At 36.7% G+C, this 143,478-nt stretch overlaps 9 protein-coding genes across 12 annotated transcripts in view; 4 read left to right on the top strand and 5 right to left on the bottom strand.

Moving 5' to 3' along the window:
• The window catches only part of LOC141300397 (uncharacterized), a 33,156-nt gene extending 22,032 nt beyond the window's left edge, over positions 1–11,124 (top strand). The window contains exons 21-31 of the mRNA XM_073830667.1: positions 314–424; positions 637–741; positions 851–955; positions 1,073–1,177; positions 1,980–2,072; positions 2,153–2,242; positions 2,701–2,805; positions 3,049–3,220; positions 6,115–6,232; positions 6,846–7,059; positions 9,414–11,124. Of these exons, the coding sequence (XP_073686768.1) occupies positions 314–424; positions 637–741; positions 851–955; positions 1,073–1,177; positions 1,980–2,072; positions 2,153–2,242; positions 2,701–2,805; positions 3,049–3,220; positions 6,115–6,232; positions 6,846–7,059; positions 9,414–9,590 (1,395 nt within the window). The 3' untranslated portion in view covers positions 9,591–11,124. The remainder of the gene's footprint in view (positions 1–313; positions 425–636; positions 742–850; positions 956–1,072; positions 1,178–1,979; positions 2,073–2,152; positions 2,243–2,700; positions 2,806–3,048; positions 3,221–6,114; positions 6,233–6,845; positions 7,060–9,413) is intronic.
• Positions 11,125–11,596: 472 nt separating this feature from the next.
• Positions 11,597–18,370, top strand: ssr1 (signal sequence receptor, alpha). Of its 2 annotated transcripts, XM_073830678.1 has the most exons (9): positions 11,597–11,791; positions 12,917–13,044; positions 13,132–13,228; positions 14,349–14,611; positions 14,692–14,768; positions 14,851–14,929; positions 15,022–15,115; positions 17,261–17,275; positions 17,379–18,370. In XM_073830678.1, the coding sequence occupies exons 1-9, from the start codon at positions 11,725–11,727 to the stop codon at positions 17,444–17,446; spliced, it is 888 nt and encodes a 295-aa protein (XP_073686779.1). In that variant the 5' UTR covers positions 11,597–11,724; the 3' UTR covers positions 17,447–18,370. The 2 variants fall into 2 exon arrangements, with proteins under 2 accessions (XP_073686779.1, XP_073686780.1); XM_073830679.1 differs by lacking the exon at positions 17,261–17,275 and having other exon boundaries at positions 11,599–11,791.
• A 10,700-nt stretch (positions 18,371–29,070) lies between these two features.
• Positions 29,071–37,393, top strand: twsg1b (twisted gastrulation BMP signaling modulator 1b). Its single transcript, XM_073831201.1, has 5 exons — positions 29,071–29,183; positions 29,422–29,546; positions 33,270–33,369; positions 33,445–33,705; positions 36,620–37,393. The coding sequence occupies exons 2-5, from the start codon at positions 29,439–29,441 to the stop codon at positions 36,799–36,801; spliced, it is 651 nt and encodes a 216-aa protein (XP_073687302.1). The 5' UTR covers positions 29,071–29,183; positions 29,422–29,438; the 3' UTR covers positions 36,802–37,393.
• Positions 37,394–39,914: 2,521 nt separating this feature from the next.
• ppp4r1 (protein phosphatase 4, regulatory subunit 1) lies at positions 39,915–57,350 on the bottom strand. 2 transcript variants are annotated; one of them, XM_073830803.1, is made up of 20 exons: positions 57,204–57,350; positions 57,031–57,072; positions 56,299–56,434; positions 56,059–56,165; positions 54,403–54,545; positions 54,179–54,325; positions 52,924–53,031; positions 52,764–52,829; positions 52,242–52,400; positions 50,821–50,939; positions 50,270–50,721; positions 46,184–46,326; positions 45,888–45,986; positions 45,621–45,806; positions 44,300–44,461; positions 43,233–43,333; positions 43,026–43,146; positions 42,004–42,132; positions 41,784–41,925; positions 39,915–40,477 (listed from the first exon to the last, which is right to left on the bottom strand). In XM_073830803.1, the coding sequence occupies exons 1-20, from the start codon at positions 57,208–57,210 to the stop codon at positions 40,314–40,316; spliced, it is 2,733 nt and encodes a 910-aa protein (XP_073686904.1). In that variant the 5' UTR covers positions 57,211–57,350; the 3' UTR covers positions 39,915–40,313. The 2 variants fall into 2 exon arrangements, with proteins under 2 accessions (XP_073686904.1, XP_073686905.1); XM_073830804.1 differs by having other exon boundaries at positions 56,299–56,383.
• Positions 57,351–58,837: 1,487 nt separating this feature from the next.
• Positions 58,838–65,979, top strand: vapa (VAMP (vesicle-associated membrane protein)-associated protein A). The gene is made up of 6 exons (XM_073830742.1): positions 58,838–59,171; positions 60,861–61,013; positions 61,087–61,190; positions 62,273–62,353; positions 62,432–62,611; positions 65,088–65,979. Exons 1-6 carry the CDS (start codon positions 59,114–59,116, stop codon positions 65,250–65,252), a joined length of 741 nt encoding a protein of 246 aa, XP_073686843.1. The 5' UTR covers positions 58,838–59,113; the 3' UTR covers positions 65,253–65,979.
• A 154-nt stretch (positions 65,980–66,133) lies between these two features.
• Positions 66,134–84,170, bottom strand: LOC141300463 (protein APCDD1-like). Its single transcript, XM_073830743.1, has 6 exons — positions 83,932–84,170; positions 83,502–83,646; positions 79,225–79,753; positions 79,060–79,065; positions 70,659–70,974; positions 66,134–68,540 (listed from the first exon to the last, which is right to left on the bottom strand). Exons 1-6 carry the CDS (start codon positions 83,969–83,971, stop codon positions 68,110–68,112), a joined length of 1,467 nt encoding a protein of 488 aa, XP_073686844.1. The 5' UTR covers positions 83,972–84,170; the 3' UTR covers positions 66,134–68,109.
• Positions 84,171–96,044: 11,874 nt separating this feature from the next.
• Positions 96,045–116,009, bottom strand: top1mt (DNA topoisomerase I mitochondrial). The gene is made up of 14 exons (XM_073830708.1): positions 115,835–116,009; positions 114,497–114,612; positions 114,015–114,136; positions 112,764–112,886; positions 112,506–112,693; positions 110,846–110,990; positions 110,602–110,745; positions 108,908–109,090; positions 108,638–108,706; positions 106,917–107,031; positions 106,656–106,783; positions 103,641–103,735; positions 102,012–102,161; positions 96,045–96,250 (listed from the first exon to the last, which is right to left on the bottom strand). Exons 1-14 carry the CDS (start codon positions 115,957–115,959, stop codon positions 96,148–96,150), a joined length of 1,806 nt encoding a protein of 601 aa, XP_073686809.1. The 5' UTR covers positions 115,960–116,009; the 3' UTR covers positions 96,045–96,147.
• A 6,715-nt stretch (positions 116,010–122,724) lies between these two features.
• On the bottom strand, positions 122,725–127,057 carry zbtb14 (zinc finger and BTB domain containing 14). 2 transcript variants are annotated; one of them, XM_073831007.1, is made up of 2 exons: positions 126,920–127,057; positions 122,725–124,426 (listed from the first exon to the last, which is right to left on the bottom strand). In XM_073831007.1, exon 2 carries the CDS (start codon positions 124,410–124,412, stop codon positions 123,084–123,086), a length of 1,329 nt encoding a protein of 442 aa, XP_073687108.1. In that variant the 5' UTR covers positions 124,413–124,426; positions 126,920–127,057; the 3' UTR covers positions 122,725–123,083. The 2 variants fall into 2 exon arrangements, with proteins under 2 accessions (XP_073687108.1, XP_073687107.1); XM_073831006.1 differs by lacking the exon at positions 126,920–127,057 and adding an exon at positions 126,387–126,807.
• A 1,198-nt stretch (positions 127,058–128,255) lies between these two features.
• epb41l3a (erythrocyte membrane protein band 4.1-like 3a) overlaps positions 128,256–143,478 on the bottom strand; it is a 64,684-nt gene continuing 49,461 nt past the window's right edge. Inside the window, exons 18-24 of the mRNA XM_073830811.1 lie at positions 142,155–142,283; positions 140,605–140,688; positions 138,370–138,483; positions 135,806–135,910; positions 135,640–135,720; positions 132,134–132,240; positions 128,256–129,197 (exon numbers count right to left, since the gene is read on the bottom strand). Of these exons, the coding sequence (XP_073686912.1) occupies positions 132,139–132,240; positions 135,640–135,720; positions 135,806–135,910; positions 138,370–138,483; positions 140,605–140,688; positions 142,155–142,283 (615 nt within the window). The 3' untranslated portion in view covers positions 128,256–129,197; positions 132,134–132,138. The remainder of the gene's footprint in view (positions 129,198–132,133; positions 132,241–135,639; positions 135,721–135,805; positions 135,911–138,369; positions 138,484–140,604; positions 140,689–142,154; positions 142,284–143,478) is intronic.

The following is a 143,478-nucleotide window of genomic DNA, read 5'->3' as shown; positions in this document are numbered from 1 at the left end:
GGACATACATTGACATAATGCAGTCTCTAGCTCCTTAACCTAACCCTACCCATCAGAACTAAGTGTCTCACCCAAACCCTAACCCTAAACCTAACCTTTACCCAATTACAACCTGATCCCTAAAATCAAGTCTTGACCCTCAAACAGGCCTTTAAAGGGGTCTCAGAAAGCGAAGACTGGCCAAAATGTCCTCACTTTACAAAACTGTCCTCACTCCAATGGTCTAAAACTCACAAAGATAGCTGTACAAGTGCACACACACACACACACATCATCTTCATCATCTTCATCATGAGTGTTTCTGCTCCTACAGAAGGAGTATCGTAAGGATCTGGAGTGTGAGATCAGAGGGAAGGGAACTGACATCACAGCAGACAGTCTGGACATCCAGAGAGCCAAGAAAGCGTCTGAGATCAGCAGCGACGTGAGTGACGGATCAAACACACACACACACACACACACACACACACACACACACACACACACACACACACACACACATTATAAAACAGACACAGAGCGACTGATGGTGTGTGTGTGTGTGTGTGTGTGTGTGTGTGTGTGTGTGTGTGTGTGTGTGTGTGTGTGTGTGTGTGTGTGTGTGTGTGTGTGTGTGTGTGTGTGTGTGTGTTTCAGGTGTCGTACAGACAGGCGTCTCAGCACAGAGAATCATCATACGCTACAGTGACAGACACACCTGCGCTGCTGCACGCCGCCTACCTGAGAGACATCTACAGTCAGGTCACATGACTCACCTGTCCATCTGTCTGCAGCACCTGTGACAGCACTAGAGCTGGTGTTCACGTGTGTGTGTGTGTGTGTGTGTGTGTGTGTGTGTGTGTGTGTGCAGAAGAAGTACCGCGGTGATGTGGAGCGTCTGAAGGGCTCGTGTTCTGCTGCATCAGACACACCTGAGATCCAGAGAGTCAAGAACAACCAGCGCAACATCAGCGGAGTGAGACACATACACACGCACACTTATCATGCTGTTCATAACATGAATCTGTACTAGACACTCTTGTGTGTGTGTGTGTGTGTGTGTGTGTGTGTGTGTGTGTGTGTGTGTGTGCAGCTCTTCTACACGTGGGACTCACGGCTGATGAAGGGTCTGACTACAGCGATGGCTGACACTCCAGAGATCAGACTGGCTCGAGAAAACGCCAAGAACATCAGTGACGTGAGTAACATGCGGTGTGAGTTTGATCATGTGACACGGTCTCATGTATAATGTGTGTGCAGCTGTCTCCTCCCCACTATAACCATATATGGAGCGCACAACGCCTCAGTCTACTTTGACCTCATCTGCATATCATTTGCATATGTACACTGCTACTCAAAAGATTGTTTTTAGAGATGTTTCTTTTGCTCATCAAGGCTGCATTTATTTGATCAAAAATACAGAAAAAAATTTAATATTGTGAAATATTATTTCAATATATAATAGTTTTCTATGTGAATATGTTTAAAAAATATATATTTATTTCTGTGATACAAAACTGAATTTTCAGCATCATTACTCCAGTCCATCTAAAAGTTTGGGGTCAGTCTTTTTTTTTTCCTTTTTTTTTTTTAATAAAGAAATGAATACTTTTATTTAGCAAGGATGTATTAAATTAATAAAAAGTGATAGCAAAGACTTATTTATATTTTGGATAAATGCTGTTCTTTTTTTGAAGAAAACTTTATTCATCAAAGAATCACAGGTTCCAAAAAAATATATAAAGCAGAACAACTGTTTCCAACATTAATAATATCAGTAATTAATCAGCATATTAATATGATTTTTGAAGAATCATGTGACACTGTGAAAACTGAACTAATGGCTGAAAATTGTACTGATCCCAAACTTTTCCCAAACTTTTGACTAGATGTTTTTCATTGTGTTAAACAAACCAAATTAATGCTGTTTTGCCCAAAAATGTCAACATATTGTAGTCTGTTTAGATGTTTAGAGAGCTGGTGTGTGTGATCTCCCGCAGGTTCAGTACAGAGAGTCGGTCGGATCCGGAACGGCCGTGACTGACACTCCTGAGATGGAGCGTGTGCGCAGGAACCAGAACAACATCAGCGACGTGAGTCTGTGTGTGTGATTGACACCTGTCAGTCATCTGAGCTTCACATCTTCATCATCCTCCTCATCCTCCTTCTACAGGTCAAATATAAGAAAGCGGTTGATCCGGTCAGTGTGGGAGTGACACCAGAACTGGAGCGGATCAGACAGAACCAGCAGAACATCAGCACGGCAAGAACACACACACACACACACACACACACACACACACACACACACATGTTGGGTTTACATGTTTTATGGGGACATTCCATAGGCGTAATGGTTTTTATACTGTACAAACCGTACTTTCTATCGCCCTACACCTACCCTACACCTAAACCTAGCCCTCACAGGAGATTGTGCACACTTTTACTTCATCAAAAAAACTCATTGTGCATGATTTATAAGCCTGTTTCCTCATGGGGACCTGAGAAATGTCCCCACAAGGTCAAAATCTACTGGTATTCCTATCCTTGTGGGGACATTTGGTCCCCATAACGTGATGAATACCAGGTACACACACACACACACACACACACACACACACACACACACACACACACACACACACACACCAGGGTCCATTAGAGGGCTTAAAATTCACAATGACATAAATGATATAAAATAAGCATGTGCATGTGTTTCAGGTGCAGTACCAGCGTGGTTTGCAGGAGGTCAAAGGTCACTCACACTCAGAGTTGGATACGCCTGAAATGAGGCGTGTGCGGAAATCTCAGGACTCTGTTTCCATGGTAGCAGGACTGTGGCGACGCCTGCGTGTGACATCACTGCATTAACACGTGACTGACACGCCACACGCGTGTGCTAGTAAAGACTCACGAGTTTATCAGAGACCAAACCGCACCGTAACACACCCCTGGAGTGTGTTTGCATGAGAGTGTGTTGTGATTGTGTGTGTGTGTGTGTGTGTGTGTGTGTGTGTGTGTGTGTTTGTTGTTATAGTGTGTGTGTGACGTTCTCTCTTTCTCTGTCAGGCTAAGTATCATGAGGACTTTGAGCGTTCGCGGGGTCGAGGCGCCACACACACCCTCGATGAGCAGCACATGGCCCGTCTCCACGGTGACCAGCTGATGGGCGCCGGCGACGGTTACCATGGCATCCAGCCTCACGTGGTTGAGATGGACCGCAGATCAGCCGGAGCCGCTGGTCAGTCCATCACAGATACTCATGTTCATGATGTTTTTAACATTAAAATCATTCTTTCTGACTTTAATGAACTTGTGAAGTTTTAGGCTGTAGTTACGCAACCACGATGTAGTCAAAAACTGAAACGTTTTTAAAAAGTTTCACTTATACACAAAGTTTTCAAAATGATTTGTGTTTACACATATCTGCAAAAACTGCCAAAAATGCTGTATTATGTATGTCAGGCCAGTAGTTGGCGTGCTGTTTGTTCACGCTTGCCTTTAAAATCGACACGTACTGCACATGTCTACTGCCAGTTTTGGGTGTTTACGCGAAGACAATAATGGTGGCGTTTTCCAGAAACTTGTTTTAAAAATGACGCGTTTCCGGTCCCAAAACACCAGTGTCATGTAAACAAACAGGCAAAACGCATAAAAAGTTTGCCATTTTTGGCTGAAAACGTTGTTGTGTAAACAGCCCCTTAGACATTGTGTGCAGCAGGAGGATGTTTGATGTTCCTCCAGTGATGGCACACAAACACATTTCATTATCCGTTATGATCTGTTGAATCAACTGGTAGTTGCAGGCCGATGTGGAGGTTGTGTGATGTGTAAATAATCATCTTTTGATGATTGGCTTCATCTCTGAACATGTTTTCTAGCTGACGTTTTGCTCTTCATTGGTTGTTGTGACACTTTCATACTCTATCAGTCAGACGTTTGAGGTTTTTGAAAGAAGTCTCTTTTGCTCATCAAGATTGCATTTATTTGATTAAAAATACAGTAAAAAAATGTAATATTGTGAAATATTATTCTGATTTAAAACAGCTGTTTTCTATGTGAATATCTGTTAAACTGTAATTGATTGCTGTGATGCGCAGCTGAGTTTTCATGATCCTACAGAAATCATTCTAATATACTGATTTGCTGCTCAACAAACATTTTTGATTATTATCAATGCTGAAAACAGTTGTGCGGCACGTTTTTGTGGAAACAGTCATATGTTATATTTTTTATAGAGGATTCACAGATGAATAGAAAGTTTAAAAAGCAGCATTTATTTGAAATAGAAATCTTACGTCACATTATAAATGTCCTTACTATCACATCCTTGAATAAAAGTCATGCCCCTGGTTTCACAGACAAGGCTTAAGCCTAGTCCTAGACTAAAATGTAAGTCTGAGCTCTTTCAACTGACAGAAACTTGCACTGACTGATCCTAAAATATATCAGTGTGTTTGGTTTGTCTCAAGATGCACACCAGTAATTTTCTTTGCTAAGCACGTTTATAAAAATGACTGAAATGTCCTAATTGAACTAGAGATGCACCGATCTGGATTTTGGGGGCCGATCACCGATCACCGATCACCAAAAGCAGTATCTGCCGATCCCGATATTACCGATCACAGCGTCAAATCCATAAATTCTTCAATATTGTTGTCTCATGTACAAACATTGACATTGTATTATTAGTATAAAAAGTAGGAAATGAGAAAGTATCATGAATTGACCAGTTTTATTGCAGGCTGAGGCAAATTTCAATATTGAACACTCTCAAGACTCTCATAGACAACTTGGACTCAGCTTACATAGAGTAAGTGTTGCTTACTATCTTAAACTGTCTTTTGGCAGTAATTATGTACAACACAACATTTCACTCTTTTAGAGCTGACACAATTTGTAAACTATGAACCTTAGTTTTTCTGTGGAAAAAGTTAAATCTAATAAAAGAGTTAAATCTTAAAATAAAAAAATGATTATGTGCAAAACACACATGTGCACCATAATAAACATTTAACTCTCAGGAGGCTCTTTCTTAAAATCACAATTTAGAGTTTAGCAACAAGCTTTTTGTGGAAAAATAAAATAAATATGCCATACATATGCATATACACATACATATACATATACAGGGTGCAATTTGTGAAAAAAAACAGAGGGGGGGATGCTTTTAGAAACTTTTTTTTCTCTCTCCATAGGGAGAGGTTGACCAAACTGTTACTGTAATCTGTTAACAACGCGCATTATACCCGTCTTTTTAGGCAAGAACCAGATAATGAGTGTCAGGTCATGAATTTTTTTTAATATGACAGAAGCTGTATTATGTGATCACAATTTAATAAAAACATTGTATTAATAGTAATGGTTTAATTTCAAACAACGAATACATTTTATAGAGAAGGTGAGCAAAGTATCAACGGAGCTTTTTGGAAACTCAGAATCAGTAAACCACTGCGTCGCAAAAAGATTCACTGTTTTGAAGCGCTCCAATCGGATCGCGAATCATTTGATTCAGTACGTTCAACTTCAAAGCGCGTATGGCGAATCATTTGATTTATACGACTTTAAAGCGCGTATTGCAAATAATTTGATTTAGATCGGGACGTAGGAGCGGCTTCGCGGGACGTTTTATCCCCACCGTGGATAAAAATAATTCAGCAGAGGCAGGGATGCATAGACCAGAGGGGAGGAAATCCCCTCACCGGCGACGTCATCTTCAGTGTTAATGCGTTGTAGAGACAAAGAGTACTTCTATACTCTTTGGTAGAGACAGCCACGCCCATTGGGAGACCCTAGTCTGAGAAGTGGGAATGCGTGCTCTGGCGGCTGTTTGTTGTTGTAAACGTCATCTGATCGGCCTGCTCTGATCTATTTTGAGAACTCCGATCAAAACCGATAGCGCCCCTATCGGTCGATTGCGATCGGATGCCGATCGATCGGTGCATCTCTAAATTGAACTATGGCCTAATCCTGGCTTAGTCTAAGCCCTGTTTGTGAAACCGGACCTTAATTTGTTTAAAAAAAAAAAATCGTACTGTCCTCAAACTTCTGAATGCTGTTCACATGACACATATAATCCTGAAGCTGTTGACTGATGAAACCATCTTGACCTTTGACCTGTGTGTTGTGCTGAAGAACTGAAGGTCTGGAGGACTGATCCGGGATCCATCTTTGATTTTGATCCGGTGGAGGACAATATTCAGTCTAAAAGCCTGCGCAGGATGACGGGTATCAGAGACGCACCACAGCCACTGTACACTGACCATCAGCTGCTGATTATGTGTGTGTAACGTGTGTGTGTGTGTGTGTGTGTGTGTGTGTGTAACGTGTGTGTGTGTGTGTGTGTGTGTGTGTGTGTGTGTGTGTGTGTGTGTGTGTGTGTGTGTAACGTGTGTGTGTGTGTGTGTGTGTGTGTGTGTAACGTGTGTGTGTGTGTGTGTGTGTGTGTGTGTGTGTGTGTGTGTGTGTGTGTGTGTAACGTGTGTGTGTGTGTGTGTGTGTGTGTGTGTGTGTGTAACGTGTGTGTGTGTGTGTGTGTGTGTGTGTGTGTGTGTGTGTGTGTGTGTTAGAGCGTGTCAGCCGTGTCCCCCAGCAGCCGTCTGCGCAGTCTGTAGCGTCTGCGGCGCAGTCGGTGTGTAGTTCTCTGGGCTCGGAGGTCTGGGCCGATCGCAGCACGTCCGTCTGCAGCAGCGCGTCTGCACTGCAGGACCGATCCAGTTCAGGCAAGATCACGGACGCATGTCTCCGAAATAACCTCACGCGTGTGCGTTTGACTCCTACGTCACCCATCAACCTGCCGGAGATCAGATTGTTCACTCTCACAAACGTTAATGTCTGTTTTATCACTAACCTGTTTTCATTTTCAGTAAATCAGGGTTTCCTTCAGCAGGGGTGTGTGAGCAGATGAAGCACGTGAAGATTGACTCGCAGGTGTCTGCAGTGTTTGATTGTGTTTGTGCTGTTGTTCATCATACAGGTGTGTACCAGCATCACTCCCATCATCCTCAGCAGTACCAGCAGGGTTACGCACACATGCAGGCCGTCCGCAGCGTTCAGTCTCCTCCACACTCAGCCTCCATGGTGAGAGAAAACAGCAGAAATACACTTTATCACTGCACTTTATACAGCACAGACTGATTCAAAGCAGCTTCACAGAGATAAACTGAAATGTTGATGTTGAAACATTCAGCTAAAAAATAAAGCAGAAGACAATAGAATCAATATTCAGATGTTGATTTTGAATACATGAGGTGGAAATCTTCTATTTTATGTCATATTTGCACAAGTTTAATTATTATAATGCATCTATGAAATAAGTGTTTAATTTTGTATAAGCACATACCTGTTCACACAATTCAAAAAGCATCATACCTTTTTCACTCATTTCAGCTAATGTCAGAAACAATCAAGCTAAGTAGTAGTAGACGTGTAAACAAGGTGTAAACATGCCTGAAGAAGCGAAAAGAGGAACAGATGAACCCAATCATTTGAGTCATTTACACTGGAACCACTCCGATTGATTCAAACTCCTGACTTCAGTTATTCATTTTAAGTGATTTACTAGCAAAACCAGATCAAATAAAAAAAACATTAGGAGTGCGAATCGCGACTCGTTTGATTCAGATCGAAAATTCGGAGTGCGAATCGCAACTCGTTTAATTCAGATCGAAAATTAGGAGTGCGACTCATTTAATTTGGATTGAAAATTTGGAGCACGAATCGCAACTCATTTAATTTGGATCGAAAATTAGGAGTGCAAATTGCAACTCGTTTAATTCGCATCGAAAATTAGGAGTGACTCATTTAATTCGGATCGAAAATTAGGAGTGCGACTCATTTAATTCGGATCGAAAATTAGGAGTGCGACTCATTTAATTCGGATCGAAAATTAAGAGTGCGAATCGACTCATTTGATTCGGATTGAAAATTAGGAGTGCAAATTGCAACTTGTTTAATTCGGATCGAAAATTAGGAGTGCAAATCATTTAATTCGGATCGAAAATTAGGAGTGCGAATCGAGACTCGCTTGATTCAGATCGAAAATTAGGAGTGCAAATTGCAACTCGTTTAATTTGGATCAAAAATTAGGAGTGCGAATCGAGACTCGTTTAATTTGGATCAAAAATTAGGAGTGCGACTCGTTTAATTTGGATCAAAAATTAGGAGTGTGAATCGAGACTCGTTTGATTCTGATCGAAAATTAGGAGTGCGACTCATTTAATTCGGATCGAAAATTAAGAGTGCGAATCGAGACTTGTTTAATTCGGATCGAATATTAGGATTGCGACTTGTTTAATTTGGATCAAAAATTAGGAGTGCGAATTGAGACTCGTTTAATTCGGATCGAAAATTAGGAGTGCGACTCATTTAATTTGGATCGAAAATTAGGAGTGCGAATCACGATTCGCTTGATTCAGATCGAAAATTATGAGTGCGAATCGCGACTCGCTTGATTCAGATCGAAAATTAGGAGTGTGACTCATTTAATTTGGATCGAAAATTAGGAGTGCGAATCACGATTCGCTTGATTCAGATCGAAAATTAGGAGTGCGACTCATTTAATTTGGATCGAAAATTAGGAGTGCGAATCACGATTCGCTTGATTCAGATCGAAAATTAGGAGTGCGAATCGCGACTCGCTTGATTCAGATCGAAAATTAGGAGTGCAAATCGCGACTCGCTTGATTCAGATCGAAAATTAGGAGTGCGACTCATTTAATTTGGATCGAAAATTAGGAGTGCGAATCACGATTCGCTTGATTCAGATCGAAAATTAGGAGTGCAAATCGCGACTCGCTTGATTCAGATCGAAAATTAGGAGTGCGAATCGCAACTCGCTTGATTCAGATCGAAAATTAGGAGTGCGACTCATTTAATTTGGATCGAAAATTAGGAGTGCGAATCACGATTCGCTTGATTCAGATCGAAAATTAGGAGTGCGAATCACGATTCGCTTGATTCAGATCGAAAATTAGGAGTGCGAATCGCGACTCGCTTGATTCAGATCGAAAATTAGGAGTGCAAATCGCGACTCGCTTGATTCAGATCGAAAATTAGGAGTGCGAATCGCAACTCGCTTGATTCAGATCGAAAATTAGGAGTGCGAATCACGATTCGCTTGATTCAGATCGAAAATTAGGAGTGCAAATCACGATTCGCTTGATTCAGATCGAAAATTAGGAGTGCAAATCGCAACTCGCTTGATTCAGATCGAAAATTAGGAGTGCAAATCGCAACTCGCTTGATTCAGATAGAAAATTAGGAGTGTGACTCATTTAATTTGGATCGAAAATTCGGAGTGCGAATCGCAACTCGTTTAACTCGGGATTAGTAATTAGGAGTGCGAAAATTGAAGTTGTTGAAAATCAAAAAAGTAGTGCTTGAACATCTTGGAATTTCATTTTATGTGTGCGTGTTGTTGTGGTGTCCTGCAGAGGGTGTATCGGGCGCTGTACGATTACGCCGCTCAGGATCACGACGAGGTTTCCTTCCGTGACGGAGACGTGATCGTTAACGCGCAGCCCATCGATGAGGGATGGATGTTCGGCACCGTCCAGCGCACCGGGAAGTCCGGCATGCTTCCTGCCAACTACGTGGAGTGTTTGAACTGAGATCAGCCACACATCATTCCTCATCCACACATTAACACACAATATTCACCTCCAGCGTCTGTCTGCTTACATTGAGTTTGGACAGCGAGTGACATGTTCACAGGTTTTGGCAGGAGGAAGTGATGTCATCTGCCATCAGACGTCAAAATCTGATAAAAGCTGAAGAGTTCACTTGCAAAAACAGATCAATTTTCAAAAATCAAGTTTTTCATTGTGCATTCCAATTAATCTCAATCAAACTGCTTAACTAACACAATAAAAATATAGCATAATAAAAAACATGACTTCTGAACATTTAAAAAAAACTGATTTATCTGTTTTTGCAAATAAACTATTCATACGGAAGCTTATTTCTGCAAAAGAATGAATAAGGTTAATTGTGACTTTTTATCTTGCAATTCAGACTACTGACTACTTATCTTACAGTTCTGACGTTTTCTCAGAATTGCGAGATTCTGAGAAACTTGTGATTCTCAGACATCAAAACACCTTCAATTTTTGTGAGTTTAAAATGTTTTATTCTGTGGCAGAAACAAGCTTCCATATATTTTGGCCATGAGCATGAAACTCCGATAATGAATGGAGGTTGATAATAATCAATTATTTCATTGATGATAGTTCTTTCTTTAACTTTCATTTGTAATTGTTGCCAGTCGTTCACACTAATGGTGTTTTATTTTGAGGCATTTCTGTTCATCAGTGTTTATTATGCCATCACACCTCACTAGGAGACTCCAGTCCCACTCACTAGTTCTGAAATAAACTAGGAGGGATGTTAACTGAGGGGGTTTGTTTACTAACCAGTAATAGTTTAGTTTGAAGAACATACGACAGTTCAGATCTGCACAAAAGCCATGTTTGATGTAGAAAACAATCACCCACTGTGTGTAGAAACCACTCTTTTTCTAATGTTTGTCGATTTGTAATATGCGTTGAAGATTAATAATGGCACTAGTGGTTCACTACGATGGTTCTGTTGATCACATGTGCTGTTAGCTTCATCTACTCACACTAGTTTGGTTTGTTTACTTCAGTAACAGATGTTTGATCAGCATGAACACAGTCTGATCTCATTAAGAGAGTCCCAGTGACAATAGATTCATTCATTCAGTTGTTCATCTGATTCAGTCTCACTGTAAACAAACTGCATGTGCTGACAGTCACAGCTGTACATAAGTGTCAGGTTTTCATTTCTTCTGATTGCACTGATTCCTATAATAGACTCTTTCTGCACTATATGAGTTTGTCTTGCCTTCATCAGTTCAGAGTTCTGCCAGATGTTGAGATGAGTAAAGTACGTGATAAATGCATGACCCTTGATGAATGATAAGCTCAATATCAGCAGGTTGTGTGACAGTAAGTGTTCGGATGATGATGGGATTGAAGGTTTGAGATGTTTATTTACTTTATTATAAATCCTCATTTATCGTCACTTTGATCTATTTACCCACGTCACTGTCTTCTGTTAACATTGTTTAACTTGTAGTGTTTCACAGTTATTGAAATGATAATTAATAAAACGATTTGTTCAGCATCTTGCTGTCTGTGAGCGTGATTTTTCTCCACAGAAAGCGACACGTGTCTCTGTACGTGTGACGTCAGCGTTCAAATCACAGTACGTTATTTATTTTTTGCTAGTTGTACATCAAATCGTATAATCGTTTACATGAATTAATTCTAATGATTAATGCGTGAATTACAAATCCAGCCATCTGTTAAAATATTTTAAAAAGTAACTGAGTAAACGCTAATCAAAGCGATGAGAAAAGTAACAGGCATCACGTGACACCGCAGTCAGTTTGTTGCCTCCGTGGTGCTCCAATAAAATATTTCACATCTGACTAATGATATAAAGAGAATCTTTCAAACGTATTAACCTGAAAATATAATAAGATATTGAATAATTTAAGACGTTCAAAAGCCCCTCCCACCGCCAGCGCCATCTTCACGCTCATTTGATTTTAATGGCGACACGTGTCTCTGTGCGTGTGACGTCAGCGGGGTCCCGGATGAGGCGCAGGCGTAGTGCTGAGGTTCGTCAGTGTGGGTTTGCTCAGCGCTTCAGACGTGTTTCTCTCTCGTTTATTTTCATTTAATCCCGGTATTTTGTCGTTTGCTCCTCATCGCTGGAATCATGAAACTGTTGCAGAAGCTGTTGCTGCTGCTCCTCCTGGCGTTTCCCGCCACTCTGCTGCTGAAGGGTGAGTTTGACTGTGTTCGATCAGGCCGCGGGCTCACAAACTCTCTTTATACGCAGTAATAATCGATAATAAGGCGATCAGATCGCTGTAACTCGTCGATAATCCTCTCTAGAGGCTGATAGTGTGTGGTTTGTGGTGGTTTGTTGTCGTGTGGAGTGAGTGTGAGGGATTGTGAGTGTGTGACGTGTCCTTCAGCGCCGCTCACTTTCATTCAAACTCGAGCTGAATCTGATCTCACACAGAAATAAACATCAGCAAACACAATGACTGGGGTTACACTGCGCTGAGAAACACATTAAACAGCAGAAAGTGCCTTTCTAGGACTGTAGTATTGATTACGTGTCATGCAGTACAGTCTGAGTACTACTACAGTAGACATAAAGTCACTTCACACTTCATTAATGCAGACACTGCAGGCTAAAACACTGTTTTTTCATGCACCTATCAAATTTGGGATTTTTGCGGTTTCCTAAAGTGTTTTTTCAGACTAGTGGAAAGAAAACATCTAAAAGACACTGTTAAGTCTTTCTTTTATAGCACTTTATCTATTTGTGTCAATAGATTTCAATTACAATACAAAGTAAAGGCCAAGAGTTTTTTCTCCTACACTGAGCCATAAATCTCCACTTCAGCAGCTCTTACACACACCACGCTTTACTTTTGTGTTCCTGTCTATATCCTGAAGGTTTATGCAGAGGGATTTGTTCATATAGAATTAGCTTGATTTTATACATTTTATTCCCCAAAATATGTAAAAATCTATTGTTTTTTTTCTGTTCTAAATATTTTCTGAATTATAGAGTGATGAAATGAGAAAATCCCCTCTGTAAAAACATTTGACTCTAATATGTCAAAAATTAAACAAGAATTTTGAAACTGACTTCATCCAGTGTTTAGATTTTTGTTCTAGAAGTGCATGCTAATTAGTGGATATTTCATTAAATAATGCTCATTTGCATATTTAAATCCAACATTTTAGAAAACTTGTAATACAAAAACTGTTTGCAATGATCAATGTAATCAATCAGCTGAGTAAGTAAGGTGTTAACGCACATGGAGTTCTGTCAAACTCAGACGTGATCAGATGTGTTAGAGCTCATAATGATCTCCAGATGTGTGTTTCAGGTCCAGTGGTTTCTGCTCAGGACGCTACTGAGGAAGAGGAGGCTGTGGATGAAGATGCCGCTGATGATGTGATGGCTGAGGATGAGGATGATGAAGCTGAGGTGGAGGACGACGACAACACTGAACTAGTATGAGCACTAACTATTCTAACTAACTAGTCGTCTGCTGCTCGGAGTGGTTTGTGAAGATGCTCATGTTGTTGTTTCTTCTGTCAGACGGAAGAAAAGGAAGAAGAGGAAGAAGAAGCTCTGGTGGGGGAGATGAAGGCTTCACCTAATGCTGACACCACCATCCTCTTCGTCAAAGGAGAAGGTAAATGGCTCACGTCGGTCTCGCACTCAGTCTTGATATTAGACATAGATTTAGTTCTTTTTTTGGTCTCACTATTTCACTAGTTTTGTTTTCAAATGCAATAATTTAATATTACCCTGGACCACAAAACCTCTCAATCTCAAATAGCAATAGCCAAACATACATTGTATGGGTCAAATTTACAGATTTTTCTTATATGCCAAAAAAACATTAGGATATAAAGTTCCATGAAGATATTTTGTACATTTTTCTACCATAAATATATCAAAACTTAATTTTTGATTAGTAATATGCATTGATAAGAACTTCATTTGGACTTTAACTTTAAAGGCAATTTTAAACCCTCAGATTCCAGATTTTCATATAGTTGTATCTCGGCCAAATATTGTCCTATCCTAACAAACCAGACATCAATGGAAAGCATATTTATTGAGCCTAATGTAAAATAATTGACCCTAATGACTGTTTTTTGGTCCAGGGTCACATTTATGCCTCTAAAGATACTGTACGATATTTGACCACGAGTTCCTAAAACCTTTAAATGATCAAATGTGTTTTACACTCAGTCTACTCCATGTCTTCTGTTGTCTGATTGATAGTTTGGAGTTTCTAAACGTCAGAATAACTGTAGTCAGATTTCCAGATGAAGCATGGATTTTCCATGGATCGTTTTTTTTAGAGTCTTAAATCTGATCATCTGGATCTTTTAAGGAATGTTTGTTTCCAGAAGCTTTACTTTCACTGTTCCACAAGCCTCCAAAACATCTCACATCTTTAGGAACCCTTATTTGTTCATCTCTTAATCATCAATGGATTGCATTGCATTATATGTTTGGATCATTTCAATCTCATCTAAGACATATTATTGGAGATCTAGAGTGACCACTGATATTTGCATCATTGTATGTCAGTATCTGCTCTACTGTTGTAAAGGCGTGAGTGTGTGTGTGTGTGTGTGAGAGTGTGTGAGAGATATGTCAGGTTTACAAAGTCAGGCACACTTATGAGTGTTTTAGTTTGATATATTGAGATGAGCAATGATTCCGTTTCTCAGATTGACACACAGACTGATGGTTGTTTCTCATCTGTCATCTCATTCATTTCTTCTCCTGAATTGCAGATTTTCCCGCCAACAACATTGTGAAGTTCCTGTTGGGATTCACCAATAAGGGCTCAGAGAACTTCGTGGTGGAGTCTCTGGACGCTTCGTTCCGATACCCGCAGGACTTCCAGTTCTACATCCAGAACTTCACGGCGCTCCAGCTGGGGACGGTGGTTCCTCCTCAGCGTCAGGCCACCTTCGAGTACTCCTTCATCCCGGCCGAACCCATGGGCGGACGACCCTTCGGCCTCGTCATCAACCTCAACTACAAGGACCTCAGCGTGAGTCTCCGTCTGTGTTCCTGCAGGTGATCTCCGGACTCCTTCCTCTTTTGCTCACGTCTTCCTCTCTGCTGTTTCAGGGTAACGTGTTCCAGGACGCCGTCTTCAACCAGACCGTCACCATCACGGAGAGAGAGGATGGTCTGGATGGAGAAACGTAAGGCACTGGAGCGATGGAGTGTTTGAGCAGTAGATGGCGCTCTGATCATGTGACTGACTGACTGTGTGTGTGTTTGCAGGATCTTCTTGTACGTCTTCCTGTCGGGTCTCGGTCTCCTGCTGGTGGTCGGCCTTCATCAGCTCCTTGAGTCACGCAAGGTGAGACGCTCAGATCTTCATCATCATCATCAGCTGACAGTGATTTGATGATCAGAGTCTGATGCTGATGTTTGTGTTTGTTTGTGGAACAGAGGAGACGGCCAGCAGCTAAAGTGGAGATGGGAACCTCCAATCACAATGATGTGGACATGAGCTGGATCCCACAGGAAACACTCAACCAGATCAGTGAGTTTCAGCCAATCACACACAAACAATTACACCATTACATCAAAATAATCACAGGTCATTCAAATAAACAAACAAACAATGTCTGCACAGTTAATTACATCAAACTATAGCCTTTCCATATCAAAGTAATTCAGTTTCAACTTTTGAACTCTCTTGCGCTACATCTGAGATACTCACAGAATTGTCAACATTTAGAGTTTAGTTTACTGTATTTCATGAATATTCCACCAGCTTGAGAGTGAAAAATTAGCATTGTGTAAAATATCATCATATAGACTGCAGCTCAAGAGTTTGGGATCAGTAATGTATTTTAAATAAGTTTCTAACGCTCATCAAGACTGTGATTGTTTGATCAAAAATACAGAAAAATGTTACTTTGATATATACTATAGAACGACATCCTTCTATATTAATATACATTAAAAATCAAATTTATTTCTGTGATCAAAGCTGAATGTTCAGCATCATTACTGCCGTCTTCAGAGTCACATGATCCTTCAGAAATCATTCTAATATACTGACTTATTATTAATGTTGGAAACAGTGCTGCTTAATATTCTTTGGGATACTTGATACTTTGTTTCAGGATTGTTTGATGAATAAAAAGTTAAAAAGAAAAGCATTTATTTAAAATAGAAGTCTTTTCTAACATTATTACACTGCTGTTCAAAAGTTTGTGATCAGTACATTTTTATTCTTTCTTTTTTTGAAAGAAGTTAATACTTTTATTAAGAATGTGTTAAATCAATACAAAGTGATAGCTTTTGAAAGATTTCTATTTTCAATAAATGCTGCTCTTTTTAAACTTTTTATTCATTAAAGAATCCTAAAAAAAAAAAAAAGAATTGCACGGCTGTTTCCAACATTGATGATTCTAATAATAAATCAGCAAATTAGAATGATTTCTGAAGGATCATGTGACACTGAAGACTGGAGTTACAGCTGATGAAAATTTATCACAGAAAAAAATGGTATATTAAAATAGAAACCATTATTTTATGTTGTAATAACATTTTGCATTATTGTTTTTTTTTTTGTTTTTTGTTTTTCAATTTTTGATGCAGTCTTGATGAACATAAGAGACTTCGGTAACACTTTACAATAAGGTTCATTAGTTAAACATTAATGTACTAACTGACATGAACTAACCATGAGCAAGACATTAGTTACTGTATTTACTAATCTTCATTAACGTTAGTCAAGGGAAATACAGTTGTTCATTGATTGTTCATGTTAGTTCACACTGCATTAATGTTAACAAGATTTTAATAATGTATTAGTAAATGTTGAAATTAACATTAACAAAGATTAATAAATGCTGTATAAGTGCAGTTCATGTTAACTAATGTGGTTAACTAATGTTAACTAATGAACCTTATTGTAAAGTGTTACTGAGACTTCTTCAAAATCATTACAAGTCTTACTGATCCCAAAGTGGCAGTGTATTTATTAGTTTTGCAGTACAAAGTAGTTTATAGAAACAATAATATAGTTGTTTTTATATTTTATATTCAGAGTGCAAACTAACAGTAATAATAATAAAAAGATAATAATATAAATTAAACATACAATTATATTAGGCAAAAAAGGACAAAAACTGCTATATATAAACAATTTCTGAATTTATTTTAGAAATGATCAATGTTATCACTTACTCTCCCTCATGTCATTCCAAACCTCTTTCTTTTGTTGGATATAAAAGAAGATATCTTGAAGAATGTTGGTTAGCAAACAGTTGACGGTAGCCATTGACTTCTGTAGTCTGGAACAAAAATATTGTGGAAGTCAATGGAGACCAGAAACTGTTCTTCAACATTCTTCAAGCTGTCTTCAGTTGTTGAACAGACATGAGGGTGAGGAAATCAGTTTCTTTTTGGGTGAATTATCTCTTTAACAATCAAAATAAAACTGAGAAAGCTGATATAGTTGATGACATTAGCTGCGTGTCACATGACTGTTAACACACATCAGATGACGATTACATTCTTGAACATATCTGAGCTCAAGTGTGAAGATCATCTGTGTTTGTTCTTCTCTCTGGTCTGATCTGAACGAGTCTGATCTTCCTGTCTGATGGTGTTTGTTCTCTTCCCTCACTCACGCTGCTCTTTCTCTTTCCTCCTCTTCCTCTCGTGTGCTCAGTGGCGAGTCGACGAGGTGAGCGTTCATTTCAGTCTGGATTCTTCATCTTTCTGTCCTCTGATCTTCATGGTGTGACTGTGGTCTGATCATGTGACTGATGTTGTTGTGTTTCTCTCAGATAAAGCGTCTCCCAGACGATCTCCGCGCAAGAGGACTCAGAAACGCTCAGCCGGATCAGACGAGTGAGAGACGTCTTCATCTTCATCATCATCATCATCATCTGTGTTTACAGTGAGACGGCGAGTCTGTCCATCACTGGACGCTGACAGAGACTGATACACACTCACTCACATATACACACCTGTACACACACACACACACACATACACACCTGTACACACACACACACACACCTGTACACACACACACACACACACACACACACACACACACACCTGTACACACACACACACACACACACACACACACACACACCTGTACACACACACACACACACACACACACACCTGTACACACACACACACACACACACACACACACACACTAAACACACACTAAACACACACTAAACACACACAGGGGCCGTTTAATAAAGTGAAAGTGCGTGAGGAGTTCGGCCGCTCAAGCTTCTGTAGGTTTGCTTCATTTTTTATTAATTCCGAGCGTCTGGATTCTTCTCATCGTAACTTTGATCATCTTCACGTCTCTCTTCCGCGAGGACCGATGGGATGTTTCTTCGCTCTTCATCACGTGTTTCTGCCGCTCCACATCGAGAGCCGCTGCCGTTTTCCTGTTCGGTCCATGAATTGATAATGACTGATTTTAATCGCCTGGTTTGCTTGCGGAAGGCGCCTGATTTGATTTCTCTGGTTTTCTTCACGAGCTGACGTCTCTGGTCACGTGACTCCAGGACGCGCCGCTTCCTTCTGACGGTTTGTTCCTCCTCGAGACGGAGGAAGACTGTTGCTGTCTGTCTTTTTTTCTTGTTCTTTTGTTTTTTGTTTTTTTTTTTGTTTTGTTTTTTGGATGAATCTAATAAAGTGACGGTATTGTACAGAAACCAGCCTTGAGCGAGTGCTAATGTACAGGTCCAAATGTTCTTGGAAAAATAAAAATAAACTGAAATGGACAAATCATCTGTTCTTATAAGATTTTGTCATGTTGTATCTTTAGTTCCTAAATGTTCCCTATCATAAGTTAAGGCATTAAAAATCCGAGCAGAAATTCTTAACTTCATAAAGTTGTGGTAATGTTGTTTGCGCTGCTAAAAATTCATATCTTTCATATAATTCCCCAGTATTTGTCTTGTTTTTCAGTAGAAATATCTAAACATACATGAATCCAGATACATTTACTCAGGGTTCCTACAAGCTACTCTATTTAAAGATAAATTTTCGGGGGGTGTTTTTGCCTTTATTATGAGAGGACAGATCAGAATTGACAGGAAACATAGACGGAGAGAGAGACAGACAGACAGACAGACAGTCGGCTCTGACTCCTACAAGGTACTTAAAGGAGTAGTTCACTTTCAGAACAGACATTTACAGATAATGTACTCACCCCCTTGTCATCCGAGATGTTCATGTCTTTCTTTCTTCAGTCGTAAGGAAATTATGTTTTTTGAGGAAACTATTTCAGGATTTCTCTCCATATAGTGGACTTCTATGGTGCCTACCAAAATGCAGCTTCAAACGACTAAAGGATCCCAGCCGAGGAAGAAGGGTCTTATCTAACAAAACGATTGGTTATTTTCTAAAAACATTTACAGTTTATATACTTTTTAACCTCCAATGCTCATCTTGTCTAGCTCTGTGTGAACTCTGTGTAGAGATTAAGAAGTATATAAATTGTAAATGTTGACCAGAAGAATTGTTTTTCCACCAATAAAATAGTTAATTATATGTTAATGTTGTTATATTTTTGATATGTTGTTGTTATACTAAGGTTCTTTAACACTTTTTTTTTTCTAAATGACATTCACAAAAATAGTGACTCATAATTTGAAGACTGTAGCAAGGAGAGTCTAAAGCAGTGTTTCTCAACGGGGGCGGTACCGCCCCCCAGGGGGCGTTGGGAGAGCATCGGGGGGCGCTGAAGGCAATAATTTTGAAAGGGGGGCGCTGAGGTGGTTTTGGGGGGCGTTTGGTTAAGATGAGTTTAAACCGAATATGTTTGAGCTGAAACTTGCAGAAGAAAACGGTCTGCCACATCCTAATGCCATTTCTACACTGGATGCATCAAAGCGCACTTTCTATATCTATTTGTCAATTTGTCTGCAGCATAAGCGCGCGGAATGCGTTTACTGTAGCGCACGAGCTCAGTTACTGAATGACAGATTATAACGGGATCTATGAGCTTTAACGCAATTTGTTGCGCCGTTCGCGGCCAGTGTAGCAGTGTTAAAGGCATTGCACACTGAGTCTGAAAATTGTGCGTTTTTTCGTATTCATAATCCTAAAAATTCGTCACACACAGAAAGTCCGATGGGTATTAATTCATTCGTTGTGAAAAAACGCAAAACAACACGAAATAGAACGATGTTGTTGTCCACTCTCTTCTTAAAAAGAGAAACAGATACAGAGGAGTGAGGGAATACTTTTAAGGTGCACCTCCTTATTAATAAACTGCGGGATTATCCCGGGTGATTCAAAGTTTATTTCAGGATGTCAGTAATCTTTAATGCTTTGCTAGCATTACTGGAGCCACATATTAAAGAAGACCACTAATTTATTTGGAAACTCAGCGTACAATGACCTTTACAGTGCTTTGTGCTGCGGGACAAGGTGAATGAATTTAACAGACGCAATTCTGGATTTTGGCGTTCGCTTGTATGGTGGCTCTGAACTGTCAAAACACCTCTCAAAATGCTTGCTACAGATGCGAAAAAAAAAAAAAAAAATCAAACCCGATCCGAATTTTTTTTTTTTTATGATGGACGAAAATTAAGGAGGCAGTGTGCAAGTGTGATTAACATTACGTGAGGTATTTATTTTTGAACGTGCGAAAAATTCGGACGAAATATTCGGACTCAGTGTGACTCATATTTGAAATAAAATTATGTATGGGTTAATGTGGGCTGTGTTATGGGTTATAGATAGGTTACATGCTTTTAAAATAAGCCTATATATTATAAATAAAATATACATTACTGTTAAAAAAAGGCAAATACGATTTTTTTAATGGATGAATAAAAAAGGTTGCATTTCTTTGTTTAAAAAAAATACCATTAAAAAAAGCTTTTTAATTGAATATATTTTAAAATGTGTTTTCCTCTTATGCTAAGCTTCATTACTCCAGCTTTCAGTGTCACATGATCTTTCAGAAATCATGCTGAATGCCATAAAATCAAGAATAGGTAATTTGTTCTCTTTAACATTTATTTAATTGACTGAAGTACAAAGAAACAAATTCCAATGTTTACACTGGCCAACATATTTTTGTTAATATAAACAAATTTTGAGCCACGATCTAGCTTTGCTTGCAAAGACTGAGAAGCTCCATTTATACCCAAAGATGATCCCCTCACCTATTACCAATTCACCTGCCTCCTGTCAACTGTTTCAAAACAGTTTAGCTTATTCTATAACCTTTTCACTTTTATTTTTCTTCTGTCCCAATTGTTTTGGAGTGTTGCACTTTTGTTTCTTAAAAAAAAAATGTATATTTAATAAAATACATGTTAGTTGGTCAGTGAAAACTTTGGAAATCTTTTCTTTGTAATGTTGTCAATTAAATAAAAGTTAAATAGAATTAACAAATCATAGATTTTATCATTTTACAAAACATCCCAACTTTTAGTGTTGTACTTAGTTTTCTTTAAGGTATTTGTAAGCAAACTTTGAAATATTCTAAAAATTGTGAAATATAGTAAAGTAGAGTTTACATTTCTTCCATTTGCATTTGTAAATGTGGTATTACCCACAAAATTAACCATGTCTACTTAGAGATGCACCGATCTGGATTTTGGGGGCCGATCACCGATCACCGATCACCAAAAGCAGTATCTGCCGATCCCGATATTACCGATCACAGCGTCAAATCCATAAATTCTTCAATATTGTTGTCTCATGTACAAACATTGACATTGTATTATTAGTATAAAAAGTAGGAAATGAGAAAGTATCATGAATTGACCAGTTTTATTGCAGGCTGAGGCAAATTTCAATATTGAACACTCTCAAGACTCTCATAGACAACTTGGACTCAGCTTACATAGAGTAAGTGTTGCTTACTATCTTAAACTGTCTTTTGGCAGTAATTATGTACAACACAACATTTCACTCTTTTAGAGCTGACACAATTTGTAAACTATGAACCTTAGTTTTTCTGTGGAAAAAGTTAAATCTAATAAAAGAGTTAAATCTTAAAATAAAAAAATGATTATGTGCAAAACACACATGTGCACCATAATAAACATTTAACTCTCAGGAGGCTCTTTCTTAAAATCACAATTTAGAGTTTAGCAACAAGCTTTTTGTGGAAAAATAAAATAAATATGCCATACATATGCATATACACATACATATACATATACAGGGTGCAATTTGTGAAAAAAACAGAGGGGGGGATGCTTTTAGAAACTTTTTTTTCTCTCTCCATAGGGAGAGGTTGACCAAACTGTTACTGTAATCTGTTAACAACGCGCATTATACCCGTCTTTTTAGGCAAGAACCAGATAATGAGTGTCAGGTCATGAATTTTTTTTAATATGACAGAAGCTGTATTATGTGATCACAATTTAATAAAAACATTGTATTAATAGTAATGGTTTAATTTCAAACAACGAATACATTTTATAGAGAAGGTGAGCAAAGTATCAACGGAGCTTTTTGGAAACTCAGAATCAGTAAACCACTGCGTCGCAAAAAGATTCACTGTTTTGAAGCGCTCCAATCGGATCGCGAATCATTTGATTCAGTACGTTCAACTTCAAAGCGCGTATGGCGAATCATTTGATTTATACGACTTTAAAGCGCGTATTGCAAATAATTTGATTTAGATCGGGACGTAGGAGCGGCTTCGCGGGACGTTTTATCCCCACCGTGGATAAAAATAATTCAGCAGAGGCAGGGATGCATAGACCAGAGGGGAGGAAATCCCCTCACCGGCGACGTCATCTTCAGTGTTAATGCGTTGTAGAGACAAAGAGTACTTCTATACTCTTTGGTAGAGACAGCCACGCCCATTGGGAGACCCTAGTCTGAGAAGTGGGAATGCGTGCTCTGGCGGCTGTTTGTTGTTGTAAACGTCATCTGATCGGCCTGCTCTGATCTATTTTGAGAACTCCGATCAAAACCGATAGCGCCCCTATCGGTCGATTGCGATCGGATGCCGATCGATCGGTGCATCTCTATGTCTACTATCTAATTTCAATAATTCAATAAATTCTCAAAAAGGAGGGTATTTTCCAAGGGATAATTTTTTTGTTTTTTTTTTACTGAAAGCTAATTGAAAATATCCTAACATATCACAACAGTAAAAAGGGAGTTCAAGAGTTCCAGAAATGGAAGAACAAACTAAAATCACTTATGTAAAAATGTCCTTTTGGATGTTCTAAACAGGAATTTTTATTTAGTCTTTTAAATTTGGGGCAATAAAGTATATCAGCATCACAACAACACTGAAGCTGTAGCAATGAAAATCAATAATTTGCTTAAAAACTCTGTAAATGAATGTTATTACTGTTATATATATATATATATATATATATATATATATATATATATATATATATATATATATATATATATATTTACTGTAAAAAAGTACATCACTGCCTTTTTTTTTATCAATTCAATGCATCCTTGAATTAAGTAAAAATTGTAATGACCCCATACATTTGAATTACTATAAATACAATAACAGTCCTTATTATAAACACAAAATACTAATAATAATCAACTTTAATATTTAGTGAGGACAATTAGACTATGATTTATTTGATGGGGGGCGGTGAGGGACCTGAATAATGGGTAGGGGGCGGTGGCCCAAAAAAGGTTGAGAACCACTGGTCTAAAGGTTGAAATAGTTTACTTTCAGATGAATATTTAATTTGGACATTCTCCTGCTGAGAAACAGCTGATAAAATGTTAGAAAGATTTGAGTGCTCAAGATAATCTTATTTGACATTTGGATGATGTTCCCCAGCATGTTTCAAATGTTTTGGTGATAGCATAATGCATCTAAAAGTTAAAGTATTTTGTAACAAAATTGGCGTTTTTGTTTAGCTCTTGACTCCCTGCAGGAATTTCAAAAAAGGGTTAAATAATATCAATAAAATGTAATATTCTCATGGTGTTTAATTGTCCATTTAATCTGTCCAGCAGTTTGGTAATGTTTTTTTTTTTTTTCTCAATGGAAATAAATCAATATCAGAAGTGATCTGGCATCCAATGATGATAAATATATAAAATGTATAAATTTTGAAACTTTTATGAAACATCCCCTGCTCATGTCTCATGTGTTTATAATCTGAGCTGATAAACTGTGCTCTGAGTTTCCAAAGAGAAAAACCAAACACACTGTTTCCATTCTGGATCTTCATCTGATGATGATGATGATGATCCTCTGATATCAGCTGCACTTTTACCTCATCAAGATTCATTTACACGTAATACTTGGTTCCCCTGTTAAATAATTTTATACAGAAAAATTATAAACTTGTAAATTGTTTTCCCAAAGCATGCAGAACAGTATGAATCTGATATACATCTCTATAGATCTATTATTTATTTATTCAAGAAATCATGTGCTGTGAAATCTTGAAAAACAAAAGTATCATTGATGATGATGAAATGTTTGTTTTTCCTCATGAGAGTCATAAATCTGATATTGATTTCAGGCCTCACTTGTTTATGGAGGAAGGCTGGGAGTCTGGGAAATATAAGAGCAGCAGCTGCAGGTTGACACTCATCTTCATCAGGAGCTTCATTCTCATCTTCATCAGGAGCTTCATTCTCATCTTCATCAGGAGCTTCATTCTCATCTTCATCAGTGGATTGAGCTGCAGCATCAACTCACTAAACTCTACTGGTTTGTTCTGTAGAGGCTCCAGCTGTGTATGTGGGCAGCATGTCTATGGTGAGTCTCAGCTGTGGCTGATCGATTGATTATTGATTGATTGATTGATTGTTATATGAATGTGTTTGTCAGACGGCGGTGGATGGAATCCTCTCGTCTGCGGCCACATACTCTTACGACGCTCACTCTCAGCAGATCCGCTTCAGAAACTACATCAACATCTTCAACGAGTCCATCGCTATGGATTTGTTTCAATCTAGCAAAGACTGAACTCCTCATCTTTCCTGCCACTGCATCTCTACAGCATGACTTCTCCATCCAGTTAGGTTCATCAACAATTACCCCATCGACCTCAGCCAGAAATCTGGGTCTAATCTTTGACGACCAACTGACTTTTAAAGACCAAATAGCTAAAACTGCTTGATCCTGCAGGTTTGCATTGCACAACATCAGAAAGATCAGCTCCTTCCTAACAGAGCATGCTGCACAACTCCTCGTCCAGGCCCTGGTCATCTCCAGGCTGGACTACTGCAATGCTCTTTTAGCTGGTCTTCCAGCATGTACAATCAAGCCTCTACAAATGATTCAGAATGCAGCAGCACGACTGGTCTTCAATGAGCCCAAGAAGGCCCATGTCACACCTCTCTTCATATCCCTGCACTGGCTACCGGTTACAGCTCGAATAAAATTCAAGACACTGATGCTGGCCTATAGGACTATTTTTGAGCACTTCCTGTGTTGATCTGCCTCCTTAGGATGAAACACTTGTTGTATTCCCACTTGTTAGTCGCTTTGGATAAAAGCGTCGGCTAAATGAATAAATGTAAATGTAAAAATAAGTCTTTCTGAAGGGGGTTCTCACAGTGATGCCACAGAAGAACCATTTTTGGTTCCTAAAATCCTTTCAGTGATCAGTTATTAAAAGAACCATCATTTGTGAAGAACGTCTTGTCCAAAGCAAAGATTGCATTGATGGTAAAGCTTCCTCCCAGCTAAAAAAATATGAAAATGTTATTTCTGATTGTTCATGTCTTCCTTGGTTATGTGAATTTTATCACTTTTTCATCACTTTCCAAACATTCTGGAACGTTACTTTTGAATGTTCTCTGAACTATTAATGTTACTAGAAGAACATTTGTGACCCTGGAGCACAAAACCAGTCTTGAGTATCACAGCTATATTTGTAGAAATAGACGACAATACATCGTAGGGGTCACAACTATTGTTTTTTGTTTTATGCCAAAATCATTAGGATATTGAGATCATGTTCCATGAAGACATTTTGTATATTTTCTATCATAAATATATCAAAACTTGATTTTTGATTAGTAATATGCATTACTAAGAACTTCATTTGAACAACTTTAAAGGTGATTTTCTCAATATTTAGATTTTTTTGCACCCTCAGATTCTAGTTTTTCAAATAGTTGTATCTCAGACAAATATTGTCCTATCCTAACAAACCACACATCAATGGAAAGCTTCTTTATTCAGTTTTCAGATTTTGTAAAATCTCTTTTTTTTTTTTTTTGGTTTTGTAGTCTAGGGTCACATTTGTTCCAGTGTTGAGTGAACCTCGTGGGAACATTAGCCAAAGTTCTGGGAAGGTTCCCTGTTGAGCTTTCATTATTTTTCCGAGTGCAGCAGCAGCAGCTCTAAATGTTGACTCATCCCTCATTCTGATTGTCCTCATGTTAGAATGATTTCACTTCTTCACGTGTCCTGACAGGGTGTGACGTATGAGATCGATTCCTCGCACCTGTCCTGTCAGAAGAAGGTTCTGGAGTCGTAGTTCCACCCGACGCCGTCTTCGTGGGTCAGGTGATTCTAGGAACCACATCCGTTCCCGGTCTGGGTCTGCTCACCAACTCTTGGGTCGGAGAGATTCCTGAGAGTAATACCGCGGTATTCATTCATTCAGTTCAGGCTTTGTTTCCCTAACTTTGATGAAAACAAACAAAAAAAAAATTCTGAAAAATTTCAAAAAATAATTTCAGAATTTTGAGAAAAAGAAAATCTGAATTTTGACTTTTCTTGCAATTCCTAGTTAATGTTTGTTAAATCAAAAAAAATTGTTTTATTACAAAAAAAGTCATAATTGTGAGACAAAAAGTCACAATTACCTTATTTATTTTATTCTGTGGAAAAACAAGCTTATATAATTGTGTGATTTAATAAAACACTAAATACAATTGATGAGCGATCAGTGCTGTATAAAGTACCTGAAAGCCATACTTGCGTAAAAGTACAGATATCTTACCAGAAAACCACTTTGGTAGAAGTTGAAGTCACTGTTTAGAATATTTCTTGAGTAAAAGTCTTAAAGTATGTGATATTTATTTGACTTAAGTACAAAAAGTATTTTTTAATCTTAAATGTACTTAAGTATTGAAAGTAAAGGTACAAGTAAATTGCAGGTTTTTATCATCCATTTCTGAGAAAAAAAGTCAGGATTATGAGTTTATATTGCAATTCTGACTGTATTTCTCACAATTGCGAGTTTATTTCATCAATTTCTGAGAAAAAAAGTCAAAATTGAGTTTGTATCTCACAATTCTGGAAAAAAAAAATGCCAGAATTTCCTGAAAAAAGTCAGAATTGCGAGATACAAACTTGCATTTGCGAGAAAAAGAAAGTCAGAATTGTGAGTTTATAAACTTGTGTGATGGAAATAAAAAGGTGAAGGAAAAAAAACTAAATTTCAAAGCAAATGCAAAAATCTTTTGAGGGAAAGGCAATATTTTTGTCAGCAAACCCTTTCTAGATAAAATGCAATACTTTTAAAATTAAGAGAAAAAACTTTTTTCTCACAGTTACCAGTTTACATCTCACAAATCTGACTGAGATCCAGACTTCTGACTATGTTAAGTAACGAATATGCTTCGAGGAAAAGTATACATTTGAATTAGGAAATGTAGTGGAGTAAAAGTAAAAGCATGCTGAAAAATAAAAACTCAAGTAAAGTACAGATACTCCCAAAAAATACTTAAGTACTGTAACAAAGTATTATTTTTATTATAAGCAATGAACAATCACTCCTAATAAATGAATCCTATGAACTGTTGTTAGTAACTGAATTGATCTGAGGAATGATCTGTGTATTTGATTCATGCTGACGTCGGCTGAGTTCTCGTGTCTGCCGGTCAGCGCGTCCGTCTTCACACCTAAGACAGGATGGATCTCCATCAGGTCCAGCATCTCCTCACAGACTGCACTATTACAGATCAAATAATCATCATCATTCATTAACATCTGTCTGGTGTCTGTCTTTGATCTCACAGCTTCTACAATCATCTGCTGGGCGTCCAGAATCCTCAAGACGTCATTCCTCCGTTCTTCTGTCCCACAGCGGATCCAGAGGAACATCTGTCCTAAACCAACTTTCTGAAGGCCATTCGTCCGTATCAGTGATTCTCTCAGTTCATCTGATTCATTCCTGGTGAGATGTTGAAGGTCTGATGGACTTTACATTGAAATCATGAGAAGCAGATCTCTGACCAGCTGGATCAAATCTTAAAAAAAAAAAAAAATGTCTTTAACAGAAAGTTTCATGTCTTTATTTAGTCTCATCTTCAACTGCTTCGTGTGATTAGTATAAGGACAAAAACAATATACAAATATGGGTCAAAGATGTTAAGATGTCCACGTCAAAAGAAATGTACAAAAGCTCTTTTATGTCCATAGAAAGCACATTTTTAATGTAAGTAAATTGTCTACTTTTTAAGGTTTCAAGTAAGTTTTTGGAGAATAAAATAATTGAAATAATGTAACGTTACATTGACTCATTTAAATGAGTAAAAATTTTCAAAATGTAGAATTACAACTAATTAGTATTTGAGGTGAAAGTAATGTCTTTTAATATGTCATAAACACATTTTTGTTGTTTATGCTTGAATGACATTTTAGTGGGTGTCTTCTGTAAATTAGGGAAAAATGTATGATATTTATTTTTTGCTCAGAAAAACAAAAACAAAAAATGCAATCAAATTAAACAGTAAACTTTTTAATATATTTTTTGAAAAATGACAATTTAAAGCAGTGTTACACTTACTGTTTTTAAGTTTAAACCCTCTTTCATCTTGATCCCTATATATCAAAACCTTTAAATAAATATCCTTTTTTTCCTTTTTTAAAAAAAGAAGTATCTTTTGCTCACCAAGGCTACATTTATATGATCAAAAATACTGTTACGTTGTTAAAAGACGTTTACAAAAGATCGAATGATACAGAGTGACAAAAGATTCTTTTGAACTTTCTATTCATCTGTGAATCCTGAAAAATAAAATGCAGCATTTTGCACAAAAATATTGTGCAGCTCAGCTGTTTTCAACATTGATAATTATCAGAAATGTTTCAGCAAATCAACATTTTAGAATGATTTCTGAAGAAGACTGCAGTAATGATGCTGAAAATTCAACTTTGATCACAGGAAACAATTACATTTTATCGGATATTTACAAAGAAAACAGCGGATTTAAATTGTAATAATATTTCACATTTTTACAGTACTTTTGATCAAATAAATGCAGCATTGCTGAGCAGAAGAGAAATATTAAAACATTTTAAATTACTTCAAACTTTTGACCTGCAATGTATCTTATATATGCGTTTTTTATGCTGCTCTGAGGGAAAGTTTCTCATTCAGGTCTTTACAGTGATTGTTTGGGATCATATAACACACACACACACACACACACACACACACACACACACACACACACACACACACACACACACACACACACACACACACAAGGCAGCAAAAGGGGGAGTGTGTCTTTAAGGCGCCCGTGTGCCTTTGTGTGTGTGTGTTTGAAAGTAACTCTCAGCAGCAGCAGCAGCAGTAGTTGAGTCTAGTTTAGTCCAGTCTCAGATGTGATCTGATCATGTCTTAAATCATCTGCAGAGGATCGTGTGATCACAGCTCTTTCACAGTGTCGCGGTGAGTTTGTGTTTGAGAGAAACATGTGTGTAGTTTCTCATGGAGTGTTGAGATTGTTTGGCTCTAGAGATGTGTGTTGGTGATTTGAATGTAACACGTGTTCGCTACTTTCACACTCGCAGTGTTTGATGTCGCCGCTCAATCAGTCAGGCAGCGGTTGTCTTTGATGTTGGAGCGGTGTGTTTTATTGCGTGTCTCTCTCTGTCTCCGTGTTTCTCTCATTCGTGTTCTCCTGTAGGTTCGGTTCGGGTCGTAATGCAGCCTTCATCAGTGTTGTTTCTTTTTCTTCTGTCAAGTTTTTCTCTCGCTTTGGCCTGTAATAAAGCTCTGTGCGCCAGTGACGTCAGCAAGTGTCTCATTCAGGTAAGAGTGTCTCGTTCCCTTCAGCTCTTCAGTGTTTCGATGGAGCACAAACAAACACAGCAGCTTCAGTTCAGTCAATCATTTGCAGAATCAGAGCCCTGACTCTCAGCAGCAGCTCTATGATGATCTCCTCAGTTTAGTCATATTTACCAAACTGTTCATGCAGTTAATGTATATCTTTTTGCACATATCTGGAGATCATATCTGTGCATGTTAATAGTTGTCTTTGTGTGTTTCCTACTGATTGATTGTTAGGGTTATGTTGATTGTATATGAGTCTTTGTTAGTTTTTTAGGCACTGAAGCTTACTTTGTTAATGAAAGTTTAGGATCATTTTTAAGTATTAAAGGATAACTATTGCCAAAATGCAACCTGGGCTGTTTTTTTTTTTACTGTAAACAAGACAAACTTATATCTAAAAGCATAATTACGACAAACGAGCCGTTTTTGAGATTGACCGTGATTTAGTTTTGTGGTCAATGGCCGGTGAATGGGAGAACTAGGGGCATAACTTTGAGCGCATCAAAATCGATATTTTTCCAACACTAAGAAGACTCGACACACCATGAAACTTTGCTGGAAGTATGGCCTGGGTCTCTACACATGAACTCCAGCATTGAGAACATTGTTTGTGTACACAGAGTTTACTAAAAAGAAAGCTTTTGAACAACTCACTTTCACTGTTTGAGTTTCCGCTCGCGGTCGTCTTGCCAGTCAAGAAGTGTCCATCTCCGAATGCGAATGAATGGACTCCATAGGATGAAATATTAGACTTATATGAGGCTCTTTTTACAACTAGAAGGTTAATATTGTTCCAATATTGTTGACAAAACAACGAATTAGCCGTGCATTTATATGGAAATATGCTTTAGGAGCGATCCATCCTCGCATTCGGAGATGGACACTTCTTGACTGGCAAGACGAGCGGAAACTCAAACAGTGAAAGTGAGTTGTTCAAAAGCTTTCTTTTTAGTAAACTCTGTGTACACAAACAATGTTCTCAATGCTGGAGTTCATGTGTAGAGACCCAGGCCATACTTCCAGCAAAGTTTCATGGTGTGTCGAGTCTTCTTAGTGTTGGAAAAATATCGATTTTGATGCGCTCAAAGTTATGCCCCTAGTTCTCCCATTCACCGGCCATTGACCACAAAACGAAATCACGGTCAATCTCAAAAACGGCTCGTTTGTCGTAATTATGCTTTTAGATATAAGTTTGTCTCGTTTACAGTAAAAAAAACAGCCCAGGTTGCATTTTGGCAATAGTTATCCTTTAAGCCTGTTATTTTTCTCACTTTTATGTAAGTGCAGTGAATTCAGAATTAATGTATTTTGTACTTCGTGAATCTTGTTTGAAAAGTAGAGCCTTTTCTGTAGGAGCCAATTATATGTGACCCTGAACCAGTCATAAGGCTTTTGAAATGAAGATTTATCCATTATCTCAAACTGAGTAAATAAGCTTGTCATTGGTGTATGGTTTGTTAGGATTTGGTCGAGATACAACTGTTTGAAAATCTAGAATCTGAGGGTACAAAAAAAAAATCTAAATATTGAAAAAATCACCTTTTAAAGTTGTCCAAATGAAGTTCTTAGCGATGCATATTACTAATCAAAAATTAGGTTTTGATATATTTACAGTGGTTAGAATTGCTCCATTTATTTTCTTCTCCAAAATAAATTGCATTTTTGAGGGCCTAAACATGCTCAAAAACTCATGAAACTTTGCACACACATCAGACCTGGTAAAAATGTACATCTCATATGGGTTTCAGAAGTGAGTGTGGCAAAATGCCTCCATAGCGCCACCTTTACACGTTCAGCGGAGTGTGCTTTGAGCTATGATTCACTTACATGCACGAAAATCGGTACACACATGTAACACACCAATACCTACAAAAAAGTTTCTTAGAGCAAAATCCTAAACCCAACAGGAAGTCGGTTATTTTTAATTTTCTCAGTAAATTGTCATTTTTGCCATTTTCAGGCGTCGTACTTGAACAAACTCCTCCTACAGATTTATTCAGATCAACACCAAATTTGGTGAGTCCAATCTAAAGGCCTTAGCGATGTTAAATTGTGAAGATCTTGAGTTTTCGTTGAAGGGCGTGTCTGTAGCATTGTGACAAATTTGATGTTTCGCCATGGAAATAGATGTTGTTATAACTCAGGCATAAAATGTCCAATCTGTCTCGAACTTCACACGTTTGATCAGAGTCCTGGCCTGAACACATAATCAGTTATAGGCATAGCGCTACTAGCTGGCAGCAGGAAGTTTGGCACATATAAATGACTTTCTCCTATAACTACTAGATAAAAAGTAGGGATGCACGATATGAAATTTTTTACCGATAGCCGATAATTAAGTCCTTCTTGTGGCCGATGCCGATACCCAATACGTTCATATGTTTATGTGATAATTTTGTGCACCCAGAAGAATACAAAATCTAAGATAAACTAATGAAATGTATAATATATATCCAGGTCAAACAATCATAGCAAACTTCAGTCCTGACTCTTCAAAAATGTTTTTATTTTTTGTGTAAGGCACCACAATTCTAAATAAATAAAATGCTTTGACATTTTGTCAACCTGGAAAAAATGAAAAGTGCATCATGGACTAACGTCAGATGTCCAAATTTCCGTGGTAAAGCTTACATGTAGTCCATTCTTATTGATCATATTATGAATGTGTGCAGCAACTAAATCGTACAAGGCGGGGAATAAAACATCAGAATTGAGATAAAAACATCTCAACTTTTCAGAATGCCGCAAGCAAGTCATGTGAAATGAACCAAACAATCAGCTTCACCCTTTCCCTTAATAACATTGAAAGCACTGGCAAGGTGAAGAAACAGCTTATCATAGCTGTACAGGACTAAACATTTTTTAATAAATTTAATAACAGAGCTACTGTAAGCGATTTCTAATGCTGAAAATCCATTTATCCTTTGCTGAAACTTCTGCGTCTTTATGGAGAGCGCAGGTCATGGTTGCTTAGCAACAGCAGACGCCACAGCAGAGCAGAGCAGGCTACAGAGCGGTTTGGAAAGAAAGAGAACGCGGCGCGCCCCTAAAACAGATTCACCGCGATGACGACCTCTGAAGTGAGATATATAAGATTTGTTGTGTTAAAACTTGACAGCTTTTTACCTCCTCTCGGAATCCTTGCTAAACATGTGTTGCAAATAGCAATAGCATCGTCCTCATCTGCCGCCGTGAAAAACTTCCAGACCGGCGAAGGCGATGATGACGACACAGATGATGACGTATTAAACGCGACAAAATCCAGAGACACTGCAGTTTACAGCTGCAGTCACTTGCACTCGGAAAGCAGATGAATCTCAGATAAACCAGACCGATTGATTGATTTACCAGCAAGAGTACTTTATCGGATCGAATATCATTTATTTATCGGAGCAATAAAAATGAAGTAATTTTTACCCATATTGGTTGATAATTTATCTGTCCAATAAATATCGTGCATCCCTAATTAAAAGCATACTGCCCACCGTTTGCTGTTTTCCTAAAGCCAGCGGTCGGAGGTGAGCCCGATTGCGAGGGCCCTTCATCGCTGCTTGCAGCTTTAATTTGTATTCTTCTCATAGTGTGTAAAGATGTGAGTGTTTTGGTGTTTCTAAAGCTGAATCTGGATCAGTTTAATGTGTCTATGAATGTGATTCTGTGTGTTGATGATAATGTAGAAGTGTTGTTGTTGTTGTTGTTCAGGAGCTGTGTCAGTGTCGGCCGTCGGATGGGAACTGCTCGTGTTGTAAGGAGTGTCTGATGTGTTTGGGTTCTCTGTGGGAGGAGTGCTGTGATTGTGTGGGTAAGAAGCTCTTATTTTGATGTTCTGTGAGAGCGATGATGGCCGTGTTTCTGTAACGCTGTTGTTGTTTTTCAGGCATGTGTAACCCCAAGAACTTCAGCGACACGCCGGCGACGGCCAAGAGCACCGTAGAGGAGCTGCAGCGGCCCATTCCGTCCCTCTTCAGAGCGCTGACCGAAGGAGACGCACCCATCAACATGATGGTGGTGTCGTTCCCCGTCGCCGAAGAGCTGTCCTACCACCAGAACCTGGTGTCCTTCCTGGAGACCATGGAGGACGCTCATCAAAACGTCTCTCTGCCCGGAAACAGCATCCACGCCAGCTACGACACGCAAGGTGAGGAACCGCTTCAGCGAACGCTGCCTCGTTAGTTTGAGCTTCATGCGTTAGGACGTGACCTCCTGACCCCGAGCCGAATCTCTAATGAGACGTCCAGCGGAGAACAGGTGTCCGGAAACACAGCCGTCGCCTCCTGACACTTACAGTAGAACTCGAACATCTGGAGCGATTACCATCATTAGTGTTTCTGAAAGACTTTTTTTTTTTTTTTGATCACCAAGGCTAAACTTATTTGATTAAAAAAAAAAAACCTGAAATATTATTAGAATTTATAACAGCTGTTTTCTATGTGAATATCTGTTCAAATATAATTTATTTCTGTGATCAAAGCTGAATTTTCAGCATCGTTACTGCAGTCTTCAGTGTCACATGATGCTTCAGAAATCATTCTAATATTCTATTGCACTGCAAAAAATGCTTTACTAGATTTTTTTGTCTTGTTCCAGCCAAAATATCTAAAAATTCTCAAATCAAGAAGGATTTTCTAGACATGTAAAAATGATTGTCTTGTTTTCAGAAAAAATAAGTTAAAATGAAGTGAGTTTATGGGGTAAGCAAAATCATCTTATTAATGTGATAAAGTGAGTTTTTACTTGAAACATGCAAAATAATCTGCCAATGGGGTGAGAAAAATAATCTAGTTTAGTAGCTAGTCCGCTTGAAATAAGATGATTTTGCTTACCCCATAAACTCACTTCATTTTAACTTATTTTTTTCTGAAAACAAGACAATCATTTTTACTTGTCTAGAAAATCCTTCTTGATTTGAGAATTTTTAGATATTTTGGCTGGAAACAAGACTAAATCTAAGTAAGAAAAGCATTTTTTTCAGTGTGAATATTAAGGATGAATATTAACTGCAAATGAATACTAAGTGACAGTAAAGACATTTATTATCATCCAAAAGTTTTCTATTTCAAGTAAATGATAAATGATATTTGAACAGATATTCACATAGAAAACTACGGAAGCCTGTTTCAGCCACTGAATAAAAAAAACAAAAAAGGTACTTTTTATCTCACAATTTTGACTTTTTTTTTTTTTTTTCTCTCTCAGAACTGTGAGATATAAATGCACAATTGCAAGTTATAAAGTCAGAATTGCAGGATGTAAACTGACTTTCTTGCAGTTTGGAGTTTATATCACGGAATTGCAACTTCATTTCTCAGAATTGCAGGTTTATATCTTATAATTCTGAGAAAGAAAGTCGGAATTGTGAGAAGTCGCAATAACTTATTATTTATTTTTTATTTTTTAATTCAGTGGCAGAAACAGGCTTCCATAGAAAACAGCTGTTTATATAATGATATTTCACATTTTACTGTGTTTTTGATCAAATAAATGCAGCCTTGGTGAGCAGAAGATACTTCATTACAAAAATCTTAATTATTCCAAGCTTTTATATAGTGGTGTAATATTTTATTAACAGTAGAAATGAGTCGTTTTAAAAGTACAAATGTGTTTATAGTTATTTGTGGACTTTACGTGTAAATTTCAAACAGCTGATAAACGTTGATTTATTATTATTTTTTAATTAGTTTTCCCAGAATCTTCAGAAAACTGATCGCTGACATCCACTGTTAGGCTAGATTTTATTGGTTATTACACAACCAGGAATTTTTATTCGGTTGATTTTATGTATGTATGTTTATTTTTTTATAATTTTTCAGTTAAGTAAGGTTTTAGATTTGCTTTCTTTTTATCTGAGAGAAAATGTCACAACCTATTGTGATTTTTATATTTTATTTTTTTTATTTTAATTAGTTTTTTCCTCTCCATTTCTTAACATGAAAACTGATCGCTGACATCCACCGTTAAAGGAGATTTTATTGGGTAATACACGGTTATATATATTTATAAAAACAAAACAAAAAAATTATCAAGTAAGGCTTTAGATTAACTTTTTTTTTATCTGAAAATGTAAAAACCTTTTGTGTATTTTTTTGTTTTTATTTTATTTTTTATTTATTTATTTATTTATTACTCTTTTTCAATTTTTCTCCATTTCTTAACATGAAAACGCTGACATCCACTGTCAGGGTAGATTTTACTGGTTATTACACGGTTATATATTTATTAATTATTATTTTTTTTTAATTAAGAAAGGCTTTACATTTTCTCTCAGACAAAAATGTACATCTAAAAACCTTTTGTGAATTATCTTTTTTTTTCCCTCTCCATTTCTTCACATGAAAACTGGTCACTGACATCCACCGTTAGGGTAGATTTTACTGGTTTTTACACAGTTTTATATATATATATATATATATATATATATATATATATATATATATTTATTAATTTAAAAAAAAAAATTAAGGCTTTAGATTTACTTTTTTTTTTTTTTATCTGAGAGAAAATGTAAAAACCTATAAAATGCTTTTTTTTCCAATTGTTTTCCATTTCTTAACATAAACACTGATCGCTGACACCATGACATTTTATTGGTGATTAGTGTCCAGGAATTTTTATTCAATTGATAATTGTAATAATTATTTATTTATTTTATTTTATTAAGTAAGGCTTTAGGTTTACTTTTTTATCTGAGAGAAAATGTAAAAACCTTTTGTGATTTTATTTTTATTTTATTTTAAATATTTATTTTTTTCAGTTTTTTTCCCCATTTCTTAACATGAAAACTGATCACTGATATGATGCTAAATTACAAACTTAGAAACATCCAAACTATTTTTTTTGGCCATTTTCCTGTTACAGCTTTGAATTTTTTTTATGATGTTTTCTGTCTGGTTTAGTTTGGGTTTAGAGAGATGTTTTAGCTCAAACACACTTTCACACTGAAGTATTTGAGTCTGACTGCTCCTCTGGTGAGATGTGTGTTTGCTGTATCTCTACTAGTGTTGTGTTTCAGTGTTAGATGTGTGTGTTAGTGATGTTGTGGTGTGTGTGTGCAGATAAGCAGTGTACGGTGGTGTATTTCGACGACTGCGTGTCCATCCGTCAGTGTAAGCAGTACTGCGAGTCGATGGGAGGATCCAAGTACCGCTGGTTCCATAACGCCTGCTGCGAGTGCATCGGACCCGAGTGTGTGGACTACGGCAGCAAAGCCGTCAAATGCATGAACTGTCTGTACTGACTGTCTTCATCCCGACTCCTGTGCAGAACTCATGCTGCTCTATATATGTTGCTTTTATTCTTGCAGATCTTAATAGACAATAGATGCCAATCTTGCTTGATACTATTCATATACAGCTTTTATTATGAGTCCAGGTCTTTATTAAGACCCATTGATTTCATGTCAAGTTAAATCATTAGTAAAATCTCTGGCAGTAAAGAATAAAATCTGATGTTTCCAGTGAGAACTGAGCAGTGTTTGTGTTTGTGTTGATCAGCTGCAGGTGAAGCAGAGAAGCGTGGTTTGATGTGAATCTCAGTCTCTAATGAGTGTGTTTTGTGTGATGAACGCATGGCTTCTTCAGCTCACGGCTTTCTTCACGCAGTCGCCCCACTTTCACCGACAGACAAAGACACAAACACAAAGAGCCCATTGAGTCTGACCCACAAACGCTTGACTGAGATTCACAAACACAAATGATATGAATACAGAAATGAAAATATGAAATGTTTACTGTGAGCTTAGTTTCCTGCTGTCAATGCAAACAAGTGCGAATGGTTTTTCAAAATAAAAAAGTTTCATAATCTTTCATAAAATTCTACTTCAAATCTGATGTCGTTTTTGTGGTTTTATTTTAATGAGGAACCCAACCTTTAAAGGAAACACTTGACAGTAATAGTTGAACTGGTTCATAAGAGATCAGAAACTCATTAACTAGTAGCTTTTCTGTGTTAGTCTAGATTAGAGTTTTCTAAACTAAGTTGATATAAAGCTACTTATTAGATCTCAAAAATTGTAATCATTGTTAAACCATGGAAACATTGAAAAAGAGGTGAAATATTTTATTTATCTGCATTTTAGATTAATTTCTAAAGTACAGACTGGCTTTACTAAAACAAAAGAATGAATGATGGAAACTCAGATATAGAGTTAGTTCAGATTCAGAGATCAGTTGTGATCAATAACAGTCTGAAGTTCATCGATCTGAAATGACAGGATTATTAAACATCTCACCAAAGTCTCAGAAGAACTTCGAGAAAATTTCATAAATCTTTGATCTACAGTCATTTTGATTTATTCATATAGGATTGCTCATTAATAATTCACGGTTGCTCATAATGCATTAATGCTCATTTACACAACTTTACATACATATATATATATATAAAGCAGAAATGAACATGACCACTAGAACTTCTTTATGAAAGATGGTTATTAAAAAAAACTATGGAAATAAGGGACAAAAATATAAAATCTCCTGTTTAAATTGTGATCTTGAGAATTTTAAAAGTTTTTTAATTTATATTTTTGACCCTTATTTCCACCAATAAAAAGACTGTAAATATATAAACATTTAAAATATTATATGTGACCCTGGACCACAAAACCAGTCATAAGGTTAAATTTTACAAAACTGAGATGTATACATCATTTGAAAGCTCAATAAATAAGCTTTCTATTGATGTATGGTTTGTTAGGATAGGACAATATTTGGCGAGATACATTTATTTGAAAATCTGGAATCTGAGGATGCAAATAAATCAAAATACTGAGAAAATCACCTTTAAAGTTCTCCAAATTAAGTTCTTAACAATGCATATTATTAATCAAAAATTACATTTTGATATGTTTACAGTAGGAATTTTACAAAAAATCTTCATAGACATGATCTTTACTTAATTTCCTAATGATTTTTGGCATAAAAGAAAAATCAATAATTTTGACCCATACAATGTATTTTTGGCTATTGCTACAAATATACCCCAGCGACTTAAGACTGGTTTTGTGCTCCAGGGTCACATATTCTGTAGAATTATCATTCATGGTACATTTTTGACGCAAAAAAAATGCTTTTCTTAGATTTTTGTTCTTGTAAGAAGGATTTTCTAGATGAGTAAAAATGGTTTTCAGAAAAAAAAACTAGTGAAAAAGAAGCGCATTTTTGTTTGAAACGAGCAAAATAATCTGCCAATGGGGTGAGAAAAACCATCTCGTTTTCTGTTTGAAATACGATTATTTTACTCCATTGGCAGATTATTTGCTTGTTCTAAGAAAAAACTCTTGATTTTGACTCGTTTTTTTCTGAAAACAAGACCATTTTTACTCATCTAGAAAATTCTTGATTTAAGCATTTTTAGATATTTTAGGTACACAAGAAAAATCAAAGAAAAGCATTTTCTGCAGTGTATTAGTTAAGCGCTACTTGAAATTTATGATAATCTCAGTGTTTTTAAAATCAAAAGAAGTGTTTTCATTAATGAACACACTGTGTCTTTATTAACGTTCATTTATACAACTTTCAGTTTTAAAGTGTATTACTATATAAAGCAGAAATAAACAACCTCTTGAAACTTAAACAAATACATGTGTTTGTCCAGTTTTCATCTGCATCAGCTCAAGCCTTATGAGCAATTAAAAAAACTATAAAACATTAGAGATTCAATATTTCTGTCCCTTATTTCTAGCATTAAAAAGACAGTGTAAATATATAAACATTACAAATATTAACATATGGTATAGAATTATCAGTCATATCAATGGAAGGCTGTTTCTGCCACTAAATAAAATATTTAAAAAGGTTAGTGCTACTTCTTGCAATTGTCATAAAGTCATTTTATTTCAGAGAAAAAATGAATAAAACCACTTACAGATACAAAAAATAAATTGAGGAAATGAAAACAAGTTTTATTTTTGTTTTTATGTTCATTTAAGTAAAAAGAAGAGAGTAAAGAATAGGAGAAAAACTGAACAAAAATAGAATAAAAAAAAAAAAAAACAAGTTATAGAATCAGAAAGAAAAAAAGATGTTTCTGCCACTAAATAAAAAATGGTTATTGAGACTTCTCACAAATTTGAGAAAAAGTCAGATTTTTTTCTTCTCAGAACTCATTGCAAAAAAGTCAATTGAGAGTAAAAAAAGTCAGAATTGTGAGAAACACCTTTTTTATTTTGTATTCAGTGGCAGAAATGGGCTTCCTACATGTCTGATGCATTAATACTTTATAAAAAATACTCAATATTAATAAGCTCAATATTTACTCATACATTACTAAAAGTGTTTCGATGAGTTAATGCACTGTTATTACATAATAATACATAGATGATGTTAATGGAGGACTCAGAGAACAGCAGCAGAGATTTTGTGTGAAAGTTTATTGGGTCAGGTTAAGAGAATAACATCAGCGCTATTCATGATCAAAAACACAGGAGTATGTACAGAAGATCATTAAAACACCAGAGAGAGAGAGATCTGAGATTGAATGTTCAGTGAAATCCGTTAAAAACACCGGTGTAAGCATCCATCCCCGCAACAATGTGCTGCGGCCACGTTAAAAGAGCCACGCTCAGCCCTTGAGATCAGACAGACGCTAGAGCCGGTCCAGAGCCGGTCCAGAGCCGGTCCAGAGCCGTTCAAGTATTCTCTGGAGGAGGAAGACGCGTTTAAGGCTTCTGTGGCAAAATAAAACAGAGAACACCACCCACGATACCCCCGGCCCGTAGAGAGGTGCGTTCTGGGAAAGCCGGCCGGCGCTTCAGTACGTGGAGGAAGTGGTGCTCATGGCGTCCTCGTTCAGACGCGTGCTGCCGGGGTGAATGCTGGCGAAGTACTTGACGTCTTTATCCACGTCCGTCTGCAGAGACACCAGCGTGTGCTCCAGCGCCTCCTGCTGACAGTTCGACGACTTCAGGAAATACTCTGCAAACACACAACACATCAAATACACACTCATGCAAACACTGGATCATACTATAACAGGAAAAAAAAATAGGGCAAAAAAGTAAAAGGAATAAAGAAAATGGGAAATGGACAAAAAAAAAAAAAAAAAAATTAAAGAAAAAATAAAACTAAAACAAAAGAAACAGGCAAAACAATACAAAGTCATACAATTAAACAGAAAAAAAGAAAGGTAAACAAAAATAAAAGGAAAAATAAAGAATAAAACCCATTTAAAATACAAAAAAACTAAGAACATAAAAATAAAAAGTAAAAGGAAAGGAAAGAGAAAGAAATAGGGGAAAAGAGAAAAAAGTAGAAGTTAAAAAGAAAAAAGGGGCAAAAAAGAAAGTAAAAGGGAAAGGAAAAGAAGAGAAAAGAGAACAAAAATACAATTAAAAAAGAAAAAAACAGACAAAACAAGTAATAGAATTATAAAGAAAAAAGGAAAAAAGGTAAACAGACAAAAATAAATAAAAACAAAAAGAAATGAATTTTTTTTTAAATACAAGAAAAAAACAAATCAAGAAAATTAAAAAGTAAAAGTAAAATTAAAATTAAGAGGAGGACTAAAACTATATAAAATAAAATAAAAATAAAATATATTTTTAAAGAACTTAAATTTTAAAAAGTAGAAGGAATAAAGAAGAAAGGAAAAAGAGGTAGAAAAAGAACAAAAATAGATTTAAAATAAAACAAAAAAGAAAAATATTAAAATAAGAAAAAAAGAAAGACAAAACGTAATAGAAAAAAAAAAGAAAAAAAAAAAAATAATACAATAAAAATACAAAAAAAACATTAAAAAAAATAAAATCAAGAAAAAGTAAAAATGAATAGAGGAACGTAACATTAAAAATATATATATATTTTGTTCATTTATTTTAAAGAATTAAATATACAAATAAAGTAAAAAGGAAAAAGGAGCGGTGGAAAAGAGAAAAAAAAGATGAATTTAAAAAGAAACAAGGGGCAAAAAAAGTAAAAGTGATAAAGGGAAAAATAAAACAACAGAAATAGAAAAAAAAAAAGAACAAAAAAAATATTTAAAAAAGAAAAAGACAAATAATAGAAATAAATAGTAATAGAATTAAATAGAAAAAAGGTAAACAGAAAAAAAGAAATGGGAAAAAAAAAAAAAATCAAGAAAAAGAAAATCACTAAAGTAACAAAATTAAATAATAAAAAAAATTAAGATGAAAGGAAAGGATAAATAAAATAAAATAAATATAAAATAAGTACATGAATAAGAGAGTGGAGTGTTTTGCAGCATTGACGCAGACATACAGACCTCGTTCTAGCAGCGTCTGCCGCAGGGTTTTGGCCAGCAGCACACGGACATTAGGAACCGGATCAGACGCCAGCTGAAGAAGAGGAGGAAGAAGATGCTCCGAGAACTGATCCAGAGACAGACACTCCTCCTCTATGGACAACTGTGGAGCAGAGACCAACCGTCAGGACTCAACACCTCATGATGATGATGATGATGAAGATGAAGAGTGACGTCTCACCTGACAGACGAAGGCGAACGCCTGACGACTCGACCACTTCTGAGAGTGACAGAACTTATCCACCAGCTCACCCAGAAAACTCACCAGCAGAGACGAACACGACGACAACTTCCTGATGATCTCGCTCACCTGGAGAACACACGAGAGAGCGATTCACTGACAATGACTCAACTGAACGAATCACTCAGGAGAATGACTCAACTGAACGAATCACTCACAGTTGATTCAACAATTCACTCACAAATGACAACAAAATGATTCACTCATGAACAACTCAGAACTAATTAAACAAGGAATGAAAGACAGAAAAAGGAGCAACATTAAAAACAAAAGAAATATGGGGGGGGATAAAAAGTTAATAAAATCAGTTTTTTTTAAGAAAAAAACCCAAATGAACAAAAAAACAAAGAAAAAAACCCCAGAAAAACAAAAAAAAAAATATACACATGTATATAATATAGTGAAAAAAAAAAAAGTAAATTAAATGTGAAAAAAACTATTTAATGTGTACAAAAAAAATGCAAATTATATAAGGAGCAACATTAAAAATAAAAGAAATATGGAGGGAAAAGGATAAAAAGTGATGATAAAAAAAATGAACAAAAAATAAAGAAAAAAAACAGAAAAACAAAAAAGAAAATATATATTAAAAAAGTAGCAAAAAACTAAAAAAAGAAAAAACATCAAGAACAAAGGAAAGAAAGACCTTTTCTATTATATATATCTATATCTATCTATCTATCTATCTATCTATATCTATATCTATATATATATATATATATATATATATATATATATATATAGAGTGAAAAAAATAAAATTAAATGTGAAAAAAATAATTAAGTGTACAAAAAAAGACAAATTATAAAAACAAAAAGATGAACGAATAAAATTAAAAAACAAGAAAGAACAAAAGAAGGAAAAATACTGAAAAAAAATAAATAATAATACTGAAAAAAAGCAAGAAACAAAAAAAAGTGAGTGAGCCGTCAGTCGGAGTGGGGAGTGTTTGGTGTGAGTACCAGTCTGTAGGACGTCCAGCGAACAGATGAGACGCGGTCAGTACAGAGACAGAGGGCCAGCGGTCTGAGATAATCATGAACGTCCTGAGCGCTGTACAACTCCAGCAACAGCACCAGCTGCCTGTTACACACACAAACACACACTCATCAGAACACACACTCTCACACAGACTCAGAGCGATCTGACATCAGTGTGAATGATCATACTCCGACAGCTCTGAGCGAAACCTCCAGTTACGACTGTTATCAGTCACCAGAAACTCCTGCAGCTGGTACAGATACTTCCTCCGAGTGTCCTGATGAAGCAGCTGCCAAACAACAACACATCACCATCATCATCATCATCAATACTCTAAATTCTCTCTATAAATAACCCATAAAGAAAAAGGAAATAAATAAATAAATAAATAAATAGAAACAAAAGAAGGAAAAAGGAACAAAGTTAAATGTTTTTTTTTTTTATAAATTAAAAAGAAACAAAAAATAAATAAAACTGGGAAAAAAACAAAGAGAGAAAAAAAAGGAAAAGAGTGAAATAAATGTTTTTTTTAATAAAAATGAAAAAGAAACTAAATAAAATTAAATAAAATAGGAAAAAAGTGAAATGGTTTTTAATAAAAATGAAAAGGAAAATAAATAAATAAATAAAATAGGAAAAAAGACAAAGAGGGGAAAAAGTTAATTTCTTTTTTAAAAAGGGAAAAACAAAATTAAGAAAAAAATAAGTGAATAAATAAAATTGGGAAAAAACAAAGAGGGGAAAAAAGGAAAAACGTGATTTTTTTATAAAAATGAAAAAGAAATAAAATAAATAAAAATCAGGAAAAAGACAAAGAGGTGGAAAAAAAAAGAAGAAAAAAAGTGATTTAAAAAAATAAAATAAAATTACAAAGAAACCACAAAAAATAAAATTTGGAAAAAGGAAAAAATTGAAATGTTTTTTTTAAATGGAAAAAGAAACAAAATAAATAATTTGGAAAAAGACAAAGAGGGGAAAAAAAAGGAAAAAAGAGAAATGAAAGTAAAGAAAACGGAATTGGGAAAAAGACAAAAATAAATGAGGAAAAAAAAACCAACAACAACAGCACATGACCATCATCCTCCAGGAACAAGCCACTGAACAAACTAACTGTCTGTAAATTACCAACACAGACAAAGAAAAGAACTAGGAAAAAAAAAAAAAGAAAAAAAAAAAAAAAGGAAAGGACAAAAAGGAAAAAAAAAACCTGTAAAGATTGCTGTGTGTAAAGTGCAGAAAGGGAGCGTGTGGTGACCTTGAGGAAGTCGTAGAGGTGCTTGAGGACGCCGATGCGAACCTCGTCCAGGTCCTTGAGGAAGCTGTTGAAGATGGGCACCAGATGAGCCGCAGTCAGCTGATCACCCAGAATCAGAGCCAGCTCATGGATGGAGAACGCTAGCGTCCGCCGCACCTTCCACTGACACACACACACACACACACACACACACACACACACACACACACACACACACACACACACACACACACACACACACACACACACACACACACACACACACACACACACACACACACACACACACACACACACACACACACACACACACACACACACACACACACACACACACACACACACACACACAGACACACACACACACACACACACACACACAATCAGCTCATGCTCTGGTGTGTGTCATTAGCATGTACAGTGACTTGAGAAATTCATACCCCTTCATTTTTTTTTCTTTTCACATTTTATGTTGCTGCCTTATGTTAAACTAATGTAAATTACTTTTTTTCCCACATCAATCTACACTCCATTCTCCATAATGGAAAAGCAAAAAATAGGTTTTTAACATTTGTGCAAATTAGAAATAAAAAACTGAAAAGATCCTGTTGCATAAGTATTCATACCCTTTTCTGGGACACTGGAAATGTATCTGAGGAGCATTTATATTGCTTCTAGATGTTCCTACACTTGGAGTGGAGTTAAACTGTGGCAAATTCATTTGAATGAGTCTGATTTAGAAAGACACACACCTCTCAGAAAAGGTCTAACAGCTGAAAATGCAGATCAGAGCAAAAACCAAGATAACTGCCTGTAGAGCTCAGTGACAGACTTGCGTTAAGGCGATGATCTAGAGAAGAGTTCAGAAACAAATCTGCTGCATTGAAGGTTGACAGAAGCATTCTCCATAATGGAAGACGATTGGAACAACTAGGACTCTAGAAAATGTCCAAGCTGACAGAGATGGAGAGGTGAAAAGGTGAGGCAAAGAATGGCAGATAATTGCCAAATGCAGATGTGCAAAGATGCTCACATCAGACCCCAAAAACACTTGAGGCTGTAAAGCTGCTTCAACTATGGACTGAGTTAAGGGGATGAATACTTATGCAATCTACTTATTTCAGTGTTTGATTTTTAATACATTTGTCAAATTTGCAAATCTGGTTTGTGCTTTGTCATTATTATGGTGTATGGAGTGTAAACTGATGTGGAGAAAAACTCATTTAAAGCAGTTTAACATAATGCTGCAACAAAACGTGACAAAAACGAAGGGGTCTGAATACTTCTGCAAGGCACTGTAGTTATGGTGTCTAACACTCACCTGCATGTCGGAGGCCAGGGTCTCGTAGGTGTCGCGCAGGCAGTGCCAGTTCTGGCGTCCCAGTGTCAGCGCTACACCGGGCAGACTGTACGCACAGTGTTTGGCGATCTCCATATCCACCGTCTGAGCGCGAGACGGGTCCGTCATCGACAGATACTGGTCCAGCAGCGCCTGGGGAACCACATCCTGCAGCGGAGCATCATGGGATTGAGACGCAGCGGAGCAGAGCATGATGGGATAGAGTCGGTCAGAGGATGAGTCACTGACCTGATGTTTGGATCTCCTCTCGTCTTCAGCGTTCAGGCTGCTGTCGCTCACATCAGAGTCGTCATCGTCACGCGTCATGTGTAGAGAGGAATCACGCCTCTGAAACACACACCAGACCATTCAGATTCAACGTGAGTCATGTGACAGGAAAAAAAAACATGTTAATTAACAGTCATAAACAGCATTATGCATCTACAGATTCGTGAAAAAAGGCACAGAGAGATTGAAGAGCATCAAGTGACAAACAAATCTTCAGTTTAGTTTAAAGTGACTGACATAATTAATGAAGTGTTTACCTGTATGTCAGGTGACAGGTGTTCTGAGGGCCGCTGGGAGCTGAAGGGGTTCGATTGAGCGGCTCGAGGCTCCAGGAAAGCGTCTTCTAGTCCAGAGTCCAGTACTGTGGCTCTCAGAGCGGCTGTCAGGACGTCCACTTGTGCTGAACACACAACACACTCACATTACACACTATGACCCGGTTTCACAGACAGGGCTTAGACTAAACCAGGATTAGCCCATAGTTCAATCAGGACATTCAAGTCATTTTTATAAACCTGCTTAGAAAACACATTACTGGTGTGCATCTTGAGACAAAACAAAGGCGCTGGTATATTTGTAGATCAGTCAGAGCAAGTTTCTTTTAGTTGAAACAGCTCAGATTTACAATTTAGTCTAGGACTAGGCTTAAGCCTTGTTTGTGAAACCGGGCGTATGTGTGTTTAGATTAGTACAGCTGATGTAAAGGGTTACTCCACTTTCAAAATAAAAACTTCCTGATCATTTACTCACCCTCTTGTCATCCAAGATGTTCACGTCTGCAGTGGCAAAGAAATTACGTTTTTTTGAGGAAAACATTCCAGGGTTGTTCTCCATATAGTGGACTTCAATGGTGCTCAATAGACTGAAGGTTAAAAATGCAGCTTCAAAGGACTCTAAACAATCCCAGCTGAGGAATGTTTTCTTCAAAAAAAAACTTAATTTCTTTCTGACTGAAGAAAAACATCTTGGATGACAAGGGGGTGAGTAAATTATCAGGATTAATTATATTTTTATTTTGCAAGTGGAGTAATCCTTTAACACGTTAATTTGGTGTGATTCATTATAAAATAATAGCATCAGTAATATTTAACGCAGAACATTAGACTAATGCAATGTCTGATGATCATGATGCAGGACGACTGACTGTTCAGTCTATTAGAACAGTTATATGAGCTGAAAATTCAAGATATGAGAATGAAAAAATAAAAATGTCCTCCCTATATCCACCATAGTTTAGCCCAATATCTGCACCACTGCTAATGTCAAACTGATTTATACAAGACATTCATATTGTGTTAGATCTGAGATGCATTATTGTCTGTTTTTACTCAATTTCACAAATAAAAATAGCTCAATCGAAACCACAGCAGAACCGTTGAGTGTCTCTGATCAACACAACAGTGATTCATTACTGAACGAACCCCTGGGGTTGAATGAATGAAGGGAGTCAATGATTCAGAGACGTATTCATATGGTTTCTGAATGAATCAGCTAGATGAATGATTCAATGACTCACTCATTAACACTTGTCTTACCACCAACGGACACTTCTAGTTTCATATCTGTGACCCAGGACCACAAAACCAGTCGTAAGAGTCCTTTTAAACTTCAGATTTATACATCTATACATCTATGGGTGCAAAAAATAAAATAAAATATTGAGAAAATTGTCTTTAAAGTTGTCCAAATGAAGATCTTAGCAATGCATATTACTAATCTAAAATTAAGTTGACATATTTACTGTAGGAAAGTCACAAAATATCTTCATGGAAAATAAGAAAAATCTATATTTTTGACCTATACAATGTATTTTTGGCTATTGCTACAACTATACCCGTGCTACTTAAGACTGGTTTTGTGCTCCAGGGTCACATTTAAAGTATCAATTTATTTTTAAAAAATAACTTCATTTCAATGTCCATTTAAAAAATACATTTGCTACACATTTGTGACCCTGGACCACAAAACCAGTCTTAAGTCGCTGGGGTATATTTGTAGCAATAGCCAAAAATACATTGTATGGGTCAAAATTTTTGATTTTTCTTTTATGCCAAAAATCATTAATAAATTAAGTAAAGATCATGTTCCATGAAGATTTTTTGTAAAATTCCTACTGTAAACATATCAAAATGTAATTTTTGATTTGTAATATGCATTGTTAAGAACCTAATTTGGACAACTTTAAAGGTGATTTTCTCAGCATTTAGATTTTTTTGCATCCTCAGATTTCTGATTTCAAATAGATGTATCTCAGCCAAATATTGTCCTATCCTAACAAACCATACATCAATAGAAAGCTTATTTATTGAGCTTTCATATGATGCATAAATCTCAGTTTTGTCAAATTTAACCTTATGACTGGTTTTGTGGTCCAGGGTCACATTTGCTATCATTTTTGAATAAAAACATTTCTAAAACTACATTTTTTTTAATGTCTCTTCGATGCTTTTCTCATGCAACACAGTAATGACTTTAAATGATCTTTCTGGGGGACCAAAACGAATGTTTGATTAATTTTCCATTATCAATCTGCACATTATGTAATAACTAGAATCAATTGTAACGGCTCAACATCTGTAGTTTAGACCCACAGCTGCTGACACGCGTGATCCACAGCAGTTAGTTCAGGATAAAGGAGCTCAGTGTCTCAGGGTTCAGAAGAATCATCAGATTTGAGACAAACACACTGAAGGCCTGTTTGTGTGCGTCACTCCTTCTGTTTTTCTGCTTAGTGTTTCAGCAACTTCCTGAGCTCATTTCCTTCCACTGACACAAAGCTCTCGCTCCGGCGTTCAGTTCCTGAAGATCACAATGAGCTGGAGAGACTCTTACTCACTCATTCACATTAAAACCGTGTCAGATGGAGTGACTAGCTGTTCCTCACAGAGCAGATCTGATCCAGCGCACATGAATGTCATATATTCAGATAAAGATCCTGCTTTGTGTAACACTCATCACAGTCAGTCAAGGGTGTGTGTGTCTGTCCCACAGCTAGTGATGCACTCAACAACTACACATTTGATTGAAAAAAAAAAGAAAAGTAGGGCTAAATTTACTGACCGATATCACACTGAAAGAAATGATTCATTGGAGTGAATCCAAGTGGTTGCAATCTATTTTAGCTACATTTAAATAAACAAATTGGTGACTAACTTTCAACATTTGTTTTACTTAAATGCTGCTAAAATAAATTGATTGCAACCACTTACCTTACATTTTTGTAAATTCAATTACTCATTTTTTTTCAGTGTTTCTTTAATGTTTTGAACTGTATCAGTGTCTGTTTCATGCACAAAACAGGAATAAACGACAACAGATCATCATGTCAGCTGTGTGAACCTACTGAAAATCAATCAACTAATCGATCAATCAGTGTTTCAAACACACATAGACACTAATAAAAGTCATAAATGACCACGAATTTGACCACAGGAAAAAAAAAAAAAAAAAGTATTTTTACTACAGCCAAGCAAAGCTGTGTATAAACCATAGTAAAGTAAAACTGCTTTAAGTGAAATTGACTGAGCATTTATTAAATTTAATTGATTATTAAATAAACCTGTGTGGGTCAAAGACGTTGAGAAACATGTCAAAAGAAATTTACAAAAGTGATTTTATGTCCATAGAAAGTGCATTAAATGTAACTAAAGCGTCTACTTTTAAGGGGACAAATAAGTTTTTGGAAAATAAAATGTGAAAATTTGGTTGAATTTAAACAACAGGCTTATTCTGACTCGTGCATATTAAAATATATAAAAGAATAAGGGAGCATATTACATTTTATTGTGTTTTAAATGAGTAAAACATTCTTACTGACAAATGGGCAAAACCTAGGATAGTGGCACATTTAAAAATGTAGAATTACAACTAATTAGTATTTGGGGTGAAAGTAATTCATCTTTTAATGCGTCACAAATTGATTTTTGTTGTAAATATGCATAAGATTGCACTGAATGACATTTTAGTGGGTGTCTTCTGTAAATTAAAGAAAAATGTATATTTATTTTTTTTCTCAGAAAATCAAAAAGAAGAACGCAATTAAATTAAACAGAAAACTTAAAAAAAAAATTAGGAAAAACAACAATTTAAAGCAGTATCAAGTGTTTTTTTTTATGCTTAAACCCTTTTTTCATCCTTGACCCATGTATGTCACATATACATATATATATATATATATATAGTAAAAAAATATATATATATTTTAACATAACTTCAAGTTGGGTTCATATTTTATTTTTATTCATTAAAAAATTATTTAAAAAACTATTATTAAAAAAAAAATTGCCGTGTTTTGGTTAAAAAAAAAAAATGAATTTGAAGTGTAACCAACGGTCGGCGCTCACCTTTGACGTCCGGGTCGTCGATGTGCGGCTCCAGGTTCTCGATGAGCTCCTCCAGCTGTTTCCTGCCCAGAGCCGGAGCCGACGGCCGCTTGTTGTCCTCCTGCAGCTCCAGGTCCAGGTCGATCTGTGGGATGGGTGTCCTCCAGTAGTGGAAGGAGTTGAAGAGCTCCTGCTCAGGGATGTCCTGTGCTGCGGCCGGAGGCTCCTGCTCCTCGCTGGGTTCGGGTGAAGGCTGCGTCTCCTCCTCCTCCTCCTCCTCATGAAGGCACTTCTGTGAGTCTGCATCAGCGCAGCAGGACTCGTCTGCACTCAGGACCTCGGCCGTCTGCTCTCCTCCGCCCTCCTCGGCCACATCAGCGGCGTCCTGCTCCTCACAGCCGGAGGGGTCGTGGGGGTCGTGGTCCTGCTGCGGACAGACGGCGGGCGTCTCTGGTGTGGCGTCTGTGTTTGTGCTGGACGAGTCAAACAGACATGAGTGAGTGAGTGAGTGAGTGAGTGAGTGAGTGAGTGAGTGAGTGTTACTCAGAGCTCATCGTCAGTCTCTCTCTCACCTGTGTGTTTGTGACCCGCTCCACTCGCCCTCGTCTCTGAAGTACTGACCCACGTTACTGGTGGGGCTCGCGAATGTTGAGATGAACTGACCGAGTGACTGGAACGCAGCCTGACGCACCTGTGAGCACAGAACACCTTATTAACATCATTAACATCTGTACATGTTGGAGTGTCAACATCCCTGGGATTTCAGTCATGAGCAAAACATTGGATGGAATCCAGACACAAAAATGGCATTTACTGTATATAATGTTGAATGTGACAGAATTGGATTTTTGGATTTGGATTAAAAACAAAACAAAAAAGCATAAATATGAGAAACTGTTCATTTTGATTTTTGATTGCATTTAAAAAGATTTATTAAATTAGTAAAATTGAATGCATTCCGTTGATTACCACTGTTTTTGATAAATGTGACCCTCACCACAAAATCAGTCATGAGGGTCAGTTTTTTTAAATTGAGATTTATACATCACCTGAAAGCTGAATAAGTTGAATAAACAAGCTTTCCATTGATGTATGGTTTGTTAGGATAGGACAATATTTGGCTGAGATGCAACTATTTAAAAATCTGGAATCTGAGGGTGCAAAGAAAAAATAAAATAAAAAATAATTTAAATATTGAGAAAAATCACCTTTAAAGTTATCCAAATTAAGTTCTTAGCAATGCATATTACTAATCAAAATTATGTTCTGATATATTAATAAAAATTTACAAAATATTTTCGTGGAACATGATATTTACTTAATATCCTAATGATTTTTGTTATAAATGAAAAATCTGTATTTTTGACGCATACAATGTATTTTTGGCTTTTGCTACAAATATACCTGTGCTACTTAAGACTGGTTTTGTGCTCCAGGGTCACAAATTAGTAAAAGATTGTAAAACAAATCCAGAAAAATCTAAACAATTTCCAGGAAAAAAAAATAAAAAATAAAAAAATAATATATATATACAAAAATCCTAATATTGCAATAAATTGTTAAAGTGTTATTATAATATTAAAAAAAATGAGTAAAACAACAACAACTAACTAAACCATTACAATTGAACCCAGAAAAAAATAAAACTAGAAAAAAAAAATAATAATAAAATTGGGAAAAAATAAAACCGATTTCACAGAACCCTAGAAATGACATTTTTGTTAAAATTCTAATGCATTGTTTTAAAATTGTGTAAATTTCAAGGTTTCAATTAATCACACAAGCTCTCTTACCCCCAATATTTCATGTAACAATTAAAATATAATTCAGAAAATTTTAAATGGAAAACAGTTGGGAGAAAAAAAAACAAACATTAAAATTTTAGTTTTTAAAAACCAATTTAGGTTTGAAATTTAAATTTCAGGTTTAAAAACAAAACAGTGTGTAAATAACAAAATAAGTAAAGGAAGTGTGTTTGTTCTTGGTGACGTACCCAGCGTGACGGGTCGCTGATCAGACTGATGAACAGAGACGAGAGTTTGGTCCGCCGCACTTCTGGAGACGTGGCCGAGGAGACCGTCATGAAACACTCGGCGCAGGCCTTCCGGACGCCCCACACGTTATCCGAACACAGCTGGAAAAACCGCGGCAGCTGGACAGGAAATGACAGGAAGACACCAACAATCACACGACACAGTTATATCACCTGATACTGAGCCGTTTTTAAACTGACTCAGTTCAGAACTGAGCTGGGGGCAAGTTGTCACACTGTTTAAAAACCTTCTATGATGTGAAGCAAAGCAAAACAACTATGGAATAAAAAAACACATAAAAACCACACACACACACACACACACACACACACAGAGACAAAAACAACATACATAAACATTCCAAAAATACTGCTAATGAAAATATTTTTCTTAGAGCGCTGCAAGAAAAAACATGCATTTGTTTGTCTTTAAACCTCAGTTATGGACAACCTGCCCCGCCGTCTCCCCTGTTCTGAACATACCAGCAGCTCCTCTGTGGCCTCTCCTCCAACCACACTGCAGATGTCACCGAAGTTCGCTGCACAAACCTGTCAGACACAAAAACACATTTAATCAGTGACGAACAACCTGCTCTGAGCCAAAAGATTCAGTCATCATCCTGAGCCGATCAGATTTATTTACCTTGCGTACGTGAAACATCCTGCAGTCGCAGCACATCTCACAGAAGCGCGGCAAGAAGAGGCGTTCGGTGATGTCCTTCCCCACCATCGGCGCCATTTTACAAATAATCTGAGATAAAAATGACCAGAAACAAACACTTTATGAATGAGTGGAATCATCTCAACACCTGTGAGAATCACATTCAGATCATGAGCTCATTCAAAAATCTGTTTCACATGATTCTGCATCCATTTGAACCTGAAGAAAAGTTATTTTATAAAACCATCAGAGCTACTAAAGCCATACTGCATCTGAACAGTCAGCAACATCTCATTGATGAGTCAACGTGAAAAAATAAAAACATATTAAAGAAAAAAAAAAAAAAGTGCAAATTTGAACTTCCAAACTGCACATTAACCACACCCAGAAAACTGATGCAATTATATGAAGAGACAATTTAGGCCACTAGAATTAATGAAATTTAATTCCGGTAACTTTATAACTCATGATTGCTCAAAAACAGTCAAATAAAAATAATCAATTATTAAAAAGTAGGACTGAGGTCTTCTTGCGGGTCTACCACAAAATAAAAGTCAACATTCATAAGTTAGTATTGTCATTTTACTGTTGTTCTGTAAAATAAAATAAAAAGAAAGTAAAAAAGGACAAAACTAATGCTAACAATCATTCCAACAGCTCTATTAATACATTTATTCTAACATTGTCCTTTGCTCAGCAAGGCTGCATTTATTTGTAGATTAAAAACACATGCCTGATTCAAGAAGGGGCTCTTAAAAATGGCCAAAGAAAATTATTTTACTAACTTATTCATTTTAAGTTCAGTTGTGGTTTGTTGGTAGGCTATAATGTCTACTAGAATGTTACAAATGTTCTGGTCTTAAGTAAATATTTTTTAAATTGTTGCTTTGTAATTGATTTTTTTTTCTTTGAAAAGCAAGAAAAAAACTGTAAAAAGCACATTTTGGCTATTTAATTTATGCAATGGTGAAAAAAAAGGTAAAACACAAAACAATTATGTTTGGTAATCTGCCTTCTGCCCAGTGTTTAATTATGTTCAGCTTCAGCCAAGAATTTCCATTTCGGTGCATCCCTATTTTAATAGTAATATTTCCTTAAAAATAACTGTACAATAATCTGAAAAGCTTATGCAATGTGTCGTTGTGTCACTAAAAACCATGCATTTCTTAATAAATGCATCTTTTCTGGGTCAAAGCGGACCGTATGTGTTGTGAGGACTAAAGCGGCAGTCTCTCACCGCCATGGCTTCGGTTTTGACGTCGTCGTTGCTGTCGGGAGCGGTGAGGTCCACCAGTACGGGACACACCAGACTCTCCACGTCTCCTCTCTCGATCAGCTCCTGCTCCAGCAGAACCAGCAGCGCCGCCTGACTCGTCTTCCGCACCTGATGGACAAACAGCAGCAGCTCTGTTTAGCGGCTCTCCTGAGGAACACGGAGGAGCACACAGGTCTCACACGTACCAGGTTGTTCTGGTCGGCCAGGTATCGGACCACGATGGGTAGGAGGTACTTGGAGAAAGCGAATGGAATGGAAGGTCTGTTCTCCTGACAGAAGATGGCGATGTGTGGGATTTGTTCCATGAGCTCCGCTCGAACCGTCGGCTCTGGGCAACAAACGGCATGTTGTTAAAACCACAAACGGAGATTCATAACGCACAGCTGGAGGAACAAAATACAATACTGAAATATGAATGTGTGCTTCAGCTAATAATGCATCAAACACAGCAGCTTCAAAAACAAAAGATCAAAAAATAAGAGTCATCTGACAATCAACAGCTCAAACACCACAGCTGACGCTTTATGAACCACCAAATTATAGATGGATCTGTATTACAAGTTCTTGCAAATAACACATTCTTCTTTTAAATATGCATGCATTTGCATTTTTCAAGAACAGAATTTAAACATTTACTATATTCTATTCTATTTCACATAGCGCTTTGGTACACTCTGTACTTTATAAATAAATTTGATTTGAGAATGAATTAAAGCCATGTTCAAAATTCTTCATTTTGTTGCCACATTAAAGTTTCCTTTTTATCATATCCGTCAAAAGACCGATGGAAGATTTGATTTATTTATTTTAGAGTTTATGCTATATCAGCTATGTTTACAGCAAACTTGAGTAAGATTTAAAATAATCTTATATATTAAAATAATTAATAACAAATATATTAAAATAGAAATAAATTATAAAATACAATAAATTAACAACATTGTTGTTACAAATAAAATATATAATACAAATGTGACCCTGGACCACAAAACCAGTCGGGTATATTTGTAGCAATATCCAAAAGTACACTGTAGGGGTCAAAATTATCAATTTTTCTTTTATGCCAAAAATCATTGGGATATTAAGATAAAAATATTTTGCACATTTCCTATCGTAAATATAATAAAACTTAATTTTTGATTAGTGATATGCATCGCTAAGAACTTCATTTGAACAACTTTAAAGTAGATTTTCTCAATATTTAGTTTTTTTGGTAACACTTTAGAATAGGTAACACTTATTCACTATTAACTACGACTTTTCCCTCAATAAATTCCTAATTTGCTGCTTATTAATAGTTAGTAAGGTAGTTGTTAGGTTTAGGTATTGGGTAGGATTAGGGATGTAGAATAAGGCATTAATATGTGCTTTTTTCCACCCTCAGATTTTAGATTTTCAAATAGTTGTATTTCAGCCTAATATTGTCCTATCCTAACAAACCATACATCAAAAGAAAAGTGCCTTTGTTCAGCTTTCAAATCTCAGTTTTAAAAATTTGACCCTTTTGACTACTTTTGTGGTCCAGGGTCACATATACTTTTTTCTAAAAGTAAAAAAAAAAAAAAAAAATTAATAATATAAGTTTTTCAAATAGATATTTAATAAAAATTCTAATAAATTTCCCTATAGAAATTTATTTATCTTAATGTGCATTAAGCACACTTTCAATTAAAATCGTTTCTATAATAATTTAGTAAAATGTTTTACACTTCAAAGACAAAAATCATTCTGAAGCTCACAGGAGTCAGATCTCAAAAATTGATTCCACATGAGCTGACTCTCTAACAGGACAGTGAATCAGTGACTCAGTGAATCAGTGACTCAGTGAATCAGTTGAGTACCTGAGTCGTCTGCGAGTCTGTCGATCCGCTCCAGCACAGACACACACTCGTGCTCATCCTCGCTGACGGCTCGGAGCGTGTCCAGAAGACTGCGGGCCACCATTTGCCTGAAAACACACCAAACAGAAGGTCAGGAGCACTGCATTGTGGGACACAGTATCCTAAACATCCCGCTCTGATAGATATAGGTCATCTGCCCACTCTAGAACAGGGTCAGGTGATGGACAGAGCGGCGTTTACCTGTTGAAGACGTTCTCGCTGCTGATGTACTTGTCGAGTCGGCCCAGAGGAGTCAACATCTCATCCTGAGACACGAAATCCAGCACTGAAGGCACAATAATGGCATCAGACTCTGAGCTGAATCCATCCACACCGACTACAGACATTCAGAAACACACACACAATCACAAACAACACATCCCACAATCCTCTGGGGCTCCTCCTCAACTCAGCACTAAGTTCACTCTGAAACCTCATCACCTTTTTATAACACACAGCATTTCAAAGCAGCTTTACATAAACAATAAATAATAATAATAATAATAATAGTCTCAGATTAGGTGTTGTGTGTTTTTGTAAAGCTCCTGAAAGCATCATTATGATCTATAAGCATCACCACAGATGAACCAGCAGAAATCTACATAATCTGAGCTAGTAAACAGAGCTAGTAAATGAGTTTAGACGACTAACGTTAAATCAAACCCAAACACATCTGTCTGACGCTTCACTGATGTTTTCCAGCACAATACCATGGTATATTACCTTGATTCCGTACATAGTGTTCAGTGCAGCTCTGTGTACGTGAATGCTGTCATCACTCAGTGTATTTACACACACATTTACCTCAGATTACCACAGTATTCATCTGATAGCAGCGGCACACAGAGGTTTAGCGCGGGTCACGTGACCTGTCCTATAGGATCCACATTAAACATAAAACACACACACACACACACAGATAAACACACTCACATCCGTCTGTGTCCTCCTGTGAGTCCTGCAGCAGAGAGAGATCTGGAAAACACAACACAATCAGAGAGAGAGAGAGAGAGAGAGGGAGTGAGTGTGTGTGTGTGTGTGTGAGGGAGAGAGACAGTGTGTTTAGTCAGAAGTGTGTGTGTGTGTGTGTGTGTAGCTCTACACACCCGCCATCTTGCGCTGCTCCTACATTTAAGCCGCTTCTGTGCTGATGACCAACACGCGCCGCAACACAAAACTACACAAAACTATACAAAAACACACAAACACGCGCCTCTGAACTCCAGTCGAGCACTGCCGCCGGGCCCGCGCACACTGATCCTTTATCACGCACGCGCCGAGGGCAGCCTCTAGTACGCGCACGCACGGAGTGTCTCAGCGCATGCGCAGTGAACAACAGAACTATTCGTATTCATTTAGATTTATGTACACTATTTTAAGTCAAAACTAAACTTATTAGATGTGCATGTACATAACTACAAGAAAAAGAAAAACTCACAGCAAGTATTCATAGCTCTAATATGAGAAAATAATCCCAAATAATTGAGATAAAATAGATCTTTACGAAAATTAACCATGGTTTTACTACAACAAAAAAAAAAACATAGTTTAACTATTGTAACGACAAATTAACCATGGTCTTGCTACACTAACCATAGTTTAACCATAGTATTTGTAGTAAAACTATTATACAAATGGGCATCAGTTTGCCAAAAAAAAATAAAATAAAAAATAATAATATTAGCCTACATTATTAATTTTCGTAAGGGATCTTCATGATACTCCGAAAAATACTATAGTAGACCGATTATCGTAGTACATGCAAACGCAATACTGATATTCAAATTTTGGTTGGTGTTATTTGTTATAAAGCTACCAATATTGTAAAATGCCTTTATGAAAACCAAACCTGATTTAATTTTTATAAAAGTGTGAAGCAGCTATTCCTTATTTATTGTTTGATTTGTTTATGTACTTATTTATTTTTAGGATTTTTTAAACGTATTATTTACATTTTTAATGCATTTAATTTTACTGAATTTGAAGTACAACAGGCAGAATGTAGTGAAAGTAGAAAGTAATGTTAAAAAACTTTAGCCTAATATAAACGAAGTCTTGGAATGACATACTTGTTTTTTTTTGTTTTGTTTTTTTGTATTTTAAATATTTTATTTTCTCTCGTTGTTGTTGTTGTTTGGTGTTATCACCGAGAATAAATATACTAATAAATAAGTAAAATGTATTTATTGTGTTTTTAGGATTTCTTAAAATTATTTTATTATTATTATAATTTTATTGAATTTCATTAAAATAACAGGCAAAGTTTATTCAAAACTACAGTAAGTAATATGTAAAATACCTTATTATTATCAGTATTAGCCTTGGAATGACATACGTTTTGCTCAGTTAATATTTTAAATGAATTTGAGATATTACTTTTCTCTTTGTTTGTTATATATGTCAGATTATAGTTAGTAAATATTCGGCGTGGCAGAAACTAATCCTACAGACTAAAAAGCGTCCTGTTTTCTCACATTTCCAGTTCAGCCAGTTTTTTGGCCTTTTTTTTATTGAATCACTCAACATTTTACAGTATCCAAGTGATGAAAACAGAAGAAAAAGATACAAAACTACAATTAAATAATAAAAAAAACAACATCTTGATGTTTACACACGTTAATACTCTTCACAGCTTGTTTTCTCACTCATCAAATCAGTTTCTGTGCTTTTATGTGCATTTGTTGTTTGGAATGACGTGTAACCTCGTGGTTCATCAGTCACTGCGCATGCGCACTGCGACCTTCCCGCTCACCACCGCTGAGGAGATTCTGACGAGGCTGATTATTCCCGCGCCTCCAGCTTTGAATGAAACAAACACACACAGAAATAAGACACGAGCTCAGGAAATAAAACCGACAGCCGTTTCCTCCGTTCATCTCAGTGACGTGTACCGCCGTGCACGCAGCCGCCCTGCTGCTGGTGCTCGCGCTGCGCGGGTGTGTGATCGTGAGTGCGCGCGCGCGTCGTGGCCGGGGCTCTTGAGCAGCACGCGAGTGTGTCCCGTTTAACGGCTGTCATGTCCAAACTGGAGCAGATTCTGATCCTCGACCCGTCGAGCGACCTCCGCTTCAGAGGTAAGCCGCGTCTCACTCACGAACATCCGGCCGCTCTAGCGGGACCGGCTCGCGGAGGCCCCCAGGGCCCAGGCTGCGCGGCCGCCCGCATGCCTGCGTCTCTCCCCCGGCTGGCGTTTAACGTGATGTCCGGGGACGCGCAGGCCTGTGGAGGGAACGCGCACATAAGTGTTGTTTTCTGCCAGCTAGTTCTGTTCAACGCGTTTTAGCGTTCAGTGAGGGTGATCGTTGACTCGTTCGTGTGTTCGCTGTCGGTCAGCGGTCACTGTTAGCATCTGAGCTAAACCAGTGACTTCAAAACAGATTAAAGATTGAGATGTTGAATGAATCAGGTCTGTCATAGTCACTGATGGGATCGATACTGTGTGCACTGCTGCACTGTTTTAAGGCTAAGCGTGTTGTGGACAAACTAACATTTATTCAGCAGTCATCACTGGACTATTGCATGATGAACAGCTCTTTCTGTATATGAAGTGTTTTGTTTAGTACAGCTGCACATTTATTAACCCTCATAATGCATTCACATTATGGGTCTGTTTGGATTTTAACAATCGTTATTTTATAAAACAGCTATAAATGAATAATGAAAACCATAAGATTAGAAAGTTTTCATTAATGAGTAATTAAATGTTGTGAATATTACCATGTTATTACAGCATGCACTCCTAATTTTATTAATTAAAATATTTATATGGGTCAAAGATAAAAAAAAAAAGGGTTTAAGCATAAAAACAGTAAGTGTAATATTGCTTTAGATTGTTTTTCTGTTCTTCTGTTTAATTTGATTGCATGTTTGTTTTTGTTTTTCTGAGCAAAAAATAAATATCATACATTTTCCCTTAATTTACAGAAGACACCCGCTAAAATGTCATTCAGTGTCAATCTTGTCAGGCGTATTTACAACAAAAATCAATTTATGACAGATTAAAGGAAATTACTTTCACCCCAAAATACGAATTAGTTGTAATTCTACATTTTTAAAATTAGTCACTTTCCTAGGTTTTGCCCATTTGTCAGTAAGAATTTCTTTCTCATTTAAAACACAATAAAAGCTCCCTTATTCTTTTATATTTTATTATATTTTAGTCAGAATTAGCATGTTGTTTGAATTTGTACAGAAATATTGTATTGCACTGAATGACAATGTTACATTATTTCAACCAAACTTTGACATTTTATTCTCCAAAAACTTATTTGAAACCTTAAAAGTAGACACTTTACTGATATTTAATGTGCTTTCTATGGACATAAAATCACTTTTTGTGTATTTCTTTCTTAAAATGAACATTGATTAGAGATTTTATTTGACATTTATGACCACATATAATGTGAGAATGATCAGTATTAACCCCATTGGAACGAATGCAACTTAATAAATTAATTTGAAGTTATAAACATGCAACATTTGTTTGTTATATCCCTTGTATTTTGAGCATTTGCTGAGATGTTTGTGCATCAAAACAGACTGGTTCTATGAGTGTTAGTTATTCATCATGTGTCTTTCATGACGGAAGCGTGTTTGATCCGTCAGAACGAGCTGCTTGTGTTTGTGGCGTGAGGACAGGAAAGAGGTGTTTCTGCATTATTTATGAATGACACGTCTGCTTTTACACCCGTCTGACGACACGCGAGCCGCTCGGATGAAGCTTGGTTACACGGATTGACCTGTGTCTGACGTGATGTGTGCAGGACCCTTCACAGATGTGGTGACCACGAACCTGAAGCTGAGGAACCCGTCCGACAGAAGAGTATGTTTCAAAGTGAAGACCACAGCTCCTCGCCGCTACTGCGTGCGGCCCAACAGCGGCATCATCGACCCCGGATCCACCGTCACCATCTCAGGTGAGAGCCGCTCCTGTCTGTGAGTGGATCTGCATTAGTGTGTGACCTCTGACCTCTCTCTGCTGTCCTCCAGTCATGCTGCAGCCCTTTGATTACGACCCCAACGAGAAGAGCAAGCACAAGTTCATGGTGCAGACCATCTTCGCTCCGTCCGGCATGAACGACCTGGAAGCCATGGTGAGCCGCGTCTTCTGCTCATCTCCAGCTCTCAAACACATTCAGGCTGACGTTTAAGATTCATGCATGGAATGGCATATAAATCCATTTAAAAATTCATCTATTTGCATTAGTTAGTTTAGAAAAACACCTAATGTGAGCACATCTGTAGGGTATTCATTAAAGACAACAGGTCAGATTTCTGTAATATATGTCACCCTAGACCACAGAACCAGCCATGAGGGTCCATTTTTTGAAATTTGAGAATCTGATAGGACAATATTTGGCTGAGATACTACTAATTGAAAATCTGGAATCTGAGAGTGCAAAAAAAAATCGAAATATTGAGAAAATCACCTTTAAAGTTGTCCAAATGAAGTTTTTAGCAATGCATATCACTAATCAAAAAATTAAGTTTTGATGTTTACTGTAGCAAATTTACAAAAATATTTAAATGGAACTATAATGGATACTTAATATCCTTTTTTTTTTTTTTTTGCATAAAAGGAAAATCAATAATTTTGACCTATACAATGTATTTTTGGCTATGTGCTACTTAAGACTGGTTTTGTGCTCCAGGGTCACATATTTATAATTTATAATTTTATAAATGTATTACAAATGCAGAGTGCAGAAATCTGACCTGATTTATTTATCAAATATGCATCACATTCAGTTCATTATTCATGTGAAAACGGTGTAATCCAAACACAAATTTTATATGCAATTCAGTAGTGCTTTATTTTTAATACACAGTAATAAACAGGAAAATATAGAAATGTTGCAGAATTAATTAATTATAAACTAACCAAGAAGACAATAGAGATATTATTCAGCTCAATCCAGTTCAATGACAGCATCAAACATTTGCCTCCTCATCTCAGATCACAGTTCATATTAAAATAGCTGTTAGTAAAACGGCAGCGTTTCATTTTAATTGTGGACCCAGAAATCAATTATCCTCTAAATCCAGGAAACACTATTTTTATCCGTCCGTATTTGAGCGCAGGAGCCCGAGAGAGACGTGTGTGAGCGCCTGACCTCATTGCTGGATGACTGAAGCCCATTAATGTTGTTTTAATGTTGTGTTTTATCATTTTTAGTGGAAAGATGCCAAACCGGACGACCTGATGGACTCGAAGCTGCGCTGTGTGTTTGAAATGCCTTCAGACAACGATAAGATGGTGAGTTTGCGTTTTACCAGGATTGCCGTATTAACCCTCACGGCGGCGTCGGTTCTGTAACCAGTCTGTTCCGATCAGAACGAGCTGGAATCCACCAAAGCTGCGTCTGTTCTCAACGCCTCGAAGGCCGACGGCACGTCAGGAGCCAAAGCCGGCAGTCTGTGCATGGACGACACGGAGATGAGGAAACTCATGGAGGAGTGCAAGAGACTGCAGACGGAAGTGGGGAAACTGCTAGACGAAAACCGCCAACTCAAGGTACTAGAGAACGTTAACCTGATTCATTCGTACAGACATAATACATCAGATTACTGTCATCATATACATCCGGGATTCACAAACACATCATCAGACAAGCCTCTCACACACTAAATCATGACTTCAAATCTTTCTCAGAATTTAGATTAATAAACGAGTCATTTAACAACACATTCAGGGTTTCTGTTGTTTATTAATTGTCATCATATGCAGGTAAACAAATATAATATTTCAGATTTTTTTAGCAAGTGTTTTTAATAAGTGTTTTATTTTGACTTTGTGTTTTAGAAACCAAATCAAGCTGATTAATAATAGTTTAACGCCAAACAACTTGTTTAAAATTGTATCAACAGGAATGAAAAAAAAAATACCGAAAAAAACCTTAAAAGTAAAATAAAAAACAGTTACATAAAATGAAACATTTGCGAGTAATTTTTGACTTTTGAAAGATTTTTTTATTTTATTTATAAGCTAGAAAAACTGAGTAATGGATTCTGACTAAAAATATGCATTTGGGTCAAAGACAAAAAAGGGTTTAAGCATAAAAACAATAAGTGTAATGCATTGTTGTTGTTTTTCCCAAAAATAATAAAATGTTTTTGCCTTAATTTAATTGCATTTTTGTTTTTGTTATTCTGAGCAAAAAATAAAAGTAATACATTTTTTCCCTAATTTACCGAAGATACTTATTAAAATGTCATTCAGTGTCAATCTTGTCAGGCATATTTACAACAAAAATCAAGTTATGACATGACTAATTACTCTCACCCCAAATACTAATTGGTTGTAATTCTACGTTTTTCAATATTTGCCGTTATCCTAGGTTTTGCCCATTTGTTAGTAAGAATTTTATTACTCATTTAAAACACAATAAATTTGAATATGCTCCCCTGTTCTTTTATACATTTTAATACATACAAGTCAAAATAAACTTGTTTAAATTGTTACATAAGAGTTGCGTTGCACTGAATGACAATGTAACATTATTTCAACCAAATCTTGACATTTTATTCTCCAAAAAATTATTTGAAACCTTAAAAGTATACACTTACATTTTAATGTGCTTCCTATGGACATAAAATCACTTTTGTACATTTCTTTTGACGTGGACATCTTAATGTCTTTGACTCTTAAGTAAAAAGAAAAAATATATAGTATTTTTTTTTTTCACATATATATTTTTCATAGCTTTTTTACCTCTAACTTTAAAAATGAAGACAGAAATATAAGCTATTTTTGATGTAAATTACAATTGTAATATTATGGAACTGAATATTCCATAATAATTTTACACCACAAGTAACATTATTATATTTGTCTTAAATTCTTCACTTTCAAATGTCCAAACCCTTACGCTTTAAAACATTGTTATTGTAAATTATAATCAGCATAAGTGTCATTTAGCAAAATTTGGGTTTGATTAAGCTCAAAACCTTTGGCATCAGAATATATGTGACCCTGGAGCACAAAACCAGTCTTAAAGGTTGTACCAGCGATTTCAAGCCTGAAACATAAAGTGTCAAATTCAGCTGACCTTTCATCACGATCCGCTCGCTGCCTGCCCCATAAATTGTCTGTGAAAAAACCGCGTCTCTCTGGTCAGCCTAGGGTCCGAGATACGCCAAAAAAACAATCGGCGCTACCAACCTTTCCACAGATAAACAAACAGTGTTCCAACCAATCAGCGTCAGGGGGTTGGTGTTGTGGACTTTCCTACTGGTGCAGGGATGTGAGGGAGGCGGAGCGAAAGTCCACAACACCAAACCCCTGACGCTGATTGGTTGGAACACTGTTTGTTTTTCTGTGGAAAGGTTGGTAGCGCCGATTGTTTTTTTGGCATATCTCGGACCCTAGGCTGACCAGAGAGACGCGGTTTTTTCACAGACAATTTATGGGGCAGGCAGCGAGCGGATCGTGATGAAAGGTCAGCTGAATTTGACACTTTATGTTTCAGGCTAGAAATCGCTGATACAACCTTTAAGTAGCACAGCTATATTTGTAGCAATAGACAAAAATACATTGTATGGGTCAAAATGATCCATTTTTCTTTTATGCAAAAAAATCATTAGGATATTAAGATCATGTTCCATGAAGATATTTAGTAAATTTCCAACCATAAATATATCCAAATAAAATTTTTTATTAGTGATGTGCATTGCTAAGAAGTTCATTTGGACAACTTTAAAGGCGATTTTCTCAATATTTAGATTTTTTTTTTTTTTTTTTGCACCATCAGTTTCCTGATTTTGGATTCCAGAGATTGAAATTATGCATAAATCTTAATTTAAAAAAAAAAACCCTTCTGACTGGTTTAGTGGACAAGGGTCACATATGTGAAGTATTTTCAGTGTTAAGCTGTGCTTTGAGCACTAGGTGGCGTATCGAGCTCAACCATTATTAAAGTCAGTGAGAGCAGGTGTGCTGATGTCTCCAGTGTTTACCTGTGTGTGTGTGTGTGTGTGTTGCTCTCCATCAGGATGAAGGTCTGAGGATGAGGAAGGCCAATCAGTTCGACAGCTCGGTCTCCAAGTCTTCGGCGGCGATGATGAGCAAAGATCCGGCCTCCAAATCTCTGCCGTCGCTGCTGGTCGTCATCGCCGCCATCTTCATCGGGTTCTTCCTAGGGAAGTTTGTCTTGTAGAGGCGGAGACGGGCCCGATGGGCGAAGCGTGCGTTCTAGTCGATAAGCGCGGCATCGGCGCAGACGTGCCCTACGGCAGCGGAAATAAACGTGTCTGTGTACAGGATCATTCAAACAGGCCTTGCCTTTCACACACGGTTAGTACACACTTACACACACACACACACTTATACACACACACTTATACACACAGTCAGATTACAGGCCGGCGGCTCGTCTCGTCTCTCCCTCTTTTCCGCCGTCTGTGGTTCCGGGTGGGTTTCTCTGGGGTCGGGGAAGAAGAAGAAGAAGAAATTGTCCATTTGTCCGAGCATCACTAGCAGCCCAGCGGAGGCACTGTGTGTGTAGAGACCTGAAAAAACAACCTATGAATAAATAAAAGGACGTGTTTCTCTTTCTCTCTGTGGTTTTATTAAGAGTTTAATGGAATGTTTTAAGTGTCACGTACATGTTCTTTGGATTCTTTTGAGAAAAACGGGACGTCATTAATCACGCAAGCCGCTCGTCTTTGCCGCTCGTCGCCGGACGCGTTCCGATTCCTCGTTGGTTCGTTCGCTCGAGCGTGACGATGTCAGCCGGGAACGGCCGCGTTTCCCCTCATTTCATGGAGTTTTCTTTATGCAAATTATTATATATTCAATTGTGAGGCAACTTGACTGAATAAATCAGCGTTTGCAGTCCTGTCCCGTGGTATTTAACAAGCTGAAATAAAGAATCTTTAACACTCTTCCTGCTGTCTGCGGTTTGTCTCTGTGCGCAGGAGAATCTGTTCTGGTTGGGCATGAGAACCCATCCGCTGTTCAACGCACAATAAATGTCTTTCTCACCATCACATGTGTCTGCGTCAATCATCTGCACAATCCAGCGACACAAATCTGGGCAATAAACCAGACTGACAAAAACTGTACATTGTTCTTCATTTAACATTAACATTGTGAATTAGGTCTTTATATATAGAAGTTTGGGTTCAGTAAGGTTTTTAATGCTTTTTAGAGGAGGCTTTTCTGCTCATCAAGGCTGCATTTATTTGACTAAAAATACTGAATAAATGAATATTGTGAAATGTTAATGCAATTTAAAATGGTGGTTTTCTATTGTAATATACTTCAAAATATAATTTATTCCTGTGATGCAAAGCTGAATTTTCATCAGCCGTTACTCCAGTCTTCAGCGTCACATGATCCTTCAGCAATCATTCTAATATACTGATTTATTATTAAAATGATCAGTGTTGGAAACAGTTGTGCTGCTTAGTATTTCTTTTTTTTTGGAACCTGTGATAGTTTTTTCAGGATTCTTTGATGAATAAAAAAAGTTTAAAAGAACACCATTTATTTAAAATAGAAATCTTTTTTAACAATTTAACATATCCTTGCTGAATAAAAGTATTAATTTAATTCAAAGAGAGATTGAAAAAAAAAAAATTACTAAACCCCAAACTTTGTAGAAAACAAAAGTTTTCTATTTTAAATGAATACTGTTCTTTATAACGTTTTATTGATTAAAGAATCACAGGTTCCAAAAAAATTACTGATAATAAAAGTAATAAATCAGTATATTAGAATGATTTCTGAAGGATCATGTGACATGAAAATTCAGCTTTGCATCACAGAAATAAATTATATTTTACAGTATATTAAAATAGAAATCCACTATTTAAAAAAATTGCATTAACATTTCACAATATTACTGTTTTTCCTGTAATTTTAATCAGATAAACGGCCTTGATGAGCAGAGAAGCCTAATATTATTTTTTTTAAATTTTTTTTTGTAACATCCTTATTTTTTTAAAATCAAGTTAAAGTATGAAAATGATACCTTGGCAACTTGAAAAAAAAATCTTCAATTTATTTCAGGTTACTTGTTCAAGTAAAAAATGTTTTTCTTTACAGTTTTGGTTTTAGTTCACAATATTAACCCTGGTCTGTAAATCACATGTGCCAAATTCAATGCCAGAAAATGTGTGCAATAAATGTGTTTTGTCTTAGACTGGCAATGTCAACAATTGTCTACTGTTCTTTAATAATGACTTGGCATCCAAACCAAAAACTCTTAACTGTTATTTTAATATAATTGAAATATTAACATAGTTTTCATTAACAGTGTGCATTAGGTTTATATATATATATATATATATATATATATATATATTCTGTTCTCATTTTAATCTTACATTTAAAATATAAGTTGTGATTTTCATATTTTTTGTAATGCCTATAATTTTTATACATATTTACTTTTAGTTAATATGTATCTATTTTTAGTTATATTAGTACATCAAGTTAAACTATGAAAATGACAAAAACAAAAATTATGAAAAAAATGTTTTTATATATTATTTCAATTAATCTATTTCAAGTAACAAATTTTTTCTTTTATAATTTTGGTTTTAGTTCACAATAACCCTGATCTGTGAGAGTGTTCATTCATTTGGGCAGCATGAGACAGGGTTTCAATCAGGTCCTCTGCTCTAAAATGCAATACCATATTTCCTTGCAGACGGCTGGGATATATACAGCAGCTTGAGCGTCTGGATCCAGAGAACATGGCATTATTTGAACTGTAATTGCTGTTAATAATGTATGATGACGTCCAGTGAATGTGACGCTGTACAGGATGAACAGGAACTACATTAGAGCGCATGCATGTGTCACGACCTTCACAAGCTGCCTGAACCGACACGCGTCAAACACGCTTCGTTTAACGACACCGTGAATGATTCCAATCCCTTTTGAGTTCGTTAGATGCTCACTTTTGGTTTTCTGGCCACATTTTGTTCCTAAAACATCGAGCAGCTTCATGATCTATAGTGCAAACGGTGATAAACTGGCCCATCGATGAACCGTTGTCCATGCGGCTACATGAACGCGAGCAGCAGGATGAGCACCACGAGTGTGTCCGGCGCGTTTGAGCCGCAGCCGGCGCTCAGTCTGAAGTGCTGGTCTCCCTCTCGCCCCACGCGCCGCTCGCCCTTCTGTCCGCCGCTGCAGCGGATCAGCGGAGGCTGGAAAGACGTGGCCCGTCGGTCGGGGCGGTCCGGACTGGAGCCGTTGGTGGGTCTCTGGCCGTTGTAGAGGAGGCCGTGTCCAGACGGGTCCTGGCCCACGCTGAAGAGCTCGTACTCGGTGTGAGGCAGACGGATGCCCAGCGCGGCGCAGCCCGAGGTAGACGTCACATCCTGCTGGACGCCCATCTTCCACGAACCCTCCGCGCCGCACTCTCGCCCTCTGAAGACGTTCAGCAGAGACGTGGTGGCCACATCCATGGGTGTCACTGCCATGTGGGTCACTGGAGGACATTCACAACATTATAGAGATCAACATGTCTGTCAAACAGAGGAAACTCTTCAAGGTGAGACACTTCAGTGAGTTTTCATGCACTGCTCAGGTGTTCAGGTCTATTTAAAATAACATTTCCTTGGACGGTTGGTTAAAAAATTAAACAAATGTCATCTGAATGACACTGACATCACATTTTACCTTCTTATTACCCTAACAGTTTTAATCATCAATCAATGCAGAAGTAAAATTTATTTAATAATAATAATAATTTGATCATTTTATTTGACCCTGGAACACAAAGCCAGTCACAAGGGTCAAATTTTGGAAATTGGGATTTATACATCATCTAAAAGGACAATATTTAGCTGAGATACAACTATTTGGAAATCTAAAAAGTATTTGTGACCCTGGACCACAAAAACCGAAACTGAGATTCATACATCATCTGAAAGCTGAATATATATGCTTTTCTTTTGATGTGTGGTTTGTTAGGATTGGACAATATTACGCTGAAATACAATTATTTAAAAATCTGGAATCTGAGGGTGGAAAAAAATCTAAATATTGAGAAAATCACCTTTAAAGTTGTCAAAATTAAGTTCTTAGCAATGCATAATACTAATCAAAAATTAAGTTTTGATATATTCACGGTAGGAAATTTACAAAATATTTTCATGGAACAAGATTTTAATATCCTAATGATTTTTGGCATAAAAGAAAAATCTATCATTTGAAATGCAGGATATAAACTCCCATTTTGCCACCATAACATTTATCTTTCTGTGGAAGCATGTTACTGTAGAAAGAAAAAAGTAAGATGTAATTGTGACTTTTTATGACATTTTTTACTTTTTTCCTCATAATTCTGAGAAAAGGTTAGGAGGAGGTCAGAATTTTGACATAAAAAGTCAAAGATAACAGGAAAAAGTCAATTATGAGATGAAAAAAAAAATTACAATTACCTTTTCTATTCCATAGTGGAGAAAAAAAACAATAATTAAAACATAGTTGAGTTTATATCTCACAATTCTGTCTATTTTTCTCAGAATGACATGTTTATCTTGCAGTACTGAGTTTAAAAGTTGCATTTAGCTTTTTTCTTCCCTTTGAAACAAGATTCCATAGAAAACATCCACTTTATCTCTTTGCGTCTGTAGATTTCAATTCCAATCCACATCTTTAAAGAGATGCATCTTTTTTCTCTTTCCAGTTGTATTCCTCTTTATATTCTGAAGGTTTGTTCATGTTTCATTCACACTGATTTATATAACAGTTCACCTCTAAAAACATGGTCAAAATGTGTTTTCTGTGTGTTGACAGTATTTCCTGAATTATGGAGTGATAAAGAGAGAAATCCAAAATCCCCTCTGGAAAAGCCTTTAAATCAAACAAGAAACAAGAACCTGACTTTATCCGATGTTCAGATTAATGTTGTGTAAATGTGCATCTTTAATTAGAGAGTGCAGCAATGTGGATGTTATGAACAGTGTTCGGGCAAACGCATTACAACGCATGTAATAATATTACTTTGTCCAAGTAACTAGTAAAGTAAAGCATTCCTTTTGAATTGACAAGAAAATATCTGAGTTACTTTCCCCTCATTTATTGATTAAAAGCTCTCCTGTCTCCATGTTGAGAGAAATCAAGAGTAAGATGTTACTTTAGTTCTAGAATAAATGTGAACATGCATTAATTCATCTCACTCACTAAAAACAGATAGTGTTCTTCAAAATGAATAAAAACCTGCCATAATTAAATATGTTAAATAATACAAATATCCTTTATGTATTTAATCCTATTTTATGAACCGATGTCTTTGCTGCCGACCTTCAATGATCCAATTCATCCATACTAATAAACAAAAATGACTCAAGATAATCTAACATTTGTTTTCCTTTTTTATTTCTGAAGAGTTAACATTTGTTCTTCTGTGGTCTACTGTACAGACGGAGATTTACTTTTCTCTAAACCTGAGGCTTTTGGTGTGAAAAAAAAGTAACGTGATGCATTACTTTCCATAAAAGGTAACTAACCGATGTAATTAGTTACTTTTTTAGGCAGTAACTCAATATTGTAATGCAGTACTTTGAAAAGCAGTAGAGTAGAGTAATATGGAGTGACTGACCGGTGAAGGTGAACTGGACGGCGCCCCTGACGGAGTCGGATGGATCTCCGCGGCTGTAGCGTCCGCTGGCTGAGATGCTGAAGGTGGGGTGACGGCAGACGGGGTCGGAGAAGTGCTCGTACCGTCCCGCCCAGGTCTGGCTGTCCTCGTGGAAGGTCAGATGTCGGGTGAGGAAGAGGACGCCCGGACGCACCTCGCAGCGCGTGCTCACCCAGTTTCCATGGAGACGCACCGGACGATCGGGCTGCGCCGGCAGCAGCGGAGGATGATGAAGATCGGCCGAAGACACCGTCTGACAGATTCCACAGCGCTCCGTCTGAAACCAAGATCCCACACGCATCAGCAGATCGTCTTCCAGAGACCGGTACATCAGATCCCAACCTACACTGAGTCCCATTCACTCAGGAACACATCTCGCACTAGTAAAATACTTGTGACTGTTTATTTGTATGTTTGTTGTCATTTCCTCGTATATTCTGAAGGTCTGTTTCCATCACAGGTAATGTCATTGCAACTTTGCTCAATTCCAGCATCTCACAATTTGGCCTTTTCTTCCGAATTTTACCAAAAACTGAGATAAAAAAAAATACAAGTAAAGCTGAATTAGGAGAAAAAAGTCAGAATTCTGAGTTCTCGCAATTTGCACTTTACATTGCAATTTTGACCTTATGTCTCGCAATTTAATAGAACTCATTTTTGACTTTTTATTATAATTATCACTTAATATTGCTATTCTGACTTTATATTGCAGTTCTGACTTTAGAAATCACAATTTTGACTTCATATCTCACAATTACGATTTTATATAACTCAATTTGGATATATATCTCGCAGTTTTGACTTATCTCACAATTTCAAGTTACATTTCGCAACTCTGACTGTATATCACAATTTTAACCTTTTAATTGCAATTACGACTTTTATATCGCAATTCTAACTTTATATATCTTTTTTTTATTTTGACTACACAGGAATTTTAGCTTTATATTTCAATTTCAACTTTATTTCAAAAATTTTGACTTTATATCGCAATTTTGACATATCTCGCCAATTCGACTTATATCTCACATTTTCAACTTGTATATCGCAATTCTGACTTTATATCACAATTTTGACTTATTCCAACTTTATACCTCACAATTAATACTTTATATAACTCAATTTTGACTTCATATCGCAATTTCGACTTATATCTCACAATTGACTTTATAATTTCGAAATTGCAATATGAAGTCAAAATTGAGTTATATAAAGTAGGAACTGTGAAGTATAAAGTTGGAATAAGTCAAATTTGGGATATAAAGTCAATAGTGAGATATGTCAAAATTATGATATAGCAATTTTGACTTATATCTCGTAATTTCAATGTATATCTTGCAATTTCGACTGTAATTTTCAAAATTTTGACTTCTTATAGCAATTTTTTCAATTTTGACTTTATATCCCAATTTTGACAATTGTGAGAAAAACGGTATGAATTGTGAGATATCAGAATTGCAACAAAAAAATCTCAATTACTTTATTTATTTTTTCCATAGCCCGACTATATATTTTTGGTTTACTAGAGAAAATAAAGACCAAAAATCAAAGGGGGTCAGTATGAAACAGACCAATCCAAAAGTCCATGAGGAATAATGGCACTGACTAACCATGCAGCATATCATATGTGAAAATACTGAATCCTGACTGAAAACAGTTTTTCTCTTTACTGCGGCTGTAAAGCAAGCTGTGTTGTAAGAAGTGCTATATAAATAAACTTGACCTGACATATTAAACTGGTTAATGACTGAGTGGGTATCGCTGAGCATCAGCACAGAGAAACTGATTCAGCTTCACAGCAGACATTAATGGGATGCAGACGCAGATGCAGACGCAGTCGGCCGCAGCCTCCGGAGAGATCCTGACTGCTGCGATTATTCAGCCCATTACAATCTGATTTAGCATGCAAGACCTCGACCGAATAAAACCCTTCCCACACAAGCAAGAAGTGAACCAGCAGAGCAGCAGGTGAAGCTGCAGATATACGGAGGGACCGATCGGGTCAGCAGTAACTGTGGGTTCATAAACTCATCTGAGAATCTCAAACATCACAGCAAATCTACAATAAAGACTGCTCTATGCTATTTTTACAGCTTTCGCTCGCCCCACGACAAAACAATCATCCGTTTTTATTTTGCGATGCATTTTTTGTGCATTTGCTGTAAATAATTATATTTCTAGATTTACATTTATGCATTTGGTAGACGCTTTTATCCAGAGTGACTTACACTGCATTTAAGCTTTGCATGTGATCAGGTCACTCATTCACTGGGAATCAAACCCATGACCTTGGTGTTGCTACTGCCAGATCTAGTGCTTCACCATTATTATTATTTTTACAAACAAAATTTGCAATAATGTGAAATCATACATTCAAATAATTTTTTATAATGCAATTTTTTTATGTTAACTTAAAAAAAGCATTCATGCTGCCTGAACATTTTAGTTTAGCCAACTTGAAATCTGAAATTATAATAAATATGTAATTGTAATTGTAATAAGTGACAATTTAGATATTTGAGTTCACTTAAATTAAATCCAGAAAGTTACTCTAAAAATAGTTAATGTGACAAACCAGTAGAATTTGTAGAAAAATAATAGAAAGCTAAACCAGGATTATTAGTTAAATATACAAAAAATAATAAAATACAGTCAAACCAAAATTTAATCAGACACTTTCAAAATATTGTTACAGTTTATTCGCTATAGTTTAGAAAATAGTAATAAAATATGACAAGAACTCAATCAAGGGTTAAACTGTGTCAGAACAAATTCATCTTGATAATGTCAAATAACTTTGACAGAAAGTATGTAATGGATTATAAATCAACTCAAAATTCAGCCAACTGTTAGCATCACAACATTTACACAACTATCAATACTTTGTTGACTAATTACCAAGCAATGCTAAAATATAAAAAATTATATCTGGTGTCTGAATAATTTTTGGTTTGACTGTAAATGTTGTTAATTGAAATAAAATAAATGTTAACTGAAATAGAATAGAAAAAAACGCAATTCCGACTTTATATCGCAATTTTGACCTTATGTCGTAATTATGACTTTATAATTGAAATTCTTACTTTAGAATCACAATTTTGACTATATCGCAATTTTGACCTTATATATCGCAATTATCACTTTATATTGCATTTCTTACTTTATAATTGCAATTTTGCCTTATTTCTCACAATTTTGACTTCATATCGTAATGTTGACTTTATATCTCTCAATTTTGATTTTTTAATCTCAATACTGTTTTTTATTGCAATTCTGACTTTGTCGCAATTCTGACCTTATATCTCACAATTTTTACTTTATATTACAATTTTAACTTCACATCGCAATTCTGACTTTTTAATCACAATTCTGACTTTATATTGCAATTTTGACCCTATATCTTAAAATTTTGACTTTTTAAAATCGCAATTTTTACTTTATATTGCAATTTTCAATTTTTATATATAATTTTGACTTTATATTACAATTTTGTCTTCACATCGCTATTCTGACTTTTTAATTGCAATTCTTACTTTATATTGCAATTCTGACTTTATACAAATATTTGGACTTTATATAAATATTTTGGCTTTATATAAATATCTTGACTTTATATCGCATTTCTGACTTTATATTGGAATTTCGACTTTATAATCGCAATTTTGACTCCATATTCCAATTCGGTGTTTATACTACAATTTTGACAATTCTGAGAACAAATTATAAAAAAAAAACAAAAAAAAAACTGAACTGTGACAAAAAAGGTCTGAATTGTGAGAAATAAAATCAGAAATGCAACAAAAAAGTTGGAATTGTGAGAGAAAAAAACTCAATTACCTATTTTATTTGTTCCACAGGCCTACTATATATTTTTGGTTAAAGGGGGTCAGTATAAAGGTAAATCCATCACAAAAATCCATGATGAATAATGGCACTGTCAAACCATGCAGCATGTCATACCTGAAAATATTTTTTAAATAGAATTTTTTATATATTTATTATTTCATATTCTCAAAAACTAATAAAAATGACAAAAACAACCAACAAAAAAATTAAAAATCAAACTGAAAATATGAACAAAAACTGTAATTGTTCCTGAAGGATACTAAAGTAACACTACGCTGTACGTTTAAGTGTGCAAGGCATAAGAACGCACGTAGAGATCAATGATTGTGAAAACCGTCTCTCAGTAATCAAGCAGTGACAGCACAGAGAGCCTTCAGAGAAGTTAAAGAGTCAAGAGAAGCTGACAGACGCAAGGACATTTTTGAATCATAATTCTGTCATCGTGATTCCTTCAGAGGCAGGCGTCACTCGATTACAGAGCGGCTTTGATTTAATCTCAATCGATCAGAGAGCCGGCGGACAGCGGGACGCTCCTCCTCACACTCCGCTCTGGATCGCTCGCTCGCTCGCCGGAGTCGGCCCGGACATCAATTATTCAGGCCGAACCAGAATGCATTAACATTGCATTACATGTTTCCCGGCCCCTTTTAGCTGCGGCGAGCGCCGGTGGGGGGGCCGCGCACATGAAAGAAATGAATCCATCAGAAAAAGCTCATCTCTCAGCTTCGGCGCTCGGATAGAGCCGTAGGCACGCGCCGGCGAGCCGCAATCCGGAGCGCAGGCCTTCGCAAACACTATTTCCACATTCCCTTTGAAGCAGACGGGAGATCGGCGGCGCCGACGTGTGCCGACACGCCTCAAATCACACTATTTAAACCACGATGGGAAACGCGTCCGTCTGGGTTCAGATGGAGCTGACGAACGGATCCGTAATAGCGGGATTGCGGACGAGGCTCCGGCTGAATGCGTCATGGCCGTGACGGCTCGCATCAATTAATCACAGACGATGTCGCATCCCCAATTAAGTACAATGTTATGTATTATACAGACTTTTACTTCAGCGAACATGGCGCTTCATGAATTAATCATTCTTCTGTCAAAAGCTTCATGTATTTTTCAGATCTGCCCGCTTTCATTTTAACGCTCAAGTGGAACGCGTTTGTGAATCCGGACAGTCTGCCGCTCGTGCCTTTCTGTGTTCGACTCCTTTGTTTTTCAGACAGGCGTATTAACTCCGTTTGCAGGAATCGCTGCTGAAATCAACACGACGCTGTGATCAAGTGAACACTTTCATGATGATGAACCTCCTGATCTGCTCCCTTCACTAGAATTACATATTCATTCAAATCATATAAAAGCTTTAGATCAGCAGTTCTCAGACGTTCTAACAACATTCAAAGGCCCCTGGCTTGGGATTCAAAACTAGGATATAAGTAGCTCTGAAATTAAAATGATTAGGAGCTAAATGCTCTTAAGGGGTTTCACTCTTTTTAATTAATGAATTTACTAATCATTTAAAGTCATCTTGAGGCCCTCCGTATGGAAGCCCCTTTCGGACACTGATAAAAAAATTAAAAAAGTAATTACAACTCACAATTCTGACTTTTTTTCTTGCAATTGCGTGTTTACATCTTGCAATTCTCATCATATAAACTCACAATTCTGACTTTTTTCTCAGAACTGTGAGATATAAACGCACAATTGCAAGTTATAAAGTCAGAACTGCTAATATAAAGTCAGATTTGCAGGATATATACTCACAATTGTGAGAAATAAAGTCAGAAACTCGTAATTCTGTCTTTTTTCTCGGAATTGCAAGTTTGTATCTCGCAATTCTGACTTTTATTTCAGAACTGTGAAATATAAACTCACGATTGCGAGAAATAAAGTCAGAATTTCTCACAATTGTGTTTATATCCCACAAATCTGACTTTATACTAGCAGTTCTGACTTTATAATATGACTTTTTTCTCACAATTGTGAAATATAAACTCAATGGCGAACAGAATTGCGAGTTTATAATCACACAATTCTGACTTAATTTCTCAGAATTTCCTAATTGCAAGTTTATATCTTTTTTTATCAAAATTATGAGATGTTTTGTTGTTGTAATTTTTATATTCAGTGGTGTAAACGGGCTTCCATAGCTCTGAACCCCTGCTTTATTAGTTGTTGAGGATCATGAGAAACAAATTCATTCCATTCCAACCAGTGTGTCCAGCACTTATTTTGACTAAATAAATAAAAATGGTTATTTTCAATCATCTCACAGCTTCTAGAATCAGAAACATTTAATGCCCATCTGACTTCACTAATGAAACTTATTTCTGAGTGAAACAATGAGCATTTCTATCCAATAAAATAAGTTACTATAACAAGAAAAATGTCTATTTGTTAAAAATGCTGATGGGGTTTCTCTCATTTATCCAGGTTTTTCAAGACTGTGTGAATCTTTGTTCTTCAAAGACCCCCCAAATAAGGAATTAAAATAAGACGTGTCTTGAATTTTTAGTTGTTTTGTGGTACACTAATGCTAGTTTTTCTCTTATTTTAAATGAATTCTCTAAAAAAAAAAATAATTAAAATAAGACTTATCTTGATTTTTTAGATGTTTCATGGTATACTTATTCTCGTTTTCTCTTAATTTAAATAATTTCTTAAAATAAGATTTTCAATGTTTTAGTGCTTTTACCATATTTCAATGCTTGCTTTATTTCGAATAATTTCTTTAACAAAATAATACAAAATTTGAATACTTTTGTCTTATTTTAAATCATTTCTTGAATTAAAACATCTTGATTTTTAGTTAAATAATAATTTATCAAAAAAAAAATTAATTAAACAAGCAATTTTTAGTTGTTTTTTTTACTCTGATTTTTAGTTGTTTTTTAGTGTATTTTAATGATTTTATCTTATTTTAAATCATTTGTTAAAAGAAAAATGATTTAAAATAGGTCAGATTTTGATTTTTCTGTTGTTCTAGCATATTTTAATGTTCATTCTGTCTTTCGTAAAATAAAAAAAAGTAACAAATAAGACACTTTAAATTGTTTATCTTGATTTTTAGTCATTTTAGCATCAATTAATGCAAGATTTTTACTATTTTCAAGTCATTTTGTGACATTTCTTTTTAAAATGCAATGAAGGTCGACTGAAAACGGCAACTATTGAAACTAAGCTAATTATTTAGATGCATCAAAATGTAAAAGATTTCACATCTTGATTTTTAGTTGTTTTACAACATATTAATGACTGTCTTATTTTAAATCACTTCTAAAAGGAATTTTTTTTAGATTTTTAGTGTAGTTTGATGGTTGTTTTGTCTTATTTTAAATAAATTATAAATTTTTTTTAGCTGCTTTAGCATATTTTAATACTTGCTTTGTTTTATTTTAAATCATTTAAAATCATTTTGTGACCAATTTCTTTGAAATGTGATAAAGGTCGACTGAAAACGAATCAAACTAATCAGTTATAATAATAATAATAATAAGTTATTAAATGCATTAGAGATGTGAAAGATTTTGAAATTAAATCTATCTGTAAATGTGCTGATATGCTATGGATTTTTTTCTTCTTGATTTTTTTTTTGTTATTTTAATGCTGTTTTGTCTTATTTTAACGCATTTCTTGAAAAAATATGCATCAAAACATCTTGATTTTTTGTTGTTTTACCATATATTAATGCTTTTGTTTTATTTTAAATTATTTCTTCAAACATAAATTAAATCAGCAATTTATAATAGTTTTTATCTTGAATTTTAGTTGTTTTTAGTGTGTTCTAAAACAAGTCATATCTTGATTTTTTGTTGTTCTAGCATATATTAATATTTGTTCTGTCTTTCCTGAAAGAAAATGAATTAAAATAAGACGGTTTTAGTTGTTTTAGCATCAATTAATGCTTGATTTTTCCCATCTTCAAGTCATTTTGTGACATTTCTTTTTGAAATGCAATTAAGGTCAACTGAAAATGGCGACTAATCAAACTAAGCAAGTTATGAAGATGCATTAGAGTGTAGAAGATTTCATGCTGACTTTAAATCCAACTGCAGATGTGCAGATATGTTATGGATTTTTTTCTTATTTTAATTATGTTTTACTTAATTTAATAATTTCTTCAAAAAATCAATTAAATCAGCAATTTATAATTGTTTTTTATCTTGATTTTTAGTCATTTTTGGCATATTTTAATACAATAAAGCACTCTTTGAAAGAAAAATGAATTAAAATAAGTCAGATCTTGATTTTTAGTTGTTCTAGCATATATTAATATTTGCTCTGTGTTTCGTGAAAGAAAATGAATTAAAATAAGACAGTTTTAGTTGTTTATCTTGATTTTTAGTTGTTTTAGCATCAATTAACGCTAGATTTTTCAAGTCATTTTGTCGAATGAAAACGGCAACTAACCAAACTAAGCAAAGCAAACTAAGTTATTTAGATGCATCAGAGCGTAAAAAGATTTCACACTGACTTTAAGTCCATCTGCAGATGTGTTATGGATTCTACTCTAGTGCACTATATTCTATTCTGTTTTAAGCAGATCCGGCAGACTCTATTCGTGCTGCAGGTGACAGCGTGCGACGGTCTTCACACTCGCTCAATATTAATGTTCAGCGCGGGGCCCGAGCACATTCAAATCAAGCGCATGCATATGGAGCGGCACAGACGTCAGCCTCCTGACCTTGGCTCTCCATAGGGGGGTCTGGTAGCCCGCGGGCTGGTGGAGTCTCCTCTGAGCGCGCTCCGTGTGAACGTCTCCCAGGAACAGCTCCTCCGCCTGTCTGCCGGGGTCGCCATGGTGACGGTGCCGCTCCAGCCGCATCAGCCGCAGCTCCTGCATGCTGAAGTCTAAGCCGCGGGTGCAGTCACGACCCGCCGCCGCCCACCGCTCGTCCCACAGCTCGTACGTCAGGCCGGGTAGCGGCAGACGCCTCGGGTCGCAGGACGATCGCAGACGAGTCCGGACCAGCTCCGCCGCCGAGGGGCCGTGGCACAGCAGCTGGACGCGGCTCAGGTGGTACTCGCACACGGTTCCTCCGCGGACCACCCAGGAGGACTGCAGCGGCCGGACGCTGCCCCGGATCAGCAGGCTGTAGCTGGGCTCGCTGCAGTGCTGGTCCTCGTAGTAGAACTGCAGCGCCTCGAAGGTGTGGTCCGGGTTGAAGCGGTAGGAGCGAGCGATGAACTCTGGGCCGGGCCGCACCTCGCAGCTGCAATCAGAAGAATATATGCTTTAAAACACATTCTGGCTCTCACATACCCTGGTATCATCAGAAACCTTGAAATCAAGAAAGAGCTCTGCAGGATTTGAGAAAGCACATTTTTAAGAAGATCAAGTAGAGAGATTTTAAGGAAATGTGTGACCCTGGACCACAGAACCTGTCATAAGGGTCATTTTTTTTAATTGACAGCTGAATAAATAAGGGTTCCATTGATGTGTGGTTTGTTAGGATACGACATTTTGGTCGAGATACAATTATTTGAAAATCTGCAATCTGAGGGTGCAAATAACCCAAATATTGAGGAGATCACCTTTAAAGTTGTTTAAACGAAATTCTTAGCAATGCATATTACTAATCAAAAATGAAGTTTTGATATATTTAGGGTAGGAAACTTGAACATGATCTTATTATCCTAATGATTTTTTGGAATAAAAGGAAAATGGATAATTTTGACCCATACAGTGTATTTTTGGCTATTGCTACAAATATAGCCGTGCTACTTAAGACTTAAGATTTGTGCTCCAGGGTCACATATATCAAAATTAAGTGAGGTATTTCTGAAAATAAGAACAAATACCTGCCAATAGGGTCATTTTATTTTTCTGACCCCACTGACAGATATTTGTTCTTGTTTTAAGACACAAGTTCATTTTGATACATTTCTTAGATTTCTTTGATACGCTTCATTTGGATACATTTCTTAGAATAATTTTCATACATTTAATTTTGATACATTTCTTTGATACGCTTCATTTTGATACATTTGAATTTTTTTCTTTTATTTTGCATCTCCAGTAAATGTGTCTTGATTTACGGATGTTTCGATATTTGTACTGGAAAATAAGACTGGAATTTTTTTAACATTTAATGCCATGACTTTATTAATTTAAGACTTCCTGCTCTTATTTAAGCCCATTCTAAGGCCTTGATTTGTTTAAGTAAGACTTTAATAAGACCTGCAGAAACCCTACAGGCGAAACCAGTGTGTTTTTGGTCTGTTTAGCTTCCACATCATGTCTTCTTTCAGACTAGTGGAAATAAAATATCTGCAACACATTTAAGTGTTTATTTTATTGCCCTTTATCTATTTCAAAGTCAATCCATTCCTTTTAAGAGTTTGTTCCTTTTACAGTTTTATTACTCTTTATATTCTGAAGGTTTGTTCATATTTCACTCACTTTATTAAAAACATGGACAAAATGTGTTTGTTTTCTCTTTGTTAACTGTATTTTCCAATTTATGAATAATTATGAAAGAAAAATAAATTAAATAAGCCATTTTTAGTTACTTTTTCATCTTGATTTTAAGGTGTATTTTAATGCTTGTTTTGTCTTATTTTTAAACCATTTCCTAAAAGAAACATGAATAAGGACATCTCGGTTTTTAGTTGTTATTAGTGGATTTTAACACTTGATTTTAAATAATTTCTTGAAAGAAAATGAATTAAAATAAGACATTTTTAGTTGTTGTAGTGCATTTTAATGCTTGATTTATCTTATTCTAAATCATTTTTGTTTATCTTGTTTTTCTTTCTTAATTTGTGCAATTAAGACTTTTATAAGACCTGCAGAAACCCTACTACAGGCGAAACCTGTGTGTTTCCTGCACTGCTCAGTTTTTGGTCTGTTTTGCTTTCACATCATGTCTTCTTTCAGACTAGTGGAAATAAAACATTCACAATACACATTTAAGTGTTTATTGTATTGCTCTTTATCTATTTGAGTCTGTAGATTTCAATTCCAATCTATATCTTTGAAGAGTTTTATTCCTCTCTATTCTGAAGGTTTGTTCATATTTCACTCACACTGATTTATACAACATTTTACTCTTAAAAACAAACACAATGTGTTAGTTTTCTGTCTGCTGACAAAATGTTTTGATTTATGGAGTGATAAAAAGAGAAATCCAAAGTGGAAAAACCAACAAAATCAATTATGAACCTGACTTTATCCAATGTTCACATTTATAGTCTGGAAATGTATGCAAATGAGTGCATATTGAATCAGAGAATATCTCATTTGCATGTTCAAACATAATATGTCATAAAATTGTAATAGAAAACAATTGTCTTAATGTACTGTGTGGGAAAGTATGCTGATATCTATTAGTTAAACTCTTCCCCTATTGCCCCTGTGGTGTTTCACATTAATACGTGACCCTGGACTAGAGCCCTGCGCAGGACTGTTTTCTTCATCGCGCTCCCGCAACGTGTGTTACCCTCCCGCCCGCACCCGCAAAACTCTGAGAATTTATTCCCGCACGATGATAGAGATGCATTGATTTTGTGTCTTCTCCCGTCCCGCAGGAAAAAAGACGTAGGCCATTGGTATTACTATTAATAAAGAGATTCATGTTTGTTTCTTTCCCTGTCCTGCATGTATTCTGACGCACTGGTAGGAGAGATGAATAGTAGCCTGGGCTATCGGGGACATCTAAAACGCTTAGGCTACCGCGCGTTTCTTTAGACTTCATGTACTTTGATTTGGGCTACTGAAGTATTTCGTAGGCTTGATTGGTCCTGGTGTAAATGTGCAGAAAGCATGTCTGAAAGCAGCTAGCCTATGAGAACACAGAAAGACAAAACACACAATACATTCGAATATAATTTTGTTTTTATCAAAAACGTTGCACCATCACACGGCACATAAAAATAGACTGCTTTGCAAAAAAAAAAACTATGATAAACTACATGAAAACAGCAGTTTTGCATTTATTAACCAAAGCCAGATGTCACAGGTATTCTGTATTGATGTCACTAGGCTATACCTCCCAATCCCGCAGTGGGTTTTTTTAGCCGCCCATTCAAACCGCCCGCAGCAAAGTTCAAACCGCCCGCTCCCGCGAGATTTGCGTTGGGTCCCAATCCCAATGCAGCCCTCTACCCTGGACCACACAACTAGTCAAAGGGTCAATTTTTGAAATGCTGAAATCTGAATAAATACGCTTTGCATTGATGTGTGGTTTGTTAGGATTGGACAATATTTGGCTGAGATACAGAATTTGAAAACCGAAATCTGAAGGTGCAAAAAAATCAAAATATTGAGAAAATCAGCTTTAAAGTTGCCCTGATTATGTTCTAAGCAATGCATATTGTTAACCAAAAATGAAGTTTTAAAATTTTTACATAGCAAATTTACAAAATATCTTTACTTAATATCCTAATGATTTCTGGCATAAAAGAAAATATTTTACTGGTTTGTGCTGCTCCAAATCCAACAATCAGAATCGGAAACGGAAAGCAGAATCGGAATGGAATCCATAAGCAGAATTGGAATCGATAAGCAGAAACGGAACCTGAATCGATAAAATTCAAACCCTAATGATAAGACAATATTTGGCTGAAATACAACTATTTGAAAATCTAGAATTTGAGGGTGCAAAAAAAAAAAAATTCTAAATATTGAGAAAAATCGGCTTTAAAGTTGTCCAACTGAAGTTCTTAGCAATGCATATTACTATTTATGTAGGAAATTTACAAAATATCTTCACAGAACATGAACTTTACTAAATATCCTAATGATTTTTGGCATAAAAGAAAAATTTTCACAGTTTTATGTTGCTCCAATGCAATAGATATAAATGCATGACCATAATACAAGTCCAACAATCCAAAGTATCTGCATAGTACTGTGTCCACAATAGAAATGCGTTCAATGCATTGATTAGGATGAGTTTAATGAGCATTATTTGAATTACAGTCATTAAGTGCGAGTGTGCAGGTGTTGGAGCTCCTCACCTGTTGGACACCCAGTGTCCGGTGATGTTGGGCGGCATGTGGACAGTCACCTGCTGTCCGTGAAGCTGTTTGAGTCTGGAGTGACAACCGGAACTCTGGTCCAGAAGAACCGGATCAGCCCTGACCATCAGCACACACACACTCACTGTGAACACACACACACACACACACACACACACACACACACACACACACACACACACACACGGATTACACTCCATTATCATCAGAGATGGTCATTGTATGACTGAGAATCTAATCAACATCTTTATTCAAACCGAATGTGTTTTAAATATCCAAATCTGACATATTTGATTCATTTAGCGGCATCTGATTCTTTTACATCCCTCACAGACTCGCAAACACACCTTTCTACTGGAATATTACAGCTTCAAGATATTCAAGGCATAAAAACCACAAAGTTACTCACCAGAAGAAAGCAGAACGACAAGAGGATATAAAGACAACATCTTAACAACAAATCCTCTGAGGAAAAACACAGAAAGTTTCGAGTCTCGTGTCGAAGATAAGAATGTTAAACGCGGTAAAGTTTCACATCGGCGGCTCTGTGAGGAATAAATGTGTTTTTCTCGTCGTTACATCCTCAGAATCAGCTTTTAGAGTCCAGAAGGAGCGTAAATGCAGAGGAAGGAGTGCGAGCATCATTGTAAGAGCGACACCTTTCATTTCTCACTTCCATCTGAGGAGAATCTGTCGCTCCCGCTCTACTGAAGCCTGACTCGCGAACGAGTCGTTCTGATGAACCGATTCTTTAAATGACTCGGCAGTACGGAATCACTTCGTTAGAAGCATTGGGTGAGGTGAGAACAATATTGGTAAAAATAAATTATTATTAATATTAATAATAGCAGTAACTAGGAAACAAAACTGATAAGTAAATTATGGAATATTAGATACTCTAAGAAAACCTAGTTACGAGAAGAAACATGACTACAGAGGTTTAAAAAAAATACAAATTTCAGTGATAAATCGCATGATTTGATGAACACGTTCATCTAAAGTGAATCGTCCAAATGAACCGACTTGCTCAAATGAATCGTTCTCCCCGACGTTCGCGCGCTCTCTCTCTCCCCCGCTGAGCGCAGTCGTGGGCGCGCATTAGTGGGCGCGCTCTCTGATGGATCGGACCGCAGCAGGACTCGGATTCAATCACCATGATCTTATGAGTCACTGCGAGTCTGTGTGTGTGTGTGTGTGTGTGTGAGTCTGTGTGTGTGTGTGTGTGTGTGTGTGTGTGTGTGTGTGTGTGTGTGTGTGTGTGTCGTGATCAGCGCAGGTAAATATGAGCAGATGTGGGTTTGTCTGTGATTATAAGTTTCACATGATGACATTTACAGCAGGAGTTTGACTCTAGCAGCACATTCATAAATGAAGACTTGATTCTGTTCTGACTGTGAGCTGTTTCTGACCTTGTGAATTTTTTACTCTTCTCTTGTACTTCATTTTAATGACATGCAACTTGTGAAACTATTAGTCAGAAACTCAGATTCAAAGCTGTTTAACACACAGAGGGTCATTAGAGTCTGGATTTATTTTTGAATATCGTGCAGTTTATATCTAATGATGTTGTGTGACAGTACTATGGTAATACCATGTTTTGCACACAGCATCATTGTAATCCAATGGTTTCTCTCTGAACTACTGATTATGATGGACCCAGATAACAAAAACACAGCATTCTATAAATGTTTTGCTAATGATGATCCAGAACAAAAATTTACAGATAATGTACTCACCTACTTGTCATCCAAGATGTTTACGTCTTTGTTTCTTCAGTCGTAAAGAAATAGTTTTTTGAGGACAACATTTCAGGATTTCTCTCCATATAGTGGACTTCTATGGTGCCCTGAGTTTGAACTTCCAAAATGCAGTTTAAATGCAGCTTCAAAGGACTCTAAATGAGGAAGAAGGGTCTTATCTAACGAAACAATTGTTTTTTTTCTTAAAAAAATTACAATTTATATACTTTTTAACCTCAAATGCTCATCTTGTCTAGCTCTGTGATGCACATGTGTGCTACAGTTCAAGACAGTTAGGATATGTCTAAAAACTCCAATCTTGTTTTCTTCCCCAACTTCAAAATCATCCTCCATCGCTGCAGAAGTACCGACCCAGTGTTTACAAAGTGAACATGTGAAGATGATCAAACACTCTTTACAAATAAAGTTAAAACAGCAATATAAAACAATTTTGAAGTTTGATGAAAAATTGAGATGGGAGTTTAGACATACCCTAACTGTCTTGAACAGGAGCACACATGTGCATCACAGAGCTAGGCAAGATGAGCATTTGAGGTTAAAAAGTGTATAAATTGTAATAATTTTAGAAAATAACCAATCGTTTCACTAGATAAGACCCTTCTTCCTCGGCTGGGATCGTTTAGAGTCCTTTGAAGCTGCATTTAAACTGCATTTTGGAAGTTCAAACTCAGGGCACCATAGAAGTCCACTATATGGAGAGAAATCCTGAAATGTTTTTCTCAAAAAACAATTTCTTTACAACTGAAGAAAGAAAGACATGAACATCTTGGGGGTGAATGTATTATCTGTACATTTTGGTTCTGAAACTGAACTAATCCTTAAGTTATGAAATAGTTTTTTCAGAACAAAGATTCAAAACACCCAGTTTATAAAAATGTTTTGAAACCATTTTTGAACATTATCCACCTTATTCTTCAATGCAGAGTTAAGCCTATGAGCGAGACTTACGGTTCAGTAGCTGCTATAGGAAAATGACGAGAAAAAAAAAAAACATGCAGTAAACAGTAAAACTATTTGTAATACAAACCAGTGTGTTCATAATTAAGATTACATTGAAATAATATGGACAACAATTTTCAATATCAAGCAATAAAACAAGTGGTTTTGTACAGATAAAAATAGCTGGATGGAAATGAGACTGGAAGCCAGACCCATAAAATGTCCAAAAGGCCATGCCCGCTCTTACAGATAAAATAAGATGTATAGCAGTGGTTCCCAAACACATTCCTGGAGGACGGCCAACACTAAACATTCTGCATCTCTACTTTGTCTGACACCCATTTCAGGTGTGGAGTCTCTATAATGATCTGATGATCTGAATCAGGCGTGTTCGATTAAGGAGACATGGAAAGCATGCAGTGTTGGGTGGCCTCCAGGAACGTGGTTGGGAACCACTGATGGATAAAAATATTCCATTTGATCATTTTGCAAACATATTGGGAATGTTAGTTTACAAACGTTCTCTGAAACAAGACCAAAAAATGTGTCAGACAAAAACATTCCATAAACGAATAATGTTTTGAAAACATCGCTAAAAACCAGATAATGTTGAATGAATATTCTAATAACGTTACTGGAACGTTTGCTTATAACTTGTCGGAATTTCCTGTTAGCTGGGTAAATATTAAAATGCACCAAAGTGACCCTGGAGCACAAAACCAGTAAGTAGCACAGGTATATCTGTAGCAATAGCCAACAATACATTGAATGGGTCAAAATTAAAAATGTTTCTTTTATGCCAAAAATCAGTAGGATATTAAGCAAAGATAATGTTCCATGAAGATATTTTGCAAATTTACTACCATAAATACATCAAAACATAATTTTTGATTAGTAAAATGCATTGCTAACTTCATTTGGACAACTTTAAAGGTGATTGTCTCGATATTTTTTTTCCAAATTTTCAAATAGTTGTATCTCGACCAATATTGTCCTAACCTAACAAACCATAAATCATTGGAAAGTTTAATTTATGATGTATAAATTTCAATTTTAAATAAATTACCCTTAAGATTTTGAGATCCAGGGTCACAAATGTCAATCTTTCTGCTTGAAAACATGTTAAATTTGATATTTCTGTGTAATTAACCAATTAAGTTTTACATCATCTTTCTTTCTTCCAGTGTACGATAAAAGGTCACTTGCAAAAAAGCACTCAATTTTACAAGAAAATACTACTATTTTTACAATTATATTTACTTCAGTGTTTTACTTTGCAATTTTTTTTAAATAATTATTTGTAAAATGTAACGCAAAGAAAACTCTAAACTGGTGTTTCTACACCATTTTCACTTACAAAAAATACTACATTATACCATAGTATTTGGAGATGGCATACCATATAAATACCAAAACACAACATTTAGTATCATGGTACAGTATGAATACAAAAATGACTTTTTAAAGTTGTAAACACAAGTGTTATTGTATTGGTGGCATGTTTAACAAGAAAATATTACTTTTCTCCTATTATATTTAATTTATTTGCATTTGTTCGTACAATTTGTATCATTTTATATAATCATTTGTACATTTTACTACCAATTTCTGAGTGAAATTTCTGAAAGTGCACTTTTTCTAAGGTCAAAACCAAAGGAAGCGAGAGATCACGAGGATGAAGAGATGAATCCTCATCAACAGCGTTTCCTATAGTATCCCAGACTGAGAGCTGTTTACTGTAATTGTGCTTTAAGAGCTCATTCATGACATCATTGATATTAAGGAGAGCTGTAATGGCCTGCCACAGAGTGTTCAATTACTGCTGGCGAGCCTCATCTTTAATTCATGCGCGCGTGTTTTTTATAGGTCGCTATGATGAGGGTGATTTGTTTTGCTGGAGCGGATCTGCGACGCGTGGCTCAGGTGTGGCTTATTTGGTTATTTGTCATTTAGCCGATAATTCCTCAAACAGAGAGCAGAGCTTTGGGTTAGGCCTCAGATCAGACTGTGATCAGACGCTCCTCTCTCTCCAGTTCTCACCTGCAGCAGAGTGTGTGTGTGTGTGTGTGTGTGTGTGTGTGTGTGTGTGTGTGTGTGTGTGTGTGTGTGTGTGTGTGTGTGTCTGTGTGTGTGTGTGCGCGCAGACGGACACCCGCGTCTCTCCTGCGCGCGAGTGGGCGTCTGCAGAAAGCGGCGAACCATCAGGGAACCTGAGCGCGTTTGACAAGACCAAAATATACGTGTTGAGATGAGTGAGGAAAACAGCAAACACTTCACACGTCCACAGGAGCTCCGAGACAAAAACACTGCAGAATCAACATGAAATCATGAGAATAAACACATGGGTCACAAACCAGCGCCAGAGGAACACGCTTTCATCAACAGTCAGGAAAATAGAACTGAACCTTAAGACCAAATATGACTCGGCATGCGCTTTTACTGAGAATCAGATTTGATCCATCAGGATTTCATGCCTCATATAGTCTGATATAGTCGAGGACACAAACTGAGCAGAAATATGCAATCCACTGCAGATCCTGAGATTTATATGATGAAACTCTGCTGCTTGTAACAGTGAAGCAGATACTGATATAAAATGATGTACATATCAGTGTTCGCTCTAGATCTCCAATAACCATCTTAGATGAGATTGAAATGATCCAAACATAAAATGCAATGCAATCCATTGATGATCCTGACGTTCCTCAAAAGATGTGAGATGTTTTGGAGGCTTGGGAAGATCATTCCTCCACTGAGGAACAGTCAAAGTAAAGATTCTGGAAACAAAGGTTCCTCAAAAGATGCTGATGATCAGATTTGAGACTCCAAAAGATGATTGATGGAGAATCAAGGAAAGCCAAGCTGCTTCAGTCCAGCAAGTGTTCATCTGGAGATATGACTACAGTTATTCTGACATTTACTCCAGAAAACCAATCACGATTTGACTGCAAAAAGACACGTGAAGCACCAGCTGAAGGTGGACGTTTGTACAATTACACTAAAATGTGACCCTGGACCACAAAACCAGCCATAAGGGTCTATTTTTCGAAATTTTTATAAATCAGGTTTCTTAGGATAGGACAATATTTGTTTGAGATACAACTATTTGAAAATCTGGAATCTGAGGGTGCACAAAATCTAAATACTGAGAAAATCGCCTTTAAAATTGTTCAAATGAAGTTCTTAGCAATGCATATTACTGATCAAAATATAAGTTTTAAAATATTCAGGGTAGGAAATTTACAAAATATCTTCATGAAATATGATCTTTACTTAATATCCTAATGATTTTTGGCATAAAAGAAAAATCAATCATTTTGACCCATACAATGTATTTTTGGCTATTGCTACAAATATACCCGTGCTACTTGCAATGCAAATTTAACATGTTTTGAAGCAGAAAGACTGAAATTTATGACCCTGGATCACAAAATCAGTCATAATGGTCAATTTTTTTAAATTGAGATTTATAAATAAGCTTTCCATTGATGTATGGTTTGTTAGGATAGGATAATATTTGGTTGAGATACAACTATTAGAAAAACTGGAATCTGAGAGTGCAAAAAAATCTAAATATTGAGAAAATCACCTTTAAAGTTGTGCAAATGAAGTTTTTAGCAATGCATATCACTAATCAAAAATTAAGTTCTGATACATTTACAAAATATCTTCAGGCAACATGATCTTAATATCCTAATGATTTGTGGAATAAAAGAACAACAAAGAATACAATTGCTGCAAATATACCTGTGCTACTTAAGACTGGTCACAAATAGTGAGAAAGGTCTAACAGCAAGTTGATGATTTATAAGCCCTTATGATATCACACAGCAGGAAGGATAGGGTTAAACATGTTTTCTGCTTGTAGTTTTATAGGCTGAATTTCACAAATCCATGTCCAGCTCATATTTCATCCAACAAATCAATAAAAATGAATAAATTCTTGGGCTTTGAGGGTGAAACACGAGCTGGACGTGATCGTGTGCGTATATGAAGAGACAGGGTCTAGAACAGGTCTTTCTCAGTGAGGGTCAGTCGGCGTCAGAGGTCAACAAGGTCACGGAGGTCAACGACCCGAACGGCAGCATTTACAGAAGCGCCTGTGATGCGGCAAACTAACAGGACTTCCTCTAAAGCAGCGCTTCTTTAATCAGAGGAAGACAGTGGCTTTATGAGATGCGATGAATAAATGCATGAGCAAAAACTCGACTCCATGTCTGCTATTAGGCCGGAATGGATAATTAGCCAGTCCTCCTAAAAGGACGGCGCAAACACGGCGTCATGAAAAATACATCCCCAACGCGACTCGGCTTCAAAGACGGCGGTTCCTCGCTCATTTACGGAGCGTCGTACGAAGGTTCTGGCGTCTGTCAGTCGAGACGCTGATGAAGCGACTGTAACAGCTGTAAATGTTTCAGCATCTGCTGCGCTGACAGGACACCGCATGTAAACAAACGCTGATTTGAGAGACCAACGTCCCAGCAGCTGTTGGATTTACAGGCCCGGAGTTTCTCTTCTAACGTTCAGAACGCCATTTCATCCCTCCGCGAGGAGGAAAAACAGCTTGGTGCCGTTAAATATTCAATGGCAGACTGCCACGACAGACACTGGAAACCAAACTCTCACGCTCGCCTTGGAACACGCGGCGCAGATGAAATCCGAGGCTCCTTCTCTAACACTCATTTTCACCAGACAGAATCAAACGAACGCTTCCCAAACAAGATCCTTAATTCAGTTTTGGTGCGCTCGCCTCATTTGCAGGCCGCTTTGAACAGATTCCCCATAAATATAACGTCTGGAGGCGGTACAAAAGGTTTTAGTTTGATAAATGATCTTACTATGAAAATTTGTCTGCACGCCTCCGGCCCAAGCCTCATTTGCACAGTAAGATCATTGAAGACGACAGCGGCGGACCTAAATGAGTTCTGTTCGGATGGGTCTCGTGTACCAGAGAGCCCGGGACTCTAATCCGCAGGATAAACAGCGGGAAAAATCCTCGTCGGGACGCTCTGTGCCGCAGCTGAGAAGACTGATTAGTGGAGGAGAGAATCGAGCGCCCTAGAAATACAAAAGCAAGATGAAGAGGTGCGGGCAGATGGAGAATTAGAAGCTGCGCACGTTTCGAGCGAGGGCCAAACGCAACGGCGCATTCGGAAGGTCAATCTGTTTTTCATTTCTGAGTGCATCCAAAGAAACAAATTTGACGAGACTTGTTTGTCCTTGATGTGAGAAAGCGGCGTTTCCGGCGCAGGAACATTTGATTTGATTTTAGATGAAAGTTTGGAGAAAAGAAACACCTACAGAGTCATTTTCGGCAGCTGAATTTGGCACCTTCGGGATCCTGGAATAAAAACCCTCAATTATCAGCCTGGAAATGTGTTTTCTGTCTAAAACTCTTTTACACTTCCAATAAGGAGTTTTCTTTCATTTTTCACTTCCAAAATAACGGTTTTCTTACTGTGCAGAACATTAAATGAATAGTTCAGCAAAACTAAAATATGCCAAAAATGTAGCCATCCAAAATTAGGATGAGTTCTTCATTAGATTTGGAGAAATGTGTCATCCCATCATTTACAAGTGAATGGGTGCCGTCAGAATGAGAGTCCAAACAGCTGATAAAAACATTGCAATAATCCACACCACTCCAGTTCAGTTAACATCTAGAGAAGACAAAAGCTGAAACAAACCCATCAAGATGATTTTAATCTCAAATACCAAAGTCCATAATAACGCTTCTTCTACTGAAAAAGTCAAACAAACAAACAAAGTTTGTTTAGAGCTGTTTTGTCTTGTAAACGGTGCTTGATCTGTGCAGATTTCTCTCCTGATTCAGACCAGACCACTTTTTACCTGGAGGAAGCGTTATTATAGATTATAGATTTCCGTTAAAAACATCTTAATGCTGGATTTGTTTCAGCTTTTGTCTTCTCCAGATGTTAACTGATGGACTGGAGTGATGTGGATTACTGAGATGTTTTTATCAGATGTTTGGACTCTTATTCTGACGGCACCCATTCAGGATCCATTGGTGAGCAAGTAAACAAACTTGCACCTACAAAATGCACAAGGCTCCAGGACTAAAAGTGCTTTGCATTATCAGACTGGAATGCGTTATTGAAGCACACAGTAAGATGAGTTGGTTTCTTTATCAGATTTGTAGAAATGCGTCATTCTACTACTTGCTCACCAATGGATGTGAATGGGTGCCGTCAGAATGAGAGTCCAAACAGTCAATTAAAATGTCACAATAATCCACACCACTCCAGTCCATCAGTTAACATCTGGAGAAGACAAAAGCTGAAACAAATCCATCATGAAGACATTTTTAACTAAAATATGACAGACACCGGAAACCAAACTCTCACCCTCAGCAAGAACACAGCGCAGATGAAATCCGAGGCTCCTTCTAACACTAATTTTCACAAGGCAGAATCAAACGAACACTTTCGTCCGTCTCAAAACAAGATGCTTAATTCAGCTGCGCTCTGCTCGCCTCATTTGCAGGCAGTTTTGAACAGATTCCCTATAAATATAACGTCTGGAGGCGGCACAAAAGGTTTTCTCTTGTTAAACTATTTTACTTTTGAGTTTCTTCATCAGATTTGAGAAATGAGTGAATGGGTGCCGTCAGAATGAGAGTCTAAACAGCTGATCAAAACATCACAGTAATCCACTCCAGTCCATCAGTTAACATCTGGAGAAGACAAAAGCTGAAACAAATCCATCATTAAGACATTTTGTAACTAAAATACCAGTCCATAATCCATAACACTTCCTCCAGGTAAAAAGTGGTCTGGTCTGAATCAGGAGAGAAATCTGCGCGGATCAAGCAGCGTTTACAAGCCAAAACAGCTCTAAACAAACATGTGGCTGGATTTTGTTATGAATTATGGAAAATGAACGATGGGTTTGTTTCGGCTTTTGTCTTCTCAAGATGTTAACTGATGGACTGGAGTGGATTATTGTGGTGTCTTTATTAGTTTGGACTCTCATTCTGACGGCACCCATTCCCTCATTGATGAGCAAGTAATGGAATCAAACATTTCTCCAAATCTAAGGAAGAAACAAACTCATCCTAATCTTGGACGGCCTTTATTTTAAGAGTATGTTTCATTTAAAGCACAAAGGAACACTCTGAAGGGAATGAAGTCAGAGACAGACAGTATTCATCAATCTACAGTCGTGTTTGTTCTTTGCTCCTCTGAATAAATCAGCTCTGCGTCCAGAACGCCTCAGACTGCACATGAAGGAGGAGTTTGAGCGCCGCTGCATTCATCAGCTCCTCATTGACTCCGTACAGAGCAGGAAAACAGAATGCCTATCACCGGCTGTGTGGCTGCGAGTGGACTTTGTTCGGCGTTTGCTGCCATTCTTCAGGACGAGCGCTTTGATGTGGAGCAGCGACTGAACGTCCAGATGGGGCTCCGGCGGCACAGGAGAAATACTGCCGCAGTGCTGCATAAACGCGGCCCGTTTACCAACAAAGGTGTCCAGCATGAAAGAGTCACGACCGCAGCGCATGACACTGGGAACAGCCTTTCATTAGAACAAAAATTTAGAGATAATTTACTCACCATCTCGTCATCCAAGATGTCCATGTCTTTCTTGCTTCAGTTGTAAAGAAATTATACTTCTTGAAGACATTTCAGGATTTCTCTCCATATAGTGGACTTCTATGGTGCCCTGAGTTTGAACTTCCAAAATTCAGTTTAAATGCAGCTTCAAAGTCTAAACGATCCCAGCCGAGGAAGAAGAGTCTTATCTAGCCAAACAATTGGTCATTTTCAAAAAAAAAAATTCTCAATTTATATACTTTTTAACCTCAAATGCTGTTTTCGACATACCCTAACAGCCTTGAACCGGAGCATGAGTTTACAAAAAAAAGCATTTGTGGTTAAAAAGTACATTAATTGTCACTTTTTTAGAAAATAACCAATTGTTTCTGCATTTTGGAAGTTCAAACTCTGGGCACCATTGAAGTCCACTATATGGAGAACATTCCTGAAATGTTTTCCTCAAAAAAACAATTTCTTTACAACTGAAGAAAGAAAGACATGAACATCTTGGATGGCAAGGGGGTACATTAGCTCACTTCCAAAACAAAAATGTACAGATATTGACTGCAAGCAGCAATTATTGAACAAACACGATCATCACGCATCTGAACGGTCACAATGTTTTGGGAAGGCTCTCTAAAAGCAAAGAATCTTCCAATAATGTGAATAGAATGTTTATCTTTAATAACATTCTCAAATCATTGTCTATACATCATTCATGGAATGCTTTACTTCTGAAACAGTTACTTTTTAAAACTTTCTCTGAATGTTCTGATACAAGTAACATTCAAAAGTAACATTACCATAATGTTCTCAAAAAACAGAATGTTCCATTATCCAGAAAAAGTTAAGAATGTTTAAAAACTGAATGGAAACGTTGGGTAAATTTTCAGAGAACATATTTTGTTAGTTGGTAAGCAGCCAGAAACTCAGATTCTGAAGAGTTAAGGCAGGAGACACAACTGAGTTGAATTAAAAAAAAAAAAAAAAAAAAAAAAAAAAGTGACTTGGATCATTATTGTTCATGGTCAATTAAAGCAAAGCTCAAATACAGAGAGAACTGGTCAATCTCTGGAAAACTGTTTGACCAACAGGTGGCGCTGTCATCTGAGCAGTGACCTCGTTTGAAAGATTCAGTGCCAAAATATTAATTGCCATTAAAAAGCCACAAAATTTAATTGCCATCTTGACAAATTAACCACGTCTGTAAATTACAGAGAACGATTTCTGAAAATCAAGAAAGCATCTGGACTGAGAATCAGAGCCAAATTCTGAGGATGATGCAGAAGTTTACAGGGCAAATGGATCAAATAAATGGAATAAAATACAAAGATTAAATAAAAATAAAATAAAGAAAATAAAAACAAATAAAAATCTAAAAAAAAAAAAATGCTTTCAGGCAAACATAAGAGGTGTCATACTTTGAAAAGGTGGTAGTTTTTGTGCTCTTCAAGCCTCCGGAAACCTCTGAGAAGCAGATGAAGCAGAAAGATGATTAAGGTGAAGGTGTTGAGAAGATAGAAGCATTTTCAGATGTTGCTGAAACACTTGATTGCACACAAACATATAAATATATTAAAAAACATCTGTTACCTTCAGAACACGGCGACTCCTGAAGTCTCGATTCAACAGCGCAAAGAAGCCATCAGCTTTATTAGAGTTTCATTAAAAATCCTGGACAAATATTGGTTTACCAAACCTAACCGTTAATCAAACTCAATACGAGTGGTCATTTAGTGACAGGAATTGATTATGTGCTTCTAGGCCAAAAGTTAAAAAGATCAGACACTCGACACCGATCTGGCGTTTCGCCTGATTAACTGTGTTTTGTTGCAGTAATAAAGGCGATGCGAGCGGGTCACGACGGCCCTGCGAACACACTGCGGATCCCAGAGCCCTTATTATTCCCAGCCGCTCCTCTCAGAGAAACTCTAATCCGGCCCAAATCCCACCGCAGTCTCCGGCGCTGATCCCGATCTCTCTGATGACACCGAGTGAAACGCCAGAGTCGATCGTGAGATCAGCGCACAGAAACGGAGCGTCTGAGATTCCCTGGAGATCCGGACTCTCTGGCGTCACGTTGACATTCCGAACCGCACCTTCAGCCTCATTTAAAACCAGCAGGTAGAAGCGGCTGATCAAATATTGAAGACCTGCTATAAAAAAACCTCCTGCACTATTCTTGTGTGACTCGCGTGTCCGTACCGAAGCGTTTAGAGACGTGCAGCTGTCGCTCACGTAAAAGAAAGAAAGAAAGAACAGTGAGCTAATGTATGAGAGGCTTTACTGGAGATGCAACAGATCAAAACAAAACATAACACCACAAATAATCAAACAGCACACGATTAACACAGAAACAAAGGCGGATCTTTAGAAATGGAAGTTTTCGTCTGTCATGTCAATGGCCCAGGCGAACTTGTCCCTCTGGGTTTTGTTGTAGATCTTCTCAATGGGGACCTTGTGTTTCTTACACCTACCGAACAATCAATCAATCAATCAATTAATTAATCAATGCATCAATGGTAGCAGCAGCTTCTGTTTTATGAAAGTAAATGTGATGCTTTTTCCACCCAAATGACGCTGGTGTTGTGACGCGTTCAAGGCGTGTCGGACAGATTTTAAAAATGGTACATTAATTAAAAGTCTATGAAATTGTAAATAAAAATAAGTTGCATGAAAATACTAGGGATGCACCGAAAATAATAATTATTAATATTATAATTATACTGAATAATGAGGTGAGGTGATCAAATAGAGGCGTGCACTAATGATCAAACATGTGGTCAGTGTGGACGCATTTAAAACTGTCTGAGAAAGACGCAAAAATCATTCCAAGCAGCGACAGCGAGAGACTGTTTAGAAGCGCATCGCATGTCTTCATGAGAAGAGAAAGGTTACTGTATGATGACTGAAATCATCCATTAGTCAATCAACTCCAGAACGTTCTGTTGTCTAATACACCAGACACCAATTGTGTTTATTCTGACAGCAGCTCCTTAGCCAGGGTTCAAAGACCAAAGATGACAATCATTCACAAATCTGCTGCTGCCAGCAAACACTAGGACTGAGCTCTTCTTGCGGGTTTACCACTAAATAAAAGTCAGCAAAGTCACTTTTACTGTTGTTCTGTAAAATAAATTTTAAAAAGACAAAACTAATGCTAATAATAATTGCAACAGCTCTTTTAATACATTTATTCTCATTTGCTCAGCAAGGCTGCATTTATTTGTGCATTAAAAACACATGCCTGATTCAAGAAGGAGGTCTAAAAAATGGCCATTATTTTACTAACTTATTCATTTTAAGTTAAACTGTGGTTTGTTGGTAGGCTATAATGTCTACTAGAATGTTAAAAGTGTTCAGTTTTAAGTAAATATTTTTTAATTGAAAAAGCAAATATTGGCTATTTAATTTATGCAATGGTGAAAAAAATTTGCCAAATACACTAATACGTGTTCAGTAACTGGCCTTCGGCACATTGTGTAATTTTGTTCAGCTTCGGCCAAGAATTTTTTTTCGGTGCATCCCTAATTTTTTCCCCATTTCCAATAAAGCAAAAAAGTTGCATGTAGAAAAAACCATAGTATTGTACAATTATAATAAAAAAATACAATTTCAGGTTAACAGAAGCTTCTGAGTTTAGTCACAACAAAAAAACATTTTAAGCACACTACGGAATTCGTACAGATACTATAAAATGATTATCAAGGAATTTTCAAGCACTGCTTTGTTTTTAAACGACTTCAATCAGATATCACTTACCGAAAAAAAAGGCAAAAATAAAGTCAAGCACATCCAAAGTATTACTACTAAAGTATTACAAAGTTACAAATCACAAAGGGATTTGCATTTGTGTATACTGTTTTCTTTGTTTGAAAGAAAAAAGTGACTCGCTTAAAATGAATGATCGAGTCACATGTTCGAATCAATTGAGTCATTTACGCTGAACTCCTCCGGTTGATTCAAACTCGTGACTCGATCATTAGTTTTAAGTGATTCACTAGTAACTTCACTATTCATTTCGAATTTCGATATCGCCTGTAACAATTTTAAAAAGCACGTAGTGATGGGTGAAACAAAGCTTTTAGAAACTCTGAATCAGTTAAACCACTGCGTCGCAAAATGATAAATTCTTTGAAAGCGCTCCAATCGGATCGCGAATCATTTGATTCAGATCGGGACTTCAGAGAGTGCATGCCAAATCATTTAATATACCCTGCATCCCATTGTGCATACGATTCACCCTATCTGCCCTAAATAGTATTGAAAATTACTAATATTACATAGACTCTAGGATGGATAGTATGCACATTGGGATGCAGGCTTAGATCGGAATGGGTTCGTGAATCATCTTGTGAATTGAATGATTCAAATCAAATGATTCGTGATCCGATTGGAGTGCTTTGAAAGAATGAATAATTTTGTGACACAATGGTTCAACTGATTCGGAATTCTGAAAAGCTTCATTTCACCCTTCACTATGTGCTTTTTAGAATTGTTACAGTTAATGTTGAAATTCTAAAAATGAATGGTGAAGTTACAAGTGAATCACTTAAAATTAATGATCGAGTCACGAGTTTGAATCAACCGTTTCAGCGTAAATGACTCGATTGATTCGAACTTGTAACTCGGTCATTAATTTTAAGCGATTCACTTTTTTCTTTCAAACAAAGAAAAAAAGTATACACAAATGCAAATCCCTTTGTGATTTGTAACTTTGTAATACTGTAGTAGCAATACTTTGGATGTGTTTGCCTTTTTTTCGGTAAGTGATATCTGATTGAAGTCATTTAAAAACAAAGTAGTGCTTGCAAATTCCTTGATATTAATTTTATAGTACTCTGTAATGTGCTTAAAATGTTTTGCTTTTTTGTTGTTAATTCAGAAGCTTCTGTAAACTGAAATTGTAATTTTTTTATTATAAATTGTACAATACTATGGTTTTTTTCTACATGCAACTTTTTTTGTTTTATTGGAAATAGGAAAAAATTAGGGATGCACCGAAATAAAAATTCTTGGCCGAAGCCGAACAAAATTACACAATGGACCGAAGGCCAATTCCTGAAGACGTACTAGTGTATTGGGCCAATTTTTTCACCATTGCATAAATTAAATAGACAATATTTGCTTTGCACAGTTTTGTCTTGCTTTTCAAAAAAACAAATCAATTCACCCATCACTACATGCTTCTTAAAAACATTAGAGGCGATGTCGAAATTTGGAAATGAATAGTGACGTTACTAGTGAATCGCTTGAAATGAATGACTGATTCATGAGTTTGAATCAATCGGAGCGACTCCGGTGTAAATGACTCAATTGATTCGGTTCATCTGTTCCTCTTTTCGCATCTATAGCCATGTTTACTCTACACTGTCAGTATTACTACTGGCTTAGCTCCATTGCTTTCTGAAATCAACTGAAATAACGAAAAAGGTATGTTTTTTGTTAATTTTGTGTGAAAAGATGTGCTTATTGACAAAATGAAACACTTAGATACATGGTCTTTCAATAATTCAAGAACTTTTCAAGCACCTCTTCAGAAATATTGCTATTTTCAAGAGTTTTCCAGGCTTTTAATTTCAAAAAGTCAAATACTTCAAGCACTTTGTACGAACCCTGGCATTATTTTATCATGTTTTAGAAGTAGATTTAAAAAATCATTCTGAATTTAGATCTCCATTTAGCTCTGACTGAAGCGATCCGAACGCTCTCAACATCTTAATTATCTTCTCAACTCATCAACTCCAGTTTCCCAGCAGGACTTGAACACATGATTTGATTCAGAGCTGATGATGATTTAACGGAGTGTGTTACCGTCTAACAGCCACTAAACAGTCTTGAGGCTTGTTTAGACAAAGAATGATAATTACATCATTGGCACCAGTTTAATAGAAACGCTGCAGTTTAGTCATCCGTCACTTTAAATACTCCAGAATGGATTCTGATTGGCTGTCAATGTTTTTTAGATTATCAGCTGGACAAAAATCATTCTGAAAGAATCGTATTTTTACTATATATTACTTATTACCATTCTTCATGTGATCAGGCCTTTTATTCTTAGCTCTACAAACTTATTTTGACATCCAGAGTCATTTAATTCAGTGTGTTGATAGTTCCTTTGTCATTTACAAGAGGAAAAACATTTATAGTGACTGACCAGATTTGATCTGATCTGAAAAGCAGCTCCTGCTGTCAGAATAACAACTGGCAGCTCCTTTTATTTGCTGAAACAGGGTCACGATGAGCACCAGCACTCATGACGGTGGAAAAGCAGAGTGTGTTTGTGAATATATGTGTGTTTGGGCCATTCTACAGAACTGGTGCAAACTGCTGCCCCACAAACAAAAAACACATTTAAAAAGCATTAAAGTATTCAAATCTTAGATGTTTATTAAAGGAGTAGTTCACTTTCAGAACAAAAATGTACAGATAATGTACTCAGCCCCTTGTCATCCAAGATGTTCATGTCTTTCTTTCTTCAGTCGTAAAGAAATTATGTTTTTTGAGGAAAACATTTCAGGATTTATCTCCATATCTAAACGATCGCAGTCGAGGAATAAGGGTCTTAGAAGGTCGAAATGATCAGTTATTTTATAAAAAAACATTTTATATACTTTTTAACCTCAAATTATCTATTGTAACCCACAATAATATTTTAAATATTACTCAGCTTAATATATATAAATTAATCATTTATTTGGTACGTTCAATTGGGAGGTGGCTGTCCCAAACGCTAACCCTTAAATTTCAACTTATGAAAATTATATTGAATTTTTTTTTCCATTATTGTTTATAAAAGTGTTTTTTGTTTAGTTTAGTTTTTTTTTTAAAGTGAAGTAAAAAAAAAAAAAATAAATAAAATTTTTCAACTCCACCAAATATTTCTTTTTGGATTTTATCCCATAGAACATACCATCATTGTTTCAGTAGTGACAAAAGAGAACACATAATCCTCATATTTGTAAGAAATATACTAAAATACAAAAAAATCCATAACTGTACTTAAATTGTTTGCTTTAGTATGCAATGTAAAATCTGTAATATGATGTGGTTGCTACCAAAGCATTACTGTCACGAATGAAACATGAGATGTTCTGTCAAAAATAACTATACTGAATTATCAACTAAGATGTTATGATAGTTTGTTTCAATGTATATTCAAACTAATGAATCCTTAACTTTGAAATCAGTAGGATCAACTTTTTGCCTTTTACAAAGAAAAATTGGATACAACAAACATACATTACACTTGCAATATAGTTAATTTAACTGTATATTTATTTCATTATTTATTTATTTTTTAGATTTTATGTATAATTGTATTTAATTGTAATTTAAAAATTCTACCTTTTGTATTTAATATTATCTGTTATGCACCAAGGGTCTGAGAGTAAAACAATTTCAATTCTCTGTACGTCCTGTACATGTGGCAGAATTTACAGTAAAGGTGATTTTGACTTTGAGATTTACCTCTGAAGATTTTTGTATAAAACAGCAAACAGATATATTTACAATCTAGATGCAAGCAATTTCTTAATAGGTCAATATAACCCTTCTAATTAAATTAATATTACAGTGTTTAGGTAGTGACAAATTTGGTGAGAGGACAAATATTTCAAAACTTTCTGAGAATACAATATGTGACCCTGGACTACAAAACCAGTCAAAAGAGTCAGTTTTTAAAAACTGAGATTTGTACATCATCTGAATAAATTAGCTTTCCACTGAAGTATGGTTTGTTAGGATAGGACAATATTTGGTCGAGCTACAACAATATGAAAATCTGCAATCAAAGGGTGCAAAAAAATCTAAATATTAAGAAAATCACCTTTAAAGTTGTCCAAATGAAGTTCTCAGCAATGCATATTACTGATCAAAAATTAAGTTTTGATATATTTACGGTAGGAAATTTACTAAATATCTTCAAGGAACATGATCTTAATATCCTAATGATTTTTGGCATAAAAGAAATATCGATAAGTTTGACCCGTACAATGTATTGTTGTCTATTGCTACAAATATACCTGTGCTACTTAAGACTTGGTTTGTGCTCCAGGGTCACAAATGGAAATTAACTGCACCATTACTAGAAATGTGTACCTTGGATATTATACAATTTGCAAACAAACACATTTTTTCCCCAAAATGTTTCCAACTCTGACTTTGGACCAATTCTGTAGAATAGCTTGTATATATGTGTGTGTGTGTATGTATTAGTGTGTGTTTGTTTGTACCAGGCCACAGAGATGCGCGGGTCCAGATAGTTGAGTTTGGACGTGCCCAGAGCGATGACCTTGTTCTCCTCACGATCCGTTTCCTGCAGCTGCAGTTTCTTCAGCTGCTCACTGAGTCTCTGGACAGCCTTTTCCTTCTTCTCCACCAGCCTGAGAGACACACACACACACACACAGACACACACACACACACACACACACACACACTTTTTATTTACAGTAAGTGATTTTAGTGCTTATACTAAATGAATATTTGAAATGTTGCTTTGGCAACCAACTCATTTTCCATTTAATATTTATATTTCAGTTCAGGTTTATTTACAGTTTTTAAAAAAGGTTTGAATAGGTTCAGTAAATCATAACCCTGAAAAGGACAGCATTTGATGTATTTTCCCAAACATACACTACTGCTCAAAAGTTTGGGATTGGTAAGATTATTAGATTTTCAACATTTTTTTTTAAGTGTCTTATGCTCAATCAAGGCTGTGTTCATTTGATCAAAAATACAAAAAATAATATTGTGAAATATTATTACAATGTAAAATAATGTGTTTCTATATTAATATACATTAAATTTTAATTTATATCTGTAAATAAAGTTGAATTTTCAGCATCATAACTCCAATCTTCAGTGTCACATGATCCTTCAGAAATCATTCTGATTCTCTTTTTTTAGAACCTTTGATACTCTTTCAGCATTCTTTGATTAAACAAAAAAAGGTAAAAAAAAAAAAAAAAAAAAAAAAGCATTTATTTAAAATAGAAAGATTTTCTAAAATAAACACCACTGTTCAAAAGGGTCAGTTTAGGGTCAGTAAATTTGTAGGAAATTAATACTATTATTCACCAAGGATGTGTTAAATTGATAAAAAGTGATACCATAGATTTACATTATTAGAAAAGATTTATATTTTGAATAAATACTGTTCTATTTAACTTTTTTTTTTTTTTTTTTAAGTATCACAGGTTCCAAAAAAAAAAAATATTCCAACATTGATAATTATAATAAATCAGTATATTAGAATGATTTCTGAAAAATCATGTGACATTTCAGACTGGAGTAACAGCTGACGAAAATTAAGCTATGCATCACAGAAATAAATTATATTTTAAAGTACATTCAAATAAAAACCATCATTTTATATTGTAATAACATTTTGCAATATCACAGTTTATTTTCCACATTTTTGATCAAATAAATGCAGCCTTGATGAGAAGAAGAGACTTCTTTAAAAAGAATTAAAAATCTTACCGATCCCAAACTTTGGCAGTTCGTTTAGGTTTGTCAAGGATAATTCATTCCTGTTCTGAATAGCGTTTAATTTAAAGGATTTGCAGTTAAGCTACAGCAACTTAAATACATGTTTATAATGTTTCATTTACTTTCTTAATTAGTATAATAGTAAAACGTGACAAACACTGACGCAACTTAATGCAATTGAGCCGGCGCAACTTATTTCCAGAATGTAACGCTGGAAAGTGAAGGTCTTCAGGCACAAACAGACTGCAGATGAACTCTTTTGGCTGTTGATCCACCTGAATATTTCATGCTTTTACAGCACAAACGCTGCTGGCAGGCGATTATCGGCTCTAACCTTGAGTGCGGGACCATTTAAAAAGACTCCTTACTTCTTGGATTTGTCAGACGGAGCATCTTTATGCGCTTTCTTCACTTCCTTCAGCTCTTTTTTGGCCTCGTCAATTTGTTCCTTTTTCTTCTGGATCTGTAACAAGAAGCAGAGAGACAAAAGCGTGACCTCTGACCGCCGGCAGCTCTCTCTCTATCTTCCTCTCGAGTGAGTGTGTGTGTGTTTAAGTGTGTCAGTGTGTGTGTGTGTGTGTGTGTGTCCAGCGCGGCAGTGCATTAAGCGGCGTGTGACCCGTGACCCGCTGACGCTGCTCTCAGAGCTGGAGTCTAAAGGACTGGACGTCGCTCGGCTGTTTCCATCATCGTGTGATTATTTCTGACCGCCTCGTCCTTTAAAGCTCGACCTCACCGCTCAAACCGCTTCACTTCCCTGCAGTTACAAACCCACCTGGAATCCAATAAGCTTTGACCTCAGGAACGTCTGACTGAATTCATCTATGCTCAGCACAAACACATAAAACACGAGCACTCGATTCAAGATGAGACGCTCATTCATACAGCACTGGATACAGATTCAAGCAGCGATAAAGAGGAAAATAACAGTGCTAATGCACAATTTATCAATCTGGAGACTAAAACTGCTTTAAGTAACTGCTTACTTAAAAAGTAACGCAAAAGTAACAATGTATTCCTTTCCATAAAAAGTAACAAAGTAACATAAGTAGTTACTTTTTAAGAGAGTAATGCAATATTGTAAAACACTACTTTTTAAAAGTAACTTTTTTTTGGTGATCAGTGTTGGAGAAAGTTACTTTTAAAAGTAATGCGTTACAATATTGAGTTACTCCCTAAAAAGTAACTAATTATGTTACTTAGTTACTTTTTATGGAAAGTAATGCGTTACGTTACTTGTGTGTTACTTTTTAAATCTGGGCAGGACTTACTTGTGTTTTTTTAATATAAAAAGTTCTATTTTTGTCAAATGTAAAAGCTTTTCACACCAAAAGCCTCAGGCTTAGAGAAAAGTAAATTGCCGTCTGTACAGTAGACCGCAGAAGAACAAATGTCAACTCTTCAGCAATAAAAAAAAAAAAGGAAAACAAATGTTCGATTATCTCGAGTCATTTCTGCTTATTAGTATGGATGAATTGGATCATCGAAGGTCGGCAGCAAAGACATCGGTTAATAAAATGGGATTAAATACATAAAGGATATCTGAATTATTTAACATATTTAGTTATTACAGGTTTGCGTTTTCATTTTGAAGAACACTGGATCTGTTTTTAGTGAGTGAGATGAATTAATGCATGTTCACATTTATTCTAGAACTAAAGTAACATCTTACAATTTCTCTCAACATGGGGACAGGAGAGCTTTTAATCAATAAATGAGGGAAAGTAACTGGTGTCACTTATTTGAAAACGTAACTGATATTTTCTTGTCAAGGTAAATAAACAAATATAGAAATGAATAGGCTAAAAATTTGACAAAAAGTAAAAACAGAAAGGTGTACATTTACTACTTTTTGTGATAACCTGGCAACTCGATTTAAGATGAGTCGCTCAGTCAAACAGCGCTGTATACAGTGCACAGATTCAAAGAGGAAAATAACAGTGCTAATGCACAATTCATCAATCAGGAGACTAATTCAATTTCAGCTGTGAAGCAGCTCTGCTGCGGTTTAAAATTATTAATATTCAGTAATATTATTTAATGCGAGACACTGCAGGTGAACAGGGTAAAATATTAACTAATAGTTATCACCTTACTAATTGCAAACATTTTTTTTTTTGTATTACAAGTTTTCTAAAATGTTAGGTTTGAATATGCAAATAAGCCATTATTTAATAAAATATGCACTAATTTGCATACATTTCTAATACAAAAATCTAATCACTGGATGAAGTCAGTTTTAAAATTCTTGTTTACATTTTTTTGACATATAAGAGTCTAATGTTTCGACAGGGGATTTTCTCATTTTGTCACTCCGTAATTCAGAAAAAAAAAAACAGACAGAAAACCATGTATTTTGTACTATTTTTAGGGGAAGAAAAATAAAAAAAAAACAAGCTACTTGCATATAAGCAAATCCCTCTGTAAAAAACTTCAGAATATAGACAGGAATAAAAATGTAAAGTTTGGTGTGTGTAAGTGCTACTGAAGTGGAGATTTGTGTCTCATTTAAAAAAAAAAAAGCCTTTAAAAATATGTATTGTAATTGAAATCTATTGACACATAAAGTGCTATAAAAGAAACACTTAACAGTGTCTTTTGGGTGTTTTCATTCCACTAGTCTGAAAAAACCATGAAAAGGCAAAAAAAATCTCAAATTTGAAGGTTGCATGAAAAAAATGAAGAGGAAAATAACAGTGCTAATGCACAATTTATCAATCTGGAGACTAATTCAATTTCAGCTGTGATTCAACTAATTCAAAGTAACTGCTTACTTAAGTAACACAAAAGTAACATTGCATTTCTTTCCATAAAAAAGTAACAAAGTAACATAAGCAGTTACTTTTTAAGGGAGTAATGCAACATTGTAAAGTACTACTTTTTAAAAGCAACTTTTTTTGGTTGTCAGTGTTGGCAAAAGTTACTTTTAAAAGTAATGCGTTACAATATTGAGTTAATCCCTAAAAAAGTGACTAATTATGTTACTTAGTTACTTTTTATGGAAAGTAATGCGTTCCGTTACTTTTGCGTTACTTTTTAAATCTGGGCAGGGCTTGCTTGTTTGTTTTTAATATAAAAAGTTGTATTTTTGTCAAATGTAAAAGCCTTTTCAAAACAAAAGCCTGCAGTAGACCGCAGAAGAACAAAAGTCAACTCTTCAGCAAAAAAAAAAAAAAAAAGGAAAAACAAATGTTTGATTATCTTGAGTCATTTTTGCTTAAAGAAAGACTTAACAGTGTCTTTTGGGTGTTTTCATTCCACTAGTCTGAAAAAAACACTATGAAAAAGCAAAAAATCTCAAATTTGACAGATGCATTAAACAAAAAATATGATGAAGGTGATGACTGTGACAGATGTGTGCTGTGTGCTGTATGGTGTGGCACCTTCTCCTGCAGCAGCTGCATTGATTTCTCAAAGGTCTTGGGTGCTGCCCTCTGGTGGTTACAGAGGATGGCCACGGCTCTGTTGGCCCGGTTATACGACAGGATCTTCTCCTCCAGCGTCATGTCCTCTGAAACACCACACTACACTTTAACTACAGCTTTAGGACTCGTGTGAATATTTATGAGATGCAGATCATTCATTTCTGATATAACTCAAACGCTCCAGGTCAGGTCTGCTCAGGGGTCAAGGGTCAGACGCACCTGTGGTGAGTTTGCTGAGCTGATCCTGCAGCGTGGTCGAGGCGTTGAAGGTTCGGAACACTTTGGCCGTGAGTCCAGGCATGCACTCGTTCAGGGCTTTGTTGAGGTTGATCGTCTGAACACAACAGTGTCAATGTTATTATGTTCAGTGTTGAGGGTAATGCATTACAAGTAACGCAAGTTACATAATAATATTACTTTTTCCAAGTTGCTAGTAAAGTAATGCATTACTTTTTAATTGACAAGAAAATATCTGAGTTACTTTCCCCTCATTTATTGATTAAAAGCTCTCCTGTCCCCATGTGGAGAGAAATCAAGAGTAAGATGTTCCTTTAGTTCTAGAATAAATGTGAACATGCAGTAATTCATCTCACTCACTAAAAACAGATCCAGTGTTCTTCAAAATGAAAACGCAAAGCTGCAATAATTAAATATGTCAAATAATACAAATATCCTTTATGTATTTAACCCCGTTTTATTAACCGATGTCTTTGCTGCCGACCTTCGATGATCCAATTCATCCAAACTAATAAGCAAAAATGACTCAAGATAATCTTGATAATCTAATTCGTTTTCCTTTTTTTTCTATTGCTGAAGAGTTGAGATTTGTTCTTCTGTGGTCTACTGTAGAGACGCCAATTTACTTTTCTCTAAACCTGAGGATTTTGCTGTGAAAAAGCTTCTACATTTGACAAAAATACAACTTTTTATATTAAAAACAAACAAGTCCTGCCCAGATTTAAAAAGTAACGCAAAAGTAACGTAAAGCATTACTTTCCATAAAAAGTAAGTAATGTAATTAGTTACTTTTTTAGAGAGTTAACTCAATATTGTAATGCATTACTTTTAAAAGTAACTTTCCCCAACACTGGTTATGAACAATTTCAGATATACACTTTACATATTTATACTCGTTTTCATTTAACATGCACCAGAATATATAAAAATAAAAATGTATACAAACTATACATGACCCTGGAGCACAAAACCAGTAACAAGGGTAAATATTTAGAAATTCTGAGAAATGTTAATGAATAAATAAGCTTTCCATTGATGTAGGATAAGACAATATTTGACCAACTACTTGAAAATCTGCAATATTAGGGTGCAAAACTCAAAATATTAAGAAAATCTACTTTAAAGTTGTCCAAATGAAGTTCTTAGCAATGCATATTACTAATCAGTTTTGATATATTTACGGTAGGAAATGTACAAAATATCTTCATGGAACATGATCTTAATATCCTAATGATTTTTGGCATAAAAGAAATCAATTTTGACTCATACAATAGCCAAAAATACATTGTATGGGTCAAAATTACCGATTTTTCTTTTATGCCAAAAAATCATTAGGATCTTAAGATCATGTAGTAATATGCATTGCTAAGAACTCCATTTGGACAACTTTAAAGATGATTTTGTCAATATTTAGATTTTTTTAGATTGCAGATTTTCAAAAAGTTGTTTCTCAGACAAATATTGTCCTATCCTAACAATGCATGCATTGATTGACCCTTATGACTGATTTTGTGGTCCTGGGTCACATATAAACTTTTAAAATGTGCTTAATTTTTCTAAATGCACAAATATAAATGGCAAACAAATAAAACTGAAAAGAAGACTAAAATTTAAACTACAAGTGAAAACAGAAAAATATAAAACCTAACTGAAATGAATAAGACTGGTGATTATTTAGTCATGTTTGACAGTAATACACTTACCGTGATTCGATCAAATAAATCATCTTCTGGATCTTTATACTTTATGAACAGCTTTAGGTTTTTGAAAACCTGCCAGTGAAAAATTACATTAAAACACAGTCAGTCACAACACGCATAAATACAGCTGATACAATCATATTAAATCCATAAATCATTTCTTACTCATTATACTGCAATCATACATCACACTGCTAAAGAAGATAAACTCATTTAAACTCTATTAGTTTGTGAGTGCTGGTAAAGTGAGGCACAGGTGTTCATGTGTCTGACCTGTTTCTCCACCGGTACCTTGTTGTAGTAGCGAATGCAGTCTTTGCCCAGGAAGTCGAACTCCACCACGTGTTCCTGTCCGTCCAGACGCCGGTGGAGCGTGATGTGTTCGACACGCAGAGAACAGCAGCCCACCGTATCGGCAGACTCATCGTCCTTCTCGTTCCCCGCTCGCAACGCCAGCTGAACACAATACACACCACAAACAGATAGAAATACATACGTAACTTTAAGGACTTTACTAATATAATATAATGACAAATTAAGCAAAGCACATCCAGAATTGAATCAAATGATTCGCGAGGTGCGCTCGAAGTCCCGAACTATCAGTACAAATATCAGTATTCAACATTTTATTTAATATATCAAAACTTGATTTATGCATTTGTAACTGCAGGTTTGTCCTGCATTGAACTGTGCAAATACATCTAAATGCCTCTTCAGATGCAGCTTCTGTGTTTCCTCTGCATTGCAAAGATCAATTTTGTTGATACTGATTTAATCTGCTTGGTAACAGCCCAAATGTCTTATTCTAATTCACTGATTAAAATGTAAGAATTTGACTCAAAAGATAATTCACACTTTTAGAAAAAAAAAAAGGCTTTTTAAAGGTTAAAATGCCCATGAAAGGTAAAATTTAATTTAAACTCATTGGAAAAGATTAATTCCTATCAGTGCTTGTGAACTGACCACACAATATGAAGGATATCAAAAAAATTCAGGAGTCAGCTGTCCATGGTAGTCCTTAAGATACCAGCAGAATAACACGCTCATCTAATTCGTGCTATCGATAAAATGGTCAAAAACATACAGAATATGTGACCCTGGAGCACAAAACCAGTGTTAAGTCGCTGGGGTATATTTGCAGCAATAGCCAAAAATACATTGCATGGGTCAAAATTATTGATTTTTCTTTTATGCCCAAAATCATCAGGAAATTAAGTAAAGATCATGTTCCATGAAGATTTTTTGTAAAATTGCTACTGTAAATATATTAAAATGTAATTTTTGATTAGTAATATGCATTGCCAAGAACTTAATTTGGAGAACTTTAAAGGTGATTTTCTCAGTCTTTTGATTTTTTGCACCCTCAGATTCCAGATTTTCAAATAGATGTATCTCGGCCAAATATTGTCCTATCCTAACAAACCATACATCAATAGAAAGCTTATTTATTGAGCTTTCATATGATGTATATATCTCAGTTTTGTAAAATTTAACCTTATGACTGGTTTTGTGGTCCAGGGTCACATATTATTTTTTGTCAGTATCTCACACCCCTATTTCAGTGTGCACACTAATCAACTTCACCAACACTGATCAGAGTGCTAAAAACTGGCATTACATCTAAAATATAACAGTATGAACTTTGTGTTTATTGAACTATTGTATGAATCCGTCTCACATTTGCTGCGGTGCAGATATTGGGGAAAAGCAGCACTCGTGCCGGTGTGATTGCTAAACTATTTCATTTGATATAAATATAAGAGGGTGATTTTTTTGTGCTTATATCTTGAATTTTAAGCTCGTATAACTGCATTCTAATAGCCTTCATCATTCAGTCAGTCGTCCTGCATTATGATTATCATTGTAAGATGATGGACAGTTCATTTGAATGCATTATAATTAATATCTGTAATTATTGTGTGAAATCATCAGCTCTAGGTATCTGCAGTGATGGAGGAGCGTGTGACCTTGTCGATGAAGTAGATGGCGACTCCTCTCTGTCGGGTCTTCATCTCTCTGGACTTCCAGTCGCGTCTGTACTGCTTCCTGATGGACTTGACGCTCTTCTTCAGCTGGCGCGCCGTCTCATACTTCTGCCAGTCCTTCTCACCCTGAACACAGACACCACCATCAGCATCTCCACTGCCATCACCACCATCTTCATCATCATCACCACCACCATCCTCATCCTCATCGTGAGTGCAGACGCACCTTGAGTTTGGAGCTGGGGTTCAGCATGATGTATTTGGGTCGTCCGTGAATGTTCTCCAGCCACGACGCCAGCCATGTGACGGTGTTATCGTGCTGAATGCGCTTCCACCGGTGACCTGCAGGGGGCTTCGGGATCTTTGACTCTCTGCCGAAAGAAAACAAGATTTTCAGGGTTTTTTCTCCTTCTGTTTTAATGGTTTTATGGAAGCCCGTTTCCGCCACTGAATAAAAAAAAGGTTATTGCGACTTCTCACGATACAGATTTTTTTCCTCATCATTGTGATATAAACTCACAATTTGGAGTTATAGTCAATTACGAGATACAAACTTGCAATTATGAGAAATGAAGTCAGAATTGTGTGATATAAACATGAAAGTTATTAAGAATTGTGAGATTTAACTTGCAATTCTGTGAACATCAGTTTTTTTTTTCTTTATAACTTGCAAATTGCGAGTTTATATCTCAATTCTGAGGAAAAAAGTCAGAATTGCGAGATACAAAATTGCAATTGTGGGAAAAGTCAGAATTGTGAGTTTATATCCTGCAAATCTGACTTTATAATTTGCAATTGTGCGTTTATATCTCACAGTTCTGAGGGAAAAAAAGTCAGAATTATGAGATAAGTCACAATTACCTTTTTTATTTGTGATTCAGTGGCGGAAATAGGCTTCCATATGGCTTAAAAAGTAAGTCTAAGCAATAGAATTAATAAAACCTTAATTTAACACATTCAATAAAAAAAGCAATTAAAATTATGAAAATAATAGAGCCTATTGTACTATTTAATATAAATTTACCATAAAACAGTGGTCAAATTAATTCATTAAAACTTTAAATTAAAATAAAGAAATTAAAAAAAAAAAAAATATATATATATATATATATATATATATATATATATATATATATATATACACATTTTTTTTTTTTTTTTTTTTTTTAAATAGGCCACTGTGAAAATGGTTTTATTTATTTTAGTTAAGTTTTCTGATATCTGAGCTTTATTATTTGATGCAAATGTACTATTAAAACAGTGGTCATCCAATAAATTCATAAAACTTAATCATTGCAATTTTGACAATAATAGGGCCCTGTGAAAAGTTATTTACCATAACATTAAGTAAAATATTCTTAAATCGTCTTATATTATTTAATATAAATCAAAAACAGTGGCTCACTTTAAAAAAAAAACTAAATGATTATTCATATTAGCATTAATATGACCCGTGAAACCAGTTTTATTTATTTATTTCATTTTATTTCCGACATCTGTGCTATATTTAATACAAATTTCCCATTAAAACCAGTGAACAAATTAAACTGGCTAAAAAATGATTTCATAAAAAAAAAAAAACTTAATTTAAGTTTAATAATCCATGAAAATTGACAACAATAGTGTTGTTGTTTTTTTATTTAAAAATTAATTAATTAATCTGTGTTTTCTCTGTTCAACATTATTTTCAAAAACAAGGGTCATCCAATAAATAAAAAAAATCATCAATTTAAAATCATTTAAAAATCTTAATCAGCACTTTTACAACAAAAAGACGCTTTTTACATTTCAAAACAGATAAAAAACGAAGACGGATTTTCTCCTCAGAGAATGATTTAATGAATAGTTTTGTTATTGTTGTAATTAGTATGATGTGTGAGTGTCACCGGCTGCAGTTGATGATCACGTTCTCCGGCTGGATGCGTTTCTTCAGTTTGCCCATCTTGGGGTGTTCTCCTCGGCCGCGGAACAGTCCCGGCGGCTCCAGCTTGAAGTTGCCGATCTTCTCGCGGTGTCCGTCCAGCAGACAGTAGCCGTACTCCTCCATCAGCTGCTTGGCCTCGTCCTTCAGGACCTGATTGAGACACGTCTGCGGTCAGACTGACGTCCGGCGGATCAAGAAGAGCCCAAAGATCCAGACTCACCTGCTTCTCCTCCTTCGTCATGTTCTTACGCTCCTCAGACTTGTCCACGAAATACTTGTGGATCTGACTGAAGTCACACTTGGAGAGCGTCGTGATCATCTCACGCTCATCTTCAGTCATTTCCTAAACAGAACTCAATTACATTTATCACCACAATCTGCTTTATCACCTTAAGGAGAGTCACTGCAGGTGAACAGGGTCAAAAAATAACTAATAGTCATCACCTAATTTACCCAGCTGACTGATTACACTGATCCTTGCAAACATTTTTTGTGTTACAAGTTTTCTGAAATGTTAGGTTTACATGTGCAAATGATCATTATTTAATGAAATATGCACTAAATTGCATACATTTCTAGTACAAAAATCTAAAAATCTTCTTGTTTAATTTTTTTTGGGTATCTCATTTTTTCACTCCATAATTCTGAAAAAAAAAACTTGACAGAAAACAGCATTTTTAAGGGAATAAAACGTATAAAATCAAACAAATTCTATATGAACAAATCCCTCTGTGAAAACCTTCAGGATATAGACAGGAATACAAATGTAAAGTGTGGTGTGTGTAAGAGCTGCTGAAGTGGAGATTTACGGCTCAGTGTAGGAGAAAAAAATCTTGGCCTTTAAAAATATGAATTGTAATTTAAATCTATTGCCAAAAAATAGATTAAGTGCTACAAAAGAAACACTTAACAGTGTCTTTTGGGTGTTTTCTTTCCACTAGTCTGAAAAAACACTTTATGAAACACCAAAAAGACCAAAATCTCAAACTTGACAGATGCATGAAAAAGAGTGTATTTGCCTGCAGTGTCTCTCCTTAACTATAAACTATAATCCATTAACAAAAAGAATAAGATAAATACTTCAAATAAAACAAACATTAACTTAACATTAATATAAAAAACTTAAGTTATTTTTCAAAATACCAAACTATAGTTAAATTAAAACAGCTAAAACTAAACTAAAAAAAAACATTTTTATTATAGCTATTAGCCAAAAGTAAAATAAATGAAAACACGATCACTTCAAATTAAATAAATGTTAACTAAATTTAAAAGTGACTCAAATGAATTAAATGTACCTTTTTTTACCTTTATTTTTAAATAACTTACAAATGAGTAACAATGATTTATCATTTAAAAACGATAAAGACATATTTAAAATAAAAAAAATAATTTAAAAAAAGAGACTAAATTTAGTCAAAATATAAACAAACTCTTTAGTAATTGTGTGATAGTAGAGGCTGGTTCTGACCTCCGTCCAGTCGGTGAAGAAGTTTTTCTGAAACACCTCTTTAGTGGTGTATTCGTGATCCAGCATTTTAGCGTAGAAAGTGGCGATTTCTTCCGTAGCTGGACTGAGTTTGACCGGCTGACCTGAAAACACACAAATCTCAAATTCTGTAGAGCTGCTTTACAGCTGAAATTTGTTTAAGAATTGATGGCCTTTCCAACATTAACACTGTTATTTTCCCGTTTATCACTGTGAGGCCGCTCTAAATCAGTTTGTACGATATAATGCGCTGTAGAAATTTACATTTAGCTGACACTTTTATCCAAAGCGACTTACAAAAGAGGACAAGGGAAGCAATCAAAATCAACAAAAGCGGAATAACATGCAAGTGCTATGGCAAGTCTCATTTAGCCTAATGTAGTACACGCAGCAAGAGTTATTTTAAATTATATAATAATAAAGAGAATAAAAAAAAAAAAATACATAAATAAATACATGTTTACCATCATAACAAAAGCAGACGTTATCAGGCAGCGGCTCGTATTCGGGAGGGAAATACGGTCCTTTGTGCTCCAAACTGCTCCATTTCTGTGTGTCGGATAACTTTCCCTCTTCCCACCTGAACGATCAATCACAGATCAATCACAGATCAATCACAGATCAATCACAGATCAATCACAGATCAATCACAGATCAATCACAGATCAATCAAACACACAATAATACAGCAGAGACATGCTTCTAATGAACAATTACAGTCAATACAGTGAATATAATGCACAATGAGTAAATACAAACACAAAAAATAAAAACTACTGATAACCAGTGTTGGGGAAAGTTACTTTTAAAAGTAATGTGTTACAATATTGAGTTACTCCCTAAAAAAGTAACTAATTATGTTACTTAGTTACTTTTTATGGAAAGTAATGAGTTACGTTACTTTTGTGTTACTTTTTAAATCTGGGCAGGGCTTGTTTGTTTTTGATATAAAAAGTTGTATTTTTGTCAAATGTAAAAGATTTTCACAGCAAAAGCCTCAGGATTAGAGAAAAGTAAATTGATGTCTATACAGTAGACCACAGAAGAACAAATGTTAACTCTTCAGAAATAAAAAAAAGGAAACCAAACGTTAGATTATCTTGAGTCATTTTTGTTTATTAGTATGGATGAATTGGATCATCGAAGGTCGGCAGCAAAGACATCGGTTCATAAAATGGGATTAAAGAAAAGATATTTGTATTATTTGACATTTAATTATTGCAGGTTTTAGTGTTTTTATTTATTTTGAAGAACACTGTATCTGTTTTTTAGTGAGTGAGATGAATTAATGCATGTTCACATTTATTCTAGAACTAAAGGAACATCTTACTCACAATTTCTCTCAACATGGAGACAGGAGAGCTTTTAATCAATAAATGGAGGAAAAGCAAGATATCTTGTCAATAAAAAGTAATGCGTTACTTTACTAGTTACTTGAAAAAAGTAATATTATTACATAACTTGTGTTACCCCCAATACTGGTGATAATTATAAATTAGTTAATTCTCAAATAAAAAAATAATTATTAGAAAAATTACTTAATTTAAAATGATATATATGCATTATAATAACAAAGTCATCATAATTAAGATTTTAGGTAATGTTTAATGAACAGCCTCTCTCAAATACTATGATTTCTCATAAAAACACAACTCTACATTAATTCTGTTTAAAGCAAAGTTCCGCATGTGAATAAAGAACTCTTATTGTAGCGTGTATCTTATGATAACACTAATAATTATTAATAATATTATTAAATTAAACTTGAAACTCTGAGCTCATGTAAACTGATGGTAACTGACCTGCAGTCTGACAGAGTTTTTGCGGCTCCAGCATAATAATGTCTGACAGAGGAAACGAGTGTGGCTTTATTACGTTCCGCTGAAATATAAATGAATCGCGAAATGAAACGCAAACATGTTTTCATTCCCTGTAGACGCAGCGGTCAGCCGACATGTGCACATATGCGCGTGCGCAGTGCGCACTCCCGACACCGCCGCCGACGCGCGTCACATGCATGCGTGTCCGACCGACAACAGATAAAGTACAGTTCCGCGCGATTTATGTCCTCCTGTTTTACATAATTCAATCAATCTTATGCTAAATAATATTACCCTATTTACTTTTCAAAATTAAAAAATGTAATAAAAAGCCCTTATATATTATATATTAACCATATGTGACCTCTTAACTATCACAGGTATATTTGTAGCAATAGCCAAAAATACTTTGTATGGGTCAAAATGATCCATTTTTCTTTTTTGACAAAAATAATTAGGAAATTAAGTTAAGATCATTGTAAATTTCCTACCGTTAATATATCAAAACTTCATTTTTGATTAGTAATATGCATTGCTAAGAACTTCATTTGAACAACTTTAAAGATGATTTTCTCAATATTTAGATTTCCCTGCACCCTCAGATTGCAGATTTTCAAATAGTTGTATCTCAACCCAATATTGTCCCATCCTAACAAACCAGACATCAATGGAAAGCTTATTTATTCAACTTCTTTTTTTTTTTTTTTTAATTGGCCCTTATAATCAGTTTTGTGGTCCAGGGTCACGCATATATGGTTCAAAACTTACAAACTGATTCCTTTTAGTTCATAAGTGTGAAATCTGAATAGTCACAATGAACTGAAGTGTGTTTAAAAAAATGTGACCCTGGACCACAAAACCAATCATAAAGATAAATTCTTTAGAAATTGAGATTTAAACATCATCTGATAAATCATTAGATAAATAAAAAGCTTTCCATTGATGTATGGTTTGTTAGGATAGGACAATATTGGGCTGAGATACAACTATTTGAAAATCTGGAATCTGAGGGTGCAGGGAAATCTAAATATTGAGAAAATCACCTTTAAAGTTGTTCAAATGAAGTTCTTAGCAATGCATATTACTAATCAAAAATTACATTTTATTATATTTACGGTAGGAAACTTACAAAATATCTTCATGGCACATGATCTTAATATCCTAATGATTTTGGCATTAAACAAAAATGTATAATTGTAATGTATTTTTGGCTATTGCTTCAAATATACCTGTGCTACTTAAGACTAGGTTTGTGCTCCAGGGTCACATATCACAACAATTTGTTAGTTTCTGCCACAGAACATAAAAATAAATAAATACATAAAACATGGAAATTGTGACTTTGTCTCTTTTTCATTAATTACCTTTTTTTATTTTTTATTATGTGACAGAAACAAGCTTGCATTCGTTGGATATCATTAGTTCTGATTAATTAAGCCTGTGTTTAATCCCTAATATTCAGATTTTCTCGAAGTTGAAGTTCATTATTTAACAGTGTTGGGGGTAACGCATTACAAGTAACGCAAGTTACATAATAATATTACTTTTTCCAAGTAGCTAGTAAAGTAACGCATTACTTTTTAATTGACAAGAAAATATCTGAGTTACTTTCCCCTCATTTATTGATGAAAAGCTCTCCTGTCCCCATGTTGAGAGAAATTGTGAGTAAGATGTTCCTTTAGTTCTAGAATAAATGTGAACATGCATTAATTCATCTCACTCACTAAAAACAGATACAGTGTTCTTCAAAATGAATAAAAACACTAAAACCTGCAAAAATTAAATATGTTAAATAATACAAATATCCTTTATGTATTTAATCCCATTTTATGAACCGATGTCTTTGCTGCTGACCTTCGATGATCCAATTCATCCATACTAATAAACAAAAATTACTCAAGATAATCGAACATTTGTTTTTCTTTTTTATTGCTGAAGAGTTGTCATTTGTTCTTCTGTGGTCTACTGTACAGACGGAGATTTACTTTTCTCTAAACCTGAGGCTTTTGCTGTGAAAATCTTTTACATTTGACAAAAATACAACTTTTTATATTAAAAACAAACAAGTAAGCCCTGCCCAGATTTAAAAAGTAACGCAAAAGTAAAGTAACGCATTAGTTTCTATAGAAAGTAACTCAGTAACGTAATTAGTTCCTTTTTTAGGGAGTAACTCAATATTGTAACGCATTACTTTTAAAAGCAACACTGTTATTTAAGTCTGGTTATATATTGATTTTATGAACTGAATTCAATTAAAGGTAAAACAATGAAACAGATGACTAAAACAGCGCACACATACCACTTCCACTTATCAGACTCCTCGTCTTTCTTGTCCTTCTTTCCCTTTTTCTTTTTCTCTTCGTCTCCTTCTTTCTCTGTCTTTTTGTTCTTCTTGTCCTCCTCGTCTCCTTCCTTCTTGATCTTTTTGTTTTTCTTGTCCTCCTCGTCTCCGTCCTTCTTGATCTTTTTGTTCTTCTCTGCTTTGTCATGTTCAGAACTTTGCTTTTTCCTTTTCTTCCCAGACGGCTGATCCTTATCGTCGTGTTTCTCCTGGCTCTTTTCATCTTTGACTTTCTTCTTCTTTATCTTGACAGGTGCCGCGGCCTGCGGTTCATCTGTCTCCTGCTTCGGCGTGGCCTCAGATTCACCACCGTGACCCTCGTCTGCCTTCGTGAACACAAACACACCACCAGCAGATCAGCCTTTCATCTGTCCTAACGGTTAGCCATCAACAGTCAAACATTATTTACAGCGGTAAGCAGATCTAGTGCACCTTTGCTCTAAAACACACACCTGATTTGAGTCTCTGCTGCTCTCGGTTTGCAGGGCTCCATCCACGTCTTTAGTCTGTTCACTTTTCTCCTTATGATTGTGACGCTCCTTGCTGCTCTTTGAGCGAGTCTGAGAATCAATCACAAGAAATTCAACAAAGTCTGAACACAACAAGAGCAAATAGCTGAAATAAATCAAGTCAAATCAAAATACCTTCTGTTTGTTGTTCTTTCTGTTGTTGTTGTTGTTGTTGATTTCTGGTGAACTTGATTTCTCCTGTCCATCATGCTGAGCTCTGATTTAAAGAGACAGTACACTATTTCTCAGCTAAACTATTTCCATATTCTCATCATGACTAAAATATAAGAAAGCTATCAAAGACACAAGGTCAAGCGATCTCTTGCCTTTCATCAGGATCTACTTTGACATCCTGCAAAATGATTCAACATTACCAATTAGTCTGAAACTGAGGTATTTCTCATATTTTTAAGTGAATCATGGGCTCTTACCTCATGCATGTCACCATCTCCTGCTTCACATTTCACTGCGCTGCTAAAACTCATGAACATCAGACTATAGAGTGACAACTTCACAGCTAACAGACGTTATCAGAATGTATTGAAAGATGAATAAATAAGCTTTCCATTGATGTACGGTAAGTTAGGAAAGGACAATATTTTAGTTGAGATACAACTATTTAAAAATCTGCAACCTGAAAATCGAGAAAAATCACCTTTAAAGCTGTCCAAATATAGTTCTTAGCAATGCATATGACTAATCAAATTAAGCTTTGATACATTTATTGTAGGAAATGTACAAAATGATTTGTGCATAACAGAAAATCTGTAAATTTGACTGATACAATGTATTTTTGCCTATTGCTACAAATATACTGGTTTTGTTCATGGGTCACACATATTCTTGCAATAACATTAATAAAATGTTCATCTAAAATTATCTGGGCTTTAATAATGTTCTCAAAAATTTAGCATCGTGGAATGATTTGTGAAATGTTGTAGTTGAATAGTTTTTAAATGTCACTAGCAGTGTTGGGGAAAGTTACTTTTAAAAGTAATGCATTACAATATTAAGTTACTCCCTAAAAAAGGAACTAATTACGTTACTTAGTTACTTTTTAAATCTGGGCAGGGCTTGCTTGTTTGTTTTTAATATAAAAAGTTGTATTTTTGTCAAATGTAGAAGCCTTTTCACAGCAAAAGCCTCAGGCTTAGAGAAAAGTAAATTGATGTCTGTACAGTAGACCGCAGAAGAACAAATGACAACTCTTCAGCAATGTCAGAGAAAACAAATGTTACATTATTGTGAGTAATTTTTGTTTATTAGTATGGATGAATTGGATCATCGAAGGTCGGCAGCAAAGACATCGGTTCATAAAATGGGATTAAATACATAAAGGATATTTGTATTATTTGACATATTTAATTATTGCAGGTTTGCATTGAATTTGACTATTTTTATTCATTTTGAAGAACACTGTTTCTGTTTTTTAGTGAGTGAGGTGAATTAATGCATGTTCACATTTATTCTAGAACTAAAGGAACATATTACTCACAATTTCTCTCAACATGAGGACAGGAGAGCTTTTAATCAATAAATGGAGGAAAGTAACTGGTGTTACTTATTTGAAAAAGTAACTCTTAAACTCTAAAATTAAAAAGTAATGCGTTACTTCACTAGTTACTTGGAAAAAGTAAAATTATTACGTAATTTGCGTTACCCCCAACACTGGTTACTAGTTTGAGAACATTCGCATAATGTTTGCAAAAGTATCAAATGAGTGAATGTTCTCTTAACGTTTGCATAGCTAGAAAAAAACAGGACATTTTGAACGTTCTGGAAGAACTTTTTCTCATCTTATCAAGGTTAGCTACACGTTTTCTGAACATGTTTTGATGTTTTACTCTAGTAAAGACGTACCTGCTGACTCCAGATGGACTGTCTGACTCCTTCACCTGTTAATGACAGAATCATTAGATCATCATTCTTCATTAATGATCTCCTGTCGCGATGGTTTTACCTTTGAGGAGGGTTTGTGTTTGCCGTTGGGCTTCGAGTCCTTCTTTCTGTCTTTAGAGGAGGATTTGGACTTCTTCTGGCTGACACACGAAACATCTGAGTTACATCAACAGCGAGATCTCTGTTCGACTCATCAGATTAAACTCATCTTTCTGACCTGCCATCGTGTTTTTTCTTTTCCAGTTTCATCCTGTAAGTTAGTGTTTTCTGCTCAAGGCACTGTAAGGATAGTAAATTAGTGTCTAATTAGATACATTTGCATCAGAAGTAACAGTGTAAATCTGCAAATGAAAGCCGACTACTGTTCATCTGTAGAGATTGAGTTGATGAGTTTAGTCTAAACTCGACGCACTTAAATGACTGGATTATTTATGACTCGTTTCTCTGCAGATGTAGAATCTCCTCGTACCTGCGGCGTCAGAATGCATGTCACCTGTCACACCTGAAAGTTTTTAAGTTCCACTTGCAATCAAATGCGCAAAATCAGCCACAGCGCCACCTGCAGGAACAAACACATCTGAACATGAAGAACACCTCCAGCTCCAGACTTGCACTTCATCTCCAACATCACGAATAATGAATGTCCATGACTTTTGCTGTTGTTTGTGGATAATTGGATGGAAAATAATGATTTATACATGATCCCTAGAACAGAAATATAAAGTAGAAACAACCTGCCAATGAATTTAACATTTCATGTTATTAAAAGACATAACTTTTCCACTCCGGTAAATTACAATATTCCCTTCACTGGAGGAAACTGACTTTAAAATCAAAACTTTCTTGAAGCTATTTATCTTCATTGAAGTGCAAACCACTAAACCACAGCCTGATTTTTGTAAATATAAGATTAGTCCCAGACTAAAATGCATATCTGAGATGTTTTACCTGAAAGAAACTTGCACTGAAATATCTTAAAATAGGCCAGTACTATTTATTTTTTTCTAAAGCACATTTTAAAAATGGCTTAAATGCCCTACCTCCTGTTTCACAGACATGGCTTAAACCTAGTCCTAGACTCAAATATAAGTCTGAGCTGTTTCAACTAAAAGAAAGTTGCACTGACTGATCTTAAAATATATCAGTGCCTTTGTTTTGTCTCAGGATGCACACCAGTAATGTTTTTATAAAAATGATCTTAATTGAACTATAGCCTAATCCTGGTCTAGGCTAAACCCTGTCTATGAAACTGGGTCCTAATTTACTAAAGTATAATCCTGGTTTAATATGTGAAACCAAGCCATAGTCTTCAAAATTGTTTTACTTTGATGTTTTTGTGACATTGCAAATAAGCACTATTTTAAGAGGATTTCAGAAAAGTTTAAGATTGTAAGATTTTAAGGCCAAGTAAAGACAATTTAAGGAACTTAATAAGTATCCGACTAATTTGCATTACTTTTTAAATCGTTTTACAAAGAACACCTTTGCTCACAAACACTAAAACACAGAATTCATTTTTACTTTACCTACTGCAAATAAAGTTTTCCGGTGCAAATATCAAAAGATTCTTAAATCAATATACATTTACTGCAGAAGCAAAATGACATAAGGATTGTTTTACGAGAAATAGATGAAAAAGGAGTGAGTTTATGATTAATCTCTGCCAACGGGCTTGAAAAATTAACTTAATCCAAAGGGCAAATTATTATTCATTCCCCATTGATAGATACTTGACCTTGTTTTAAGCCTAACCTCAATTTTGTTCAGTTTTGTCGAAAACAAGACTTCACATGTTCAACTTGCATCTAAAGTACGTGGATTTAAGGATGTTTAGATATGTGTACTGGAAAGACAAAGAATCGCATGACTATGAATTTAAGACTTTCTGTTCAGATTTAAGACCTTCATTTGTGGAAGATGTTTTAAGACCTGCTGAAACCCTGTCATAACTAGTCCAACTAGCAGTTAACCAGATGAGATTCAGATTAAACCAATCTACATTTCTATAAAATCGACTTCACTCTTCTAATTAAAAATGAGCCGACTAACCCGTAAGACTAGTCTAAGCAGCGCAACCGGCTGCTGATCAACAAAAAACAAAAGAAACCAAGCACCAAACGAGCGATGATTCACCAGTCTTTTATTACAGCAAAAATATCTGGATGTGCAAACCGTCACACCCTTTCGCAATTAACGGATGGAATGATTGACCCAAAGCTCGTTCCATCCGTCCGTCAACATCACAAACGTGTCCAGTTTTACGCTGCACGACGGCAACGGGCGAAAGGCAGAACAACTCGTCGTCCGTCAGCTGCCATAAATACTCAAATACATTTGGTATGAACTGTACAATAAGAGAAACGTCTGCACCATTTACATATAAAAGAAAGCAAAAAACAGTGTAAATCATGTTCTAAAATTAAAAAGAGGAGAAAAAAACACTAAGATCGGAACAGTTTCGAAGAGAGAAGACGAACGGCGATTAGGAGCAGGCGATGGACTCTAGCTGCTGCTCGGCTTCGGCGGCCATCGCTGCGGCCTGGAGCTGTTCGGTTTCGCTCTGCAGGCCGCCCCCAGTCAACTGTTTGCGCTCGCTGTGCATGTTGTTCTCGTGTCTCTTCAGGTCGGACGCTTTGGCGAAGGCCTTGGTGCAGGAGCCGCACACGAAGGGCTTCTCTCCACGGTGGCGCCGCTCGTGGTCCTTCAGGTGCGACTTGTGTTTGAAGGCCTTCTCGCACATCTGGCAGCTGAACGGCCGCTCGTTGCTGTGCACGCGCTCGTGCTTCTTTAGATCCGGCGCGCGGATGAACGACTTGCCGCAGGCCTCGCAGCGGTACGGCTTGAAGCCCGTGTGGATCTTCAGGTGCTCCTTTAGGTGCGCCTGCGTGGTGAAGGCTTTGGTGCAGATCTCGCAGACGAACGGCCGGTCCGCCGAGTGGAGCTTCTCGTGCTTTCGCAGACGGTTCTCGTCGATGAAGCTCTTGCCGCACACTTGGCAGGCCAGCTGATCCCGGTGGCCGTAGAGCAGATACTCGAACTTCATGTCAGCGGTGGCCGTGGTCCATCCGGGCGGCTGCTCGTCTTTCACGTCGCCCATGCTGTCTGCGAACGTAAGCGTCTGAGTGTGAGCCGCCAGATCTTTGGGTTCGGAATCCATGGCTTCGACCTCCTGGTCGTAGCAGCTCACTTTGTGCACCTCCTCTTGCGCCAGCTCCTTCAGGATAGCCTCCTGCACCCGTAGCGCATTATTAGGAGATTTATCCAGGTCGTGATTGACTTGCGGCTCCTCCACGATGTCGTCCGAAGGCGCGTCGTCTTGTTCGCCCAGCACCTGGACGTCGGTGTCTTGGCTCATTGGCGGATCTTCCGCGGAAAGGGCCATTTTCACCATGTCGTAGGGGAACTTTGCGTTCCGCGGGTCGTTTTTCTCGTCGGGCGACATGTCGCGTTTCTGCGAGCAGAGTTTGTCTAAAAAGCGGATGCCGAGGATCTGTCCCGAGGACATCATGAGATTCACATCCTTCTTCTTGACCGAGATCTTGGCTGTGTACATGTAGTTCAGCACCTCCTCGAAGATGTCCGAGCGGATGAAGTCGATCTCGATGACGGACGAGCTGTCCACCTCGTGCTTCTTAAAGAGTTTCTTGAAGTAGTTGCTGCACGCCGCCAACACACAGCGATGCGCCCTGAATTTCACATCCTCCACCACCACCGCGATGTCGCAGTGCTCGCCCTCCAGTCGCTGCTCGTTCAGTAGCTTCAGAAAGATGGTCTTGTGCTCATCGTCCACATACTTCACAGTTTCGGACATACTGGAGCGGGATCCTGCGGGAAGACAACCGCATGAGCTTCAGTATAGGTCAAGGAAAACTAAGGAACTAAAACAGTGATGCTACTTTACTACTTTGGAGGAAATTTACTTGACAACAATGTATTAAAAACAGAAAAGATTTTCTAACAATTCCCGTTTACACAGACTACAAACACTGTACTTTTTTTTATTATTGAACATACACATTACTGCGTTTTTTTACATTTAAAGATTACGAGATTAAAATAAATAAAAAATAAAAATTGAAATAATTATATAATAATCTCGTCGAAATATTACGAGAATAAAGTCAAAATACTATGAGAATAAAGTCGAACTACTACGAGAATAAAGTCGAAATATTACGAGAATAAAGTTGAAATTATACGAGAATAAAGTTGAAATATCATGAGAAAAGTCAAAATACGAGAACAAAGTCGAAATATCACGAGAATAAAGTCAAAATATCACGAGAATAAAGTCGAAATACGAGAATAAAGTCGAAATATTACGAGAATAAAGTCAAAATACTACGAGAATAAAGTCGAAATATCACGAGAATAAAGTCAAAATATCACGAGAATAAAGTCAAAATACTACGAGAATAAAGTCAAAGTATCACGAGAATAAAGTCGAAATATTACGAGAATAAAGTTGAAATATGAGAATAAAGTCAAAATATTATGAGAATAAAGTCGAAATATAACAAGAATAAAGTTGAAATTATACGAGAATAAAGCCGAAATATCACGAGAATGAAGTCGAAATACTACGAGAATACAGTCAAAGTATCACGAGAATAAAGTCGAAATATCACGAGAATAAAGTCGAAATATCACGAGAATAAAGTCGAAATATCACGAGAATAAAGTCGAAATACGAGAATAAAGTCAAAATACTACGAGAATAAAGTCAAAGTATCAAGAGAATAAAGTCGAAATATTACGAGAATAAAGTTAAATATAACAAGAATAAAGTTGAAATTATACGAGAATAAAGCCGAAATATCACAAGAATGAAGTCGAAATACTACGAGAATAAAGTCGAAATACTACAAGAATAAAATTTAAATATCACAAGAACAAAGTCAAAATATTATGAGATTAAAGTCGAAATATTCCAAGAATAAAGCTGAAATATCACAAGAATAAAGTCGAAATATTACAAAAATAAAGTCGAAATATTACAAAAATAAAGTCGAAATATTATGAGGAGAAAGTTGAAATATCACGAGAATAAAGTCGAAATATTACAAGAATAATGTCAAAATATTTACTGATCTGTCACACCACATTAAAGAGCGCAAAGAAAAACATTATTGTAAGACATATTGTTTGCATTTCCATATGAAACTGACAAAAAATATTTCCCGCAGATCTTAATCCGGGTCATTTTCATTCACAATAAACTGGAATTTATTCTCAAAATATTATAACTCTAATCTTGTAATTGCTATGAAATAATTCTTATAATTTTGACTTTATACCCAAAACGTTTCGACTTTCTTTTCAAAATATTCCAACTTCATATTTCGAGAACTTTATTTTCTGACACTATTTTCACGAATTCATATTTTTGTAGCTGACACAGAAATAAAAGACGACATTGTTTTTAAAAACACCAGTTTTCAAAAGTTTTCACCCCATAAACGCATACAAATATTTGTTTATATTTGGAAGCTCAGCTGTGCTGTGTAAACACCCCTTAACTCCAAATAACTGACATGGCTAAATAATCACAGTTTTGCCTTTTTAAGATGTATATCTGCTAATATATTGAAGATTTTGAAGTAACTTCAATGGTTTGTTTACATCATTCAGACATAGAAATGAATAAACAGATTGTAAAGAGGGTTCTCTATGAATCATGTGTATGTGTATTCAACTTGTGTCTGAACCGTAATGATAATAAAACAATCATTAAATCACATTTAACAACAATATGCATTAAAACACATTCCACGATCATTGATACCTTGATGGACTCATGATGTTTGTTCTGAATGGACTGAAAACGGGCCACAAACGCCGAAACTACTTCGTTTAAACCCTTCCAAACAGACGAGCTGTGTTTATATCTTAATAAAAGACTGATTTGGTCTGTAATTATCTCGTTCTGTTCACAAACCGAAGTTTAATTCGGCAATTTAGCCGTTTCTGCGCTAGTCTGCTTCGGTTCTCCTGAAGCTAATCTTAGCATTAGCACAAAAACCACCGCCGATGGCTTTAATCGACATGAAGCGAGCGAAAATGCAGAGCTATCCGCCGCGTTTCCCACCAAACGAGCCCGCAGAACCGAAGAGCGCCGATCAGCACCGGAGAGCAGCGGAATGTGCTCGGTAAACGGGCGCTCGATGTGGATCGCGGCGCGCTGAGGCGGATTTGGTGGCGCGAGCTGCGCGGGCCATGAGGAACACTCCCGCGGCGGGCGCGCGCAGCCATCCCGCGCAAAACATTATGCAATAATTCAGCAGCCGCTTCGATCCGCTCCAAAAATCTATTTCTTACCTTTATTGTGCTATTGTGATCCACTGGGAACGTGTGTGTTGAATGTCACGAAAGCCAGTGCAGAATTTAATACTTTGTTGTTGTGTGCGAGGCCGAGGACGAGCACAGGCGGAAGGACGCGCTGCGCCAGCACGGAACTGCGGAGAGCGAGTGACCGAAGCTCGTACGTAGCCACGGGCACAGCTACGCAAACAGCGCAGCGGCAGCTCACTCGCACACAGGGAGATGCGCAGGCACGCTTACGCAAATGACCCAGCGCAAACCTCTGGAGCGCGAACCGCACTGTGACGCGCGGGAGGAGCGAGCGAGCGAGCGCACGTTCTTTTACCACAGAACGGGGCTTCACATTAATATTTGTGTACTTATTCAGATCTCTCTGTCACTTATTGAATCTGAACTGCTGACCTATTGACCTACTGAACAAATGCAAACCAAGCAGGAGATCAAAATAAAATGAATTTAAGAAGAAATTGTAGGCTATTTACTCTTAAAGGGACAGTTCACCCCAAAATGTAAAATATGTTATGATTTATACCTGTATGGCCTTAATGTCTAGTTTTGGACCCTATTGGATCCCAGTTTCTAATGACATGATGGTGTGCAAATAATTACAGGTTCTTTATTTTTATGTAGACTGTCCCTTTACTGTTGTGCTACCGTGGTACAGTGATGGTACATGATAATAAAATATTGTTTATATGGTACTCCTAATAGTCCAAAACATGATATTACCATGGCATCATTTACCAAACACAGTGCATTTTTGTCACCAGATGTGACCGTGGACCACAAAACCAGCCATAAAGTTTAATTTTAGAGGTCAATTTGAGATTTGCACATCTGGAAGCTGAATAAATAAGCTTTCCATTGATGTGTGGTTTGTTAGGATAGGACAATATTTGGTTGAGATACAGCTATTTGAAAATCTGGAATCTGAGGGTGCAAAAAAAATCTAAATATTGAGGAAAATCGCCTTTAAAGTTGTTCGAATGAAGTTCTTAGCAATGCATATTACTAATCAAAATTTAGATTTGAATATATTTACAGTAGGAAATGTACAAAATATTTTCATGGAACATGATCTTTACTTAATCCTAATGTTTTGTGGCATAAAATTGAGCATTTTGACCCATGCCATGTATTGTTGACTACTGCTATAAATATAACTGTGGTACTTAAGAGTTCTGGGTTACGCAGACATTCACATTCAGTGTTTTATGTTGTACTATGCAACTATGTTGTTCTTTGCAAATCTTTAAATATGAAATGACTTGAGCAATACTTAAACGATTTAGTCATTGAATGTGAAATACACAATAATCTTGTGTAACAAATATTAATGTTCTTTAAATTTGTTTATTGATTTTTTGTAAGAAATGCTGTAATGAATGCATATTCATGTCTCACTGCAAACGGATGAATGGAAACGGCAAAATTATCAGAAATGGAATTGAGATTTTATTGGAGTTGCTTGAGTGGGAAACAGTCAGCAGGGCGGCGACGCTGCACATGAACAAACAAGGACAGAAACACACATTGGGTTGGTCTGTACAGTTTAAGGCTCAGATGTGGCACTCTGGGCAGGGAGAACTCTGGGATCGATATTCAGGGTAGCAGTCATCATTACAACAGCTCAGGAGAGTTTCGTTCCTCTAAACTCAACGTTCACAAGTGACAGTTTTCAAAATGAAACAGAAACAGGTGTATAATAATTCAAGTAAAAACAACAGAACACGTCTCTAACATACATGTGTGGCATATTCATATCCTCATGAGCAGATCAGAGATGAGCCGACGGAGGGCGACACGTGTGGATGGCACATCTTTGCAAGGTTAAATATTGTGCAAAGTTTGTCCTTTTTTTTTAAAAGTGAGCAGTATTCAGTAGAATAAATAAATGTAGATATCTGTAACCGTTATATTTCTTCTCACACATATTCTTCAGTCCCTTTATGGCGAGCTCGTGGTTTGACTATACACTGCGCTCATAGAGTATTTACTAAAATGTCTATATACTGTAGTCTCCTCACAAAAAGCAGAATTGTTCCTTTGTCATGCAGTAACAGTGATCCAGTGCGGCAGACGGAGCCCGTAAGCGTGTGTGTGTGTGTGTGTGTGTGTGTGTGTGTGTGTGTTACTCCAGACGTGTTCAGATGACGTTTGCTGCGATTCATTTGTTAATGCTGCTGTTTCCGTGGCTGATCTCTCTGAAGCATCCTTCATTTTCCACAGCATGAACACATGAGTTCCTCCAGAAAGCATGAAGGTGATGTTAATCCTGAAAATAAATAAAACAGAACATCCAGTCAATATCAGGAACACTCTGTGCTTCCTTTAGACGCAGTAAAGGAACAGAGAGAACCTTTACTGGAGCAAAGCATGACACGAGTCTGTCAGTGATGATTTCAAACATGTCATGCATTTCAGTATAAGGTTATGTTGACAACATAAAATATAGGCCTCAGTAACATGCTTCCATCTCACCATTATATCACTCAAACTGAACATATACATTTTCCTCAGGAAATGTCAGTGGTGTTTTCCGTGCAAAACTCGCTGCCACAATGATAGAGTCATTGCTATGGTGTTCAACACACTTGCCATGTGGTTGCTAGGGTTGTTGAGGTGTTCTGGTTGGTTGCTGTGGTGTTATGGGTGGCTACTATGTGGTTGCTAGGGTTGTTACAGTGTTCTAGGTGGTTGCAAGGGTGTTTTGGGTGAATGCTAAGGTTGTTATGGTGTTATTGCTCGTTGCTATGGTGTTCTTGGTGGTTACTATGTGGTTCCTAGGGTTGTTATGGTGTTTTGGGTGGTTGCTAAGGTTGTCATGGTGTTCTTGACAGTTGCTACGGTGTTCAGGGCACTTACTATGTGGTTGTTAGGGTTGTTATGGTGTTCTGGTTAGTTGCTATGTGGTTGCTATGGTGTTCTTGGGGCTTTCTATGTGGTTGCTAGGCTTGTTACGGTGTTCTGGGTTGTTGCTAGGGTGTTTTGGGGGGTTGCTAGGGTTGCTATGTGGTTGTTAGGGTTGTTCTGGTTTTCTGGTTGGTTGCTATGGTTTTCTGGGTGGTTACTATGTGGTTGCTAGGGTTGTTATGGTGGTTACTATGTGGTTGCTAGGGTTGTTATGGCGTTCTGGGTTGTTGCTAGGGTGTTTTAGGTGGTTGCTACGTGATTGTAAGGATGTTTTATGTTTTTCTAGGGTGTTTTGGGTGGTTACTAAGGTTGTTATGGTGTAATTGGTAGTTGTTATGGTGTTCTTGGAGGTTACTATGCTGTTGCTAGAGTTGTTTTGGTGTTCTGGGTTGTTGCTAGGGTATTTTGGGTGGTTGCTATGTGGTTGCTATGGTGTTGAGTTGTTACTAAGGTTGTTATGGTGTTATTGGTAGTTGCTATGGTGTTCTTGGCAGTAACTATGCTGTTGCTAGGGTTGTTATGGTGTTCTGGGTTGTTGCTAGGGTGTTCTGAGTGGTTACTAAGGTTGTTATGGTGTTATTGGTGGTTTCTATGGTGTTCTTGGCGGTTACTATGTGGTTTCCAAGGTTTGTTATGGTGTTCTGGGTTCTTGCTAAGGTGTTTTGGGGGTTGCTAGCGTGACTATGGTGTTTTAGAGGGTTGCTATGTGTTGTTAGGGTTGTTATTTTGTTCTGGTTGGTTGCTATGGTTTTCTGGGTGGTTACTATGTGGTTGCTAGGGTTGTTATGGTGGTTACTATGTGTTTGCTAGGGTTACTATGGTGTTCTAAACGGTTGCTATGTGGTTGCTAGGGTTGTTATGGTGTTCTAGGTTGTTGCGAAGGTGTTTTGGGGGGTTGCTATGTGGCTGCTAGGGTGTTGCTAAGGTTGTTATGGTGTTATTGCCTGTTGCTATGGTGTTCTTGGTAGTTACTATGTGGTTCCTATGGTTGTTATGGTGTTCTGGGTGGTTGCTAAGGTTGTCATTGATGTTCTTGTTATTGGTGGCTGCTATGGTGTTCTTTGCAGTTACTGTGTGGTTTCCAGGGTTGTTATGGTGTTCTGAGTCATTGCTACAGTGTTTTAGGTGGTTTCTACATGGTTTCTAGGGTGTTCTGGTGGTTGCTAAGGTTGTTATGGTGTTCTTGGCTGTTCTGAGTCATTGCTACAGTGTTTTAGGTGGTTTCTACATGGTTTCTATGGTGTTCTGGGTGGTTACTTTGTGGTTGTTAGGATTGTTACGGTGTTCTTGGGTGGTTGCTTTGTGGTTGCTAGGGTGACTATGGTGTTTTAAAGGGTTGCTATGTGGTTGTTAGGGTTGTTCTGGTTGGTTGCTATGGTTTTTGGGTGGTTACTATGTGGTTGCTAGGGTTGTTATGGTGTTCTGAGTGGTTGCTAGGTTTTCTATGGTGTTCTAAACGGTTGCTATGTGGTTGCTAGGGTTGTTATAGTGTTCTGGGTGGTTGCTAAAGTTGTCATGGTGTTTTTGGCAGTTGCTATGGTGTTCAAGATAGTTACTATGTGGTTGCTAGGGTTGTTCTGGTTAGTTGCTAGGGTTTTCTGGGCAGTTGCTATGTGGCTGATAGGGTGTTCTGGGAGGTTCCCAGGACATTCAGCCCAGTTGCTATGTGGTTACTATGGAATTCTGGGTGGTTTCCCAGATTAGTAAACAGTCGACACTACAGCTGTGTCTCATTTGGAAGGCTGCGTCCTCCGGAGGTCACATTTGAAGGCTGCATACGTCATCAGGGAAGTCTTATTTAAGAAAAGTAACCATTAAATTGCAAGGTAAAAAAGAATTTATAGTATTTTACACCTCACAAGGAATAACAGTCAATTTTATTATGGTGACTTTTCTTAAATAAGACATCCTTAATGACGTGTGCAGCCTTAAAATGTGACCCCTGGAGGACGCAGTCTCCAAAATGAGACGCAGCTTATAAATCTCAGTGAATGTCATCATGTGGTCACATGATTCATAGAGATGATCTGCAGTACCGTTGTCCACCAGCAGAATGCAGTGTGTTCAACCACATCTGCTCCTGATCTCACACTCAGACGATCATCATGTCACACTGTTAGAGGTGTGAGGAGTTAGTTGACATTCTGAAAGCAGCAGTCAGATATCCGCAGATGTAAACAGCCAAAGCGGCACCAGTGTTAGAACAGCAGCCAATAGCAGCGCTCGTAAGTCAGCGCAGCAGCCAATCAGCTCGCAGTCAGCCAAGCCTAATCAAGCTGTGATTGGCTGTGGTCTTACCTGCGTCACTCCTCCGGCGTGATCTCCGTCTCTTTATGCACCACCACTTTGGTCACTGACATGTCGGGATGTTGTTCTTTAGCCTCTTTAATGGCCTGAGCCAGAGCCTGACCCACAGCGACACCACATCATCAGCACAGGCCACACCCCTCAACACACACATCATCAGCACAGGCCACGCCCCTCAACACACACATCATCAGCACAGGCCACACCCCTCAACACACACATCATCAGCACAGGCCACACCCCTCAACACACACATCATCAGCACAGGCCACACCCCTCAACACACACATCATCAGCACAGGCAACGTCCCTCAACACACATCATCAGCACAGGCCACACCCCTCAACACACACATCATCAGCACAGGCCACACCCCTCAACACACACATCATCAGCACAGGCCACACCCCTCAACACACACATCATCAGCACAGGCCACACCCCTCAACACACACATCATCAGCACAGGCCACACCCCTCAACACACACATCATCAGCACAGTTATGCCCCTCAACACTCAGATCATCACCACAGGACACACCCACATCATCATCATAGGTCATGCCTCTCAACACCCACATCATCACAGGCCACACCCCCCCACATTCACATCAAATCACAGCCACACCCCTCAACACTCATTCCATCACCACAGGCCACACCCCTTAACACCCACATCATCAGCACAGCCACGCCCATCAACACTCAGATCATCACCACAGGACACACCCACATCATCACAGGCCACACCCCTTAACATCCACATCAAATCACAGCCACACCCCTCAACACTCACATCATCACCACAGGCCACACCCCTTAACACCCACATCATCAGCACAACCACGCCCATCAACACTCAGATCATCACCACAGGACACACATCATCATCATAGGTCATGCCTCTCAACACCCACATCATCATCACAGGCCATTCCCTAAAACACTCACATCATCAGCACAGCCACGCCCCTTAACACCCACATCAGATCACAGCCACGCCCCTCAACACTCACATAATCAGCACAGGCCACTCCCCTTAACACCCACATCAGATCACAGCCACGCCCATCAACACTCAGATCATCACCACAGGACACACATCATCATCATAGGTCATGCCTCTCAACACCCACATCATCATCACAGGCCATTCCCTAAAACACTCACATCATCAGATCACAGCCACGCCCCTTAACACCCACATCAGATCACAGCCACGCCCCTCAACACTCACATCATCAGCACAGGCCACTCCCCTTAACACCCACATCAGATCACAGTCACGCCCCTCAACACTCACATCATCACTACAGGACACACCCACATCATCATCACAGGCCACACCCCTTAACACCCACATCAGATCACAACCACACCCATCAACACTCAGATCATCACCACAGGACACACATCATCATCATAGGTCATGCCTCTCAACACCCACATCATCATCACAGGCCATTCCCTAAAACACTCACATCATCAGATCACAGCCACGCCCCTTAACACCCACATCAGATCACAGCCACGCCCCTCAACACTCACATCATCAGCACAGGCCACTCCCCTTAACACCCACATCAGATCACAGCCACGCCCCTCAACACTCACATCATCAGCACAGGCCACTCCCCTTAACACCCACATCAGATCACAGCCACGCCCATCAACACTCAGATCATCACCACAGGACACACATCATCATCATAGGTCATGCCTCTCAACACCCACATCATCATCACAGGCCATTCCCTAAAACACTCACATCATCAGATCACAGCCACGCCCCTTAACACCCACATCAGATCACAGCCACGCCCCTCAACACTCACATCATCAGCACAGGCCACTCCCCTTAACACCCACATCAGATCACAGCCACACCCATCAACACTCAGATCATCACCACAGGACACACATCATCATCATAGGTCATGCCTCTCAACACCCACATCATCATCACAGGCCATTCCCTAAAACACTCACATCATCAGATCACAGCCACGCCCCTTAACACCCACATCAGATCACAGCCACGCCCCTCAACACTCACATCATCAGCACAGGCCACTCCCCTTAACACCCACATCAGATCACAGTCACGCCCCTCAACACTCACATCATCACTACAGGACACACCCACATCATCATCACAGGTCACGTCCCTCAACACTTACATCATCAACACAGGCCACACCCCTTAACACCCACATCAGATCACAGCCACGCCCCTCAACACTCACATCATCAGCACAGCCACACCCCTCAACACTCACATCATCACTACAGGACACACCCACATCATCATCACAGGTCATGCCCCTCAACACTCACATCATCAGCACAGGCCACTCCCCTTAACACCCACATCAGATCACAGTCACGCCCCTCAACACTCACATCATCACTACAGGACACACCCACATCATCATCACAGGTCATGCCCCTCAACACTTACATCATCAGCACAGGCCACACCCCTTAACACCCACATCAGATCACAGCCACGCCCCTCAACACTCACATAATCAGCACAGGTCACGCCCCTCAACACCCACATAATCACAGGCCACACCCCCAACATACACATTATCATCATAGCCACACCCCTACCACCCACATCATCACAGACCACACCACCCACATCATTACAAGCCACACCCCTCACCACAGGCCACGCCCCTCTCTCTCTCTCTCTCTCTCTCTCTCTCTCTCTCTCTCACACACACACACACACACACACACACACACACACACATTACCATTACAGGCCACACCCACATCATCACAAGTCACGCCCCTCAACACCCACATCATCACAGACCACACCACCCACATCATTACAAGCCACACCCCTCACCACAGGCCACGCCCCTCTTTCTCTCTCTCTCTCTCTCTCTCTCTCTCACACACACACACACACACACACACATACATTACCATTACAGGCCACACCCACATCATCACAAGTCACGCCCCTCAACACCCACATCATCACAAGCCACGCCCCTCAACGGCTGCTGTTGCATTCATGATAAGATTGGATGCAAACTGTTGTATTTAGTCATTAGAGTTCATACAGGATCATTCTACAAAACCACAGTCACCATCTGGAAACAAATCAGCAGCTGATCAACTTTACTATGCTAGGATTATACAGTCATTTTTCTAAACTAAACATTTTTTTAATATTTCATTTATTTATTTATCAATCTTTTAATCTTTCCTTCAGGAAGTAATTTTTTAAAGCTAAAGTCTTACAACATTCCTCTTGTTTATTTGTTTGTCAGAAGACGAGCTTTAAATGTCAACACTGTTACCATGACGTTTTTGTACAAATATTATGTCAGCATTAAATATTATAAGTTCACGTCCTTGTAATATCACATTAAACTAAGAGATAATTATATCGCTTCATATGATTCTCGTTAAAAGTCTAGAACAGACGGCATTTGATAGAATGACCTTGAAGGAACCGTATTAAAGTCTCACCTCATCATGATCGATGTCTGCATCTCCTGAGATCACGATTCTCTTCTCAATCCGTGTTTCTGAGATGCCGCCCTTCACTGTCTGTCACACACAAACACACACAGTTGTTACGACACTGATCATTAGTTCTGGTTCTGATGGTCAGTGGTACAGCGGCGGTCAGTACCTTAGTGATGTGTGTGGTGGTGGTGGTGCTGGTGGTTTCTGATGTGATGGTCTGAGCGCTCAGCAGAATGCCAGGATCAGTGTCAGCATCTCCATCCACATCACCCTGCAACCATCCAACAGCAGCACATCACATTCAAGATGTCTCTTTTGCTCATCAAGGCTGCATTTATTTGATCACAAATATAGTAAAAATGTGAAATATTATTACAGCTTAAAACAGCTGTTTTCTATGTGAATATGTTAAACTGTAATCGATTGCTGTGATCAAAGCTGAATTTTCAGCATCATTACTCCAGTCTTCAGTGTCACACGATCCTTCAGAAATCATACTAATATGCTGATTTGCTGCTCAACAAACATTTTTGCAAATGTAAAATTCCCGACAATTCATCATCATTCAGAGCTGTAACAAGCGAGGAGCGGCTCAGTGCAACTGATGAGTTCATATTGAGATCTCTGACTGATCTGAGCACAGTTTAAGACTGATTGAAGATGATTGAGGACTTTTACTCATGAGAAACATTTAAGGCTTCAGCAAACATCTCCATTTAAAGAAGTAGTTCACTTTCAGAACAAACATTTACAGATAATATACTCACCCCGCTGTCATCCAAGATGTTCATGTCTTTCTTTCTTCAGTCGTAAGGAAATTATGTTTCTTGAGCAAAACATTTCTGGATTTCTCTCCATATAGTGGATTTCTATGGTGCCCGCGAGTTTGAACTTCCAAAATGCAGTTTAAATGCAGCTTCAAAGGAAGAAGGGTCTTATCTAGCGAAACGATTGGTAATTAAAAAAAAATACAAATTTATATACTTCTAAACCTCAAATGCTTGTCTTGTCTAGCTCTGTGCACTCCGGTTCAAGACAGTTAGGGTCAGTGTTGGGAGTAACGCATTACAAATAAAATGAGTTACGTAATCAGATTACTTTTTTTAAGTTTCTAGTAAAGTAATGCATTACTTTTTCATTTACAAGAGAATATCTGAGTTACTTTTTCAAAAAAGTAACGCCAGTTACTATTTGTTTCCTTTATTTATTTAATTCCATTTTGTTAACCAATGTCTTTGCTACTAACCCTTGTTGATCCAATTCAACCATACTAATAAGCAAAACGTACTTTAGATTAATATTTGTGCTTTATTTGTCTCATTGCTGAAGAGTGTTGAGCTTCCTTTTCCTACAGTTCTACTGTACAGACGTGAATTTACTTTTTCTTTCAGCCTTAGGCTTATTCATTTCACTTTTTGGTGTGAAAGGGACTTTACATTTGCTTAAAAAGTTGTTATATTAAAAACAAACAAGCAAGCCCTGCACAGATTTAACACATTACTTTCCATAAAAAGTAACTAAGTAATGTAATTTGTTACTTTTTTAAAGAGTAACGCAATATTGTAACACATTACTTTCCATAAAAAGTAACTAAGTAATGTAATTTGTTACTTTTTTAAAGAGTAACGCAATATTGTAACGCATTACTTTCCATAAAAAGTAACTAAGTAACGTAATTCGTTACTTTTTTAGGGATTAACTCAATATTGTAATGCATTACTTTCCATAAAAAGTAACTAAGTAATGTAATTTGTTACTTTTTTAAAGAGTAACACAATATTGTAACGCATTACTTTCCATAAAAAGTAACTAAGTAATGTAATTTGTTACTTTTTTAAAGAGTAACGCAATATTGTAACGCATTACTTTCCATAAAAAGTAACTAAGTAATGTAATTTGTTACTTTTTTAAAGAGTAACGCAATATTGTAACGCATTACTTTCCATAAAAAGTAACTAAGTAACGTAATTCGTTACTTTTTTAGGGATTAACTCAATATTGTAATGCATTACTTTCCATAAAAAGTAACTAAGTAATGTAATTTGTTACTTTTTTAAAGAGTAACACAATATTGCAACGCATTACTTTCCATAAAAAGTAACTAAGTAACGTAATTCAACACTTTTTTAAAGAGTAACACAATATTGTAATGCATTACTTTCCATACAAAGTAAGCTAGTAACGTAATTTGTTACTTTTTAGGGAGTAACTCAATATTGTAACGCATTACTTTTAAAAGTAACTTTCCCCAACACAGTTAGGGTCTCATTTATCTCATTTCCCCCTCTAACTTCAAAATTGTCCAACATTGTAAAGAAGGTCAAAAACGCCCTTTACAAAAAAAGGTAAAACAGCGATGTAGGTTTTGAAGATGGAGGAGAAAATAAGATGGGAGTTTTTCGACACACCCTGTCTTGAACCAGAGCTAGACAAGACCAGCATTTGAGGTTTAAAAGTTTATAAATATTCATTTATTTAAGAAAATGAACGATTGTTTCACTAGATAAGACCTTTATTCCTCGTCTGGGATCGTTTGAGTCCTTTGAAGCTGTATTTAAACTGCATTTTGGAAGTTCAAATTCGTGGGCACCATAGAAGTCCACTATATGGAGAGAAATCTTGAAATGTTTTCTTCAAAAAACAATTTCTTTACGACTGAAGAAAGACATGAACATCTATGATGTCAACGGGGTGAGTACATTATCTAAGATGAGTTTGAGCGACACACACCTGCAGGGACTCGTATGTGATGGTCTTCATCTCTGTGTGGATCACAGGTGTGTCCTCTGTGTCCTGTGTCTCCGCATCTCCTGACAGACTCCTGGAGAAACTCACCACACCTGACTGCAGAACCACAGAGAGAAGAGAGACTCATCACACACTAACACGCGTGTGTCATGCACAAACATCACATCATTCAGACACTGAACCATTCTTATGAACTGCTCTAGTCTACATCAATCAGGTAATGATGTAAATTAACAAACACTGATTCCCAATAACCGATGGAAACAGACAGTGGGAAGGAGACCAAGAGGAACGAGGAGTTCTGGGAGAGAACAGAGCGAACACAGGATCATTGAGAGGAAACGCTTATGAAGCAGCTGCAGTCAGCAGGAAAACTGTCGACTCACTGAGAGCAGATCTTCTTTATTATCTACTTATTTATTTATTAATCATTAATGCCGTGGTACTGTATCATATTGCAAATAGACAGATCACAAACACACACACTGTTAAAGAAGTTGTTCACTTCCAGAACAAAAATTGTCATCAAAGATGTTGAAGTCTTTCTTTCTTCAGTTGCAAAGAAATTATGTTTTTTGAGGAAAAAAATGCAAAATGCAGTTTAAATGCAGCTTCAGAGGGCTCTAAACGATCCCAGTTGAGGAAGAAGAGTCTTATTTTGCAAAATTATCGGTTATTTTTGTTTTTTAAATTTCTATACTTTTTACCTCAAATGCTCGTCTTGCCTTGCTCTGCCTGAACTCTGTTTTTTACTGTTTCAAGACAGTTAGGGTATGTCAAAAAACTCCCATCTCATTTTCTCCAACTCCAAAAATCTGCAGACGTCCCAACCCAATGTTTACAAAGTGAAAATGCAAAGAAGATCAAACACCTCTAACAAAAAAGGTAAAACAGCGATGTAGGATCATTTTGAAGTTGAGAGAGAAAATGAGATGGGAGTCTTTCGACATACCCTAACTGTCTTGAACTGGTAGAAAACAGAGTTCAGGCAGAGCAAGAAAAGACGAGTGTTTGAGGTTAAAAAGTATATAAATTGTAATAAAAAAAATAATAAATAACCCATCGTTTCACTAGATAAGACCCTTTTTCCTCGGCTGCACTGCAAAAAATGCTTTTCTTTGATTTTTTTGTCTTGTTTCCAGCCAAAATACCTACAAATTCTTAAATCAAGAAGGATTTTCTAGACAGGTAACAATTAGAAAAATCAAGTCAAAATGAAGTGAGTTTTTGCTTAGAACAAGCAAAATAATCTGCCAATGGAGTAAGCAAAAAAATCTTATTTCAAACAGAAAACCAGTTTATTTTTCTTACCCCATTGGCATTTTATTTAGCTTGTTTCAAGCAAAAACGCACTTAATTTTGACTTATTTTTTTTCTGAAAACAAGATAATAATTGTTACTCATCTAGAAAATCCTTCTTGATTTAAAACATTTTAGATATTTTGGCTGGAAACAAGACAAAAAATCGAAGTAAGAAAAGCATTTTTTGCAGTCTGGGATTGTTTAGAGCTCTTTGAAGCTGCATTTAAACTACATTTTGGAAGTTCAAACTCAGGGCACCATAGAAGTCCACTATATGGAGAGAAATCCTGAAATGTTTTACTCAAAAAACACAATTTCTTTACGACTGAAGAAAGAAAGACATGAACATCTTGGATGACAAGGGGATGAGTACATTATCTGTACATTGCTGTTCTGGAAGTGAACTCCTTCATAAGAAGCTCTTTGTTGGTGTAAGAGTCATCACAAACACACACGGTGTGCCAGCGCTAGTAAGGAGAGGGCAGATGTTGTGGATATTCTGGGGTTTCAGGATTGGGGTCAATCTGTTGGTTTGGGGTCACGAGGTCATGAGGTCACCTCTAAACCGGCGGTCAGTTCTACCTCCCCACTGTGACCCTCAGCAACACCCCTCTGCTCAGACGGGCTCATGTTGGGCGACTGCTCATCATCATCATCATCATCATCATCGGTGGAAAGAGAGAAGCTCTCTCCTCCAGACTCGCTGTCGCTGTTGGAATCGGCCCTCGCGGGGCCCGTGTGCGTTAGGGGCCCGGAAAAGTTAGCCGAGTTTATGCTGCTGGAGTCGCTGGTGTCGTCGTCAGACTCGGATTCAGACTCATCGAGGGCTCGCACTGAGCTCAGCGGCTCCACACACGCAACACACGCTTGATAATACACCGCAGGCTCCAAGGGACCCTCCGGAGGTTCAGGTACCTGAGGCTGGTCCAGCGGTTCCTCTGCCGGCGGCTGCTGCTGATCCTCTTGTTCATCCGCATGCGTCTCTGGACTCTCCGATGGCTGCCAGAGAAATACAGAATTTATGATCAACAAAACGGAATCAACGACAAAAACTCAATGAGCTGATTTTATATGATCTAGTCAGTCAAATACAGCTTTGTCTGTTTGAATTTTGAATTGAGATGAAGTAAAACCTCAAGAACTATTAACCGAGATCACACTACAATAACAAATCACCAACAATCACAGCATTCATTCAGCTTCTTAAGCTCAAATTAAACTCTTCAAAAACATGTGATTGGCTCATTTGACTGAAAGGCTGGAGTTATACATTCAGTCTGATTTTAGTATTATTACTATTTTAGCATTCGTTAATATTTTGTATTAGCTTTTATTTTTATTTCTAAGTTTTATATCTTTATAATTAGCTTTTAATTAGTTTTTATTTCAGTTTTAGTCATTTTAATTATTTTACTTATTTTACGTTTAATTTTCAACAAATAGCTTGAACAAAAATGCCTTTAAGAGTTTTAGCTTAAGTTATGCACTGCAAAAAATGATTTTCTTACTTAGATTTTTGTTTCCAGCCAAAATATCTAAAAATTCTTAAATCAAGAAGGATTTTCCAGAAGAGTAAAAAATGATTGTCTTGATTTCAGAAAAAACAAGTCAAAATTAAGTGCGTTTTTGCTTAAAAACAAGCAAAATAATCTGCCAATGGGGTAAAAAAAAAAATCGTGTTTTCTGTTTAAATTTTTTTTTCTTAATTTTGACTTGTTTTTCTGAAATCAAGAACATCAATATTTTTTTGCAAGAGTTCAGATGCAAAAGCCTCTAAGTGCCATCTAAAATTTTCATCTAAAATGAGCATTTTATCAGGCTCTTATGTTTGGCTTTTTATGCAATTAAAGTGAAATATCTGAACATAAATACATGACCCTGATAAAAAAAAAATGCTCATTTTAGAAGAAAATTTCAGATGACACTTAGAGGCTTTTGCATCTGAACTCTTCATATGGAGTTTATTATTTTGTATCTTAATGCTTCTTTAAGTAAATGTATCTTGATTTAAGAATATTTAGATATTTATACCAGAAGACACAAAACAAAATACAAGATGATCAATATCAACACTGCTCCAGTTTCTTGCTCACCTTCATTTATGAAGTGCTTTTCACAATCAATATTGATCTAAAACAGAATTACAAAGAAGCATCTCTGAGGTGTTTGACTAAAACCTTGAAAAGAACACAAGAAGCTCTTTCTCTTTTTTATTCCGTCTCTAAAAACGGCCCACCTCATGAGACCAAAATGCTGGAATAGATCTGCAAATCAAGTCTCATTGTAAATCTGCTCATAATCAGAGCAGAGATGAGAGATGAGCTGAAATGACATGATGTCTGACAGACACAAAGGCTGATCAAGGACAGACGCTCTGATAGACGGACGCTTTAACCTGAGAGACGCTTCAACATCAACTCAGATCGATACGCAGACTGCTTTCTAAAGTTTCTTCAGAGCTGCACCTTGTGTAAAGCGATCGTCTGCGCAATCAAAGCAGGAGACGCAGACGCAGACGCAGGCGGAGTCCAGCTGCGCGTGGACTGCAAGAGCGCTGTGAGCTCAGGAGACATCTCATCAAAACTGGGCTTAGGCTGAACACAGAGAGACACACAGCGTTAACACACACACACACACACACACACACACACACACACACACACGCGCAAGAGCATTCTGGGTGATTCAGGGTGTGAAGGGTCTCATTTAGGGCTTATTCATAAGAGAACACCTGCTGTACTGCATTTGCAGCGTGCAAAGAATTCACTTCAGAATTTACAATAGAAATCAAATGAATGCACTTTAAAAAAATCAGAGTTTAGTCTCACTTAGAGAGAAAATACAGCTGCAAGAATCAGTTTCTAGGCCAATAATGTTATTTACAAGGCTTGACCAGTAGGCGGCGCTAACACCACACTGATGCAATGATGCTTACAAAGTATTGTGTTCATTTGCAGAAGTGCTGCAGGACAGTTTGGCGCTTTACCAGCAGATTTATTAGTGTTTTATTAGTCTGGGTTTCAGAGATCGGAGCCAATTTTGAAACAATGACTGGACATTTTTAGGAAGAGTAGAATCAAAAATATGTTAAAACTAACAAATTAAAATTAAAGAGTATTCTCTTATATATATGGAGTTTAGAAATATGCAGAAAATACTTCCTTTCTTGTTTTTTTGTCTTGTTTTGTTTCTGTTTTGTCTTTTCCAGTACAAATACAAATACCTAAGCATTTTTAAATCGAGACACATTTATTTGAGAAGCCAAATAACTTAGGACACTAGGTTGTGTTTTTTTATCAAATGTATTGAAATAAAGTGAGTAGTGCTGGGCAATGATTAATTGTGATTAATCACATTCAAAATAAATGTTTTTGTGTAGGCTACATAATATATGTGTGTGTACTGTATGTATTTATTATGCATATGGGTCAAAGATGAAAAAGGGTTTAAGCATAAAAACAATAAGTGTAACATTGCTTTAAATTGCTGTTTTTCTAAAAAAAAATATATATATATATATAAAGTTTTCTGTTTAATTTAATTGCATTTTTGTTTTTGTTTTTCTGAGCAAAGAATAAATATCATACATTTCCCCCTAATTTACAGAAGACAGCCACTAAAATGTCATTCAGTGTCAATCTTATCAGGCATATTTACAACAAAAATCAATTTATGACATATTAAAAGAGAAAATACTTTCAGCCCAAATACTAATTCGTTGTAATTCTACTTTATGGAAAATGTGCCACTATCCTATGTTTTGCCCATTTGTCAGTAAGACTTTTTAAC

Source organism: Garra rufa, chromosome 24, assembly GCF_049309525.1.
Source record: "Garra rufa chromosome 24, GarRuf1.0, whole genome shotgun sequence".
NCBI classification, from domain to species: Eukaryota; Metazoa; Chordata; class Actinopteri; order Cypriniformes; family Cyprinidae; genus Garra; species Garra rufa.
The sequence above is the reverse complement of the archived record's forward strand: the minus strand, read 5'-3'. Positions and strand labels throughout refer to the sequence as shown.

Coding starts and splice junctions, on each gene's coding strand:
- ssr1 (XM_073830678.1), top strand. CDS start 11,725: ATGAAACTGTTGCAGAAGCTGTTGCTGCTGCTCCTCCTGGCGTTTCCC. Junction 13,045..13,131: donor ACGACGACAACACTGAACTA/GTATGAGCACTA, acceptor TTCTTCTGTCAG/ACGGAAGAAAAGGAAGAAGA. Junction 14,612..14,691: donor TCAACTACAAGGACCTCAGC/GTGAGTCTCCGT, acceptor CTGCTGTTTCAG/GGTAACGTGTTCCAGGACGC.
- twsg1b (XM_073831201.1), top strand. CDS start 29,439: ATGCAGCCTTCATCAGTGTTGTTTCTTTTTCTTCTGTCAAGTTTTTCT. Junction 33,370..33,444: donor GGAGTGCTGTGATTGTGTGG/GTAAGAAGCTCT, acceptor GTTGTTTTTCAG/GCATGTGTAACCCCAAGAAC. Junction 33,706..36,619: donor CGCCAGCTACGACACGCAAG/GTGAGGAACCGC, acceptor GTGTGTGTGCAG/ATAAGCAGTGTACGGTGGTG.
- ppp4r1 (XM_073830803.1), bottom strand. Junction 54,326..54,402: donor TGGCCGACCAGAACAACCTG/GTACGTGTGAGA, acceptor TTTGTCCATCAG/GTGCGGAAGACGAGTCAGGC. Junction 45,987..46,183: donor ACCTGTCACCTGACATACAG/GTAAACACTTCA, acceptor TGTGTGTTTCAG/AGGCGTGATTCCTCTCTACA.
- vapa (XM_073830742.1), top strand. CDS start 59,114: ATGTCCAAACTGGAGCAGATTCTGATCCTCGACCCGTCGAGCGACCTC. Junction 62,354..62,431: donor CTTCAGACAACGATAAGATG/GTGAGTTTGCGT, acceptor TGTTCCGATCAG/AACGAGCTGGAATCCACCAA. Junction 62,612..65,087: donor ACGAAAACCGCCAACTCAAG/GTACTAGAGAAC, acceptor GCTCTCCATCAG/GATGAAGGTCTGAGGATGAG.
- LOC141300463 (XM_073830743.1), bottom strand. CDS start 83,971: ATGTTGTCTTTATATCCTCTTGTCGTTCTGCTTTCTTCTG. Junction 83,647..83,931: donor TGTCGTTCTGCTTTCTTCTG/GTGAGTAACTTT, acceptor GTGTGTTCACAG/TGAGTGTGTGTGTGCTGATG. Junction 79,754..83,501: donor GGACACTGGGTGTCCAACAG/GTGAGGAGCTCC, acceptor TTCTGATTGCAG/CTGCGAGGTGCGGCCCGGCC.
- top1mt (XM_073830708.1), bottom strand. CDS start 115,959: ATGAAAACATGTTTGCGTTTCATTTCGCGATTCATTTATATTTCAGCG. Junction 103,736..106,655: donor TGCAGCTGCTGCAGGAGAAG/GTGCCACACCAT, acceptor TTCTTGTTACAG/ATCCAGAAGAAAAAGGAACA. Junction 96,251..102,011: donor CCGCGCATCTCTGTGGCCTG/GTACAAACAAAC, acceptor ATTGTTCGGTAG/GTGTAAGAAACACAAGGTCC.
- zbtb14 (XM_073831007.1), bottom strand. CDS start 124,412: ATGTCCGAAACTGTGAAGTATGTGGACGATGAGCACAAGACCATCTTT.